This window comes from Diplotaxodon limnothrissa, linkage group LG9 (genome assembly GCF_057381915.1).
Source record: "Diplotaxodon limnothrissa isolate DT_005_m linkage group LG9, D_limnothrissa_male_GT1.1, whole genome shotgun sequence".
NCBI classification, from domain to species: Eukaryota; Metazoa; Chordata; class Actinopteri; order Cichliformes; family Cichlidae; genus Diplotaxodon; species Diplotaxodon limnothrissa.
In genome coordinates this window covers 27,037,272-27,180,382 of record NC_140604.1, presented here as the reverse complement: position 1 = coordinate 27,180,382, position 143,111 = coordinate 27,037,272, and the positions used below count along the sequence as shown (strand labels likewise).

Genomic DNA, 143,111 nt, shown 5'->3' with positions numbered 1-143,111 from the left:
CAAAAGCACCAATAAATGTGCCAGACTTAATATAAAAGTGATATTATCTCTGAAGTGCCATTATAAGGTCATATAATACATTTCTATAATTAATATTCATACACAGATATTTGCTACAAAGGCAATACAAATGTAATACTATATTAACAAATTTGTACAACAAAGTAATCAGCAATATTTACAGTTTTTAACATTTCCTGCTAAAGCTGACAAAAACTCATGGTTCTCATTGCGTGCATGTCAAGTTTCTTTTTTGTTGCTGGGCTTCCGTTGCCATAGTGACAACCTCTAACCCGTGTAGTGTAGGAAAGCCAGAAACATTTCAGTCATTGAGTTTGACAACATGGCTTGATTACCACCTTTTCAACAGCACAAGTGCGATTTTCTGTTTGGTGAAGCTGCCCTCTGGGGCTCTCAAATCACAGCGAACACCCGGAACGCCTTCCCTCCGGGAGGGTTTTGAAGGCTGCAGGGAAGGAGAACAACAAGAGGGAGAGTGAGTCTGGGTGCTGCATGTGTCAGATACAGAACATGTCCCAGCCTACATGACAGACACACACAAACAGATCGACTGGTTTTGTGGAGAAATGTCCGTGGCGGTGTGCTGTCTGACGTTCTGATGACAGACAGCACACAAACAGATGGAGGCTGAAGTTCAGTGAAAAAAAAAAAACAGGTAAACCACCCATTAATACACAAACACGAGGAACTTCATGTGGTCACCCAGCAAAGACAGACATGTTGTAAAGGTAAGGGACACAGATAAGTGATGGGCAGACGTCAGGTATCTTAGCAGAGTGACAAAGATAAATTAAGTGGCGACAGGCATGGTAAGAGCAAGGAGATGAAAAGGAGGAGGAAAGGGCTTTGAATGAATGAGGCTGTGAATGCAAGTCTCCCCTCTACATAGGTCATGGGAAGTGTAGTGATTCTGCAGACCACAGTAGGGGCAATTTAATTTCTCTTAAAAACTGGAACAGACTACACTGTATCTAGGTCACTTTGAAGAGTGGCTGGTATGAACCTGTGGCCTTAATATTGTTGCAAGGTGGTGCAGCATAAATTCAACACAAGCTTTCACCTTATTAGCATAGCAATACCTTAGCTTGCAGGAGAATTTAATAACAGCTATCTCAAATTTTATATCAGAGACACTTTGAGTCTTCAGACTCAAAGATCACATCTGCTGATTCTTCTACATTCAGAAGACAGCGTTACACAGCACAGATTTGAATTTGTTTGAGTACTTTATAGGCCACTTTAAGCTTCTTAACATTCCAACAGCCACCGTAAAAACCAGTGATATCTCTTGTTTCCTACTCTGTGTTAGCACATGGCACCAAACAAGGTAATCTACTCTCAACCCTCTTCGTCGGATTAGACAAATGAAAAATGTTGGGGCAGTATAAGCAGATGTACACCCCTATGTCGACGATGAAGTGCTCTATTTGCAAACTAGCTGAGGCGTTTCATCTTATGTATATTGCTGTCCTTGGCTGTGGCATTGTTAAAGCTGGAGTGAGAAGCTGTTACATATACATGACCAGCTGTTACATCCGAGCACTCGCCAAGTGGGTTCACACAGTGCTGATTAAACCATGTAAATGGATGTGTATTTTCCAGTATACCAGAGTTTTGAATCTGGCATCTGTGGTGACATTCCCATGCTGGCACTCCAGTAGAGATGAATTTTGTATTATCAAAAAAATAACCGGTTTGCCAAAACTAAAGAAGGGAGAAACCACAGAGCAGGATAGAAAAGAATATATCAGCTCAGTGTGGTAGAAACACCCAAAGAAAAGGAAAGTTTCTGGTGCTCTAGACAGAAAAGGAACTCGTTCAGAGAAAGAATTAGTGTCTAAAAAAGATGTTTATAATAAGTTATTAACTATTGTCAGCTGTGTTTATGTAATTATTCTTGCTGCCAGAAGGGGGAGACAAAAACAACAGAGACACTAGATGTTCTTTATATGCTAAAAATTGGTCATTTCAGCTTCTTAATATTGCTGGTTGCTAATGCGGATGTAAGCATTAGCAACCAGCATTGTGGGTGAGTAAAAGATTACAAACAGGCCATTCCAGCCCATTGTTAGCTGACTGCCAAGCAATGTGACGGCATTATAACATATCACACCTAATTTAACTTTTATGGATATAAATGATGTTTTTGTTCTGAAATTAAAATGACACAATGTTTTTACAAGATGTTATAGCTGCATAATTGCTGAAACAGATTATTTTAATTAATTGCTAGGCAACATGATGATGTCATAATATTTGATATAGGTAAGAACTTTCAGAGGACTAAGATAAACCTGTGTGCAAAGTTTGGTCGCTCAACTCCTGTTGGTCCAAGAGGAGTTGAGAGACAAAGAAACAAACACAGACAGAAATTTCTTTGCAGATATTTGTTGTCTGTGCTACATATATTTCATCTTTTTAGCTTTTGTGATGCTGGCTACTTTTCAGCTGTATTATATTTAATAAATATTCAGCAACACAGCAACTTCAAATGCAGCAAGTCAGCTTGTCGGTGATGACGACTTCTCTTTCTATACCATGTAGCAAATTAGAGCAATCGAACGCCATTTCACAGATTCATTTAGATTACAAGTGACCGTACAAGTAACCAGATCCGTTTCTACCAAATAAATGAGATGTTTTACACATAAATCCTTCATAAATCCTTGCAGCTTCTTTCCTCAACCTGATTTGCATTAATTCATCCACTTTCCTGTTAGAACCAAGCAAGAAAATTGTCTAAAATCTGATTCAGTATTGACCCCCTTTGAGATAAATGGTAACAAGACCCCGTTTCCTCGGTTACACGCATTAACTTTTTATTTCTGTCCTTTTTAATTTTTCTGTTTAACTATATTAAGCTTTAAATCCTTGTCTATTGGTCGTCCTTTTTGACCTACTACCAGAAAGCAAACCACGTCTAGAACTACACGAAGATGCACTCCTCTTGTGTACACTAATTGCCAAGCAATTCATTATTTTAAACTACAAGAATGCAAATGACTCTACCACGTGCACTGCATACAGGATGTAACTGCCTGCATCTTGAAATGATTAGGTCCACAAGGAGAGGAGAGTAGATACCTGAGAGGCATTGATTTCTTACTGCTCCACTCTGGGTGCAAGTGCATTAACCTCTTCACTTTCCTGTCATGTATTAAGGCTGAATGCTGACACGGGACCAGTAAACCCCCCCCCCCCCAAACAATATATCTATATTGGTATTATAAAACAGAGATAGGATACTGTTATGCATTATTTATTTTGTCCTTCTTTTATTGTGTATATAACTATTTTCCATCTATCTATCTATCTATCTATCTATACACATATATATTTATTTATTTTATTATTTATTTTCCCCTCTTATAAGATTGTGAGGTTAGTCATCCAATACCTCTCCGAGGAAATGCCATTCTGGTACGAGGCGATGTAGTGTTTTCGCTTGTCCACTGGCATCACATCGATGTAACCACCCACATCGTTCCTGATGACTCCAGCGTGGACGGCCGCTCGACATATACTGGACTTCTACAGGAGCATGCAAGAGGAAGGAAAACATGTCAGAAATGTTCATTCATTTCTGTCTCTAAAATGCTGACAGCCCCAAAGTAGTGTGAATTAGTGTCTGACAAGTTCAGCTTCAAAAACAGGGACTTACATCAGAGTATATTCTGGTACCGATCACTCTGGATATGTGAGGATTCTCTTCTACACAGTTTCTCGGGCAGTATAACCTAAGACGAATGATGAACAGACATGATGCTAGGCAGCTCTGATAACCAGAGAGAGTGTGCGATACAGGGAGGTGCATACCTTGGACAGTGTTTTACAGGCCTTTCGTATGGACACAGTTGTGCAACTGTGGTTTCACATGTGATGGCTTTGACTGTAAGAAGGAAACACAGCGGGTGTCGGCAAAGCCCATAATGAGAAGCTGGAAACAAATGACAACATAGCTACATGCACAGCATGACAGACTAACCTGTCACTCTGGAGACTGTGAAGGAGTTAGCACTTTGATATTTTCTGTCAAGGGGAAAATGAATACAGCAACATTAGATGTTATTATTTCTATTCACTTTCATTATATTTAACTATCAGTTGTCATTGGTGTAAATTTATTGCCGTCTCACCCAAGTGACTGGACGCCATTCTTGTAGGATTTGATAAAAAAGTCCTTTCTTCCTTGCCTTGTTACATCCATCCATCCTCCATCATTATCTATGACACCAGCATGTAGACCAGCTCTGCACACACTGGATTGCTGCAATAAAAGAGATAAAAAGAGACACCATTTATACTGTATTTAGTAAGAAATTTGGATAAATAAGCACTAAGACGTATCCTCAAAGTACAAAACATCTTTTTCCCCAAAGCTTCATCTTGCACACCTCGTGAAAAGACACTGAAGCGTCCAAATCTTTTTTAATCCTCCCTCAGAGTACACTAGCTACATGTACACTCACCATTTCATAGTACACTGTGCCAACTACTTTTCCTGTAGCATCTAGGCATCCAGCTGGGCACTCGTATCTGTGTGTCAATGCAAAAATAACCATGTTATGTTAGGGTGCGGTGTAGAACTGTACATTCTACACCGCACCCTATTAATGCTTCGCCTTCACTGTACCTATTGCATGTTGTTCCTTTGCACTGATCCCGAAGCTTAGTGTCACAGGTCACTAGCTGGGCTGTAACACATAAACACAGAGGTCTTTGAGTTCTCCTGCAGGAAACAGCATGTGTGAACTAGCGGCTCCGATGCAGATGACTAGTTCCTAAAAGACTCAAGTGGAGACGCTTCAAGAATAAAAGACAAGAATTCAGGTTCAGGGTGGTCAGCAAAACTAGAGGATGTGTCTCATCTTACAAGCACAGGCCTTAATGTGCTGCAGAGAGGAAGCCATTTAAAAACCACAGCGAGCCGCTCTCACCCCTCAACACTTCTCAGCAAGCCAAAAACAAACACACACTCAGGGGCTCATGCTAAAATAGACCTCCCCTCTCTGCTCCAAAGAGTGACTTGCAATATTGAGTAGACTCCAGAAAGTGCCAGGGTTAATCATGGAGATGACAGATAAGGACTATACAGCATCAAAGCAATTTAAGATAAATTGCAAGAAAAATATTTAAGGTCAAAGTCTACTTCTTGCACTTATTATTCAGTATCGCTAGCTCAATACTGAGCAAGCAGCTACAGGTTTCCTTTTTCTTTTGCAGCACATATTGTCCTCCACTTCCACTCTCTGCACCTCCCAGACCTAAAACCATATTGTACACCCCCCATTTCGAGAGGAAACCTGATCCAAAATAAACAGTCAAATGGCAGCTTACACATCTGCTGTGTGTTGACCATTTCATTCTTCTGCAGGTCCTCTGCGGGGGGCTGCGTAGGGGCTGGAGCGGGGAAACTGGGAGGCTCAGGTCTGGAGGCCCGAGCCCGGGGATTTGTGGTACGGGGGACCTCTGGTTCAATAAAGTTGTTCTCTTCAGTTTCCTCTTGCAGTGGATATGAATTGTCATCTTGCCCTTAAATAAAACAGAAATCAAGGCATGATAATGAGTTATTTGCACCGACTTCTGTCTCCCTCTCTCTATGTGTGGCTTTTTCTTACCTTTGTAGCAGAGGTTGTCTTTGCATCCTCCTCCATAGCTGGGGGGACAAGAAGAGCACGGGGTCCCATGTTTGTAAGGTGCATGGCCCCACCAGTTTCCCCTGTGCACATGAAACATCAAACAAAAACTACTGAACACAGACAAACCAGGACTGCTTTAACTACAAGTGATCGCTGTGATGTCACATCAAAACGGCCTGACACTATAATTAACTCTTCACAGTGCTGGTACACAACATATCTGCTTACTTCGGTGAATAGTTGCAGACAAGATAGACGGCTTTGGCCCAGATCTGCCCCCACACGTTCATGTTGTAACACAAGTTGATTGCACAGCCAATTCGACTGCTGGTAGCCCAGACAAGCTACAAAAGAAGGACAATACGGAGAAGCAGAAACAGATGACTTAAATGTTCTCATTGCACCTTTGTAAGGTTTCCAGAAGTCATGATCCATAGCTACCTGTGTGTAATGTGTGCAAACTGGGCCAGAGCACCTGAAGGGACAGTAGGGATTACACTCTTGAGGGTAAGGGAAGGAGTAGTCTTTCACTTCATCATACCAAGCCTGAACATGGGACGTGGGTGGACGATACCTGGAGAGATCAGTAAGCACATCTATGATTATAATGTTCCAAGCAACATATCTTGTGTCTTATGAGTCCTTTGGTGTAGATGTTGGCATTAAGCTCTTCACTGCTCACTACAACTGTCTTTTTAAGTCTTGTAATATACTGTATAAGCTCTCAGTGCTCGGATATTCAGTTATGTTAAAATGCATATATATATATATATATATAGTAAATATGGCCGAGCATTAGATAAGCAGTGCTTGATTTGTTTTGACACAAGAACTCTGAGGCAAGCACACTTAATAAACCCATGTAGTGCCACCTATAGTTATCATCCACTGGCAAACAGAGTGCTCTAACTGAAAATCAACATTTGTGCTCAGTAACCAAGGACACTGATCTGGCACCAGGTGTTGCCAGTTAATCTGATTAGAATTAAGCAGACATCTCGACTGTGGAGTGATATGATTAGATGCAGAACAAGCATCTCTTGTTTGAAGCAGCGCTGTTTTCTGGAGCTCTGCAGGAGACTGAGTGAAATAAAGGAGCAAAGAAATCTGTGTTAAGTCTGAGTCCACTCGCATATATGCCACAGTGTGTGTTTGACGTCTCATTCGCAGCAGGTAAATGCCAGTCATGGGTAACATATTGTACACTCGCCGGCCACCTTATTACTTGTGAATGTTCAAGTGCTTGTTAATGCAAATGTCTTATCTGCCAATCAGAATAGAGAAACAGGGTGATTTAAGAGACTTTGGACGTGGCATGGTTTTCCGTGACAGGCTGCTTGGAATATTTCAGAAATTGCTGATCTACTGGAATTTTCCAACACAACCCTATCTCTAGGGTTTGCAAAGAAAGGTCCAAAAACCAGAAAATATCCAGTGAGCAGCAGTTCTCTGTTCAAAAATGCCTGTTTGATGCCAGAGGTCAGAAGAGAGCAGCCAGGATGCTTTGAGCTGACAGGAATGCAACAGTAACTCAAATAACCACCTGTTACCAACAACGTAGGCAGAGCAGCATCTCTGAACGCACAGCACATCAAAACCTTGAAGCAGATGGGCTACAACAGTAGAGGACCACACTGGGTGCCACCCCTGTCAGCTAAGAACAGGAAACAGAGGCTACAATTCACACAGGCTCGCCAACATTGGACAATAGAAGAAAAACTTTGTCTGACCTGATAAGTCTTGATTTCTGCTGTGTCTGGTGTTAAATGGTGGTGTAAATAACACAAAAGCATAGAGCCGTCCTTGCTTCCATCAACAGTTCAGTCTGCTGGTGGTGTAATGTTGCGTTGATATTTTCCTTGGACACTTCGAGCCCTTTAGTATCAACTGAACGTTGTTTAAATGTCAGCCTGCCCGAGTACTGTTGCTGACCATCCGAGTGACTTCATTGTATCCAAACAGCCTCGATCATCACCAGATTTTTATACTACAGCTTACTTGGTCACTTAAAGTAGAACAGAGCACTTTGAAAACCTTTTGAAGTCTCCAAACTTATTTAATTTTAGTGTTTGATAGCATAAACTGTCTGTAATAACAGATTATTTACCTTCCCCAGTGTGCCCCCAGATTCTGTCCAATCTGCGGCAGCAAGCCGGCGGGACCGTGCTCCCACAGACACGTCTCTGCCCACTCCTCTGCAGTACGTTCCAACTCTGTGTCCCACACCTGCACGAGGCGAGATGGAGAAATGAGTTTCCTGGATTATAAAAGTAACAAAATGGTGATAAAATGCATAAACCAGTTCAATGTGTTATAGGGTAAAGGAGCTTAGAGAAACACTGCTCTGTGGTCAGTAACATGAGGGGAAATAGCACACCATTTCAACCTATGATGATAAGGAAGAGAAACTAGGAGCTGCTGCTGCTGCAGTAAAGCTTTTTGCCTTTCTTACTTCGACTCAGCTGACTTTTCTTGGAAGTTGGAAGTTTTGGAAGTCGTGGAAGTTTTTAAAAAAAAAAAAAAAAAAAAAAAAGGGGGGGGGGGGGGTTTAGTAATAACTTCCATATGTCTCTAGTGAGATGACTGGGTACATGCTTTTGTTTCACTTTCCCTCTGTGAGTTGCCCTCTCAGTCAAGTTTAGCTCTGGTTGGATACTAAGGGATCGTATTCCCATTCTGGGGTTTTCTGGGAATGCAAAGAGTGTCCTTCCTCCCTGCTGACCTATATTCTACTATAAAAATGCTAGAAAAACACCAACTGTACTTCCTCTGAAGGACGGCGTGTGTTCGTTTACTCCCAGTTCCAGTGTGGGATGACTTGTATAACAGGTTTCTGCCAGAAAGTCTATTAGTTGATGTGCATTAGTGGGTGTGAGCGCATGTATTAGTAGTATATGGGTGAAGGTGTCAGAAATATTTGCATTTCACACGTTGGGGCCTGGAATTCAGCTTACCTTCACTGAAATCTCATCCACTAACCATACTAAAATAACCCCCCTCAACTTCCACCAACCACCTCCACTGTCCGTCCCTCTAGAAACAACTGCCCCGCACACCTACTTAGCAACAGGATGTCTGGCAGTGCTGCAAATTAACTCTTAACTCCGAGCAGTTTCTTCAGCTGTTTCTTCCCGTTAAACGCATTTGTTAAAAATCAGCGATGCCAACGTGATACTGCAGAGCGGAATGTCAGTTTTTAAAACAGAGCCTTGTGGGAAGGTTACATAACTGAACAAACACATAAAAATTCATCGTCAATAGAAGGATGCAGAGTTACAGCAACCTCTCCTGCGGTTGCCTGTGGTCGTTCTTGTACAATAAGGTCAGATGTTGAGTGACAGACGCGGGGCTAAAACAGGAATGAGAATTTGTTTACCTGAAACCCTATCTGCGCTCAGACGTGACCTCTGCTTGCAGTGAGCCGCAAATAAATGTCGGTGTTGCCTTATCTGTTGCGTATCCCTTTTTTTGGCAGGATAATGGAGACCAGTCAACTCTAGTTTGATTTATATCTGCATATTTTCCCTTTGATTCTTCTCAAAGAATGACATCCTTGTGCAAAAAAAAAAAAAAAAAAAAAAAAAAGACTGATAAGCAGTGAAATACAGTATGCAGTGCTAAATTGGTGGTTCTGTGTCTTAAAACATTTTACTGTGACCGCAACTACAATAGGCTTCAAGCCTGAAAAAGAACCCAAAATTCTGGCTGCAGCTTCTCGGAGCTCTTGGAGATTACAGTTGTATCACAAAGACGTGATGTGCGATGATCTCGAGGCACGTCTTAAATAATGATAAAATAAGCGGCACCGTCCAGCTGAGAAACTCATTCCACTGTCCTGAAAAGTTGCAGTGAAAGCAGGTTGAGAAAGTGTTGACCGAGACACATATTTTTCAGCTGTTGAGTCTGTACAGAGTACAGCTGGCTTGTCAAGCTGCTGCTGTTTGCACAGTTCGCCCAGCAGGGGAGGCCTTGTAACCGCGAACCACCCCGCCCACCACCCACTTCGACCACAGTTCCGCGGGGCCGTAAAGAAAAACACCTCCTCTGCTTGAGTCTTTCAGCGCCGTGCACACTGCATTGTTTATTTCGCTTAACACTTCATTTGTGGCAGTTTTTTTTTTTTTCTGATTCTATTCCAAAGGCCCAGAGGGCTACTTCCTTTGCAAGTGTGAGTTTCCTGCTCATAATCAATGGTGCATGCTGAATAATACTGAAAAGCAGGGAACAGACATGGGAATTGGGAAACCAAAGCTGGGGAAAAAGAAAACAGAAGGCGTGATATGATTTGGTGAGAACAATGGGATGCAAATGGGTAACTTAATTTACAGCAATACAAATCTTAACGGTATAGCAACAATAGTCAACAACAAGGGAAAAATAATAAGACAAATTAAAGGAAAGATGTGTATCCTCAGTTTGTGTAAATGTGTCTCTGCTCATTTTTATACCCATGCCGTTCTTTATTCTATCACACATTACTGAGTCGTCATTGGAGTCAATGGTCCAAAAAGTTTTATGATGACATTCCCCAAAATATTTATGAAAAGTGCAATTGCAACCCATTCATAGTGAGCATTTGCAGGAAGAGCAATGTTTATAATCTTGGCATTATATTAAGCAAGTGTACTGAGAGCTTTGGACTCCCACAGCAATATATGCAGCTTGAGATGGCATGCAATTATTCATGCAGTGCATTCTAGCTCCCACCAGCTCATATCAAAGTTCCCGGGGCTGACCACTGTTTGAATGTTGTCGCCGAGCAAACACCATTATCTCCCTATTATTGTGCTGTAACAGGGGGCATGGTTTGAGCAACAATGCAAAGCAAATCATTGCTGGGTGAGAAAATCGCATTTGCAAAATTGCAGGAGGAGTTACGCAGCCAGTGTTTTGCAGATGAACCAAATGACAGGAAGCCGTTTCAACAGACGGAATTGCGAGCTGGCCAAACCGTAGCTCGAAACGCATGACAGGCGTTGGAGGAGGCAGTGAAGGATGGCTTTCAGAGGTTCTACAGACTTTTAAAAAAAAGGCTGATGAGTCAGGACTGGATGGAAGGCCAAAGTGTTTTAAGTCAGCGTAGGGGAATGTTGGCCTCAGTTCATGGCATTGTCTAGAGGATAAAAGAGCACTTGGATGACCTCCGTAAATCACCCCCCCCCCCTCAAAAAAAAAATCCTCTGAACAGGTGGTTTGAAGGATGTGCCAATAAGCGTAACGGCTCAAGTTTCACAAAAAGGAATCGGAAAGTATTTTCAATAAGTCAGGGAATGCCAAAGACAATCAAACACAGGGGATGCTCTCCAAACCTGTCCATCTCTGTCACCAAACAGTGCCACTGCAGGCTGTGGTCATAGCTCCTTAAATGTTTTTATAGACAATGCTATTTGGACTCCAACGAGAGTGCCACTTGTTTTCGGCAACCAGTGCAGGTGAGGTCCCAAGAGAGCATATTTTCCGTTATTTTGTCTTTTAGGCTTTGCAGGAGTTTTAAAGTAGTTTTAAGTTTTAAAGTTTTAAAGGAGTTTTATAAGTAATTCAGGGTGGATTGTTCCAAATTACTGTACATAGGATTTACTGGATGTGCTTTAAGCACCTGTGGCAGATGCTCTCTTCCCCACGCCTTGTGATTGAGCAAACCTGTAATAAAAAACAGACACACACACACACACACACACTGGAGGGAATTCATCTCCGGGCTGGTGTATGACTTCTGAACCATCCAGTGCAAGAAACGTTGCATCAGATGCTCGTCCATATAGCCGTAGACATTAACCCAGTGAAAATGTATTATCCTGCTTTTTTTATTGTTTTGTTATTGTGCTTCTTTGGTTTTTTAAACACATTACGCATCAATGATTTAAAAGGCTCGACATTTGGCAGCAGAACCCATTCATTTATCATCCATTGCTAACATCACTGTAACCTCAGACCTGAGCGCAGACCAGCAAAGCCAAGTTAAACATCAAGGCAGGTGGGGCTCTTTCTCCCAGGATGCCATTTGTTTGTCTTACAGGGCTTCAAACGCTGACACGTCTCTGTTTATACCTGCGGGGTCAACATTTGAGTGAGCGGCAGAAACGCGGTCCTCCTACCGAAGCTTTGTGGACCGCTACAGAGTGTGAATGCTCATCCGGGGAATTTTTTGGGCCTCTGTCTTGGATAATGACAGAATGGGAATGGAGCCACAGGGATAAGGGAGAGGGGAGGCAGAAAGAGAGAGAGAGGGAGGGCAAGAAAAAGAAGCCGATAAGGGGGAGGAAAGAGGGGGATTTGAATTGATGTTATCTCTGAGTCTCTGTCATGATTGCCACAGAGGGTCACTCGGGTTGTGGTTTAATACAATGGCAGACAATAACAGAGCTGATGGGCAAATGGTTATGTGTGCGGATGTGTGTGTGTGTGTGTGTGTGTGTGTCTGCATGCCTGAGTGTGTCAGGAGAGCAGGAGAGCATGTCTATGAAGTCTTCCAGTACAGTGAAGTTGTGAGGTTTCTGAAAGGTGACAGCAGTTCAACACGGACCAAAGGAAAATCGGAGGAGTACGGAGCACCCTTTTAAAAATAAAGGGCTAAAAATCACCAAAAGACCTGCTCTACATATGACCTGAACAGCTTTTGTCTGAAACACACTGACATCTACAAAACCGCACATGAGATTTCGGTGCCTATTCTTGCATGCTGCCGTCTCTCCTAACTGCGTGCCCCTTCAGAGTTTTTTTTCCTTTTTGCTCATTTCCTCTTTTCTCCCCTTCACTTCAGTTACTTTGACACCTGTTTTGCGATGCTTTCTCTCCCTCCATCTGTCTCATGCTGCCTCCTCTTCCTATTTAAAAAAACTCTTTTATGATGTTTTTTTTTTCTTTTTTTTTTTTTTTTACACCTGTATTTCACTTCATCTTGCATTTCTTGCTAACTTTCATTCTCCTTCACCTCACATACTCTTGTTGCTTGCCTTTCCATATTTCACCCCTGGGTGCCCCTGCAGCTAAGAAAAAAAAAAAAAAAACAGCCAAGTGTAACAGGAGACAGTAGAAAAGAGCTGTGTGCTGCTGGCTCAGCATTTCTCCACTAGCGTGGGCCTTAACCAAAAGCCAGCCTGGCTGAGCGTCTCTCACACACACTCACACACACACACACACACACACACACACACACACACACACACACACACACACACTAGAGGTCCTCAAGTCCAACCTCTCAATTATACAATTACACAGTCCAGCAACTGCCCCCAGCAGGAACTGTTCATTTGCCTTTACCACAGAATAATACTGCCTTTTGTTCCATAGCTCTTTAAGCGTGGATGAAAAGATGATAAAATCTCATTACTTTCTGCACATTGCATTGATTTTTACCCTTTTAACTATTGCAGGCAATGCGCTGTAGTGGTCAAGCTGCGCCTACACACGTAGTGCTTGTGGAAAAGTTTCAGATTTGTGGATTGCTAAGTTTCAGAAGGTGTGCTATCCCCCGTGTGTGTTTAGTGAGGGGAGTGGGGGCAGGGGCAGCTGGTAAATCGAGCCCCGGTGCCGTGCTCAGATTCTAATTACACTGTGAAAAGTGATCTGGCACTGTACATACACGTGATGGCCAAAGGATAAAGTCAAACAAATCTCTTACCATGAGTAAAAGAAAACAACAGAGAAAAAAAAACATTGGAGAAATGTGATCATTGGCAAGGTGGTGAACATTCTTCGCTTCTGGCAAAAATGACCAAAGTCACGTGGGTACAAAGTTAAGCGTGTGTGTGTCTCTTTGTGTTTGGGCTCATGTGTGAGGGTGCTTAGATGCTGGCATGCTGCAAGTGTGAGCCAAGTGGGACAAACGCCAGGCAGTCTGGTGACTGGGTCATTTCACTAAGCTATATGGGCCACAAATGTGCGAGAGTTCAGAAAAGGGTCAAAACATGCGTTAACTGCATGAACTACGAATCACCGAAGACGCACAGACAACACCTCCACCTACCATGTACTCCATGTTGGAAGCAGGAGGGTAAACTTGGCCTCTGAGCTTGTTGTGAAGGTCCAGGATGAGCTGAGCGTCGCTATCAGTAATGGCCCTCTTCCCCCTCTGTTTGGCCTCCCACCAGTTGCCGTCCTCGTCCAGATACTTGTCCAAAATCTGCTCCCAGCCTGTGGAGTTTGGAAGCATCACCATGGATGTTGTCGTCTGGAGCAGCAGGAGCAAGGACACGCCTCTCAGCCGGTGCAGGGACCCAAGCCTCATCCTTGGACACGCTGGTGATAACGATAAACTCGAGCAGGATGGATAGGGTTGAAAAATGTTTTTGTGCCAGCACAGACACACTTTGTCTACAATGTCAGCTGACAAGGACCCTGAAGGAGAGAGAGGGGGAGAGAAAGAAATGATAATTGGAAGCTTTGCAGTTGGAGTCCTGTATCAAATTTGCTGAATAACTTGGGTCAATATTGAACTTGGTGAGGACAGTGTGTTGGCTTGCAGGCACTTAGTCTGGTGCGCTGCCACAGGTAAGCTAATGGGGTTCAGTGAGGGTAAGCTGGCAGGCTGGGAATGACTAGTTTGGATTAAGCCTGGATTAAAGAAATCAATTTTTACAACTTTCCCCCTAAATCCAAACAATAAAAGGGAAGCTTTAGAAGGAAAGAACACAGCATTACAAATCACAGTAAACAGCACAGCTGCAATGAATGCAGTTAAGGGTACAGGACGGTGAATAATGTAGATTTGCTTTTACCAAGCCTGTATAAACACAGGCTCTCACTGAAAGTGTGTGTGCAAGCAAGGATGCTGACAGAAGCTGATATAACGAGCCAATATCTAATGGAAAATGTGAACAGTAATGCATATTAAAACAGAAATGGAGTGGTGTGATTTAGTGCAGACTTTGGAAATAATTTACCTTTAATGAATTGGAATGAAGCCCACTCCTTGAGGTTGTGACAGAGATCTGGCGATGAAACTTGTGTAGCAAGAAGAAGGGAAAAAAAATCCGCCTTCAGTTTGTGTTGCAGAGCTCAGGTGGAGCGGTGTGATGATTGTCGCTGGCTGCCATAGCACGTAAATCAAAGATGTGATGTGGTAGCTTCATTCGGTTTTCATCAGTTTGGGGGGGAAAGAGAAGAAGTAGAAAAAGAAGGTCGGTCTTTCTTCTTTCAGGATTTTTGCACCAAAGCCGCCAAAGCATCACTTATCCACATTTTATCCTAAACTTGCTGGGCTTCCAGAGAGCCGCCCCTGACCACGCCTCTCCTAACTTTGGAAACAGCCCACACCGCTTCATGGCGAGACCTCTGTGCGCTTCCGGGGCAGTGCGTGCATATTTCTTTCTCCAGTGATGCGGGCAGAAAGTAAACCTTATACTGTGAGACTCTAAAACGCACAAAAAAATCAGATAAACGTTTTGTTTATATTTATTGATTTTGACAATGAGTTTATAATGTTCGTGACGTCATTTAGTAGTTATACCACCTGATCGTTGATTGGCTCATCATTAGCGTTTTGCGATTTCAGCCTGGAAAGTGATTTTGTTCAAAACCGCATTAACTTAAATCAGATCTACCTCATCTTTGGGTCTCATTTTCCCAGGTCTGGCTGTTCACAGGTGGCTCTCTGTCTTCTTCTTCTTCTTCTTCTTTTTTCTTTTTCTGAGGTGGGGGGGTTTGTAACTAGAAAACCAAGCCAAGCCGTGAACTTGTCGTCACTGTTTCCCCGCTCTCTCCTGCAACACAGACTGAATTCCATAATGGAAACAGGCACGTTTTGTCTTTTGTCATCTGGTCATTTTTTACTGGTAGCTATGGCACATGTGGAAACAGTAGACCTGGGTGTGTTTACCCCCCCTCTACCCGGACAGGCTTACTTTTCCACCAGGGGAGGCACAATGTTCTTGTGTTTTACAATAAACTGCAGGCCGGCCAAGACAAGCATGTGCAGCAGTTTTTCCCCTGCTCTCCTCCCCCCAACACTAAGCAAATCCCCTTGTTTCTATGACTCCTTGATGTTTTTAGCACTTACACATCAGGTGTATCAAGCACTACACAGAAAACTCAGCTATGTGTGGATGCCTATGAATTTGAAGTTGTAAGATTTATAATCTGTGCCAAATTTCACAACTGATGTATTATAAACAAATGTAACGCTGGGCAGGATACACGTTTGTGTATTAATAAGGTGTGGCATTGCACTCAAAGCTATAAACAGAGTCTGGCTTTCAAGAAACAACTTGTCAGTGGACTAAAGTATCATTTTAATGGAACTATGAAGTTATGAAACCCACAATTAGCTTAAAAGAGTTATAAGTGCAGTTTATCTTTGCATAGAAATGGGCCTGTGGCTGGTGTATTATTATTATTATTGTTATTATCATTATTATTATTATTGTATTGTTAATGTGTAAGGAGTAGCTTTTCAGAGGTACAGCTCATGATTTTACCTTTAAACTTTGAAATACATTTTTTTTATGGAAACTGCAACAGAAGCATCTCGTAGTCATGCTGTGAAACAAGCCAAGCTGACTGTGCACGTCTGGTTCAATCCTAAAAAATGCATTTTGTTAGCTGTCAGATAAATAGTGCAATAGAAACAAAACAAATAAATGTGTGCTTGAGTTCCTTTACTTTCTTCCACCGCAGCCCCCAGCTGATGAACTATCAGTGGGAACTGAGAACAAGACGTATATAAAAGCCTTTCTTCCAGGCTGCCTCTGCTTGTCTAACCTACTTCATTAAATGTGATACAGAGCTCACTTTGGTGACTCAATCTGAACTTCCATAAACCTGGGATTCACCGTCTGCTTCCCGGGTCAGTTGCGAGGGGTCCTCGACCACGGCTCCAGCGTCCAGCCACCTCTCCGCTGTCAGACCCAACAGGACTTTCCCAAGTCCTCATCACAGCAGCTGAAATAGCAATGTTCTTCCTCACCGCTCCCAGGAGGGATCGCAACTCTGAAAACACTCATTCATCTGCAGCAGAATAAAATGCTGCACTACATTTAGATAAAACATGTGCCTTGAAGGAAGAGAGCTCAGTGGGTGTGTGTTTGTCTCTGTTTAACGGGAGGAGAGTGAGAGGTAAGGCGGCAAAGTGGTGGCGTCGTCCGTTTGTCCGTGCATCCGTGCGTGTGTGTGTGTGTGTGTCTTGGCACAGATGCCTTCACAACTTAAATATGAGCCGATTCATAAAACATACAATTATTTTAAAGACTCAAAATAAGTTTTATGGGCCGAGGGTGTGAAAGGACCTAAATCACATGAAAGTTGCAGCTGAATTACACAAAGTCTGACTGTGAAAGGATGCCTCTGACCTCGAGTATGAACAGTAAACTGTGTGGATAAAGGAAATATTTACCAACTGTTCAGGGATTTCTATGATTTATAGTGTGGTAATTTAGGTCAGGCCATCTGTAACACGCAAGTCACTCTCTGATTAATGTTATTACAATGCCTGCCAGTAAATATACACTATTTGTGCCAGCAGTAGAGCAATATAAATGATTTCATGCCTAGGCGTCTTGTGTTAGCAGCCTTTCTTTCTTTTTTTATTTTCTTTCTTCTTGCATCTGCTATCTTGTACCTGTTACTGGGTTGTTTTTCTTATGATTTCATATTTTTCCCCTGTTTTTGTTACCTCTGCTTTCTCTACCTGAAGTTTCTGCCTGCCTTTGTTTTCACACCAAAACATTCACTTTCTCCACTCCTATGCTTGCTCCTCTCTCTCCTCGCACTTTCTGTCTTACCCACACAGCCATTGTGAAGCCATGTGGGCCCAGATGCTCCATTCTGTACCTCCTCCATTCAGCATGTGGTCTTGCGAGAAACCCCGTGAACCCAGGAGAATGCATCGGTCGTGCCAGGCCCCGCATCTACACAACAGTAGCCTCTGGACACAGCAGCAAACCACACAAAGAGACTCGAAGAACACTTTTTGTTGGCCCATGTTATCTGGCACATTGCTCTCTAATGGTTCTGGTTGGGCTCAATTGAGGTCAGAGTGTTGGAACGGTGTTGGGGAGTAAAGAGCATCAAGGTCATTTGGCTGCTGTTCTACATCATTGCTTTTGTGACATTATCAGCAGCGTTCAGCAGAAGGCTGCCTAAGATATCGCCTGCAGGCCAGCTTGGGATTAGTTTGTCTGTGTCTACCCTCTTGTGGTCAAGAGATGCCAATGCATCTGTGAGCGGTGCACAAACTGTTCTCTGTTTTCCTGCCAGGTCTTATTGCAGGGTTGTAATCAGGGATTTTGCTAGAATGTGTCCAACTGAAATACGAAGCCGTTAATACACAAATGTTGAACGATCTGTTTTAAATCCACTAGTCTTCTGTTGGTGTTGGATTCAAACTTCTTTTCTGCGAGATGTAATTTTATTTTTCCAAAGATGACGATTTTTAATTTCTGTTGTATTTTTTTCCTCTTCCATCCCTTCCTCTGTTTCACTTTCCATTTTCATTTACAGGAAACTGTGTTAAACCACGCTGCCAAACTTCACAGCCCAGGACATGTCCAATTTACCGCACAAAAGTAAAAGTAATATAAAACAGTGTCACTTAAGTCAAAGAGCAGAAATACTGTCAACAGCGTGTCAAAAGTACTCATTATGTGTAATTTCAGCTCGGAGCCTTTCGCTGCTTTTTAATGGTTTTTAAGAGCCCTGAAAGTCTGAAACCTTGCATCATCTTTGCTTGTGTCTGTAATGTGTTATTGGTTTACAGTACACCCAGTACACTCTCCTGTAATACCATACTAAGCAAAAATCTTGAGCCAGTTATTCATGTTTTGCTCGGAAAATAGGAAATAGGTCCAGTGATTTATTAAAACGTGCAAACATTCATGGAAATACAGTAAATTAGGCAAAAGCAGCGTCTGTACAGTTCTTCAAAAGTCTAAATTTGGTATGACCACCTTTATTCTTCAACACAGCCTTAACTCTCTTGGGCAGCTTTCTTGTAATTTCTTTAAGTAGTCTTCAGGAATACTTATCCAGGTTTCCTGTAGGACATCCAAAGCTCTTCTCTGGATGTTGGCTGCCTTTTATTCCATTCTCAGGGAATAGTGAACGGATCAACTGAAGGGCTCAGGTGCTGTATCAGGTCTTTATTTGTTCTTGTTTCTTTTTTGACATGACTTTCAGATGCTACTGCCACTTCTTCTTTTGGGACAAACTGCACACAATGCCAAGATATGCCAGGCTTTCAGCTAATTTGGGAATTCACTTGTTGGTGCAAAAATACTGTTATGTGTAGACACAATGTTGATTGATTGAGTTAGGTTCCTTTTTATGCTTGAATGTTTGAGAGATCAGTGATAAGTGGCTTAACGAAGAAAGACCACTCATCTGAAAATGGGGAGGTACAAGGCATGGACCAAAAATGTCAGAAAAAGCAGCCAATGTCCAAAGAAAAACTTGGAAATGCTTTAGAAAGCCTGGAGAGCTACTGCACATTAAAACATCATAAGAAAGCCTGGCTCCTTGGAAGCAAAATGTAAAGAAACAAAGTCTTTTGCAGAGTAGTGAACATTTAATTTGCTTTCTGGGTGTTTTCTTAAGTCACTTGTGTGTGACAACTTGAAAAAAACCCACCATGCCTTGTTCCATAGGTTGCTCCATATGCTTTCATGCATGCAGAAAAATGAATGCTGCTTTGAAATGCAGTGAGTAATAATATAGAGCAGTTTAAAAAGCCAAAATTGAGAAACTCTATATGTCACACATCACTACACACAGTATTATTCAAGCTTCAAATTGCAATCTGTAAACATCCTGTAACTGCCGTTTAAAAAGATACAGAGGTGACACCGAGCAGGCTTTTGAATCACAAGTGTGTGTTGCCTCCTGAACAATGCTGGCTCTTTCTATAATATGTAGTATTTATAAACATTTTGACTTGCTTGTAGGGAAATGCATGACAAATATCAAATCTTCCCTTAACCACCAGGTGTCAGTATCTTTTTATATACAATGTGGATCTCTCAGTCAACCTCAGTTCCTGATGACAGGCTAAAATGCTTCAGCTCCCCCGCTGTAACACCACAAAAGGAGCTCTGGGTAAACTGAGGCACTTATCCATCGCTCAGGCTATTAGGGTAAAATCCTGAGCAAACAAAAAACCTAAAGTGATGATGTAGAGACAATAGACGCTGGGGAATTGTGGGTATCTAAATACACCCTTGATTCATGTCAGATTTCATGATGTTACCAACTGAGTAATACTAGCAGAAATGTGGCTCCCTTGAACTGAATGTTTGCAGATTACTGCTTTTGCCCACAAACCGACTGAAACCAAAAGAAACTCAACACAGTGATGCCAAATACACTGCGGTCTAATGTCACCTTATATTCTCCTCGGGAGAGAATCCCATAATCATGCAGTTTCTTGCATTTGAAGCGAAAGTTGGTTTGCCGCATTGGATGTCGAAACCCTTTCTCAGTGACCAACTCAGTAATACAAAAAAAGAACAGTTGACAGGGTTATTTTTATGAATTTAGAGGGTTTGGGGTTTATTTAACCCTGAATAGAAAATGCGACGCATAATGTGGGAGCAAAAGGGTCAGTGTACCATGAATTGATATCAGCATCAAAGCCACGCTGAGCTTGTTTGGCTGAGTGTGTAAAAAAGAGTTGAGAGTGAAGGAGGAAGCCCATCTGATTAGGCAGCACTTTCCCAGCACTGTGCTTCTGGGACGACATTGATTTTGGCCCGTGTTTTGCAGCTGCAGGATGTCGCTTGTCTGAAGTCCCTGCTAGGCCCTGCGAGGAGGCTAACTCGGCCCCATCCAAAACAAAGACTACAATAGGATATGGAAGGCAAACACCAAACGCGGGCAACCTTTGCCTCAGTTTGTGTTCCTAGACTAAGCGAGACGGGTCAAGTGAAGCTTGTTTCAACATTAGACATGTTGTAGATTCAATGTTATGGCCACTGCAGGTCTGAGATGTCAGTTTGAAAGCATATAATTACCTTTAATGTTGCATATGGTGAATATAGACTATACAGTTTTATGACAAGACCCTGCTTATGTGCTTTGTTGTAAAATTGAATATCTATGCTGAAGTATGCCAGATATGCTTTATTTATATTTTACTAGTCCATGTTAGAAACTTACTTTGCCAAGGAAAAGTCACCAGACAAGAAAAGTGACCGTAACACAAGCCAGCTTGAGCTGAATTGGTGTCTTGTTTCATTGCGGCTGATTTCGAGAAACATCAGCGTTCGCTTGGGTACTTCTAGCGTGGTGAGCATGTTTAAACCCAGCCATGAAAACCTTCTGTGAAATGAAATGTTTCCCACCCACATTATGACAGCTTTGTCTTGAATATAGACAAAAATAGATGCCTGAGACACCGCAAATGATTTGTGTACCTGAAATGCTTTATTTTTTACTCCTTGTTTGAAGTAAGGGCATCCAGCAGAAAAGAAGAAGTCACCCTGCATTTAACTCCCCAAGACATTTATGGACACAATGGGGTTTCAGCATGGACATGACAGCGTCTGAGGAGAGCCAAAAACATACTTCGAGTAGCTGATGTCAGTCTCTGGGAAACAGGTATGTCAACAGGCTCATCCCTGACCTGTCGGAGGTGTGAATATGTACTTGTGGGTGATTATTTGATTGATAAGGATGTTCAAATTTGACCTTTGAAGCAGCTGAATAAACAAAAATTCCACGAGTTTGTAAAACTGAGTCTATCATCTATTTGCAAGACAATAGACTTAACTCTTCTGTAGATGGTGAAGTGGAGTACAAATGATGACTTATGCACAGTTTGGTTGCAGCAGCCTGAAGAAGGTAGATGGCAGATGGCTCACTGGAAAAGTACTCAGTCACTTACTCACTCACTCATTCACAAAAAGTTTTGGAATCCAGCTGATGAAAAGCATCTTATTCATTTAAGCCAATCTCTCCTTCAAGGTCAACACCTTGTGAAGCAATGCACCACCACATATCCTTGCTATGTCTGGGTTGCTCTTTGGAAGATTTGCTTGCAAATGTTTTCACATTTGCAAAGAATTCATTCCCCAGGGTAACGTCCTGACATGTGTACCTGAGTTATGGTCCATGTCTGCACTGAAGGAGTTTTTTTGCTCACCATCCACCATCCTGGCCTGACTACCTTCTTCCTAAAAACTACAAATGCACAAGTGCAAGTGGGCAAAAGAGAACTTCTACCAGGAAAAGTCTTGGATGTGGTGCAGAGCTGCATAAGAAAATGACCTCGAAGGGAGCCAAATTTAAATCAAGTTCCATTACTTTTTCATTTCACCTTGTAAAGAGGAACTGAGAATGAACGTGAGCAAACAGAGCATGAGCTTGACTCTTGTCTGCAGGTTTTATAAAGCTCAAAATTAGAGAGGCTGTTTCTATTGTATTATTTTATTGTTCCTGTTTAAGCCAACATGAACAATAAAATCACCGTCTTCTGACCAATCGAATCCCAATGAGCCGATTTCATGATGGGCCTTTCATTGAGTTGAAGGACAAAGTCAAGCATCAAGGTAATCTGTCAGTTTTAATTTCTGATAATTTATATGCAAAACTTTCCTTGTCATCCAAAACACTTGTCTATAGGACTTTCTGGATTAGCTGCATTAGCTTTGTAGTGAGTGTGGTTCTCAAAGATAATGATGTGTCTATCTCAGCCTACAGCAGCCTAACGTCTAAGCTCCTGAGGGTGACAGATCTTTATTTGGCAATAAAACTCTGCTGACTTATTTATTTTCCCCTCGCCCCATAAGCACAAGGAAGTAAAAAATCTATGCAGACACTCTTCCTCTCTCTAAGCTCACTAAAAGCCAGTTTCACCCAACCTGTTTATGCTTGCATTACAAGGTGATTTATGATCTTGTGCGTAACAGAATTTACACTGCTGGTTTTTTAAATTCACTGAGCCCTTATTTTAGCTTTTTCTTTCCTAATAGCAGCTCCATTTTGATGTCCTCAAGCTGCTCTGCTGCTATGCCAGTAAAGGATTTTTGGGAGGTTTGCAGACAGAGCGAGGCTTGGACAGGGCACAGGGTGCATTTCCGATGGTTGAGCTGCAAGGGGAACAAACTAAACATAGTTGTTGTGCTTCGGGGGGACTGAAGAACAAGGAAAAATACACTGAATAAAAACGAAGTCTCTCCCAATATCCCCTCTGAGGCAAAGCGAAGCCAAGTTTTCAACCATTCTGTGCAGTCAGGGAGGACACAGAGGTTGTAGAGTACAGAGACGATAAAGTGGAGGAGACTTTTTCTACAGCTGTGCACCAAATATATATTTAAAAAAACCCTTCTAACCATCCACACAAAAGATTTATCCCTCTTCTTCGTTATTATACTCAAACTGTGACAAAGTCTTTCTCATACTTCTCGCCATTATTAGATTTGGATGGCTCTTTGCACATTTGGAAACTGACTCCTCGCACTCACCCGCTCCTGGTTCATAATCTATCAACCTGCCAAGGTCCTTATGAAGTCTCCATCCTCTTTGTAAATAAACATTTCACCACCTTCACACTTGAGGGAGACTTAAATGTTTCAGCAGTTACAGTTTATCCGACAGGTCGGTAATTCACGTGTGTTATTAGGAAAAGTGGTGCACCTTCAGACGAGATCGCAGATGCATCATCATCGCCTCGGTAGATGCTGGCACAGGCCGACAGTGTAAGCCAGTTGAAGTGGATTTATTGCTGCAGCATCTGGGGACTGAACATCTGTTTTACTTCTCCAGCTTTCTGATTGTGTTTAACTCGTTTTTTGGGGGGGTCTTTGAATGGGTCCTCATAAGATTTTATTCTTCTTGCTTAACTACCACGTGCTGGGTGAGGGATTAGCAGCATCATACTAAAAAAAAAATTCTTGCTGGTTAAAAATCTGAATCTAAATATAAAAACAGTTGAAGCTTGTTTTCCTGAATGAAGTCAACTGAAAGACCACGTGTGGGTTGTTATGATCATGAGCCCTAAAAAAATCACGGGAGAAACGTAGTTTAACCAAAATGTACCAATTTATTAACCAAAAATAACCACAAAAAAACCCCAGTCATGTTAGTTAAAGTGTCAGCAGCTTTTTGGCTGTTTGAATGTAAGGTGTATGGTGTTGTATAAAATAAAACCTAAAATAACCAGGCTGAAGCCATCCAAAGAAAAAGTATTTAAAGAGTCAGCAGTTAGACTGGCCAGGTGCACTGACAAAGTTTGGCTACCAGAAACCTGCAGGCTTTCCTGGTAAAGCACTAAAAAGCACTAAACATGCCTCCGTTATACCTTTCTATACTCTCTGATCATCATCATCATCATCATCATCATCAGAGAGCAACTTGTAGACTGGAAGAGCCAGTGAACTGAACCTTTAGGATAGTAGGCAACCTGCTCAACCACCCAAGGTACAGCCATCCCTACTAGAGTGAGGGCTGCCGTTAAATAGATGTTACCACAACACCCTGACACAGAATCAAATTGTTTACAAGTTATTTAGCACCAGATTCTCGATTGGGGAGAGGTGACCATCATTCAGCCGTCCTCCAGCCCCGTCACGAACAGCTGTCCTTTACCGGCAGGCCAGCTATTTGAGACAAACCGAAGATCCACAGCGATACAGTATCAATGCATCTAGACATCATTCTGACTTAGAGGCTTTCATTTAAGATCCCACAGATGATAGTTTGCATGTTTGGCTCCTCAGCCAAGCGCACGCACCAAATTTCTGATCTTAAATTGGCATTTGAAGAGTAATAAATGGGCCAGTATTTATAAAGCACCTTTCAGTTTGAGTACTCAAAATGCTTTCTACTACAAGCCTCGTTCACGTTTTTTTCTATACTTACAATAACATACTCACACAAAAGCAGTGGGGACAATTCCAACTTGAGTATCTTTCCCAAGGATACATCAAGGTACAGACTAGATAAGTTGGGACTGAACTACTGACCTTCCCGTTAGTAGATGACCTACTCAACCTCTTGAGCAACAGCTGCCCACAGAAGCAGCTAAAATGTGTCACTGCTAAAAGGAGTTGAGGGGTCACGTTAAGACTAGCCAGTCTGTTTTGTGGAACTAGCAAGCTGATAACAGTGTCCTTCAGAGTACTGGGTCTGCACAACGATGTCAAAATAGAAATCTGAAAAAAGCTTAAAAAGCGTCACTACAGGAAAAAAAAAAGACATAAATGACAAACTCCAACAAACAGCATCAGGTTTTAAGTGTAAATTAACTGTCAAGTAGAAGTTTTCAAAGTGTTTCCACTCATTCATTAGTAAGAAGAAGGAAGAAAAAAGCTGAATTAAGTCCAAACTCATGAATGTTATGGACATATTTGTTCCCTTTCCAATTTACACTTCATTTGCAGGTGTTTTCTTGCTCATGCCCTCGAGCCATCACAAGCTGCTTTCATCCCAGCCCAAACCCATGTCCTTAACCTCTGCTCTGCTTCAATCATTGATGGATAACATCCACAGCAGACTGTCTAACTGGTCGTCGCATCGCGCTCCGCATCCTGATGATGTGACTTTTTAAACACTCACTATCATCTGTTTGGCGCAGGACCTGGCATTTACACAGACGGGAAGATTTTTTCCCATGCATACTAATGTGTTCCTCAAAAACTCTCTGCTGTTTAGTTCCAGGGAATGGGCTGCTCTTTCTGGCTGCAAAAATGTGCAGGAAGTGGTTTGCAATTGTCACGCTAAGCAAAGGTTATCATGAAAGTGTTTAATAGTGCAATGCTGCTGCGCACACCAGCGGCTTTACATCCTGACTTCTCTCCCTGTGTTTCTACCTCTTACAAATTTTTCTGCATCCACTGTTTAGACCATCCCATTTTTACAATTTGGCTACGTCTCCGATGATACGCCTCTTTCTACATCCAGCATTCTTGCTGCTCGTTGCTTCTCCCCCTCAGTAAGGTCGATGGTTTCAGTGGAGAAACCCAAACATGACAGTCCCCTGAAACCCTATCAGTTATCTGTTCATTTATGTAGACACAGACCGTCGGGGCCAAAGTCAACCTTCTCTTATTAGGATTCGGTTGTAGCCTGAAGATGTTTTCTTTTCTCCCCGTTTTTGCTGTTGATACGCAGGATGTGGGGCTTTTCAAGGGCACTCTTTAATTGAGAATCAAAGAGTCAGAAAGATAATCAATTTAAGACAACACAGAGCAGACGCTGGATAATGATACTGCTTTTAGCCAGAGCTGCCCAAAGCATACAACGGAACAAACAAACAATCAAAATAGAACATTTTATTACAAGTACAAAACACAAACGGAGAAAAGATTCACAATCAGTGCTGAAAATGTTAATTTCTTTTGTTTTTTTAACTCTTTTTTTTTCTGATTGATTAAAAATGATTTCATTGCACTCCAATCCTTTTACAAAACAAAAATTAATATCACTTAAATATATATATATTTAATATAAAAATGAATAACTTACAGTATATTTGAAGATAATCAAAGTATAATGATTATCTACATATACAAAAAAATAATAATTTTTGAGTATTTTGGAAATTTACAAACAATTAAGGTGCACTCAAGTGCCTAAAGCTTGGCTACATCAGTGATTATAACGAAATACATAAACAACATCAATAGACTGTATATAGTGGTAATATACAGTAGGATACCAATAACAAATATGACTATATAACAGATATGTGGGTCAAATTATTTTATGTGCTTCTTAGAATACAAAATGACATGAACACTGTATGAAACCTGTGAAACACCCAAACGGATGAAGTCTCTGTAATGGTACACAGAGAAAATGCATTGTTTTGCACTTTAAACAAACGTCCAACCACTGAGGTGTTGTGTAACTTGACAAGTTGCTTTCCCACTCTAACTGATGTATATTCTGCACTTTTGTCAACAAACTTGCTGCCGGACACAAGCTGGAACTGCAGCACACTTGAGCTTATAAGCTGCTGACACTGTCAGTGTGGGGGGTTTCCCCTCTGAGGTCAAAAGCTTTGATCCTTATATCAGAGCATTCCTGTGAAGGCAGAGCACACAGCATGGTGGTGTGATGCCCGTAGCACCAAAGTGAGCAGCTATGAGGAGTTGTGATGGTAGTAATGTCCTTTATTACCACACTGTCAGCTGTAAACTGGTATAGTAAAAACCACGCACTGTACAGTCTGCGCTGCGCTGCGCACCCATTTTACATTTAAATATATTGCATCAGTTAAAATAGTCTTTGCAGTTTTGGTATAAAACAAATTAATTTACAGATTATTTACAAGTGATCAAAGCTAAAATTTTACGCTGCCTTTAAATGCATGTTTCTGTCTTTAAATAAGCCCATATATACAAATTAGCGTGGTCCACGACTATTGTGCAAATCCTTACTGGATTAAAATAATGTCTCTGTGGTACTGTAGGTTGTCAGCTTATGTTGAGAGGAAACCTTTGTTTATTTGAACCAGTGCAGGTAGTTTGTCTTGAGAGCGGGGAAGCACATGTTGTTGCTGCACGAGCCCCCGTAGCTGGGAGGGCATGCGGAGCAGGGTACGCCTACTTTGTAGGGAGCCTCTCCGATCCAGTTACCCCTGGAAGACAGTAACATCTAGTGTGAATGAATCACAAAAATAACCACAGAGCTAGAAAGGAAGTAGCAGTTGCCTAAGCGATAGATTTTCAGCCATTTTTTCAGTCATTCTGTGGTCTTCATTAGCAGAAAGACTACCTGGTGTAGAAGATCTTTGGGTATATGACTGAAACATTGAGTACGATCCCTAAATGGAAATGGGTGTGAAATTGCTTTTTACATGTGTAAAAAACATAAGGTTCAGATTTCAGTGACTATTGCATATTCCAGAGCCAGCTGGCATCATGCACAGAACTTCTCGTTGTAGACCGTGACAACAGTGACCTCTGCAGGACCGTGTAAAGCACAAGAGCACTGAGACCACATTCCCAGTTAGCAAGCTAAAAGTGGGTCATGAGCCAGTTCTTCTCACACGTATGTCTCAAACTAGTGAGATTAAAGAACCTCGGGTCACAAGTCAGTCACAAGTCTGGGTGTTCTTTGATTCTCTGAGATATTTAGAGACTTTTTCTTTTGGTTCGTGGCCCTCCGGTGCTTTGGTGCTCCTACCATAATGGGTGGCATTTCGCAGCTAAGCACAGAACAGAGCAAACTGTGTCAGGATTAAGCCTGTCGTTAGCGTGTCGTCATCAGGTTAACAAGTTCATTAGAAATAAAAGGTTTCCTTTCAGCGTGAAAGCTACACTACGTGAGATTGTGTAACATGAACCACACAGTTAACTGTCAGGTTAGCAAGTACACTTACTTAGGAGAGTAGTTGCAAACTAAATATGTCGCCCTCTTCCACACCGCACCCCACACATTCATGTTGTGGCACGTGTGCACGGCACAGCCGACTTTGTTGGATGTTGCCCAGACCATCTGCATATTAAAAAGAGCAGCTGTTACTTGAAGCCCCCCCCAGCAGCATTTCTACTGTAGCCTGAGTAAGTGTGCGACTACTACCTGTGTGTAATGGGTACACATGGGTCCGTAGCATCTGAGTGGGCACCGAGGGTTGCAGTCACGGGGGTAGGGGAAGGCGTAATCTTTCACCTCATCATACCACGGCTTCACCAGCTGAAGAATGGATCGATATCTGTGAACAGAACACTTAAATTTCAGCAAGACTCATATTATCAGTTGTGACTTGTGTCATTATAATTTTTTCAAGCAAATGGGAGATCACAGCATTTGCAATTCCAGCAGCAGGGGAAATGATGGGAAAATTATGAAAATCTGTTATTTTGTTTGACAAATTGGAAGAAGATTAAAGAACTGTTTACTATAGCCCTGATCTAGTTTTGTCCAGGTATGTGTGAAGATATTTTAGTTTCCTCCATCGGCTGACATCTCATATCTTAAACCCTTTAGTTTTCCAGTTTAGTCACTCACCTCGGTATGACTATAATAACCGACTTTCAATGGTTTCCATGGTTTTCAATGGTTCAGTGCCACATAAACACAACACCTTGATATTGTGATATATATAAGTGTCAGTATAATGATTTTAAAAATCTTCTTCTTCACATTGAGTTTTAGATATGTTTGTATCCTATACACTAAGATACTGGCAAAAAAAAGTAAAAAAAAAAAAAAAAAAAGTTTTCACCAATTTTTGTGGCTCCACAAGAAACATCAGTTTCCTTGTTTGTTTGTTTTTAGAGATGTATTAATGAGTTCAGAAGGACATGTTCAAATAGCCTGTACTCCATGTGGCTCCTCAATAAAATCTAAAAGTAGGAACACATGAAGGTGCCCTCTGTTTCCAAATGGAAAATCAAGACCCAGTAAAAGGGACAGGCTTTTGTCCTCATGGGTCATGGCTGAAAGCAAGGTTTTTGTGTTTATTTGAAGGGTTACAGGAGCATTCCTTAGCCAGTCACCAGGTCACAGTGGAAAAACCTTAAGGGGAAAGAAGAAGGGGGCAACAAGGCAACGACCATGACTGCTGAGAGAGGGTCAGCAGATGTCAGGGAAGGGGGGGTGGAGTCAAAGGTCACTCACCGTCCTGTCCTGACTGAGAGGTTTTGACCCAGGAACCTGAGGAGGTGAGGCGGCCCATGCTCCCACAGGCAGGCATGAGCCCAGTCCTCGGCCGTCTTTGCCAGTGTGTCGTCCCACACCTAAAAACACACAGAGATTAGGTGGAAGCAAGAAAACCCATTACATAACCAAGGGGAAAATATCAGCACAAGATCTTCATTTAGCAGCGCGATATGAGATAAGAGTTGGCACACTGAGCTCTTAGCAATGTTGCAGGCGTTACTATGGCAAAACACAAAAATCATCCATCAAATTAGTTGCATAAGAGGAGACACTTTGTTTCCTAGTCACCCTTACTGAGTGACCCTTTCGAGGAATACATTTTTTATTATAATGAATGAAGGCTGAACAGCTTGTTCTACACTTGCACACAAGGGTGCCATTAGGAATGGATCATGACTGCAGCCCTTTAACAAAAGGTAGTCAACTGATTTTTTAGAGGAAAAGGACAACACTAATAATATTTTACTGATAACACAACGTAAGAGCTGGAAATGGCAGTTTTAAATCGAAACACATCAGTCTAAGCGCTTATGTTTGTCAGCCAAAACAGCATATGTCCAAATGAACAAAATGCAAGCATCAAGTCTGTTTTTGGACTTGAAACTCTTTAACATCTAACAGGTCAACTGGATGTTTCCATTACAGCAGGCTTCTGGTATTATACATGACACCCTCTTCTTTTGGAAGTGACTACCTTGGTGGTCTGCTGCAGCATGATCTGCTAAACAGCTGATGATGTCAAGTAGACCCTAAAAACGCTTCCTAAATAAAGTAGTGCGACTATTAAAATGAGCTAGCATTACTTTCATAGCTCTTATATTTCATTGGTGCATGTTGGAGGTGAAATATCCTGTTCATGGAACACATGGCTGCAGTAAAATCGTGCAATAAATATATGTATATATATTTTTAAATCAAAATCTGTCACCTACCATGTATTCCATATTGGATGCCGGAGGAAACACTTTGCCTCTCACTTTGTTGTGGTAATCAAGAATTGCGAGCATGTCGTTCTGACTAATGTACCGCTTCCTCCTGGTTTTTGAAAAAGTCACAGTGTCTGTTCCGAAGTCGAGCGCTGCGCCGAGGCTGGTGATATTGGCGGCTGGCGGGGACGTGGACACAACAGGAATAGTCACTGCCAGTGCACTTGCTCCGCAAGATATGCACAAGAGTACTAAGTCTAAGGTAAATAGCTGAGGTTTCATGTTTGCTCTTTAGCAAACCGCAGAAGAGAATATCCCACGTCCTGGAGGACTCTGAAAAATTAAAAAAGAAAGAGAGAGAGAGAGAGAGACTTAATGGATTGTCGTTTAAAAATGCGATGCACTACAATCCAGGTACGCTTACATTAAGTTTAAAACCTCCCTCTTTGTAACAATACAGTACAGCAACACCGGTCGCATTCCTCTTACTTTTCCTTGCGCGGTGGTACCTTGTCCCTGCGTTGCCAAGGCGGTATCACCTCTAAAGCCTCTGTGAGGGATCGGAGAGAGGGAGGGCTGCAAGTGGGTAGTTTTTGCGCTTTGCAAACTTTGTGAGTGTTTCAGGAGAAGTCCGTTTTTTCGGGCTTATATATGGTAATGGGGAATGCAGGAAGTGAGTCTGCCTCGGAGGTAGACGAGCCCCTCCTTGACACCTGAAACAGAACATCACCGAGAGGCGTTGTGTTTGTTTCCTCTTAATCCTTTCCCTGTAGAATTTGCCTAATTTCCTAAAAGCGTTAATAAAGTAAAACGACAAGGAAAAACAAGCTGTGGTACAGGTCTTTATCATGCACGTGCTTTAATGTGATTAATCTACAGATTTATTGGAGGGAGAGGAGGTTCTTACTAATACTGAGTAAATGGACTGGACTAGAGGGTTAAGTTGTTCTTAATAACCAAACTGGCACTTTAGCTCCACATTCAGGTGACAGATTTGCACTTGCCGCATGCGCCACTGATCACATATTCAGCACAAACGCAGCACTTTTATCAGTGAAATCAGTGTGAGAGCTGGGTCTCGTCCTATCAGCCTTCTTTGTGGTATTCATCATACTATAAAGATTACACTTGTTCAGAGTGTGCCTCCAGCTATGTGTTTTGCCAGTGCATATTCAGTGCCAAGAGAGAGGAAGAAAAAGAAAAAAAAAACCTTCTGCAGGTCATCATTTTCATTGGCAGCTGGTGAACAAATTAAAGCAACGTGACGCAGGAACACTTTTTCTCCCCCTTCTCACTCTCTTTCTCTCCCCCTCGTCTGCAGTCGGCAACTGGTGCTTTCCCCAAAAAAATCTTCTTGGAAGTGATGTCCTTTTCAGGTGGTGCAGTTGGTGGAAGGGATATATCATTCGAGCGGGTTGCACGGCAAAGACTTTCTCCTTCATTTCACTCCATCCATACATTTCTGCTCTTGCTCTCCACCGCTGTGGTTTCACTGGGATGGAAAATCGTCAGAGTAAGAGGGTGAATCATGACAGATTAGTTTAATTACTTCCCAGCACAGATCCAGCACTTTGTTTAATACTCAGATGTGAACCCAGTTTTTTTTTCTCAGAAATAAGTCAGATTTTTAAAAAAGGCTATGACAGGTTTTGAGATGTGAGATTGACTCTAGTAACTCAATGAGACCTGTACTTACCTTTGAGTGAACTGTAGAAGCTAGTCAAAGACGAAAAAGTACATTTAACCCCAAAAATATTTTTCATGCACATATTTTAAAGCCATTGTGTTGGAATTATATCAGTCTACATATAATTCTATTTAGCCAATTCAGTACCTTTTGAGATAAAATGTAATTAGGTTTCCTTTTTTCCTGTTGTGACTCTGCACCGTCACATCTGCTCAGTATTTTGACTCATCCTCTCATATGGTATCAATAGTCAGGCCACTCTCCAGCCAGCTCAGCCCACCGGCCAAAGATTCTAATCAACACAGTGCTGAGATCTTATCCTCGGGTTTATTGCCATATTATAATCCATATCATCAGATTAGCTTAAGATACACCTGCTTCGCTGAATTTCACACTGTTTAATCAGCTGTGTGCCTCTGATCCAGGACTAAATAACAGAGTCAAAAGTTCAGTTTCAATGTGCAAAAGCTGGCAATGGGATTGAATAGAATACTGTACTTCTACAGTAAGTCTATCCCCCTTGCTCTGTTTCCCATACAAGCACACACACAAGCACACACACACACATACACACACAACTCCTTCATGTGCAGCTCCTCAAGGCCCCAGATGATATTCCCTCAGTCTCAGAGTGCTGGTCCTTGTTTGCGCAGTGAACCCAGTGACTTCGAAAGAGGTTGAAGTATATTATCATGCTTTTCCCCCTCTCCAGAGGCCTCCTGAATCCTAGAGCTGATGCCAGTACTGCAGAGGGGATGAGGTGCACTAGTGAGGAAAAGGGAAAGCAAGAAAGAATAGCCTGCAGACCATAGAAAGACTCAACAAGTGTTTCATTACGTTTCTAGATGGCAAAAGGTTTCAAAACTCAAGTACAGAGAGGAAAATGAGTAAATAGAATTTGCATGAATAGTGCAGAGCCTCACGTACAACTATGCACTCTCTGTTCATAAAAGTTTAAGCAAATTAGTCTTGTTGGACACTTTTTGACCCATGGTCTGGAGTACATCGCTCTGACTTGGACAGTTCAATAAGTAACACAATCTCCTGAGGATGCCTCTTTGCTCTGTCCATGATTCCAGCAATCAAAGCAGATGCTGTAGACTCCAGCTCAGCTGTGCACTCCACCCAAGGTTATTTTTACTTCGCTGGCAGAATCCACCATGCATGGGAAAGAGATCGGCAGCATGTGAATAGGAGGACGTATGAAAAAGAGGCATAATGACTTGAAAGACCAACACTTTTCAGAGCAGTTTGAAAAGCTTTATAGCAGTGCCTATGTGTATAATTTTTTAACAGGGCTATCCTGAGAGTTTACATTTGGGTAAGGAGTTACGCTCTTAACTCTTAAATGTAATGTGAATTATGGCTCGAAAAATATGCATATTTTCTTTCTTTCCCATAGTTAGATTCAAAGATTAATACTACCTTTCTTTTCTTTTTTTGATATAGAGCACAAAGTGGGTTGGATAAGCATAGAATCAACAAAGCAATAAATTCAGATTAATATCAAAATGTATATAATGTTTGTTTATTTAATGAAAAAAAAAGCAAAAATGTCGATGTCTCATAAGCGGGACTAACTGAGCTGTCCTCTCCCAGCTCATAGGTTATCATCTTAAAATTATCAAATTTACAGCATTAAAAGCATTAAAGAATAGAATAGAATAGAATAGAATTCAACTTTATTGTCATTGCACATGCACAGGTACAGGGCAACGAAATGCAGTTTGCATCCATCCAGAAGTGCTTTAGTGATATAGATATATTACAATATATATTAGCAATAATATAGATATGTGAGTATATTACAGAAATGGGTCTATTATGGTATGTTATAATGTACACGGTATGAAGTATGTTGTGAATATTCTATAACTATAAGTATGTACAGGCTGTAGTGAGTACAAGCTATGTACAGGATATGAACAGGATATAAATATGAAAAACTATACAGAATATGAAATGAAATAAATAACTTTACAGAATCTGGGATATACAGCTATACAGAAATGGGAACTATGCAAGTTGTAAACAGTTGTAGGATTAAAGATTATCGAATGTACAGAATGATTATCTACACAGAGCTATACAGTAGTGCAGTTAAGATAAGTGAGGGTGTAGATAGTTTCTACAGAGGCTATATAAAGTGCTAGTGGTTGTGAGTGGTGGTTCAGTCCATGTTATTATTGTGTTTGAGGGTACAGTTGTCCATTGTGGGTGTGTGTATGTTCAGTCCATGAGTTTAACGTGGGTCAGATGTCAGGAGGCAGAGTTCAGGAGTCTGACAGCTGTGGGGAAGAAGCTGTTCCGGAGAGACACTGAGCCTCGCGTTGTTCACGCGCCGCCATCTTTATGCATATTACAAAAAAGGTTTTGACCTCTCTGGATAGTTTCTCACATCATGAAAGCTCTACATGGGTAATTATATTTTAGTAACTAATTCCAGCACAGGCAGTATTTGTGTCTGCTAAGACCAAGTCGCCAAACTCACATTAGCTCCTTTTGAATCTTTTAAATGGGCATATCTGCCTAATATCATGGCTTTGTTTGGTAAATAACATCCAATAAATTGGTGCTTCTGTTTGCTCAGCCTGTTTCATAGCACTACTTAGTAGTTATGTGTCTGTGCAGTTTGTGAATGTAGCACGCTAACCAAGCTAGCTAGCTGGAGGTAGCTGATGACTTAGGTCTGCACCTTCTTCAAATATGGTAACTTCTGGATTGAGAATACAACCAGAGAGTAGGGATGGGTACCGGTATCGCACCGGTTCTTACATAAACGGTAGTAACCAGACCGAAAAGCAGCGCACATTTCGGTGCTTTATTTCAGTGCTTTTTTTTCCCTGAGATGTCATACACTTTAGATTCTAGCCAATCATACCTTTCCGAGGATAGTAAGCGGGCCCAGGTACGTACGTTCTTTTAGAGCAGAGCTACAGATTAAAAATGCCCAAGGCGAAGTGGTCAAATTCTGGCTGTACTTCACAGCAAAAGATGCAAACTCAGCAGCCTGCAACAAGTGCTTTAAGGTGATACTGTGATACTGTCAAAGGAGGTAACTCCTCGAATCTGATGAAACACCTGGCGACGTGTAGCATTTTGTTAAAAGCCGAGAAATGCACCGTATTTGATAGCTTGCTGCGAGACCTCACACCGTGCACATCTACTGCGGGTGGGTTGCCTGTTATCGGACCCGGAGTTAGCAACATCCCCCAAAAACCTAAAGAGGAGAGTCCTGGCCCCTAGCCCTGCCAATGTAGCAGAAATGATGACGGATGATGATGGCAGCAGCAGCCGTTCTTCTCTGCGTGAGTAGCTTAATGTTGTTTGTGTGTAAGCTAACCACGTTATCGAATTAATGCATGTAAGGTGAACTAGCAAACACCGTCGTAGTTACATGCGGCTGTCTTCTTGTTTGATGGCAGATACTCCCTTCACCCTGGCCAAAAAGGCTAAAATGACCAAAGAAAAAGTGGAAAACAGCTAAACATGAGAGGTTTTTGGACCAATTTTGTGTTCTCCATTCTTTAAGCACCGGTTCGAGCACCGTTTAAGCACCAACACCGTTTCAAAAGTACCGGTTTGGTACTGGTATCGGATAAAACCTAAACGATACCCATCCCTAGCAGACAGTAACACAGAGGATTTAAATTTTAGAGTCCAGAACCAATAGGTGACCTAACATTGGTTATATCTAAGTTTTATACAGTCTATGTTTTCAGTTTATGGGCATTATGCTAACCTAAGTTAACAATCTGCAAGCTCTCGCCTCGATATCAAATTCCTCAGAAAGTCAAGTTATTCGTTTCAATCAACCATGTAGACTAATACATGTGACTGAATCCCAAACTCATATTAAAACCTCTATACTCTGAGTTTTATAAAAGAAACTTTAAACAAACCAACAACTTTATGCTAAACATTACCTTTTTGCCATTGGGGCAGTACAAGGGTGGGGAAGTTGTGATGTCATGAGTTGGTTTTTGTTGGCTATGGGGCAGAAAGAAATAGTGACATTTCAAGACTAGTTTACATTGGTAAAGAGCCCAGCCTCTAACTCCAAGCTGTCTCGGCTGCTTTCTTCCACACACAGCTGTTAAACATTGTATCAGTGGAATATACAGTTACATAGCAAATAGTGTACGTTTCACACAGTCTGGTACCTTTAACAGCAGTTGTTACAGTGAAAAAAATCCCAAAGGGTGAGAAAACTTCAACCCAGTGTCCTCATCAGAAGTTCAGGGGTGGATTATTACTCCTTTGCTGTCCAAAGGGAAACAAGCACAGTAATTAAGTCAATAAATAATTCAGTCTTCTGTTCAGAGAGCCCTTACTGAGCTCTAGTTTGATTTTAAATTAAATTCCTGCTTTGTTTAGACTGTGTATACATCGTGGTGTTATAATATCACTGATAAAGTAACTTTTTATGGTGTCTAACCCACAAGAGGATTGTTGCAGTGCTATTTGGTACTGAAACCACTTATTTCTGAGAGATAACCCAATTTAACAAAGTCATAGCCCTTTTCTTTGACTTCTCAATGAAATCTAAAGTGATTTTGTCCTATCCCAGAAGGGAAACAGACTATAAAGGCCATCCAGGTAAGTTAAAGACTATACGTCAAGTAACGCAGAGAGCACCTGAGGTTAAGATCAGCAGCATTTAAAGACCAGTGTGATCCCACGTAAAATAGGTAATAAACCTGAGAGGCATGAGAGACAATACACAAGCTAGCAAGTTGCTGTACCAACGACTTTGGTCAATGGCCTATAAAGTACTAGAGACAAACTTAGCAAACATTATGTCAGCAGAGCATACACAATTAAACACCCTTTTTCCCGTAACACTGTTTAGAGTGTGGGAAAAACCTGGCGATTGCTCGAGCGGAGGGGATTCTTCAGGAATAAGCCACTCAGCTTGTGTATCTATTTTTGACATGTTACATTCCTTTGCCCCCAGATATTCTCACCCATCTATTAGACATCTACAGCCATTTTTGATGCCTGGGCCTTGTCAAACTGGACAGAGACATGGCTGTGGTCACAGACAGATTTCTCACGAGGTTCAGATGTCAGCTGAGAGCGAGACAGGCAAACATGAAAAACTCCAGCAAGAGCTAAATTTAGAGCTGAGATTTTTTATGATGTATCTTGACAGCAGCCACAAAAAACTATCACTTTGAACTCAGCCGTGACCTGGCAAAAATCAAAACGACCAATATTTCTTCTTCGAGACATCGCCTAATGGTAAATTTTGTGAATATTTTTTGACAAGAGTATTTCAGCGTTGTGTTGGCATCCGTGATTTTTTTTCCAACAAAGTCTGCCTTTTATTTTTTAATATTTTCAGAAGTTGTTCAGGTATTTGTTAATTTAGTTTCTTGCTAAATTAGATGAGATAAATGCTAGCAGTGTTGTCTGTATTTTATGATGTGTTGAGGTTTTGCAGACATGTGACAACTAATCATGTGAACTTGTCCACCATTTTGTAACAATCACAGTGACAATGTTGGATCAAGTAAATAAGGCCTCCATGGTCACACAGGCCTAGACACTGGTCAGTGACCATCTGGCAACCAGCTGTCCCAAGGAAAAAATTAGTATTCCCTGTCCAGCTGTGAGTGGTTGCTGGATGTTGATGGCAGTTACTGGAAAATGACGCGAAAGCCCCAGTTACGCAGACCTACAGACCAGTCAGTGATTCCCTGGCAACCACTTGTAACCAGGGAAAAATTAGTATTCTCCAAAGGTTTGCAAAACCCCCTTGTTGTCCCGGTTGAGGATAGAGTGGACTCAGGCAGGTTGACCGGTCGGGGCACCGTCCGACCCTGACACTTGTGATTGCTTTGGTCACTAGCATAGTGGTGCAGTCACAGTTTGAATGGAAGTGACGGAGTTGTCTATTAACACTGTCCTGCTTCTCCACACAGTGAAACTGACATGTTCAACAAAACAGGAAACAGTTTGCCTTTAAAGTAAAACGCTTTCAAAAGTGTTGGCTGTAGCTTTGAGGCACAACTTTTACTTTGAAGGTGAAGCTTCCTAGTGAAGTTTTTTTGAGTTGAACTACCGCTTGGCTAGGAGTTAGCAAGTGTTTGCAGAAACGCATAAAAACTACAGGCAACTGCTGTCATTAGCTATAAACCAAAGCAATCTGTAGGAGGTTTTTGGTGAAGCAGTTTCTTTCTCCTAGCACCAATGGCAACCGGTCAAGGAATACACATTTCCAGTGAGTGGTTGGCTCAAATCTCTTACAGCAGACAGTATGTATGAGGTCAGGGGAGAAAACTCAATAGGTAATTAGAAAGTATCCACGACGTGGCTACTGGCACCATGTTTTACCGTGAGCTGAATCCAGCATAAAGATTAAGTTGTAGCACTATAAGAAGTATAAGAGCCAAACTGTTTCCTGCTGCTATAGCTTTTATAGCTTTTAAAATCGCCCCTTTAATAAAGTTCAGCCACTAACCTGTTAAATCTAGTAAAATCTGTTGTCTCAAAGTAATGGGAATAAAATTTATTCTGATGAACCTACATATCGTACAGTAGCTTTTATAGAGATGAAAAGCAAGAACAGATACCTACCACCTGCACGCCTTACTGAAATTATGTGCTGCAGTTCATACAGTTATAATGTTGCTTAGGATTTGTAATCATCTAACAGTCCTAAAGAAATGCTTTTTCTCAAAAAAAAAAAAAAAACTGCTGAAAAGGCTTGAGTATCAGAACCTACGTGGGTGGTTAAAGACTTGATCCTTGCTTATTTGGCACCTGGAAAGAGCTTTTATGTGGCTGGGAAGCACGGGCCTGCAGCTTGGAGAATTCCTGTTCAGAGTGCAGCGGTGACATCTGGTGAACTGTACCATTCATCATTAAAGAATATGCAAATTGTTATGTGGGATTATTTTTTATGTCAGATTTTCTTCCTTGATCCTATTAGAGGCCGTTCAACTAGCTACCTGCCAGCAAACTCGTGCAACAAAGTACAATAACACCAGTGATACCATTGTTACACTCTTGATTGCTCCGATCTTAGTTGTTATGTAAGCTTTGTATTAGATATTTAACCCAACAGAATCATCAAGATGCTACTAAACTGTAAGCTTGTTTAATGCTGAAGTGCTGATTTTTTTCTTTTCAAGCCACAGAGTCCGAGGAGAGTTCAGGAGGTTGTGTACTAAAAGAACTCAAATCCTGGAATTCAGCCTCTCAGCTTCTCACATTTGTGCGTAAAAAGATATCATAAAAGAAACGTAAGAATTCAGTATCAGACAGGCTTCTTGGGGTTTTATCTCACTTAAGCTTGGGCCAGTGACGTTGAATGAATAATCATCAATCCATCATTGGCAAGGTCTTGCCAAGGCCGTATTTATGATGACATCAGTGCTTGTATTGGCTCCAGCTTATCTGTAAAGCTTGAGCTTTCCTGTGCTCTGTGTTCCATGAAAGTGATGGATTTTCAGTAAAGATCGAGCAAAGTCTCTGTGGATTTCTGGGAGTCCCCTCTTTTGGCCCCATATCTCCGTCATCCTTGCAGTAGACTTTATGTTGTTTCTAGGTTTTTCAAAGTTCTCCAAAGCACAGTTTGGACCGGTTACAGTGTCTCATACTTTACTGAGTATTTCCCAAAAACGTAGCCAGAACCCAGTTGTTTTTAGGGGTCAGTGATGGGAATATGTTGGAAAATGTCCATTTAGAGGAAGAGTCAAGGTTTAATGCTGGATGCCCACTCTTAGTCATTTCTCCAAAACTCTTTGTATGTAATTAAGGCAGCCTCTGATGTATTTCAGCACTCATTTCCATTCTTCATAATTCATAATTACATCACAAAGCTTTGAGTGGATCTATAGAAAGTCAAAAATAAAGTTACAGTGTGAGCAACAATTTTTTTACCACCTCCTACATGGGAAAGGATTGTACTTTACCTTATGTTGAACTGCTGGTTTTTGTAAAGTTACAGAAATTGTCAATGATAGATGCCAAGTCCATTAAGACCCCAGTCGCACAGGCCTAGAGATTGATTGGTGACCTCCCCAACAACAGCCATTCACAAGGGAAAATGTATGTTGCCCAATCAGTTGGTAAGTGGTTGATGGAGAATGCTGGTTTTAGCTATGAAATTAGTCATAAAGGTAGCCCAACTGATAATCACAGGTTGATAATGAAAAATGTGGAAAAACTGGAAAAAGTACAACACAAACTGGATGCAGAGAGTGTTCACCTTCAAAGGAAAAGTTTCGCCTATCCAGCAACACATCACAAGTTTTACTTTGAAGTCAAACATTCTCAGTTGCCAGTTTGCGTCGTACTTTTTCAAGTGAGTGGCATCATCTATGCAAACTTTGAGCAACTACAGCAATCTACTAACAACCAAAACAAACAAAATGGGGTTTTGGTGCAGTACCCTCTTTGCAACTTTGCCAACCAATCAGGAATACAAAGCTTCCCTTAGAGACCAAAGGTTGCCAAGGGGTTTCTGAACAGTCTTTGAAAACATGTTGTTCTACAGGCGAGAGCTAAGAGTTCATAGTGTCATTTTTCCCTTCCTCATAAATAAAAATCCCCATGTTTTTGTAGACATGTTCCTTACGTCTTTCCACTTATCCCGTTAGTAGAATATGACGAAAATCTTCTTGAGCCCAGGTGAAAAAATTCCAATATTAATGAGTTCTGTCAAACTTTAATTCAAAACTTGACATCATGCAAGGGATGTTTTTGTAATTCTACTCTTTTGACTTGCTTCACATAGTAAACTTTGTCTTTGTTTCCATAAACCTCCAGCCAATGCAGTGTAAAAATAAGAGTGTAAATCTGACTGTTGTGGATTGTGGTGGTGGTTTTAACCTGTATTGCATCAGCAAGTGTTTTGACTTTCATGCACATCTTGGTAGCATTCCCATTTTCTTTCTTCTTCTGGCGCTGCTTCTCATGATAATCCCATGTGCCAAATAGTTTCACACATTAGAGCTCAACTGGCTCAAACCATTGGGCCAATTCCGAGTCTTCCTATGCATACACATGTAAACACGATCAGAAGATTGACAATACTACTGACATACACTCTAACGTCTGCCAATGGATTTGATCAGTCAGATTCTAAAAAACAACAAATTACTACTTCACTTCCTGTGATGACTTTCCATTGTACTGGCGGCAGATCTTCTCATGTTTCTCCACAGCAATGGTGCACATTCAAAGTTCAGCATATCAGAAAAGATGAAAACTAAGCCAGGTTACTTCGGGGACAATCCAAAGGTCACTGTTATTTTTCATGACTGTGTAATTGAAGACCGCTCCTTTTACGTAGCCCTGCGCCTGATCTGAGGAACGTGTTCACTTGTGCGTAATGTTTTGATGCGATTGGCAGCAGTTTAAGCCTTTTATGTTATCACTGTTGTGATTGTCATTCAATCTGTATGGTGTTATTCATAAAAGTTAGAAAAACTAAAGCTTTCACACACTCATAAAGTCATGCGAAAGTGTTCACTTTTATACGAAACTAGACACCGATCATTCAGAAGCTTGTTGTAACTAGTAACTAATTTATATGTTTTGACTTTATCAGTCTCTCACAGACTTATGGAGGAAATTTGGCCCACTGTTCTTCAGAACATTGCTTTAGCTTACTGAGATTTGTGGCCATTCATTTGCACAGTTCTCTTAAGGACCACAGCATTTCAGTAGGTTCAGATCTGAACTTTGACTCAGTCATTGCAACACACTGATTCTTATTTTCTTTTTCAGTCACTCTGACCTCACATTTGACTCTAAAACACTAAAGGAGTTCATAGTCAACTGCAAGGTGGCCATCTTGTGGGTATAAAACAAGCTCAAACCATCACCCCTCACCACTATGTTTGACAGTTGGTATGAGGTGTTTGTGCTGATATGCAGCATTTGGTTCTCACCAAAGACGGCACTGTGTATTATGGCCAGACATCATCACTTTGAAATTGAACTTTGCAAACATAAACCATGCTGCAATGTCCTTTGTTGAGATGAGTGAAGAGGCTTTCTCCTGGCAACCCTTCCAAACAAATCAAACTTGTTCAGTCTTTTTCCTGCTGTACTATCATGAACTTTAACATTAACATACTTTTTTTCCCAGTTTCTCTGAGCATTGCATGGCCTGGCTGCAGGGTGAATTTGCTGGAACGTCCAATCCTACGAGGACTATAGCATTGCGTTAACACACACCTAAATGCTCCAGACCAGAAAACAGTCAAAACCTCTCCAGGTACTCACTTCATCAGCTAATCAGGTACATTTGATTAGCAGCACCTGGTTGCTACTTACCATCTTAATTCCTATGGAAGCATTGACCGTATACTTAGTTTTTACCATGACTGAATTTTTCGTTTTTTGCATGACTGTATATAAATTTGGGCTGATAGAACTTTTAGAACTGTGGCAGAAACTATTTGTTATCAGTGAGGACATTTGTCTAGGTCTTGGTAGGCCCTGAGTTGGTCAGCCCTGGGCCAAAACAAATCCAACCAGCTGCTGGATTTCTGTTCTAGCTTGTTCAGCAGTGAGTCCAATGTATCCCAGCGTTGCAAAGCCAGTGCACATTTCCTGTCCCTGTTTCCTGTTGAATATCAAACTGCTATAGAGACTCATCAAGACACACGGCTGCTCCACGTGCAGCTACAGCTCCCACCAGCTGCACATGGTTGCAATTAATGCAAGAACTTGTCTTAATATCTGTTTTTACTGCTTTTAAGCAGATGAGCAGCACCTCAGGATATAAGACTGCAGTGTAGGCCATAAGAGAAATGAAAATAAAGCAAACCTAAACTGCAGATACTTTGGTTTCTGGAATTGTTGGCAAAAGAAACCAAAGAATTTACAGCTCTTGGAGCAGCTGTGTGAATGTATTGAAAAACCTACAGCTGTCAGTTCAATGAAAGAAAATTCACAGTGGCAGGTTCCAATGAAATATGAAAAGGCATGGAATTCAAAGCCATACTCATTTTTCAATGCACTAAATCAAACCATGTCTGTCCTTTTTCAGTTGATATTTGTCCAAAAATGACAAAAAACGGGGGGGGGAAAGTAATGTTGATTTCACTGACAGATGTGAAATGGTGATTTCCCTTCCTCCAGGCCAGACTATCCACAACCGTCCTTGCAGCTCATCAGGGAGTCTGAAATGTCCATCGCTGCCCCACCCTAACACACAAAAACACAGATAGACACATGCACACAAATGAATAACTTATTATATAGTTTGTCTCTTTATCAACCACTATTTTTATTGTAAGTTTAGAAAGTGAGATTTTTTTAAGAGCTCAGGCAACTTTCGAGAAAAAAATATCAGCTGTCATTTTAAAGCTGACTTTTAAGGCTTGTTCTTTTCTTTTCTTTTTTTTCTTCGATGTCCTTCACATACATTATGAAAATCTGTTAGGATGCCTGGGTCGTCGACCCAGGGTTTTTGAGTTTATGATATTATTTATACTGTCTAGTTTTTGGTTTCTTTGAGTTCTGTCTTATGGCTTAGGTCTCTGTCTTCTTTAGTTGCTCTGTCTCCCCTATCACCTGCATCCCCTTGTCTAGTTCGCGTCTATGTGTATCTTAAGTTCCTATATCCCCGTGTTCATAAGCCCAGTGTTTCTCTGTGTCTGTGTGGCGATCTACTGTTTACTTTGCTGTGTGTTTTGCTCATCCACCGGTGTAAGTTTATTTTGAGTTTTTCTAGTTATATGATGTTTGCGTTCAGCATTAAAGCTGTTTTGGTTTAAGTTCTGTCTCCGGAGTCTGCACCTTGGGTCCTATTCCTGCCTGCACACAGCCACACCTAACAAAATCAGGACAGTGAAGGATATATGTCTGTCATGTATTCTGCTGGTTTATCCTTCTCAGTTTTAGTTCATTCCCTTATTTTTTTCAGCCTGAAGTTATCTGACACTTTAGACACGCTACAAAATTCCCAATGCACTCATCCTTCCCTTTAACCCCTACCTCACCTGCCCCCTTGAATTTGATCACATTTGAGCATTTTCAGAATTTTTATTTTAGCAATTTAACTACATGTTGCACGGTGGGATTATCATTTTGCTTGTGTGTTGTGTTTTGTTTTTTTTTGTTTTTTTGTTTTGTTTTTGTTTTTTTTTCACCTGGGTCATCCATCCACTGTGTGCTTCTGTTAAACTAGTGTCACTGTTGAAGGCTTCTAAAGCCCACTGGTACTTATGCAATATGATAATGGGCTGCAAATAAACTTTGCTGTCCTTGACATGAAATTAAATTAAAATTTAGACATGTTGGAACATCTCCTTCTTCCATTAAAGTACTTCTAGTAATACTTCATAACATAAGTGGTTAATCTATAGCTTTTCCAGTGACTCAACCGGGTAACAGATGATGCCATCATGCTGTTGCACTAACACTTGGACCCGTAGAGGTTTACAGCAGTTTCAGTTTTTTCAGGTGTGTGTGTGTGTGTGTGTGTGTGTGTGTGTGTGTTAGGGTTTCTCTAGCTTTCAAGTGACAAGACTTGATAAAACCATGGACCTTGTTACTAGTGGATGTCCTTTCTACTTTCTGAACATCGGCCAGTTTCAAAGGACTTCTAGAAGGACCATTTTAAATATTGATCATCAAGAGCGCACAACGCAAACATGTGTACAGGTGTCAAATTCAAAGTAAGCACAGCCTTCTAGCTTAAGCTGAAGAACTTGGCAAAAATCTTTCAACGTCAAACTGTAAACATCACACAAGCAGGTCAAACATCCAGGAGAAGTAACAACCAGCGGGAAAACGTCTGTAAAACTTCTACAACCACTCCCGTCATCTAACATTACACCTCGCCTTCTATGTCTGTTGTTATTATTGGCTGGGCCACGTTTCAGAAGAGTAGCAGTGTCCTTCCGAGGTATTTCTCAACACTCTTTTAATGACAAACCTTTCCATGTCCTCTGACCCGAACAGCTCAGTCCCCAGATACACAGTAGCGGAGTGATTCCAGATGGATGGAGTCTATGGTTGGAAATTCTGTCACTGTTAGAGCATCATCGCCACAATTTCCTGTATTAATTTCTTTCCAAAACTAGCAAGCTTCAGTCAAACCAGTCACTAAAGAGTGCGGGTGCTATTTGCCCAAATTTGCCTTGAACTGTTTTATTCATGACCATATTTACTGTGACCTATTTGACTGATGCAGACTAGCAGACAATCAAGTCCATTACCAAACCAGAACCAGGTGTTCTATGTAAAAGAGCCAACTTAACTTTTCTTCTCTGAAAGCTTTTATAGCATCTGTAAAAGTCATTCCTATCAATATGCAATGCACAATGCATTTAAGCAAGGATAGTGTGTCTGCTATCAAATAACTTCTCACCCAGTTACATTTCCCCTGTGCCAATAACACAGTCTGTGAACTTTATTCAGAATCTGTCCAACAAGTGTGGATATGCTACTGGTATAAACACGGCCGTCAATAAGAAAAACAGGTGTTCTTTTAAGCGCTCTCCATTCACATATCAGCATCCACTCTGCATGATTGCAGATGGTGGGAGAATAAGGTGGTCCGAACTCTGTGTTGGACACAGAACCCGGTGGTGTCAACTGCTGTGAGGATGCATATGCTCAACAAATTATGTAATATTACCTACTCATAAAATTTGACAGTGAGATCAGCTGGCAAACTTTTCTTTCATTTTTTCACTGGCTTTTCTTGATGCATGGTAAGACACTGAGCTTTGAATGTTTCCATGAATCATACAGCAGCTGGATTACTTTTTGCTTCCACGCTGGGTGGGATGACCAGATATTTGAAGTCTTTGAAAAAAGCACGTTGTTGCCAAGATATTGTAAATTAACTATCTTGAAAATGTTGGCGTGAGCTGAGCCTATCTAGTTTGGTAATAGAGGAAGAGGAAATGGGGATGTGGTGTGAAGCAAAGCATGCACTAAATGCTAAAATGGCCCAACTAAAATACACTCACCAGCCACGTTGTTAGGTACACCTTGCTAATATCAGATCGGATGCCTTTTTGCCTTCAGAACTGCCTCAATTCTTCACAGCATTGATTCAGCAAGGGGCTGGAAACATTCCTCATTGATAGTTGGTCCATATTGACACGATAGCATCACACAGTTGCTGGAAGCACTCATCAGAAGATGGGTACACTGTGTTCATAAAGTGATGGACATGGTCTGCAATGATACTCAGGCAGGCTGTGCTCAGCTGGTTACAAGGAGCCCAAAGTGAGCCAGGAAAATATCATCCACATCATCACCCCAACACAAGCTCTAACAGCTGATACAAGGCAGGATGGATGCTTTTATGTTATTTATGCCAAATTCTGACCCTAACATGTGACAGAAATTGAGACTCATCAGCAGAGATGGGCAGTAACGCGTTACTGCGTTACTAGCTTTACTTTCCCGTAGGAACGCTGCGTTACTGCGTTACTAAAACCGTGATTTTTTTGCGAGAATGTCTCATGACAGTGACGTAAGCAAGTGCGACGGTCGGGACAACAGCTGTGTGCAGATCAACAGTGGATCATATATCGAGTAAGGGAGAGAGTATGAGCGTGCAGCGTTTAAAGCGTGGAAGTACTGACCTTACTTTGAGTTTGATTCCATAAAAAGTGACAAAAACATTAACGTCCATTAGCATTGTGCGTGGGAAGAAAACATCTTTTTACAGCGAAAAAAACCCCTAAACTTCCAAGCAAGCTCCAAGTGCGCTACCACGTAATGGGAAATTCAAAGAGAAACTGCCGTATCCTTCCACTGACCGCTGCGGCACACCTGCACCAGGGTAAACCTCCGCCTAAGGACCGCTAGTCTTTGACTTTATTTATTTTCTGCTGTGTTTTACTTGCATCTATTTGAATCCACAGGCTGCTTCATTCTGTTTTAACTGGAAGGCTTTGAGCTTCAGATTTGCCTCAAATCCTCTGCAGCTGGATGCAGAGACAGCCTTTACACCAAGAACCACCGGGTGTGAAATGGATTATTTAATGAAGATATCTTTACTTTGCATATGCCACCTATCCAGACTTTTTTCAGCATCGCAGATATTGCTATAATATGGGAATGAGGCAGATTCTGGCTAACAAAGTGTTAGTGTGGATTTGATTTAAAGCCCACTAAATTGGGGATTTCCACCCTTCAGAAAGGGTTGAGTTTTATTTTGATAGTGTCCCTCATTCTGGGATTTGCGGTATTTTTTACAGAGAGTATAGTGAAGGAAAAAAAGAGGCATCTAGCCAATGAAATTTAAGTCATTTATACTGCTTGTCTTCTTACATCTCTTGTGTTTGTCTACCTGTCATGGGGGGGAAAAGCCAAAATGACATCAGACAGCTACTGTGACATTATTGCCTAAAAGATTCAAGACCACCTCGACATTTAGAGAAATTGTTTTATTTGCTTTGTAATCAAGAGCTGAGAGAAGATACCTCTCTCTTGCCTCTAGGGTAATTGGAAACTCTAGCAAGGAAAAAGCTACTAAGCAACTAAGGGTGATGAGGGTAAAGTGGAGACACCTTGAAACTGGACACAATGAAGTAAACTACAGACCCATGACTATCAAAATAATACAGGAAAGTCATGAAACAGGGACTCACTAACATTGAGACAGAGAATTAACTTTATATTGGAAATTCAGGGAAGGCTAGGAATACCACAAACACAACAGTAACTGTCACAAAAGAAACAAGGCTGAAAACACAATAAGCAACCAAAGAATCAAAGTGAAGACGATTATTAAAAAGGAGAACAAAAACACAAAAACCCTGTGTCAAAATCGAAGACCATAACAGAAATGACACACAAGAAGTGCACAGATAACGTGTTTTTTATTCCTTTATTCCATCATTAACTGTTGCTTTATATGTTGATATTTTACAGGTTATGCAAATGAGACATAATGTTTGATTTGTGTACTGGGAGGCAGATTTTGTTGCTTGTGTTACCTTTTCCTTGTGTGAAGTGCTGTTAGCTCTCATACCCAGTATATGAAAGGAAGCAATCTTTAAGCTCAAAGCAAAAAAATAAAATAAAAAATAAGAGTGACTAAGCCTATTTGCTTTTGATGATTCTGCCACGTTGCCAGAAAACATCAGTTTTTTTTACAGGCATTAAATATAATGCGCTAAAACCACCACTAAAACCAGAGTAAAAGCTCTTAGCTTTGAAAGTTCATGTGCATTGATCTTTAAGCCTTTTTACTTCTTTTTTATTGAAGATTAGGACATAATCCAACACTAAAGCCAACAGTCACCCTCCAAGTGTTCTAAGCCTTGAGCTGTTGGTCCATCTCTCCTCAGCATGTGCAGTGTCAGTGATGTGACCCATGTCATCAAGAACAGGCTGAGGAAACAGATTCCTGGAACCTCACCATATGTGGAGGAAAAGCCGTGGGTGGTAGTGACGTAAAACACACTCAAAGGACATACTATTAAGACCCCCAAAACAACATTCCCTTCTTTTCTGCTTTCCCTTTCAACCAGGTAGACCTATCTGCAGCATTTAGAGCATAAATGTTTACCTCCAAGTACTGGTAAATAGCAAAGAAATGTTAGTTGGCATTATAGAAAAATCAAATGCTAAAAATTCTCTCATTGTTGTTCAGCACTGGTTTCAGGGCTGACTTCAGAAAACTAAACAAAAATGATGTCATGCAGGAGAAAACTGATGCTGTTTCTTTGTATTAATGCTACAACAGCCACACAATTACTAGTTAATGTGCTTTTACCGAACCCAAGTGTGTTCATGACTGGTCCTTTGCCCATATCTTTGTAAATAATGATTCATGTAACGTAACGCTGCCAATGTGAAAGCACGGAGCCATTAGAGAAATGACGTAGCCTGGCAGAAAGACCGTAAAATGCACCCAATTCAGAGTTCACACAGTGACGCACACACACACACTCGCACACGCAAACACACGCCCACATGTAGGAGCATATGATATGAAGTTTGAGGGAGGGAGATTGTTAAATAGGCCTGTGGGGATTGTTGGCAGAACTCCATCCAGCAGAGCAGGGATTTAAAAAAGTGTGCACATGCCCATATTTGGCTGTACATGCACCTGTTATGCATTTTATACTTCTTTCTTTTTGTGAGTCTCACACAGAGACCAACTGTAGCTTCTCTAACTCAATGCAGTTGCTTTTTCTGAAAAGAAAAAACCTGGACTTTCTATTTTTCAGCACAAATCATCATCCTCTACACCCTGATTCAGTCCACCCAATGCTTTCACTCACTGTATGTGCAAACTGTCTGGTTATGATACCCAGTAACACTTCAACGAGTTACCAATACAACACAAACAAAATGAATTTGTCTTGAAAGGTGCTGTATAAATAAAACTGTACTTTTACTTACTTTCTTTACTCACTTTGTATGTTATTGCAATAATACTTCTTTTTTTTTTTACAAAAATAACAGGGATTGAAACTTTATTGGTAATTTTCCAAGTAAAAAAATTATCCTCATTCAAAAGTCATGTAAGAACCTCATTGGCTCACGGAATGTTGATGTTATTTATAAAACAATTCATACAAAAATATGACCTCATTCAAAAATGTCATGTGACAACCTCATTGGCTTATGGAATTCTGATGTCACAGGCTTCTAAAGCATTGATCCTTTGAAGCTTTGATCCTCATGAAGTCTTAAGTAGGGGTGAGGATGTTCAACTTTTAGTCCGTTATTTGCAGCACTTGTGTTAGCAGCATTCAAACGTTCACCAGTAAAGCATTTTCAAACATTTGGATCCTTTCCGTACTCACGGTATACAGACTCCAACATGTCTCAGAAACAGCAAGAAAGACAAGAAGTTGACCCCAGCTCTATTCCATGGTATGAGTCCCTAGACCCTTATATCAGCTCTCTTCCTTGGGATGAACAGGTAGAGTTAGAGGAAAAGCGACTGGAAGAAATGGAGAATGAAAATCTCATGAACAGAGAGAAGATTAAGATCCTGACGGAAGAAAATGAGAGAAAGAGCGCTGAATTAGAAGAATTATCCTACCAGCTTCAAGAAAAACAGGGTATTATTGAGGAGAAACAATGGGCTCTCCAAGACGAGAAGAATCAGGAGCTCCAAGAAAAGCTTGATGGAGCTCTGGAAAAAATTAAAGATCTGCTCCAAAAGGAGAAAAAAGAGAGCATAAAACAGGAAAACATGCTCAAGAAGAATCAGGAGCTCCAAGAGAAGCTTGGCGAAGCTCTGGAAAAACTGAAAGAAATCCACCAAGAAGAGAAACAACAGTCCACACAGCAGAGAGACATGCAGCACAAACTCCATGCCATGGAGGAAAAATACAAAGCGCTGCAGGTGAAACATGCAGCAACTCTGCACAAAAATCAACAGTTGCTTCAAGACAAGAAGCAAATGGAAATGGAAAAGAAACAAATGGACTCCAATGTTGACGAGATGGAGGAAAAACACAGATTGCTCCAAATCAGGCTCGAGAAAACAGTGCACAGAAATAAAGAGTTCATTCAAGAGAGAGAGCAACAAGAAATGCTCGAGAAAGAAACGGACTCCAAGCTTGAAGTCTTGGAGGAAGAACTGAAAATGCTGCAAATGACTCTTGAGGAAGCACTGCTCAAAAATAAAGAGATGCTTCATGAGAAAGACCAACAGAAAATACATCAGGAAGAAATGGATTGCAAGCTGAGGGACATCGAGAAACAAAATGAAGGCTTCCAAGTTATGCTTGATGAAGCTCTGGAGAGAAATAAGGAGATCCTCCAAGACAAGAAACAAGAGCCCGTAGAGCAGAGAGACCTGCAGAGCAAACTCCAAGCCATGGAGGAAAAACACAAAGCTCTGCAGGTGAAACATGACAAAACTCTGCACAAAAATCAACAGTTGCTTCAAAACAAGAAGCAAATGGAAATTAAACTGAAACAAATGGGCTCCAATGTTGACGAGATGGAGGAAAAACACAGATTGCTCCAAATCAGGCTCGATAAAAAAGTGCACGGAAATAACGAGCTGCTTCAAGAAAAAGACCAACAGAAAATACAACTGGAAGAAGAAAAACTTATTCTTCAGAGGAAAAATGAAGAACTCCAAGAACTGTATAATGAAACGAAGTACAAAACAACTGTACTGGAAGGAGAAAAGAAAAAACTGGCAAATCAATGCTCAGCGATGCAGAGTAGCATCAATGAAATGCTGAGAAAAAATACAGAACTTGAAGAACTTTCTAAGACCTTGAAGCACAAAAACACTGAAATCCAGGCACAAAAGCAAGAACAACAGAAAACACATAAAGACCTGCAGTGTAGACTTCAAGATATCCAGAAGAGAAACCAGCAGCTGGAAGACATGCACACAGATGTGCACAAGGCAAAGCAAATAGAGGAGGCAACAGTTAAAGAACTGAAAGACCATCTTAAAGAAAAACAAGAACAATTAGAAGACATGGTGAAAAGATGCAACAAACTTGAGAAAGAAAACACAGAAACAATGGATGAGCTGAAAACCCTCATCATTGAGAAAAAAGTGCTGGTGGAAGAATATCTAAAAAAGAAGAGAAAACGTTTCCACTGGTTCTGGAGGAGGGACACTGCTGCTTCTCACCTGATGTAAGCTCGTCTTCCTCCACCTCTATTCCATCTTCATTTTCCCCCTTCCCCTCCCTCCTTTTTCTTTTTTCACCCCACCCCCCGACCAGTCCCGGCAGTTGACTGCCCCCTCCTGAGCCTGGTTCTGCCATAGGTTTCTCCTTTAGGTTTCTTTCACTTTAAAGGAGTTTTTCCTATCCACTGTCGCCTGGTGCTTGCTCAGAGGGGATAGTTAGGGTTTTCTCTCCTCTCTCTTTCCTTCTTTCTATCCCCCCTTTTCCCCCTTCTACCTTTTCCTTTACCCAATAAACACAATTGGCCACATTTTACATGTGTTTGAAAAATGTCTTCATTCAACAATAATTCATCTTAGGTATAAAAACAAGAAATGGGTAATAGCAGCATGTGTGTTTGTGTGTGTGCATAATATACATACTTGTATCTCAGAAGGAATTAATACTAGATGGGTAGAGACGGGTTTTAAAGACTAGAAATGAAAACATGTGAGTCCTGTCTTTAAATAAAAATATAGAATTCCCTATATTCCTATCTATTCCAAACAACGGTAGTAAGTAACAAAGTTTCAAATTTGTCTTTCCCTTTGACTCTTAATTTATTAACCATGAACAAGAGGTCAGAGGTCAAATGTGGCACGATACCTTAAATCTTTCTATGATACTTTCTGTATTTGGACCAGAGATGGGCAACACCGCATAGTCTGATTACTTTTTTCAAGTAACGAGTAAAGTAAGGGATTACTATTGCAAAAAAGGTAATTAGATTACTGTTACTTTCCCGTAAGCAGGCTACATTACTGCGTTACTAATCCTCGTCATTTTCTTCACAAGAGTGTCTCATGACAATGACGTACGAGCATGCGACGTCCGTGGCAGCAACAGACGTGTGTAGATCAACAAAGGATAATATGGAGTGCAGGAGAGAGTACGACCATGCAGGGTTTAAAGCTTGCACTGCAAAAACCCACCTCCTTAATACTAGAAAAATACACTTATTTTTGGTGAAGATTTGCTTAAAACAAGTGAAATTATCTGCCCATGGGGTAAGTGTTTTTTTCTTAATAAGATTTCTTGAAATAAGAACAATATCTAGATTTAAATAAAGCTAAAAATAAGTATTTTACACTCATTCCAGGGAACAAATCAGAACATTGAAACTTAAAATAAGCTTTAACCACTTATTGTAGGCCACAAATAAGATAATAAAGCTAAAAATAAGTCTTTTACACTTATTACAGGCAACAAATTAGAACAATTGAAACTTAAAATAAGCTTTAACCACTGATTGTAGGCCACAAATAAAGATAATAAAGCTAAAAATAAGTCTTTTACACTTATTCCAGGCAACCAATCATGGCTTGAAACCTAAAATAAGCTTTAACCACTTGTTCTAAGTAAAATGTTGAAGAAATTAAATCTGAAAATAGGCATAAAACACTTATTCTAACAAACAAATCAAGGCAAATAATCTAAAAACTAGTACATTAAATCATTTTAAAGATATTTCTTCTTTTTAAATTTAGCTAAACACTACTTTAAGATTATATTGCTGATTAAGGACAAAACAAAACTGAAACAGAGTAAAAGTGTCCATCTTTATTTGTCCACTTTAACAATAACCTGCAGATAATAAAGATACAATTGAACAGTACAGGTCCAACATTATGAGTTTAAGTGGTTTCAACATTTCAACAGCCTTAGAGGTTTCGCCATTGCCCCATTAAAATTGACGAGTGACATAGGAAGACCACAAAGATTCTAATTTCTTCCGAATGACACCAAATACCACAAAACTTGTCTGGGTGAGTAAATGAACATTTTCCATTTTAGAAATAAGACCCAGATTGAAAAAAAACAAACAAAAACAAAACAGAAGTGCCCTCTCCTAATCTTATCTGAAATTTACACACTACTTTCCAATAAATGCATGCCATTCTGCCAGGGCTTTTCTGTAAGATGATGTAGTGTCATGCTCATGAATGGCATCCTGGAGAACTTCTGTCTGAATGACAGACAGCAGGGTTGCCACGCATTTGGGGTAAGTCAGATGGAGTGCATAAAAGTATGCCATCACATATATCATAGCCTCACCAATTTTTTCTTTGTCAAATGTTGTAACTGGTAAATTACCAACAGCAATGACACACTTGCAGCCATCGAACATCACTACTGGACATGACAAGCTTCGTTTCTGGAGGACAGCATCTGGATCTTCTGTAGGCTGCAAGACACAAAAGACATGACAGTCAACATCTTATGTTAATTGTATGTTTTTTTGCTGGGATTTGGTCATAACGTTGGAGATGTCATTATCCTGTTCTTTGTTGGTTACACACATTTTATAGTAGTTTTGACTTATGGTTTATCAAGCGACTCCTTATGTGACCACACTCGTGTACATTAAATACGTTATAAATTAATGAAAACAATAAATTATAGATTTAAGTCTTTCGGCTGAAACTGAAAAAGCATTTTTGAGTCATGTTTGACCGAAATATTTTGTTTGCCAAATTTTCTGTAGATCTTTATAAGCAAATTTTATAAAACTTACCTTCAGGACATGTAGAAATGCTTCAGAAGCATTCCCCATCTTTTTTGGTGGATGGGCAGGTGTGGGAAAGAGGAAGAGCCTTCATCAGTGCAAGGTGGGCTTCAGCTGGACAAAGCAGAAACAAACCTTCATAAACATAAATTTTAAAGGATGAGAACTTTGTATTCAAATGGTAAAACTTACTTTTGTCCATGGTCATTGGTGGATTCATTGCCTTCTTTGACACACCCATCTCAGTTTTACTTGACTGATGAACTTGTTGTTGTGGGGATCCAAAATTCTGCGAAGCTCACCCAACGCCTACAATAGGTTTAAAAAAATAAGTAGACAAATAAAATCAAAATAACTTTACTACCACACCAAATATATTTGAAATTAAAGTGATTATTTATTAACTCTTCCAAAAACTTACATGATGCAATTCTTTAAAGCATGGATATGCATCCAAGATGAGGCAAGCTCTGTTCTCCTCTTTCATGGTGTCTGAGTCAATGAAGGATCTTCTGGCTTCAAACTCGAGGTCTAATAGCTGGGACACATCTTCTTGGTTTGGTTTTGCCTTCTTACACATTTCTTGTAATGTTTTGTAATGTCTTGCTTGTATTTGCCGACTATCCTTGTCAGCTAAGATAGAGAGAAGTACAAGAGCATTTTGGTTTTTCATTGTTACTGAAGTAGACTTCCACAAAACATTAGCTACTACTGGCTGTGTGTTGATAACCATTTTACAAAATTACTAGTATGTACTCACATGAAGTGGAGGCATTGTCAGAATTTCTGACAGGTGATAACAGAGTAGATGCACCACTGGAAGAACTGCGATCAGCATCTTCATCATCAGCTTCTTCATCCCTTGGGTAGAGGTCAGTGAGCCTTCTCTTGGGCCGTCCCCTCTCCGGTGTTGGTCCTTGCCTTTTTACTGGTGTTTTCATATTTTGCAGCCTTTTCTCCTGGTGAAAATACATATATATCATGCCCCCTGAACAAAACAAAATGATTTATATATGAGACACAAATACAAGAACTTACGTGTTTTACGCTTGCATCATTATCCTGCAGCATAGGATAATATTCCACAACTTTTTTAGCCATTGCAGTGATTTCGGTCTTAGAGGGGTATTGCTCCATTTGGCCTTGGCTTGCTCTCAAAAGGGACACCATACTTGTGATTGTATTTCTCACCAATCTGCATCTCAGTTCTTTTGACATGACGCATGCCTGTTCCCTGCCGGAGCAGGCCAGCTCCAGGTAACTCTTTCGGCATTGCTCCAACTCACTGTCGGTGTACAGAACATATTCCGGAGGACTGGGGAGCTGCAAGGTTTTCAGCTGGCTTACATTAGCATCAGCAGTTGGAGGGCCTGTTGCAACTACCCTGGGTGAAGAAGTTGTTTCAGGTTTCTGTGGTAGCGGATGGTCTTCCTGGTTTAGGGTGAGAAAATAAAAATGTCAAGTACTGCTAAAATAAAAGCATACTTTCTGGAGATTAGTTGAACTAAATATTTTTTACATAATACCTCAGGATGAATTATTGACCACACATGTTTTCTTCTGAGAAAGTGCTCAGGCCCAGAAAAAAGGTCCCTCAGATCATCACGGGTCAATGTTAAAAGCATGCGCTCGTCAATGCTTGCAGCTAACAAAAAGACAAACACCAGTTAAACTGTGCAAGCACATAACTGCACAAACATAACTGTTTTTTTAATAAATAAATATATATATATATATACACACACAAATATATTATCAAATATAACCTTTAAGGACAGATACTGTAACATCATCCAGCTTCTCCATTCATCAGTCACCTGCAAGACAAATGTTTACAATTAGTGTTATGTTAAAAACATTTGAAAAGTTGAATCTTAATTGAGTCCCATGAGAATCAAATTGATTCACGTCAAAGAATCGTTTTGATTGTTCAACATTTTTACCCTTTTTAAAGCTATTATAGAAAAGAAATGTCCAGACAGCCCGGCTGAGGTCTGAAAGGGTTATACAATATTGCCCGGTGAACTTTTACTCACCCAGATTTGTGTCATTGAATTTCATCAATAAGATTATGCTGACTAGGGCTGCCAGATCATGCATCCATTGGACGTAAAATGTACAGCTTATTGCACCAGCAGTATCTGCTCTTACATAACGATCATTAGCTTATAGCTTTAAATGTTTAAGGTATGTGCTAACTAAAAATAAAGGCAAGATGATAGTTTATTACATTTTAAAGAAATTTGCAGATTGCTCATTGCTATCTAAAATATAAAAGGACACCGGAGTATATTCTCCAGCATCTCACACTTCTGATAATCAGCTGTCTGCTTGACGTTTATTCAGCTGTGTAAAAACTATAACTTTAATCTCAGCCAAACCGATTTACTCAGGAACAAATAAAATACTGAAAAAAGCCAAACAATAACATTTTTAAGTTATTTAAGTGACTTATATATCATGTTTCACCTGAGTAGTGAAAGACGGCGGTGGTTTTGAAAATGGTTCGCCCGGAGTCCGGTGTTCTCACGGCTCTAGTGAGCGTTAAACCCCGGCTAGCTATCGAGCTAGTGGGTAACAGACGTCTCCGAAAACGTCGGAGCGCTTTTGAAAATATGTGGTGTCTTGATAAACTGTCCAGATATTTGAAGTTTACACGGCTACATTCTCGCCTGAAAATATGTTAAACGTTTATTTTGTGACCTAGAAAGAGTAATAAGAGAAATTTTAAAACTAACTAGCTTCCGCCATTTTTGGAAACTGAGCTAGGCCGCGCTATGAATTCTGGGATACAGCTTCTTCTTCGGGGTTTAACGGCAGCTGGCATCCTTGTACATACAGTGCTGCCATCTTCTGTTTCAATTTTGAATCGATACACAGCGCTACTTGTTTTACCAACCAGCCTGATTCCTGAATAACACTGTTTTGAGCCCACTTTAATAAATCCAATTAATATCAAAATATTAATTTAAACCCACACCTTGTGAGGGAATTCAAGCAGCTAGTAAATCAGTCAAAGACAATTGGAAAACCCTGAATGTGGTTAATTAGCTCTCTTGCTAATTGAAAGAAATTCTCAGTGTGCCTATTAACTTAAGTTAATACAAATGGCTAATACTGCCCCTTATAAATAGCATAGCTAGGAATTCTCACAACATTACAGTAGATACTTCACTAAATAATGTTCTCTGAACCACATGCGAGGGCTGCTAAGCTAACGCTAGCATCCGTTAGCATGCTACATTACTCCTTCCCGCGCACAAATTAAATTTATTATTCTGTCCGCTTGACTTTAAAACAGTGATTAGACTACACACTACTTACATTCGAAAAATTAAAATTGCTTACCTCTCTTTCTTGACGAAGTTTTCTCTTACAGTTTTTCTTTCAATGCTCAGGTGCAGAAGATTCCTGTGACTCCAAATTCAAACGGAGTTGGGTAGCAACTAACATGGAACACGAAGGGGGTCCACATCTCAATTTTTGCTTCTATATACAATTTAGTGGTTTGTACGTTCATAAAACACAGTCAGTATGATAGGTAAATTTCTTCTTCATTGATTTAAAATAAACTCTTATAGGTGTTATTTCATTTTACCTTATTTGTGACCATTTTTTGTTTTTACAGCTCCAGTTTGTAATACCCCCCTCCCCCCATGAACTTGGTATTTCCCAAACTAGCGCGGCAACAGCTCCACACTGCAACATATTTTTTGCTTGACTTTAGTCTAATACAATGGCCTGTTGGAGGTGTGTGATTTGCTTCGTCTTTGTGGCGTTAACATTGAAGTCTCTCTTAAGTCACATTAATACTGCACACAGTCGCAGTCCAGATTTCCGTGTCATTTGTGGAGTCGATGGATGCGCCGAGGATTACCGTGTTTTCAACTCGTTTTACCACCATCTCAGACGCACACATCCACAATACATCTCCACTGGGAACCCGCCTACAGGATGGCTGACAGCTTCATCCGATGCAAATGTATTAGGAGGCGAAAATTTTGGTACAGCCATTTTTGCCGACTATACTGCCGAACCCAGACAAACTGTTAGCAATGGCAATGGCACTGAAGTAGAGCCACCACCACTAGACCCCCCAGTAACATCGGAGGTGTTGGAGGAGGAGCGACAGGAAAGTCAGAACGTGATGGAGCAAGACGCGGCTGAGCTTCAAACACCTCGTCAGAATCAGGTAATGTACTTTATGTGTTTCTGTGTGTACGCGCGCGAATTTTTAAATGTATGTGTGTTGTTTAACCTTAACCAAGCACAGTTACCCCAATTCAGAAATGTACTCAGTTCAAGTGAAAATTATAGTTTTAAAGTTATGTGTTTTCTAAGATAAACTACTTGATTAGAATATTTTAATAGGTATGAAGGCCAGTGCTGAATTTCAAATGCATGAATCCGCTGAAATTCAGGCTTGCACAACAATGTAGGCTTAGTTACCATACTTAAACATAATAAATAAACTTATTTACCAGTGTTGTGTACCTGCCTTGGTTGTTGTTAGATGCTCCATGAACCAAGCAGCTTTCAAATTTTTCTTTCAGTTAACTTCAGAGTAGATTCCATAAAGATTGGTTAAGTTTCATTAAATAACTCTTAAATTGTTCATAACATTTGCAGCTTCATTAGCCATCCATTGTAGTATGAATCTTTTAATAGCAAAAATGTACAACAGTTTGGAATATTTCTTTGTTTTGTTTTGCATCTGGTGGAATTTGAAACACATTCTGAGTGAGTCATTTTTCTTACACAATTGTTTTTCTTTTTGTCCTGTAGGGTAAAAGAGAAACTGTTGATCTTGCCAGATGTGCAGCTGCATTTGCTATTGGTGTGCGGGAGCAATGCCACCTATCACAGGTACTGCTTCATCTGATATTATGGGGGTGTCATTGTTAACTTGTTAATAAGTCTGGTTCAATGTAAGGCTGCAACTAATGATTTTTTTTTCATAATCTGTCCACTATCTTTGCAATTAATTGATTGTTTTTCATCGCTGGTTTTATTCAGCTATTACTTTCACCTATATAAGTTATTAAGAACAAATGTACATTACGAAGAAGTTAAGCACAAGAGTTGTGCAGTTCACTGCAATGTATGTAACTCTGGGCACACTCAACAGTTTAAAATAGGCTTAACAGTGTAAAATGTGTTCACTTTTAGGCATAAAAGACAAATGAAGTAGAATTACATAAAAAAAATAAATGAGGCAATCATTTGTTCACTTTTTCTGTTGTAACCTTTCATGCTCCTCCATCTTGCTCGGTGCAATGTGTTTGTGCCACGTGAGTCATGCATGTGGCATGTCATGCAAAACAATGCCAATTATTGGCTGATTTCTTCTTCTACTGCTCCACTGGTAAATTACAACATTCAGTGGCTCATTAATTTGAGCTAAAGAAATAGAGTTGCATTTTGCTTCTGTTATATTTTCTATTTACGCTTTCATGTCTCTGATGTGTTTTTTTTTTCCCCCATCAGAGGAGTGTCAACAACATTGTCCTTGGTGTCCAACAGTATCAAACAGCTCTTCTGACGTCCTTGAGGGGAAAAATAAAGACCATCCTTGAAAGGCAACCTGACAGCAATGGACCTTTACAACAAGAAGTTCTTTCAACACTGGACAACTTTCAGGATCCCTTTCCCATATGTGCAGCTTCAAACCTACAGGACCGTGTAACACAGATGCATTTCAACCCTGTCACACCTGAGGAGATCATCATTTCCAATTATGCCTGTAGAGTTAAAAAGGGAGAATCGAGAGTTCTTGCAATCAAAAACAAGTCTTTCTACTACATTCCTTTGATTGAAAGTTTGAAACAGCTTTTATCCAATTCAAGACTATTTGACATGCTCAGTGCTGGACCTCAGAGTTGCCCCAACGCCAGTTTTTTGTATGACATTAATGATGGAATTATTTTCAAAACCCACCCACTGTTTTCAAAGAAGAACTCTGCTTTACAACTGATACTCTATTCTGATGAGATAGAAATGTGTAACCCCCTAGGGTCACGTGCGAGTGTAAATAAACTACTAATGTTTTATTACACCTTAGGCAACATAGACCCTAAGTTTAGATCAAAGTTGGCTTCCATCAGACTTCTCGCAATCGCAAAGTCTAGGGACATAGATGAGTGTGGGGTAGATATAATACTGCGGAGAATCAATGAGGACTTGAAGTTACTGTACGATGGTGTTATGATTAACACTGTCAATGGGGAATTTTATTTAAACGGAGCAGTTGTTGCTGTGTGTGGAGACACTCTTGCCCAGCATGAGCTTGCAGGATTTAAGGAAGGAGTTGGTTTTGCGTATAGCAAATGTCGTCATTGTGAGTGTACTTTTGATGAAATGCAAGAAAATTTCAATGAACATAGTTTCACCAGACGGACATTGGACGGACACATTAGGCAGTGCATTGAAATAGAAAGGGCAACTACCGAATTTTTGAAATCCTCGCTCAAAACGACTTTTGGCATAAATAGACAAAGCAAATTAGTTTTAATCTCATAGAGCAGATGCCACAGGATATTATGCATGTAATTCTTGAAGGAGTGGCACCAATGGAAATTAAGTGTGTGTTGAAATACCTTGTTTTATCTGGAAATTTGGATTTGGACTTGTTTAATTCTGCCATGCAGAACTTTCCTTTTTCATCAGTGGACATACGTGACAAGCCTTCACCAATTAGTATTGCTACTTTAGCTTCAAGTGACAACAGACTCAAACAATCCTCTGGACAAATGCTTATATTGATCAAGATTTTGCCATTCTTATTGTACAGTGTTGTAGAGAAAAATCCCTTTATCCAGTTTATTTTGGATTTAATTGAAATTGTTAAAATACTTTTTGCCCCAGTTGTGTCTTTACAAACTGTGTCCAAACTAAAAAAAATGATAGAAGATCATCTTAAACAATTCAGGCAACTATTCCCAGAAAAAAATGTAATACCAAAGCAACATTACATGCTGCATCTTCCCTCTCAAATTATTGCCCTGGGACCTGTAATACGTCATATGTGCATGAGATTCGAGTCTAAACACAGTTTTTTTAAACAATGGTCATTCAAATTAAACTTTAAGAATGTGTGCAAGTCTCTTGTAAACCACAATCAGCTGCTGGAGTGTTGCCAAAGTGAAGCAGGAACTGAGCATCCGATATTTGTAAATGAGAAAGAACTAGGTCCTGTATCAGAGGTTGCTAATATGGACCATTTGCAATCAAAGGTTGTAGATTTTTTTGGGGATTGAAGATGCTATACATCATGCCGTTAGAGTAAAGTGGCTTATTTTACATGGAAACAAATACATCTGTGACAGGTCTCTTATACTCATTTCAGCAAATGGTTTAAACCCTATCTTTGGACTTGTAAAAAACATTTTTATTGTTAATAGTGTACTTTATTGTTTTGAATACCAGGTGTATGAAACCTTGGGTTTCAACAAAGACTTTCTTGCCTATGAAATTGCAATTCCCAACCTTGCCCAAGCAACTGAACTGACTGATGTTGAAGACCTACTTGATTTTACGTCATATTACCCAGTCAATTTCAGAAACAGTGTCTATGTTATGACAAAATATAACCTTGAAGATGTCCTTTCTTTAAAAACCTGAAATAAATACCTTCCAATGAGTGACTTTCTTATTTCAAGGAAAAAGGTGAATGTTTCTTATTTTGAGATAATTTTTGTTTTACACTCTATCTAAAAGCTATTTTTGCTTGAAATAAATGTAAAATGGTTCATTTTTAGATATACAGACTAAATAAGGAAAAAAAGTAATATATACTTGAAACAAGTCTAATCATCTAACACATGAGACTGGAAACTAGCTTGTAATGTTCAAAACAAGATGGACAAGATAATCTGGCTAAAATTAAGACAATAAATCTTGTCAAGCTACAAGGAATTTGCAGTGTGGAAGTACTGACATTACTTTGACTTTGATTCTGTAAAAAGTGACAAAAACATTGAAAACATACAGTAGTGAAGTCGAGTTTTTGTGATTAAGTTCTTAGCTCCCTGTTTTAGTTTTGTTGTTGTCCTCCCCGGTGTTCCCCTGACACTCTTGGTATTTGATGCATGAAGGCTTCCTCGGCTCAGCTCCCGTCTCCACACCCTGCCGTCACTTTTTTAAATACTTCCATCACACCAACAGGCACTTTAGAATCACCAATTGACAAGCATGTCTTTGGACAGGCTCAAACCGGAGAGGTGATCAATGGACCACAGCGCTGCACACCCCTGGCAACTTTGGGGGTAAAGCCACTGGTTTGTGGTGGTTGCCAGGTGAAATCAGGGTCTGCTGCACCAAAAACATAATTGTGATTGCTTTGGTTGCAATGAGATTGCCATAGTCATCTGCAGTTTGCATGTAGGATGCCAACTACTCACCAAGCGGGAAGATTTAATAACATTGCATGTTTCATTTCAAGACTCTGTAGTCACAGAGCAGAGAGTAGAAAAGGTGATAATGAAATGTTTTTTGGAGCTTTACTACCAAGTAATCAACATCAGACTTGTGAACAATTAAAAGCAAACCCAACATTTAGAGTCTTAGGAAGATAATCACAGAGACAGAAACTTTCCACTGTATCATCATCTCTTAAAACGAAGTATTCAAAGTCTGAGGTAGGGTTGTTATTTGAGGTATTCCTGGGAAAATCTTTGAGGTCCATTTGAAAGCTCCAGATTCTTTAGATTGACTGTCTCATACTTTGATTGTGAATATAGAGGATTGTAGCTCAAGTTAACATGGAAAGATAGAGGTCTAAAGTCGCTAAAACATTTGGATGCTCTAGGAAATAAAACATTAAAGGCTTTCAACTGTTTTCTTAATTGAAAGACCATCTTTACACTCAATGGACACTTTATTAGGTACACCCTACTAGTACAGTATTGGGCCCCCCTTTGCATTCAGAACTGCTTTCGTTCATCATGGCACAGATTCATAGACTTTTCACTGGAGTCTAACATTCTGGCACTGGTGACCGGTAACAAAAGACAAAAGTGGAACAAACAAAAAACAGAAAATATTCCCAGAACAACTGGGGATATTTCTGAAATCACAATCCTACTGAGGCTTTGCAGACACTTTGCCAAATTAGTCATCATTTGGAGCAGTTCAGCAGCCCTTACAGAAGTCTTTTTAGTGTACAAACCAAAATACTTTAGATGGAAAGCATGATTCTGTTTACAGTCCAAACCAGTTTATTGCATATTTATGGAGTTTGGAGGCATCCAGCAGCAAAGTTGCTCAGATAATTATTTGGATTTGGTTAAATAGAGAGGCTTTCTTTCAACATGAAGCCTTGAGGCAGAAACATTTTTATTAAAAACCATTATACTTAATGTGGCAGGCTCTTTACACAGTGTAGTCCCTGTGACCTTATTAATCTGGTCGTTAAGTGATGACGTGACTAGTAGTGATGGGATTTCCGGCTCTTTTTAGAGATCCGGCTCTTTCGGTTCGGCTCACTAAAAAGAGCCGGCTCTTTCGGCTCCGAACCGGCTCTTCAGGTTGTTTTGTTGCTTTAATTAATTTATTATTAACAATAATATAAAATTATGCACAAAAGGAATTACTAACGTAAAAACAAGTGGTTTTATTTATATATGTTTATATATAAATATATGCGGTGGCCCCTAGAGACAAAACACGTATAAACTCCAAAACACATTTCTAGCATGAACTGAACTTCCAAAGCAGAGCTACTAGATCACTTAAATCACACAATTGAAAGCATGTGTGTATTGTTTGTGTATTTATACACAGGCACTCATATATATATTCAAATAATTTAAAAAAAAGTTCATTTACCTGTTATTACCACACACCAAATCCGGTCGTTGGTACTTGCTGGCTTGTGTAGCCACAAGATAACAAAGGCTCAACACTGTGCCCAGCATCCTGGAGCACTTCTGTTGTCTTTTGTACGTGTTTTGAGTTTTTATGTGCTTCTGAGTTTTTATATGCTTCTGAGTTTTTACGTGCTTCGGAGTTTGTACGTGTTTTTACGTGTTTTGGAGTTTTTACGTGTTTTGGAGTTTGTACGTGTTTTTACGTGTTTTGGAGTTTGTACATGCTTCAGAGTTCGTACGTGATTTGAAGTTTGTATGTGCTTTGTCTCTAGGGGCCACCGTAAATATACTTTTATGTATTCACTCCACATAAAAATTAATAAATAAATCATATAATACAAAAATCAACTATTCACATTTCAAGTTTTAACTATTTAAATTTTCAGCTTTTTCCTTTCACAAATTTAAAGTGAAAAGAACACAAAACACTGCAAACCACAACACAATTAAATATAAATTATAATATGAAAACTAAAAGAACATGCATATTCTCTGTCATATGGACCTGCATGAATAAACTTTCTCAATCCTTTATCATCTGCAACCGAAAATAGTTGTGGATGATTACTATACCTTTCTAATGTTGTTGTCCCTGCCTCTCTTTCTCTCTCTCTGGCTCTGTTCCTGTGCTACTGAGTGTAACTACCGCCCCTCCCCCCTCTGCCCAGCGTAAAGCACAAGGCTCGCGTGCAGAGTGAAGCGGAAAAAAAGTGCGAGAGAGAGGCTGAGAGAAAGAAAAAAAAAAAAAAAACCCACGTGACGGCTCGCGATAAGGAGCCGGCTCGCGTCGTTCACGTCAAAGAGCCGGCTCTAAGAGCCATTTCGTTCGCGAACGACCCATCACTAGACGTGACGAATCCTACTTCCGGGCCTAAAGTAGTCTGCGTTTAATATGGCTTTTGTGTTGTTAACCTGTTTAATGTTTTGTATTTTCTTCTATTTAATCTCAAAAAGCTCCTAAAACAGTCAGTGATCACTGTTGACCTCCCTCAGCTTTTATTACTGCTAATCATTTATTTAAGCTCAGTTTTTAAAACCTTAGGATGTAACTACAGCCCAGCCCATGCAGCAGTATATGAATGACTAACCTCGTATTGTGGATGGATTATCTCAGTTGTTCTCCTGGCTGAAGTTTGGTCCTTTTACAGCATCCTGCCATGCGATTACATTTGTTCCTGACCACCGAGAACACTCACGTTAACTTTTATCGAGTGGAAAAAAGTTAGCTTGTTTATATTATGCTAACATAGCTGTGTCGCTAGCGGTCACATAGCACATCATTATATACCAGCTAGCCAAACTTCAGTAACCCTACAAACGTCACTGCTGTTTAGTTTTCTGTCTTCATTTATTTTGGAAGTGATAACAGAGCTGTACGTTTTAATTTGTTTCCAAAACCCCGCAGTCAGGACATGCTATATTGTATTTAGATAGAAGCTAGCGAGCTAACTTTCTGCTAACTTCTAACTCCGTTAAATGTCATAAATTCCGTTTTCATGGATGTCTGGATGTTAAACTCAATTGTTACACCTGGTAGAGCAGAATGCTGATCATTTTATTAAAGATGGAAGACTTTAGACAGTTTTTCAACTCTCAGTAATGCCATAGTGATCGTTTGATATATGGACTATTGTACAGCAGTAATCCGTTCACCATAAGCCAATATAACTGAGTAAAATACACCAGATAGCACTAACCACAATTGTAATTCCCTGATATACTGTCCCTTCCTACCTTCATTTTACACTTTGGAAGTTCAGCCTTATTTTCCTCAATAGGTTGCAGATTCCCTCTTAGACAAAAATACTCTCCAGCTGTGTAGGAGTTTTCCTTTTTATGTGGCGCATTTGAGTTTCAACTCATGCATGTGATGATGGAATTTATTTTGATTTGCCTAAAGCCCCTTTTCATTTCTGTGGCCACAGCCTGAACTTCTGGTCAGTGTGGTCAGCTTGGTGTGGCTGTCTATTAGGTGAGCTGCAGAACGCATGACCTGTGGTAATGTGGGGCTCTGCTTGGCTGAGCCTAGTCTGAATTGCTTTTGGATTGACAGAGAAGAGCAGGGCAGGGACAAGCAGTGGTCAAACTCTCTAGCTGAATATGTCTGCATAAGTGAACTTAAAAGTCAGAGGTGTGGGTGAGGGTTTTATAGTGGATAGTTCCAGCTTCTTTGTTCCTCCCATGTCTGTCTGCCTCTGCTCTCTGTTATATACTTTTTATTCTGAAATACTCTGAGTACTCTGTCTGAGGTAGTCTGAGGCATGCGTTAAGTGTAAAGGAAGAAAGCTAAACACATAACCTATAACCTATCATATACAACTGCTGAACATTTCATTATGTACACCTTTGCTAGTACCAAGTTGGACCCCCTTTCACCTTCAGAACTGCATAAACTCTTCATGGCACAGATTGAACAAGGTGCTGGAAACATTCCTCTGATATTTTGGTTCATATTTATAAGATAGCACCACACAGTTCCACCACATCCCGAAAGTGCCCTACTGGATTATGATCTGTTGACTATGGAGGCCATTTGAGTACAGTGAACTCAATGTTATGTTCGAGAAATCAGTTTGAGATCATTTGTATTTTATACCACGGTGTGTTATCCTGCTGGAAGCAGCCATCAGAAGATGGACACACTGTGGTCAATAAGGGATGGACAAAGTGTTCCCTGAAAATATTTCCCCCACCATTACACAATAAAGCAGCCTGAAGCATTGATAAAAGGCAGGACAAATCTATGCTTTCATGGTACTTAAGAAAAATTGGCAGCAAAAATCAAGATTTATCAGATCAGTCAATGTTCTTTCAATCTTTTATTGTCCACTTTGATGACTCCGTGTCTGAGCTTCAGTTTCCTGTTCTTACTCATCAGGAGTGGGACATCCATGTAGTCTTCTGCCATTGTAGCCCACAATATGTCAGATCTTGAAGCAGTTACCTTTCCGCACCATTCTGATGCTCAGTTTGAGCTTCAGCAGGTTGTCTTGCTCATGTCTATGTGTCTAAATGCACTGAGAGCAGCTCAACAGGTAGAGCTAACAATGCAGCTAGTGAGTGTGTAAGTTTTAAAGGTCTATAATCAGTATGACAAGGCTCCTTTCAAATAAGTCCTTGGAAGCATTTGTAATGAACCAATAGATTATCACCATCCAGCTTCACTATGTCTAGTTTTAACACAGCTTTTAACTGAAGTCAGTTAAGAGTACATTTAAATGTAATACTTCCAACTTTAAAGATAATACACTATTACCTAAGTGTAACATTTGACTTGCAAAGAATGGAAAAGGCTGTTTGTTAGGAGTTATTATGATAAACTTTGAGGAGAGAGGGCATGAGTGGGCATGAGTGGTCAGGAGTGATGATCAATCCATGTCATCCAGGACGTATAATAATTCATACTCAACACAACAAACAGCAGGGAATCACTCAGATGGCATCATCTTCAGAGAGGTTGCACTCAAAGGAACGAAACTAAGCATTTACAGTTTGTTGGTGTGAGTAGACCTCCATATCAGTGCAAATGTTTGTTAGTACAGAACTGCCATCCAGAAATGGAGTCTTCACACCAACCCTCCAAAAGCATGAAGCCCACGATGCAGTTCCACTTCGCATCTTGAATGCCATGGTAATAAAACAAGAAAACACAAGAAAACGTGACTAATTCATTTTACTCGTGTTGCTCTGAACACCATTTTTTTTAAAGATAATTTGTTGCCTGAACTAAACAGCTGAATTCAGCATCAGATTGGCATGACTGGAACTTATATCTCAAAATGACTATATTGTATCAGTGTGTGGCACATTTTCCAGTTGTGGCCCTCACCTCACCGGCTCAACAGTTTTGAGTATCGGAAACATCCGTGTGGCAGATAAGAGTGTAAAAATACAAAGTATAACTGTAAAAGGTAGATATCCCTGTGCCATGCAATTTCAAACACAACCCCAATTCCAAACTTCAGCGCTGGATAAAGTGTAAATAAAAATGTAAATAAATACATTTTTAAAAAGTAGAGTCATTTGTAGACAGTTTTTAAAAAATATATTCAATTTACAATGAAACATAGAAAACATAGCAAATGCTCGATTTCAGAAATAAACCATCTTAAAAAAAAAAAAAACTCCCAAAAAGTTGGGACAGGATCATGTTTACTGACTTCTGGACAAGCAATGTTCTGTCATTCAAGTATAGCAAAATTACAGGTTTAAAGCTGTTGTAATAGATGCAAAGTGCAGTTTGGCATTGTCTTACTGAAAAATGCAAGGCCTTAACTAAAAAAAAATATGTCTGGATGTTGCTCTAAAACTTGTGTGTACCTTTCAGGATTGATGGTATCAATACCACAGGTACTAACACACCTCCGTACCATCAGAGAAGCAGGCGTTTGAACTGAGTACAAGGTGGATAGTCTGTCTTCTCTTTAGTCTCTTTAGTCAAGCCATCTGACATATATATACATGCATATATATATATATATGTAAGCGTGTATGTGGAAATGTGTGTGTACGTATGTATGCATATATACATATATGTATGTATGTGCGTGTCTGTATGTATGGTTGTATCTCTATGTATGCAGGTGTATGTATAACTTGTACATATCTTTCTTGTGTAAATGTAAATTTGTCTGTGTTATTGTGTAAATACTTACGCTATTGTGTACACACATGGGGAGATGCTGAACTGCCTTTCAGTGTTTTTGTAACAATGACAATAAAGAGCTATTCTATTCTATTCTATTCTAAATACTAGCCTAAACCAATAACAACCGGATTTAGAAGAGGTTGACGCCAAACTACCTGCCAAAAATGTAGGCCTTGATGAAATGAGACTAATAAGAATAATTCAAAAGCATTTTGCATTTTGGAGTCATTAAAGTGTAAAAAGAGTTTTTCAGTTATTAGAAATGAAAACATGACCATGTTAACTTGACCTTTCAAAGATGCACGCTTTGTGCAGTGACTGCAGTGGCTGATCGTACATGTCAGGCTATGGGTCAGATTCTGTGGTTAAAACTGAAGTCATCATAATGCAATCCAGACCAAACCACCATGTACTTTGTCCTTCTTCCAGAGGCTATAACTAACAATTACTATTGCTAACTACAGCTGGGCAGTGCTGTGAGTTCTTGCTAACGCTTGTGTTTTGTGGCAGATAAAGAAACATGTCTCATTTATTTCTTGCCCATAAACCAAAGGAGGTGCAGGAGCTTCAAAATATAATAATAATAATGGATTGCATTTATATAGCGCTTTTCAGGGCCCTCAAAGCGCTTTACAATTCCACTATTCATTCACACACTGGTGGAGGCAAGCTACAGTTTTAGCCACAGCTGCCCCGGGGCAGACTGACAGAAGCGAGGCTGCTATATCGCGCCATCGGCCCCTCTGGCCATCACCAGTAGGTGAAGTGTCTTGCCCAAGGACACAACGACCAAGACTGTCCGAGCTGGGGCTCGAACCGGCAACCTTCTGGTTACAAGACAAACTGCCAACTCTTTGAGCCACGATATAAGTCCTTCATTCCCCAAAGTGTAGCTTGACAATTGGGAACTCGGAGCAATGGGGGGGAAAAATGGCTCTCCACTTGGCTAGTGTTAGTGGGTTCAGGCTAGTCAGAGAAAACAGACCTCTCCAATCCTCCATGAATACAGCCGTGTCAATAAAACCCTCTGCCATTTAATTCTTCTCTTTGTATCGCACTGCTGAGATACACAGCCAAATAAGAAAATTTTAAAGCTCATTTTGTTTTCAGTTTTGCTTTTTTTTTTTAAACAACAGAATTGAAATGGGCTTCAAATAAACAGACACGGGAGGTTTGTGTATGGGTCTCTTTGTTTCTGGTTGAAGGATTATTGCCATGCAGTTTTCCTCATCCCTACCCAACAGATGCATTCACTTTAAAATCCCAGTGGTGTAGTTACAGTACTGTTTCATAAGAGATGGAAAGAAGAGCATTAACCTTTGGCATCACAGAAACCCCCTGATAGACTGACTGTCCTTTAGCTATTTCTCCTCTTTTTCATATTCAAAATGCGGAGGGTTTTGTGATTAGAAAGAAGAAGCTGTCATTTTATTATGGTTTTTTAAAATGTTTCATTTGTTTCGCTTGGACAACATTTGGTCACACAGAAACACATTGTTTATTCATTTGTTCTTTCAGTAACAGTATCTTGTGTTAGATGGGCTCCACAAGACAAAGTATTCATCGTAAGACAGCAATAAAAAGAAAAGCCAGTTTCCTGTGAAGCAGTTATGAATATGGTTTGTGTTGCAGCCCTTTCTCTTCATTTCCTTTGAAATGTTTTGTTTCCTCCTCAAAAATGCTCTACCGTATAGACTACCTCCTGTGTGCCACTTGCAATCTACACCTCGAGGGCATTTATAAAGCCATATATTTTTATAGGAGTTGTCACATTGGGATAACTCTGCGGCTGCGAGCCAAGGCCACCGAAAATAATCAGTGTTAATGACACACAGTAAAACACGAGCTCGCTCGGTTCCTTTCGAATGCTGTGCGGCTTGGTGGATTGTTCATGCTGAAACAAGTGTTTCTCATTATGTCGAGTATTGTGCTTGGCAAAGAGGCCGCAAAAATCCTGCTTCATTGCCTCCACACGGCTCACCTCACTCGCCGTGACAGTACGGACCAGCCACAAGATGGATCCAGCAGCTTTGTCTGGAGAGAGCGACCTCGCACGCATCCGACGCCTGATGGACTGGGTAACCCACACCACCAACGCAAGGGCAAGAGTGGTGGGGTTAAAAGCCATCGAGGCAATCCTGGAAGGAAATCCCTACCTCTGCCAGCTTAAGGGAGTTTCAGGCTTAATCTGCAACTTGCATAAAGCCCGGGGGGTGGTGCGAGCTCGGGAATCCACAGACTTTGTCCAGCAGCAGCGGACTACGTCCAGCAGCAGCGGACTACGGCCGCCCTGGAACAGTCACGTCAGCTTCTCCTGCCGGAGGTGTTTCCTGGCCCGCCGGAGGTTTTGCCCGGCCCGCCGGTGCAGTCGGCAGGGAGGAAGCGACGTTCGCGTCACCGGCGCGGCACCCCACAGCCGGACTTCAGGATGTCAAAACAGTCGGCTGTGGTGGGTGAAGCAGACACTCTTTTTGTTCCTTTTTACCCAGATGCTAGGTCTATTTCTTCTGGAGCTATTTTTTGTGTCTCCTCTAAACATGATAAGGATTTCTCCGTCTCACCCATGACCATTGCTCCTAAGACTGCCTTTGTTGAGCCGACTTTTCGTGCTAATGACTATGTTCACGCTGTTGTTCCCATGCCCGGAGTAGCTGAGCCTAGCACTACGAACATAGGGAATTTAAGTGTCAGCACATCCTCACACCTGCTGACGGTCCTGGAGGACCCAGCCAGCACATCTCCACATCACCTCCTGCAGCGTCGCTGCCGTCAGGTTCCGCAGCCGTCCCGCTGCCGTCAGGTTCCGCAGCCGTCCCGCTGCCGTCATCCACGCCTGGTCCAGCCTCCGCTTCTGTCTCGTCGCCGTCATCCACGCCTGGTCCGGCCTCCGCTTCAACCTCAGTCTCGCCTGGACCGGCCTCCGCTTCAACCTCAGTCTCGCCTGGACCGGCCTCCGTGTCTTCAGCTTCGTCTGGTCCGGCCTCCGTGTCTTCAGCTTCGTCTGGGCCGGCCTCCGTGTCTTCAGCTTCGTCTGGGCCGGCCTCCGTGTCTTCAGTCTCGTCTGGTCCGGCCTCGGCTCCGCCTTCGTCTGGTCCGGCCTCCGTGTCTTCAGTCTCGTCTGGTCCGGCCTCGGCTCCGCCTTCGTCTGGTCCCGCCTCGTCTGATCCTGCGGTTGCCACACCGCCGTCGGAGCCAGCTCGACCCGTTCTGCCTCGCCTCTGCCGGCCGTTTTCCGGGCCTCTAAGATGGCATCATGGCCTTCGGGGACGGCCTCCGGAAAGAGTTCGTCGCCGCCGCTGGCATCGCGGCCGTCCTCCGGACCTGCTCGGTGGCCGCCACTACCTTCCAAGTGGTCGGCCTCCAGAACTGTTTGCCCGTCGCCGCCGTTGCCGTGTGCACGGTCGGTCCCCAGAACTGTTTGCCCGTCGCCGCCATTGCTGTGTGCATGGTCGGCCCCCTGACTGTGTTATGGACTAGTGAACAGTCGTGTTTTGGTTCTGGTTTCTCGTGCTCCTGGTTTTTTGTGTTTCGGGCCCTCCTTCCTGGGCCCCCTCCGCCCGCCCTGGCTTGGTGCTTGTGGTTTTTGTTTGGGGCTGTCGGGAGCCAGCCCTTTGAGGGGGGGTACTGTCACGGTTCTGGGTCCGTTGGACCCAGTATTTTGAGTTTATTGTGTTTTGATTTTAGTTTGCATCAGGGATTGTGTTCTTGTTCTCTTGTCGTGTCTTGGTGATGATTATGATTTCTATTATTAGAGTTCCATGTTTCTGTTTATCTGGGTTTACGATGTGGGTTTAGTTTCATATGTCATTTCCTGTCTCTCTCAGTGTCAGGTCTGCGTCTTGGTGTGGTGTTCTCATTTCCTGTTTTATTGTGAAGGTCTGGGTCTCATGTGAGTGTGTTCAGTTTTACCTTTGTCTCGTCTTGTTGATTATTCCCAGCTGTGTCCACCACCTGTGTGTAATTCCCCTGTGGTTCTCTGTGTATTTAAGTCATGTCTTCCGTCATTGTTGTTGCTGGTCCGTCTGTGTATTCCACCCTGCGTCATCTGTGTGTTTCCCTGCTGTCAACCGCTAAGTGTTTCTGCTCATGTTCGTGTTCTGTAGTTAGTTTGTTCCCAGTCTAGTTAGTCATAGCTCCCTTTGCCGTTTGTATTTACTTTCATGCTCAATAAACCACCTTCACACCTTCACGACTGCCTGCGTTTGGATCCTCCTTCATTGCCTCCACACGGCTCACCTCACTCGCCGTGACAGCCAATGCATAATCTGCTTTTCCAGTGCCTGCTTAGAATACCATATATAGTTTCACCTGTTATCCTGCTCACTTCTCAGAGATAATCCACAGAGTCAGCATGTTTTCATGTCTTTAAGTTTTTAGGGGTATGTTATGGCTGACATCCTGTGAAACTAAGTGTGTCACGCATGTGTTTAATTTTGATGCCGGTTACAACGTGTTTTTGTTGTTTCAGTTTCATAGCATAATCCTCTGAGCTTCTTGGTTTGTCCCCTGTGACCTCAAGAGTCCGATGGTAGTACCTCCTTAATTGGCCTTTTGTACAAAAAAGAAATGCATAGTTGATATGGTGGAAAAGAGAAGAACCTTATTAAGATTATGAAGTATTCTTTTAAAGAACAAAAGCAGATGTTTTGTGGCAGCAGCAGCAATTTGCATTCACTGTCAGCAGTGAATCACCTTGAGCTTGAAGCTTGCTCAAGTCTCAGCGCACTCCCGGTAAGGCTCCTTTCCTGGCAGCCATCTTGAAAATAGCATGTTGGTTTGTAACAGAGATGTGGAATTTGGGACACAAATGGAACGTCTGTGTGAAGATAAGTGGACATTTAAAGAACTATACCACCAGTTCAAAGGTTGCAAGATCAAATATAACCCCAAATCCCAAAGGCTTCTGTCCCAGTGAGAATCAGATGCCCACAAAAAACATCCCACCCGCCCCCTTCATCCCCCTCAAAGAGGATTTGTTTTCAAATCTTCACTTTGTCAAAGGAAATTCCCCTCAGGAGAAGAGTTTTTGCAACAACAGTCAGATTGCATTATTGTGCTCAGTCATTGCCTTTACAAGTTCAGAGAGGACAAGCTGCCATCAGAGCGCTCCAGCTCAGCTGATTTCACTTGGATTTTTCTCGTTGCCTTTCGTGTAGCATTCACAGCTATCAATATGAGGAAAGGCTAATCGAGATCGCATTGATAGGGCAATATATAACTTCATTACAATCTCATTGGCATAACAGAAGGAGACAATTACAATCACATTATAAATTAATGACTAATAATGGCATTCTAAACAGAAAGGAGAAATCAGACAAAGACCAATGGGCAACAGATTAGTGTTTGTGTGTGCTTGCTTTATAGACTGCAACATAAAAGGATGTTGGTGTGTGAAAGGCAAAGCCGAAGCAGAAGCGTGTTTTTTTTTTTTAATGGTCTGCTAGTAGGAAGTCATCAGGTCCTCCTTCAACTGATCTATGATTGCAAAATAAAAACTTTCCTGGTGGGTGAAATAATTTTGTTCTATTAAATTAAACAACTGAATATAACATGGGCTTTTTGGTGTTTTTTAAATTACGGTACCTGTTACAATGATGATAAAGCAGACAATGTTTTAGGGCGGGCCTACAGTGTCACTCGGTTTTTCAGTTGAAGCTACTCATCCCTCATCATGTCCAATTTCAAACCAGCAAGGTGGCATTGAACGCTCACCTTGAGGATAGTAAATGTGCTTTTACTAACCAAAGTGGTCATGCCCATCTTTTATTTACAGTGTATGGCTGAGTGCACAGAAAACTGTTAATGTGGTCATGCTAAGTTGTTGTGCTCATAGACTGGAAGGTTTTGAATATGCCAAGCAATGCTCTCTTTTACTGTTTATATAATCATATAATTTCATATCATATGACATCATTACCTGGTGGATCCATAGTGTAGTCGTTTACACACATTTGTGCAACAAATAAGAGATGCCCAGTTTCAGATGAAAAGGGCATCTGGTGTAAAAAGTCTTCTAATCTGAACATTGTGAACAAGGGAGCGGGCAAGTGTAGGTTTATTGTATGATATCATTGCAACTGCATGCATCTGACATCTTTACAGTCAGTGTTACGACCACTAACAGTTCAATAAAATTTCACAGCAAGTGAAACCATTAATATTTCTGATATTTCTTCTGTGTGCTGACAGTCAGTAAAAATATCTGGAATGATCCTTTCCACTTTAATTTATGTTTCTGCATTACTGTTTTATGTTTGTCACCAGTCCGATGCATGGCTAAGAGCGAACCCAAATTAACACTTATGGTCAGTTTAGTATCACCAGTTTGTACTGCGTGTCTTTGAACTGTGGGAGGAAGCCAGAGTGCTCGGAGAGAACCCAAGCAAACACGGGGGGAACTAGTGCAGAGTGCAGAAAAATGGTCTCGTGTGAGATGTTGCTAGTTCACTGGCTTGCTTAAGTCACAGCTGTAAAACCAAACTGAGAACCTCAGAGTTGAGAGATGTGTGTAAACCTCACATCTTCTTTCAGAGTTGAGGACTCATGTCTGGCTGTAGCATGCATCCAAACCACAGGCTGCCAGGTAATGCAAGGTTATACGTTTTATTTACAGAAGACGAACACACACGTGTGGGAGTTGTGGGTTATTTAAGGGCACCTTTGAGGGAACTGAAGGGATAAATAATACACTATGCGCCACCTGTCACAGAACCCATAGGCATAGAGTAGTTCTTATTCAGCAGTTCATGCTCATTACTTTACTGTCTTTCACTGATTCTGATATCTAAGGACAATTTAAAGTCTTTTCTTTGTTGTGGCATATGATAGGTGTTATATAGCATTTTAAATCCCTTCGGGTAAGGTCACACCCTATCACCAAGGGGGGATCATGGGAGTGGAAGTGTTCTCTGTGTGAAAGATGGACTCCTCATGGACTCCTTGTGTTGCTCCTCATAGAGTTTTTTCACAGGCACAGACTGCAGGTGTAGCGACCTCTGTTGCAGTATACTGTGTCCATTTGACTCATGGATGTTTTACCACTTCAAACCAACTAACTCCAACACCGCCACACTGCACTGAAAATGCTGCTGAGAAATAATTTCCCACATCACCTTAGATCTCCACTGAAAGCAGTAGTTTTTCCTGGAAATGGCAACCTCATGATACACAGAAAATTCATTTGCACAATAAAAACCTGATGTGTTTGACCTGGCCACATCTGGCCAATTGAACCGAGATTTATAATGCGGCAGGTCGGCTCCAAAAGGCGTCGGGTACCATCTCCCCTGCACAGCAGTGTTTATGTAGGCCAAGTTTAAATATTTGAGGAGCACATGTGGGGATGAATAGTGGCACAGGGTTTCATCATAAAGCTGTGAAGGGCGAGCCAGCGGGGGGTCATTTTAACGGTAGTGTCAACATCATGAGGTCCCACCTCTGTCGACTCAGCAAACAGTATATCGCAGATGCTCTAAAAGAGGTGGTGCCGGCTGCTTTCTGGAAAAGGTTGGTGGTTTTTTAGAACGTTATTGATAGCGCCAGCAAACCCTGGACATCTCTCCCCATTGGTTCTAAACTGTGTGTCCAAAGTAACCATCAGAGAATGAAATAGAAGACAGGAGGACTAACGTGTGATGCAACAATAGTGATAGAATTGCGGTTGCACAAAGAGCGAAACAGCTGCTGTTCTATTGACTGAGGTAGTCTTTCTTGGCCTTGTCTACAGTATTATTATGTAATCTCACTGTATATACAAGGAACAAATGGAGGTCATCATCTTCTCCAACATCTTCGACATTTGTCTGGACTAATCAGAGAGCAAGACACGTTTTGTTGCTCTGGTTTTGCAGATGTGACGGAGGGTTTGATGATTAGATGATTCCACTTTTCTGATTACTTCACTAGTTTCTGGAAAACAGTTACAAAGAAGTTTATATCACCACTTTTTCTTTGCTGTCATGACATTTCCTTCTGCATCCCACATTTCCCCAAATCTAATGTTACCCCAGCTCACAGTCTCTTGCTGTAAAAAGTCATGATCCCACTCTCTCAGTTGGCAGTGAAGGAGTCACGGGGAAGTCAGCTCAGCTGCGAGCTACTGCTGCGTGGGTTGCTGTTTACCCAGTCTGCCTGTCTGCGGACATCCAGCACAGCTCTCACTTCAACACCCCAACTGTCCACCTGTCTCCTGTTTCTGCACAGACACTTGCAATCCTGCAAGCAAATCCCTACTCTAGCAAGAATAATTATCACTCTTATCTCTTTTTAAAATTTTTTTACTGCTTTCGATTTTGACAACCCTAATTTCAGGTCATTCTGCAGCTTTCACATTGCTCCGTGGTCTGTTTTCCAAGTCGTTTTAGCCCTGAGGTCAGCAATGTTCTTGACCCCTCCCTTGTCTTGCATCACCAAGCCTCTGGTTTCCATCCATCACTTTCAGCCACCCAGATGCACTGTACCGCAAGCCTCTATTGCGCTCATTTCTGCTCGTCTTTATGTCTGCTGGGGGTTTCCATGCAACTTTCCGTTTCCAAAACAGACACCTGCTCTACTCCCTCCCAACACACAGACGTTCCCTACTGAGAAAAGCAACAGAAAAGAGAGCGAGAAGAACTATGTTGAGAGAAAAGTGATTTCATGGAAGAAAGGGGGATGAAGAGCTAGTGGGAGCTGGTGATGCAGTTAATTTTGTTTATTTGAAAGGCAGCAAAGAGGCTCCATACAGCTCTGCTTTAGTGGTCTGATTTGATGCCAGTCACCATCTTTAAAGTATGCCAAAGAGGTTTAAAGAGACACTAAACAGAGATTCAAATAATCTACGGGTCTACGTATTACAGCACAAAGGAACCACCAGGTCAAAGCAGCCTCCACTCCAGCGCCACATCATCAAGGACATCAGCCACAGCATGGTGCCTTATTTTTTCTATCCGTAATAGTCTTCTGCCAGGTAGATGCATGAAACCTTACATGGATTCTGCTCACCTCACAACCCCTGTCAGTCCCTGACCTTACACAGCCTCCAATCATTAGATGGTACCATTAAAGGCATCAGTGCACTTGAAAAGGAGGTGTTTATTTGAAATGAAAGGGTTGTGTCTGACCACTTTTCAGCCTTATGTTTGGTTCGTCGGGTATTCAGAGGTAGGGAAGTATGCAAAATCTGACCTTCTCTCTAAATAATGTTTCATTCTTCACACAGTTTGCATTTTGGTGGGCATGTGGTGCAAAGTAATGGAAGCTGTTACCTTCAAGGCCCGACTAGCTTAAAGTGTGTGTGTGTGTGTGTGTCAGCTTGTGAAAAGAATCTTATCCTTGAGTGTGATTCAGTTCACCTACAGTTAAAGCCTTTTAATACTCTTAGAAACCCCCCTGTGCTCAGACAAGACTTCTCTCGCATTTATTAAGCAGGTAAATGCAATGCAGTTCAAGAAGGAAACTATTTTATCTAAAGTTTTGACAGAAAACAACCACATACTATTAAAAGCCAGGGAAGAGCACATTTACAATAAAATACTGGAAACAGTTCATTTAAATGCATCTGCTAATTTGTCAAATCCAGTGCCTATAAACACATGACCCTGTGTTTGGAGCAATCCAAATATTTTGGTGCACATGTCTGGGTGCTGAGGGTTGAGCGATACACTCGTATACTCACTGCTCATAATATATCATAATGAGTCTGCAACAAAGAAAACAGTCACCATTGTTGAAAAGTGCAGAGCTGATTCTTGTGAACCACCTGCTGGATTTTAAACAAAGGAATACCGAGATGTCAGGACCAATCGTTTGAACAACCTGTGATCACAACCAGCACCAGAAAGGGGTTTATTTGGTCAGTGGGCTGAATCACATTTGGCTTCAAATATTGCCCTTGTATATAGAAGTCCTTAAGAAAAAAAAATCAATGTATCTGAACGCATTCCACCACATATGTACAAAGTAGCAGTGTTATGTGTATTTTGGAACAAACAGAAGTTTACTGAGCATGCCCCACTTCCTGATGACTTTTCTGTGTAGTATCATGAAGTTGGCTTCTTGGGTCTGCAAGGCTGCATTTGGACCCTTCCCATAAGACTCACTGGCATGAGTAGGTTTTTGACAAAACACTGCCCTCTAGTGGTAAATATGCATGCTTATAGGGCCAGAGTACTGCAGTTTTGTTGCAGAATCAGGGTTAATGATACCATCTTCTATTTAATAAATAATATGTATAATCTGTCATGCTTTTGTTTGGAAAGCAGTCTTTTTACTCTTCCTTTGTTAGTGTTTCCTGTAATCAAATGAAAATTTAAATTTTAATACGGCACAAAAATCTTGTAGGTCACTCACTTTGCTAAATTATAGCAGAATGTATGCATTCAGAGCTCCCAAGAGAACCCATCTGCACTCTGAAACAAAAATGATGATGTCATTATGGTTGCCATTCAAAAGAGCAGCATTTTCCAGACTTGTACACTAGTCCTCACTTAAGTCTTTTGACATCTTTGCTCACATGTGGCTTTAACACGTGTGAGGAATGTCTTTGACAGCTACACTACCCAGCTCCGTGCAACAAAGGCCAGACTTTGTTGAAAGGTCTAGCATGTGTCTGTTTTATGTGGGGGCTGAGCTCACGTGAGGAGGAGTTTAAATCAAAGGGGAGCATATGTTAAATGTCAGCGTTGGCCTGGAGGTTGCGACTGGGCAAACAGATTACTGTAGATGTTGACTTGCATCCAGGTTCTGGGAAATGCGAGTGGTTTCTAGCTGTTTTCTCTTTGAATAAACCTGTAGGATATACGATAGCTTATTAAGCGATGGTGTGCCGTGAATTTTTAATGGCACTCCTAATTATATTTGAATGACAGGGAACACTAGAGGTTGTTTGGGAGCAGTTTAATTTTAGACAGATGTTGAAAAGGATGGTCTGCATATTGACTGTAACAGTACTCATTCGACCATCGTTACGCGGTGAATCTATCAAACACGGAAGCATCATTTATACAGAAAAACATATGCAGATGTGAAGGCTGGGGATACAGTGAAAATGTAGGTCAGCTTCCTATGTAGATTTGAAAAAGTTGCTCACAGAGATTTTAATTTATTTTATTTTCCTAACATGCAAATATTGCCATTAATTAAACAGCAAATGAAAAGCACACGTTAAGCAAAACTGATCCTTAATTTAAAAAAATACACACAATGATGCCTTTATTCAGCGCTTGTGCACATCTTAGTTCATTAATATATATCAAGTATGCCTTTTGTGCAGGATTTATAAATATGTTGCTTTCAGATAGTAATTGCTTTCATCACTTTAGCTACAGTATGAAAGTCTACTCGTATTTCCTAATATTTGCGTCACTGCTGTGTTATGATTGGATGGTCCAGATTCTTCCGAAGAGGGATGGCGCATTCATGTGCAGCCACATGTGCTGTAAAAACAATCTGCCTATTAAAATGGCCTTTTTGATGCAAGACCCAATCATATTTCCATTATTATCTGTTTCAGACCAACTACTTTAGCATTTGTATATGTTGGCATACTTTTCATACTGCCTACCAAATCGTTGCTGGTGAATATGCACAGTGCTATCCAGATGCATACTCATCAGATGTGGCACCTTTGATTAATGGCAAAACATGCGAAAGCACTGGCTGGACTTTCTAATCAATCCTTTGGTGCGTGATGCAGCAGTGTGTTTTGTGCAACCAGCATCCCAAAAAAACAATTTCGGGCAACATATGTTTATTAATTGCTCGTATGCTGGGTGTTATAGCGTTAGACACTTTGAGTTTGTTTAAACCCCTCTTTGGTCTCAAACCAATTCAGTTTCCCTCAGCTGAAGGCAGTCAGCCTCTTCTTCATGTAAAGAAAAGCGAGGTATGTGGCTCCTCCTAGAACGCCTATCAACAAAGTGGTACCAACAATAGCCGGTGCATTCTTCCTGGCCACGCGAAAGGCCACAGGAAGGACAGCAGAGATCAGGATGTTGTTGACGTGGCCCAGTACTCTCCTGAAGGCTGGGCGCTCCACCACACGTTCATAGTATGTTTCCACGTTCACGCGGTTACCGTTGCCCCAGTAGCGACGAGAGAGGCCGAGAAACTTCAGCCGGTGTAAGGTGACTGCCAGGGAGACGTCAGCCAAGCTGAAGAAGTCACCGCACAACCAGGGCTGGCTGCCTTCTTCTGCAAGTGGAAGAGGAAGGAGAAGATAAGAATATACAAGAAGATAAGAAATACAAGAAGATAAGAAAAGCATCCTACATGTTATTTAAAAAGCTACAGCTCTCAAATTTTGACTGATTAATACAGTATCTGCTATGTGACAAACAGCTGTGGCTACCTGGTGTTTCTTCCACCCTTCTCTGTAGCTCTGTCTCAACCTGATCCATCACACTTTCCAGTTCATCAAGAAGCTTCTTCAGGTACTTCATGTTGTCATGGTCAAATAACTTGGACTACAGAAAATATAAACACATAGTGTATATTTACTTCAAGTGGACGTACAGAAAGTGACTAAAATGATCAGATAGGCCGCTACAACACAGAATGATTGTAATGTCTTCATTTTGGTACAACTCCAAGTCCAAAACAGCTGGGATGCTGTAAACGTTAAATAAAAACAGAATAAATTAGAACTGTAACTATCGTTGACTAAATATTTTATTCATAACAGAATATATAAAACATAGTAAATATTTAAACTGAGACATTTTACTATTTTATGAAAAATATTAACTAATTTAAAATTTGACGCCAGCAACGGATCTCAAAAAAGTTGTGACAGGGGCAAGAAAAGACTAACTAATCAGGTTAACTGGCAGAGGGTCAATAACATGACTGGCTATAAAAGTAATGTAAATCATCATTTACAGTGAATAACATCATCAAAATATTCAGAGAATCAGGAAAAAAGCTTTAAATCAATTTTATGATGCCTGCGATCTTCAGGTCCTCCGGCAGCACTGCATTAAGAACTGGGGGATTCTGTCATGGAAAGAGAAATCACTGTGTTCATTGTGACATTCCCAAATGCATATTAAAGCTCTATTATGAAAAGAAGAAGCCATATGTGAACATAATCCAGAAATACCGCCATCTTCTTTGAGGCAAAGTGGAAAACTGTTATTTGGTCAGATGAATGAAAATGTGAAGTTCTTTTTGGCAAACACAGACACCGTGTCCTTCAGACTAAAGAGGTGAGAGACCTCCTGGATTGTGATCAGCGCTCGGTTCAAAAGTTTGCATCTATGATGGCATGGGGGTGCATAATGGCAGCTTTGCATGTGGAAAAGCACCAACATTGCTGAAAGACATATATAGCTTTAAAGCAACATATGATCCCATCCAGATAATATTTTTTCAGGGATGGCCTTGCAAACTTCAGCAAGACAACATTAAACCAAATACTGTGTCTATTACAAAAGCATGGCTTTGTAGTAGAAGAGTCTGGGTGCTGAATTGGCCTGCCTGCAGTCCAGATCTTTCCGTGATTAGATATATTTGATGTATAGTGAAATGAAAAATGTGATGAAGAAGATCTAGGATTGCTGAGAAGCTATAATCCTCTGTAGGACAAAAATGGGACAACATTCCTCGCCTAAAGGTCCAGCAGCTGTGCATATCAATTCCCAGACATTTACATACTGTTATTAAAAAGAGTGGATGACACACACAGTTTTCTGTTTACGTGTTGCTGCGATCAAATTCAAAATTGGCCAGTATTCTTCTTTTTCATTTTTAACAATTGCTATGTTTTTTGTGTTCTGATGAAAATATGGGTTTATAAAATTTGCAAAACATTTCATTCTGTTTTTACTTATATTTTACACAGTGTCACTGCATTTTTTGAAATGTTAATTTTTTTGGTCTATCTAGTTTTTTGGTTTATCTGTTTTGTTTTGGGTTTATTTGTTTTTTTGTTCTAACTGAAACTTATGCTACTGCGGAAGTTAGCTACATCTGCCTAGTGATTAAATAAACATGATTAGCAAGGAGGTTGGTTCCTCAAAAATGAAAGGCCTCTGCTGCAGATAATACTGCATGTGTGGGGAAAAAAGTACGTTTTTACATTTTACATTTACATTTCACATATTTACATTAGGAGTCTACTAACAGCAGTATTGCTAAAGCTAGCTAGCTAGCTACCACTTCTTTAGCTTATTAGTTAGCTTCTGTTTACTTTATGGTTGACTACATTTGATGTGCACTATTTTGTTTGTCTGAATTCTTTAACTTATATTTCAGAATCCGAATACTTTATTAACCCCTAAGAAAATTATGTGGTTACAGTTGCTCCAAAACAATAAGAACCGTGACAGGCTAAACTAAATTAAATAACACAATATATTACCAAATTACAAAATATAAGAAATGGCTCTAATATATATGAATAGCTCAATTATAAATATCCAGATTTATTTGATATGTGTTTTATAAAGTTTTATTAAAAATTGCAAAATGGAACAAAAATAAAGTTGTACACTTCTTGCAATGCAAGACCAGATGGCATAATGACACTCACTAAATTACAGAGGATTAGTAGGTGTCTGAAATCTCACTACTCAGTGTACTTCTGAGTGACTCTTACATAATTTGTAGTAAATTACTTAACAAAAATATGCTGTGGACAGTGTGTCTCTATAGCCAAGGCTCATTTGGACACTTGATAAAGACATTTGGCTCTCTGGTAATTAGAGTAACTTACTTTCAGGCGCTTTTGTTTTGCTATATAAGCGTCTTTGAGCTCTGGGTTCTGCTCTGCCAGTTTCATCAGCTCTGACTGTGTGCTTCCGATCTGTGCTGTCACCACAAAAAATAGTAATAAGAAAAATATTAGACATGATGAGGCACAAAATTAATCCCACTATTACAGAGTTTTACAGTGAAATAAGAAATGCCAGTATCAACATGTGCGAATGAGAGGTTTTAATCTAAATCATAAAAAAGGTTACATTGCACATCAATGTAAAGTTATAAAATATATATTTTTAGCTTTTATCTGATTTTAAGTACAATGATTCAGAAGGCAGAAATTGATTTAGGATAACTAAGGGTATAGTGTACAGTCTCTTTGATATTCAGTTGAAAATTGTACAGCTATGAGGCTCAGATCGTCTTACTTCGTACACATGTGGCAGCATATGCTGGTATATGGGAGTCCACAGTGATTTCAGGGTGGAGTAGGCAGCCATGGGTGTAGGCATCCATGGGTAGTGAGTCCAGCAGCTCTCTGTAGTGCTGCACTCTTAGGTAGTAGGTACTGCCCTCTTCTGGGACCAGCCTCGGAGTGCCCTCTGGAGACAAACAAGTCATGGAAAAGGATCAAATTTTGGAATTTAATATTTTTGTTTCTTATGGGGGTTTTTTATGGGTTTATACACTACTGACTTAGGTTAGGGAGAAGACATGATGACAGCAAAGCCTTTATGTTCACTTTCTTCCCTGAGGATTTAAAAACATTTGGGTATCTCCTTAAATGACTTCATGCTTACCAGATGTCCTTTCCTTCTAAGGTGATTTGATGCAGACCCTTAGCTATTATGGATCAGTGCACACCAAGGGAAAATAAAAATTTAGAAAAAAAACAATGAAATTATTGAAAAATCAACAAATGTGTGATACAAGGAAATGCATAAAAGCAGACAGAAAATACAATGAAATGAACCCTTTTAAGGTTCTAAGAAGCTGAAGCTTGATATAATATTTTAGTTTTGGTGTCATAAATGAGAGCTTTGGGCTGCAGCTCCTCTAGGGACCAGCAGCTACATATGCATCAATCTCACCATCATTGAAGTTCTGCTCCAGGTAGTCCATGATCTGCGTTGGGTCACAGATGATATTGTCGTTGTGAACTAAGACTGGAACCTCACCACCCGGATTCAGACGCATGAACCACGGCTCATTGTGCTCGCTGAGAGGAAGGCTCACGTCGTACTCTTCACAGTGCAAACTTTTCTCTGCTATGGCGAGACGCACCTGGAAAACAACAACTTATTGTGACTGGGACTGTGGAGGAAGCTTGTTTTTATTTCCCTGCCAATAAAATCTTGCTCTCTTTTCTCCTCCCACAATTTTCAAATAAATCATTGGCTTCTCTTTTATCCAGTCAGCACCTGCCTTTAATTAAAAATTACAGATGCATTTTTACAGCAAAAGTGCATGAATAGTTAGGTGGGTGGATTGAGAGGAAGCTGAACCTCCTTATGATTCTGTTAAGAAGTAATGGAAATGAGAAGTGAAAATAAGCTTGTCTGAAAACCTGCTGTATTTCTGAGAAACACCCTGAAGGACGGAAAACTCATGTCTATACACTGAAATGTGCTGCTGAGCTGCTGTTACACGTGACAGAGCTGAAAGGCAGTCAAGCTACTAACTGTTTTAATGATTTAAAAAAAAAAACAAAGAGGAACGGGTTTATACAAAGCCTAAACCATCTACAGCAGCAGGGCTGTTTTTGCAGTCCTACAGTGTCATAATTAACCCCGTTATGGGGAGCTGTCCACTAAACTGTGGTGCTGAAAGACTAATGACGCTCACCTTCTGAGAGTTGAACGACTGCGTCCAGTGATACAGCGTCAGTTTGGATTCGCGCTGTTTTGCGACTGTGCCGCACTCCTGATGAACATCTTGCTCTAAGTCCGGGTTTATAAGAGCTGCTTTCTCATCTTGAGATTCAGAGCTGTTTTCGGACGCCATTTTATCCGTTACTGTTGTAGGAGGGGGCGTCGCGGTCGACAAAGTACTCCCCCCTCTGGCTCGGAGTGTAACGCGAAATTATTGTTTTATGTATTTATTTTAAATTAAAAGATAAAAGTAATTATTTTTTTAATTACATTCTCGCATTCAGGTGTTGGTATTCATGTGAAACCTGCGCTTTTCCTTCTTTTTGTATACCTGCGCTCTCTTGCACCCTCACCCCCCTCCCTGCTAGAAATATTTTACTAAGGGTTTCTTTTAATTAATAGAAAAAAAACTACAACTATGGTGCCAAATTTAAAATCCTAAGTATAATAATTAACAAAGTCAGACAACAAATAACACCCTTTAAAGTGCACAGTTCAATCCTTTACTACGTCACAGGCCACCCTTCCTCATCCGAGGCAGTGCAATGAATACGCTGGTACAGCAGAGGTCGCTGTTATCTAACACTGTGGCTGCTACTGGTGCACTCGAGTCTGAATATTATCAGCCTGATACAAAAACTGATGTGTGTTTTTTGTTTTGTTTTTAAGTCAGTGCTATAATATAAAGCGATACTGGTTCTTACTCATTAAACGCAGGTAAATTAAACTGGTTTCTTTCATGTTCTACATAATACATTGAACCATTTTTATTAGAATTGATTTTTTAATACTTATGAAATCAGGAGTTGTTGCCTGAAATGCATGCCCAGCGTATGATTGATCTTTTTTTTAAATAATATAATAAGTATAATAATATTAATATTTAATTTAGAAAATCAAAGTATATGGCTACTTAATCCAGGATGCGTATCGAATACAAGAGAAAAGTGATGGGTGTGTTAAAGAATGACTGTCTAAAACAGCATCAGACCATCGCCTCACAAAATAGGCCATATAATAATATTATGTAATATGGGTGAGGATTGAATCATATGTGACCGAGCTTATATTTTTGTAATGGGGGCATTATGGGAAGTGATAATTGAGGAATTTAGTCTGTGTAAAGCGAGGCGGGTCTTTCAAATGTAAAGTTTGGCAGTGGCGCGTTATTTTGGCGAAGTTGAGGCGTTCGGGCGCTTTGCGGAGGGGGGAGAGGAGGAGAGTGGGAGGTCCCTGTGGCGTGACGTTGCGATTGGCCCAGCGCCTTTCTTCAACAGGGGCTCGGTACATCTCTCTCTCTCTCCCTCCTTTGATCAGTGGGTGAGAGGGGGGAGACGAGCAACACACAGCGGAGAGTCCAGCGTGCGCCTCCGGTAAATGACGCCCACCATTCATACCTTTACACTTACCGTTACGCATGCCTTTTGTATTACATGTCAGTGTCTGGAAGCGCCAGTCCACCATCCTCACCTTCCTATTTTTTGCTCTTGTAGTCATCATCTTGTTGGCTCATCCTTTCATCACACCACCGGTCCTGGATCCTCCAGCCCAGGTCCTGGAGAATCCTGAGTCTGCAGCAGCGCACCATCTGCTTTATTTCCAGTCTATATCTGAATGACGGGCGGAAGGTTTGACTTCGACGATGGTGGCACATACTGCGGGGGGTGGGAGGATGGCAAAGCCCACGGACATGGGATCTGCACCGGACCCAAGGGCCAAGGCGAGTACGCCGGGTCCTGGTCGCACGGCTTTGAAATAGTTGGCGTGTACACCTGGCCCAGCGGGAATACCTACAAGGGTTACTGGTCCCAGGGGAAGCGCCATGGGCTGGGTGTGGAGAATAAAGGAAAGTGGATCTATCGAGGAGAGTGGAGTCATGGTTTTAAGGGTCGGTACGGCGTCCGGCAAAGCCACAACACACCTGCTAGATACGACGGGACCTGGAGCAACGGTCTACAGGATGGATATGGGATCGAAACCTATGGAGATGGCGGTAAGGCACCAGGTTTTAATAGATATGGCACATCGCTTGTTTAGCGTGCATGTCGCTTTAACGGCGGTGAGTGGTAATGTGTTATGTAGCTCGTGTGTAGGATGCTCAGACTCAAACTGAGGAAGGCTCACTGTAACACACCAGCGCGTGAATCTCCATCTGATATGAGCTGAGTATAAACTGAGATTGCGCACTGCGCATCGTGGTCAGTCACCTCGTCGTTTACCCAGCATAACTGACTCTTTACCCCGGTGGTAACGTTAACTTTTCGAATACCGTTTAAGATCACGGTTCCTATTTTATTCCAAGGGACATCTCTTTTGGCAACTACCGGTTGCTCCTCATATGACAGTGGGAGGAGAGTGACTGCTCCTCACTGGAAACATGCCTCCCGGAGAAGGAGTTTGGAAAGCAAATCAGTCCATTTAAAGTCAATTAAAGACTCAAACTCAAATCACTTGCTTCACTGTCATTTTCTCCCTTTGAACCTTAACTATAAAAACACATGTCCTGAAGGGTGCACATGCTCCCGTTTTAAATGAAGTGTAATGTGTATAAAGCACAAGAAGGTGCTCATTTTTGGTAGCATTTAAAGTTATTCTTCATGTGTCTAGACTAAAGAACTCACACATCTGTAGTGGAAAGAGCTAAGTCCCACACAGGACTTGTACTTGCTGAAAATGAGAGGTCAGTCATCTCACTAATCATTGGTGTGTTCACAGATTGCGTTTATGTAAGGACCTGTGTCTGATGAGGGAGACAAGATCGCAGGAAGCCTAAAAAACAAGCGCTTGCCTGTTGTTCAGGCCTCTCCTGTTATAAAACAAGCAAGTCTTTGGGTGATTTGTGAGCATCATCCTCCCCTAATGGAGGCCTTATGGTGCAGAATAAATGCCTCACATATGATGTTACAGAGGGCTGGGCTTTGGGAATCAGCTGATCCTAGAGGATCTACAGAACATCTGGCTGTCTGACTCCGCAACATCCTGATAACTTGATCTGCAGGGTCACCAAATTGAACTGCAGCACAGAGCCAGCCTGTTAATCTCACCCTGTTTATCCATCTAAATTCCTCCCCTGACTAGTATATCATTTTCTGTTAGAATCTGACTGTTATGGCTTATTTCATTGCATTGGTGAATGAGATTCAGGCACTGGATTAACAAGCCTTTCTTATTATTAGGCTTAGGATTGTAATATGACACTTTGAAGAAGCAACAGTAGGGTAGGCCGACAACCTGCTCATTGGGCTCAGCAGCACCAAATGGGATTAATGAAGTATTCTCCTCATTATGTGACTCATAGCAATTCCCTGTCGTCACAGACAAACGGATGGTGGTGAATGTGCCTACTGTCAGTGGGGGAGTTAGTAGCTGCCTGAAAATAGGCCCCTGGCTAAGTGATTCACATTCATCCCAAGCGATCTTTAGTATCTGTACCTTAATCAAATCTCTGTGATTGGGTTAGCTATGCTCACAGTCCCATATCTGAGTGGAAGGAGAAAAAACATTTCATTAGCTGACATACTCCTGCACCAACAAAGCAAGGCTTCAAGGTCTTGTTGCTGATATAGAAAGTTACTGGTCAACAACACGCAGGTTGTGCATGAGGAGCACAGAGGAGCTTTCTTCTGACCATGAGTAGCCTATTAAAAATTTTTTACCCTGCTTTGGCTTTAAAGTTGTTGTAAAACGAAATGAGCTTTTCAGGCATGTATATAATCACAGATTATCATCGGTTTTATTGCAAGCAATAGAAAATGGACATAACCAGCTTGTTGTCACCCCACTGGTTTGTGGAGGTTATCATCTAATGTTAGTGTTAGTTAGCCAGCTTGGTTAGCAAATTAAATATAGGCAAACTGAAGTATTAGCTGAAAACACATTGCGCATGGGGCAAACTTTGAAGATGACAACACAATGCTCTAATCAAATTTAGGGATATTTATAGTAAATGCATGTCGTTGCTAGAGCAGGGTGATATGGCCAAAAATATTTATCACGATATATATTTGAAAATTTGCGATAACGATATAACCGACGATATAATTGATGCGAGACAAAATACAACTCCACAACATTACTAGCGCAAAAAGACAACCTTCCATTTATTTTCACTTAAACAAGAAGCTGGTTTTTATGTACATTAAAGCTTTATAAAAATGTAACAGTGCAAATGCAAATTCCTTGCTGAAAGTTTAACCAAAAGGCATTTCCAGTAGAAATGGGCTGACATATCCTGAGCATAACCACGTATAATATGGTTATATGGTTAAAAAGAGGTGCTTTGCAACATTAAACTGCAGTGTGCAGTACGCATTTTTCGGACCATAAGGTGCACGGGATTATAAGGCACATTAAGCGAAACAAAGCAGTCAGATAAATCAAACTTTATTAAACTCATTCTTCTTGCTTCCTCCACTTCTGTACCCTTGATTCATTAATGTTGAATTCTCTGCAGCTGCTCTATTCCCATGTTGCTGCAGTATATTAATGACTAACCTCGTATTGTGGATGGATTATCTCAGTTGTTCTCCTGACTGAAGTTTGGTCCGTTTACAGCATCCTGCCATGCGATTGCATTTGTCTCTAACCATGAAGAACCTTCACGTTAACTTTTATAAGTGGAAAAGTGTTAGTGTTCGTCCTCCAGCTTCACTGTTTATGTTATGCTAACATAGCTGTGTCGCTAGCGATCACGTAGCACATCATTATATACCAGCTAGCCCAACTTCAGTAACCCTACAAACGTCACTGCTGTTTAGTTTCCTGTCTTCATTTATGTTGGAAGTGATAGCAGAGCTGTACGTTTGATTTTTTTCAGAAATCTCTCAGTCAGAACATGCAATATCATGCTTAGGTAACTAGCGAAACTAGCGAGCTAACTTCCGCTAGCTTCCTGCTAACTTCTAACTCCGTTAAATGTAATAACTTTTGTTTTCATGGATGCCTGGAAGTTAAACTTTATAGTTACACCTGGTAAAGCAGCAATGCTGATCGTTTTATTAAAGATGAAAGAATTTAGACAGTTTTTAACTCTAAGTGATGCTGCAGTGTTGTTTGACCTGAAGCATACGGAGTTTAGGACCCAGATTACTCCCAGATTTAAGAGCATCTTAGTCCGACAAATATGACAATAACAACAGCCGCTTGCATGTTCTGCAAAAAAATGTGCTTTGTTGTGTATCTGACGGACAAACACCAAACCAGTTCCACATCACGGAAGTTGCACCATTTTTACAAACCAATTCTGGTTCATCTGTTTCACTCAACAATCGGCCATGTGCGTATGAAAACAAAGGCACTGCGCATGCGCGTTTTACTCCCATTCTATCGCGATATTTCATTTTCCTATCGTTGCCTAACATTATACCGGTATTACCGTGAACGGTATAATATGGCCCAGCCCTAGTCGTTGCTATACTTGTGCCCTATTGACCAGTCACAACTTACCAATGACAAGGTCACCTCAGCTTAAAGCATTATCTTATAGTTAATATTAGTTTACAAAGTCATGAAGAATTATAGGCTCGAAGTAGCGATTGAGACTAAGTGTTTACTCATTGATCTATACCTTCCTCTTACTCAGGAACTTATCAAGGCCAATGGATGGGTGGTATGCGACACGGCTATGGTGTGCGTCAGAGTGTTCCCTATGGCATGGCCACTGTCATCCGTTCTCCACTCCGTACGTCTATGGCCTCCCTGCGCTCTGAGCAGAGCAATGGTGCAGTGCTCCAGGACCTCTCCTCCCCAGCAGACACTCCAATGGGCAGCCGCGGTGGCTTCGTCCTCAACTTCCACTCGGACAGCGAAGTTGTCACCGGCAAGAAGAAGGGCCTGTTCCGCCGCGGCTCGCTCTTTGGCAGCCTGCGACAGTTGCGCAAGTCTGACTCTCGGACCTCAATCTCCAGCAAGCGCAGCTCTGCAAGAAGTGACGCCACCATGAGCCGCATCAGTTCAAGCGATGCCAACTCTACCATATCCATCGGTGATGGCGAGCTGCCAGATGAGGACCTACCTCAGGAGGACCATGTGGACGCCACCACAACTGAGACGTACATGGGCGAGTGGAAGAATGACAAGCGCAATGGATTTGGTGTATCAGAGAGATCCAACGGGATGAAATATGAAGGAGAATGGCTTAACAATAAGCGCCATGGTTACGGGTGCACGGTTTTCCCAGACGGCACCAAAGAAGAAGGGAAGTACAAAAATAATGTGCTGGTGCGTGGAATAAGAAAGCAGTTGATTCCTCTTAAGAACCCCAAAACCAAAGAGAAGGTAGATCGGGCTGTGGAGGGGGCACAGAGGGCTGCAGCCATTGCGAGGAGTAAAGTGGAAATAGCAGCATCCAGGTACTGTGTTTATGTGTGGGTGGATGTTCATTCATGCTCCTGCATGTACCTGTGGGTGTATACTGTGTAAATACAAAAAAAAAGCCCACACAGGATGAAAATCCTCAGGCATTTATTTTCACCACTGAGGAGTCACAGCAGTGTCCTGTTTGACAAATATCTCCTGGTCTGATTGAAGGTTCAGTCTTGTATAAGTGAAGTCCCATGACAACAGCTCCGACCTTTATGCAACATCAACAGTCGAGGCTTTTGTGTTGCCAGTGTGATCATCCCTGGAAAAGGTTCTGTTTCTATTCTCTGCCCGTGTCTTTCATTCCTAGGGAGAGGGGTCAGGCATCTTGCACGCGTGTCTTTGTGTGTGTGTGTATTTGCGTTGTAGCCGAGTGTCTGTGAGTTCATGTGCGTGAGCTTTATAGCCATACCTGCTCCTATGCCAAGCTCATCTTGTGCGCCCAGTACCAATACCTGCTCCCACTGCCAAGCATTGCTCTGATGTGGCATCTGCTCTTTAACAGGTGGATGAGATGTGACCTTTTCATTTAAAGCCTCCCTCCTACTGGGACACAGTTCAGGGTATGCGGCATCGCTTTGACATCCTCTGGTTTCATTGCATCAGGGAATTATTAGACTGAAGACTGAGGGGATGTGTACAAGCTGTGAAAAGGTCTCTCTGCAATCAACCATGTTTTGATTTCTCCCTCCCCCACTCTTCCCCACCACTGAACCCCTTTTCAAGTCGTGTGCATGAATTTGCATCCCTGAAAACACATCAACAAGCATTTTAAAAACTTAAAAGCACATGTGTGTTTCTTAGTTCACAGCATAATGAACCATCATTTGACTTTTACCTTGATGTACCAGTCAGTTCAGTTGTGAGGGTTTTTTCCTGCTGGGCACAGGTTCACAATTTTGCAGATTTTATGTTTTAGGTGATTAAATAAGTTTAAAATGCCCATGTTTTATAAATACGCTAACTACAAAGTAGCAGTAGAGGGTGTGGGGAATGTAATTTTTATTTGGATATAAAGTAAAATATTAGATAACCTATTACTCCTGTTTATCCATGAACATTTCCATTGGATTTCATGGGCTAGAACCCCTCCACAGGGATTGCTTTCCAGTTTAAAACACCTGTTGGCATTGGGCTAATAAGCATTTTTTTAACTTACTAATCTATTAAAAATAATTTCACCTGAAGGTTGCCTGACTCCCACAGCATGTGTTGAGGTTTACTCGTGTTTGGCTTTTTGTTTCTATCTCCCCTCCCTCTTCTTTGTCTTGCCTCCTACACCAACGAGACTCTTTTGCTTTTACCGGGTCGTTTCCACAGCTACTGCTGTGCTCCAGCGTCTACCAGATTGGTGTTCAAAGCTACTGACCAGAGAAAACAAAAGCACTGTACTCATCTCGTTTTGGTTGCAGAATCAGATCTTCCTTCTTATTTCATTAACGTGAGCTTATTATGCTCATGAGCTTCACATTTTTATTCTTGGACTGAAACCTTTGTTAACTACCTTCAGTCATCTCTTAAATCATATAAGAATACATTATTTCTTTGACTTAACTAACATTAATAAACACACTCCCAGATTCCTTAATCCTGCTCAGTCTGGATTCCCAGCCACTTCCTCTGCGATACACAAATTCCTACATTTCTTTGTCTACAACATCAGTGGTATCAGATTGGACTTCAGCCCTGGAAATGATCTTTTTTCACCAAGCTAGTCATCCTGCTCAGTTTTCTGAGTTTCTGAGCTAGCCTCTCATTTCCTTGCTTCCATTCATTGCCTTCCAGTGAAATCCACAGGTGTTCATTTTAATATTTTAGAAATCATGCAAAAACCCGTGCAATTCCTTTCCAGTGCTATAACAGAATTGCCAAGATGTTATTCCAGCCGTCGGTCTAATCAATCATCTAATCAAGCATTTTTTTTTAACTGTTCAACACTCCTATTTTAAAACCAGAAGCAGCCACACATTTGGCGTTGTAGCAGCAGCCTTCCTCAGCTCATCAGTGAACTAAATCAGTGGTTCATTTTGTGTGTCTAGTGAAAACTCATTTTTATAGCTGTGGCTATGGCTCACACTAGCGCTTGCATGAGCTGTGTAGTGGGATATCCATGCTTCGCTTTAATGTGTGTATTTTGAGAAAAAGCTCTTTGTAGCACTGTGTTTATTAAATCATTAATTATTGTTTTTATCTTTTACTGAGCCTTGTCTTACAAAAGGACTTCCTGATTGGCTATCCCTTACAAATAGAAGGTTTGAACTCCAGTTGCCTTTGGCTTTTGTGCGAGATGACCCCATCAGTGACATCCTCTCTCTGTGAAGACCAACATGACCTCCCATAAAAGTAGAGACTGACTAAACGACACAGGAACACGGCCACGATTAAAGCCCGACAATTAATCTGGATAAAGATAAATGTTTTTAACATGTTGGGCTGCTCTACAACTATACAGTATTAAACTGTCACCATTCCTTGACGATTTACAAACATATTCATCATTTCAACATTTTGTGGACTAAATGAATAATCATCAAAAGCTTGTTTTTTAACCAGGAAAAAATTCAATCTTAAGGTTAAAGGTAGAACATTGCTACTCAAATGTGAACCCAGTCTATGAGCAGCTATTGTTTTTTCCAATACAATAGATCATCTCCTGCGAACAGGAAGGGAAGATGCTTTATTGTGCTGTTTTCAAGGATATAGAATGCAGAGTACATTAGTTGGATTGAACATACTTTATTTTGAAACTGTGGATATTTGTTAATATGGGACTTCCATCTATGTAAGTGACAGCCAATAAGACTGGGCTTAACCTACAGTGAAAAGATAAAAAAAAAGGGATAATGTTTTGATAAGAATGAGCCATCTGAGCTCCTGTCCTGTTGCGCATTAGAGCAACAATTTACACAAGGAAGCACATGACCTAATTCATAGCAATAAAGCAACAAGAGCAAAAGCATTCGAGCTTATGCAAAGCGTTTACGGCAGTCAACGAGGTCCCCTGAAGTAAGCGATCAAATTACTGGATGCCATGTGCCACTACTTCATGTGCAGCTGGAAATCTCAAAGCAGGTTCCTCTGTGGCCTGGTTGGCATCTGGATTTTTTTTTCTCTTTCTTTTTAAAAGTGCAGTTGTGTTATAAAGAGCCAGAATGGCAGACTGTCACTGTTGCAAGCAGGTTATGTAAGTATCGTTATACAGTACAGTGCCGGGCAAAAGATGCACTCGTATCGATCCACTTCCAGTCACATGATTCTCTGTCTTTGAATGTGGAGTGTACCCAGCGGATCCACAGGGAATGGGGGGGAGATGGGCTCGTAGAGGATACAGGGAGTGAAATGGATGGAAACGAGAAAGCCGGGGATAGATGTTGATTGAATGAAATCAGAAGTGCAGCACATTTGCTGAGCAAGAGGTTTCTGAAGAGTCTGGAGTGGACAGAAATGAAGGGAGAGTATAATAAAAAGGGCATAGAGAGGACACACCGGCCTCTCCCCTGTGGATTACTGTACAGAAGAGCTATCCCATCAGCCTCTGGGGTGGAGCCAATGACCTCATGCTCGTGATCAGCCAGTCGATAGAGAGCTAGTGCGATGTGGTAGAGTGGAGTGGAGTTCTGTGTCTCTCATTCACAGTTGTCATTTGCCCTTATCTGTGTAAAGTGACCTTCTGTACACACACAGCTCTTTCAGTGTGTCCACGCATATATGTGTGTGTTTGTTTGAGTGGTGTGGTGTGGTTGTATCAGGCCTGTGAACTGAGATAAGTGACTCTATGTGCCACTGAAGAGTTTACCGAGTCATGATGCTTCTCCCATAAATTGTTTTTTTGTTACAGATCAGCAGTTTGGGAACTCCGCAGTTTGTCAGTATATCCACAGAGCAGTCCACCCTGATTACACATCCCTGGCTAAACTGTTACTCTGTAGGCTATCTAATAAAAGCAGAGATGTTAAATTGACCTTACAAAAGCTGCTAAGCACAGAAATTCAATAATGCTTGCATATTAGTTTAATTTGGCTTACTGCCTCTGTAATGCTAAGAATGAGAAATACGAGCAAAACCACAGTGCATTCATAGAGACCTACATTGTGTGTTATGTTCAATTGCACTGTTTGCTCTGCAGGCTCCAGTAAAAGGTTAACCAACACCTTATATGTACAGATGATATTTTTATGTCTGTTTTTTCCTTCACACTGGTGAGCAAAACACTCAGACTAACTGTTTTCCACATTACAGTTTCACTTCTGACAGGGTGTTTATAGTGTCCATAGTGCTCTCAAATGCATCTATAGTTTTTCATGAAATTTAATAGACATGAGTCTGGATTTGTACTGGATGTATGGGTGACCCAGCTCTGAGATTGCTGGCAGCAGATCTTTGGATGTATATATCTTTTCTTTCCATGGGTGCAGTCGATCATCAGAACCAATAATTTAGTGGATACTGTTGGATTCAATTCAATTCAATTTTACTTATATAGCGCAAAATCACAACAACAGTTTCCTCAAGGTCCTTTATATTTTAAGGTAATTAATCTACAGTAATACAAATAACACAGAGAAAACCTCAACGATCGTATGAGCCCTTATGAGCAAACACTTTGGCGACATTGGGAAGGAAAAACTCATTTTTAACAGGAAGAAACCTCCAGTAGAACCAGGGTCAGGGAGGAGCAGACATCTGCTACTTTTGGTTTGGGTTGAGGGGAGGAAGATGGGACAAGGACACACTGTGGAGAGTCTGATTAATCTATTGTTATATACAGTGAAAAAGATGGATGTAGCCACCATGACATCACTCATTGCCTGCTTGTATATTTCTCCTGCTGGGAGAAGCTTGGATTTGCAGTGCGTTATGGGATGAGTAGTTCCTTCAGTAATTATGTCCTCACTCTTGTATCTTTGCCGTTTTCTTGGTCATGATCCACGCAGTGCCTAATGGGATTTTTAGAAGAAGTCTTTTTACAACCACAAGGTCAGTCCCCTGGTGGCCAAGAAATAGAATGCATCTGTATGGTAGTTCATTGGCTCCAATTTTCCTGGAAAGTGTGCCCAGCTTTGATACCATCTGAGATCATTATAGCTGTAGTCAGTAATAGTAATAGGACTTGGTATAATATAAAAACTAGCCATAATTACTATCATTGATTCAACATATTTAAAATGTTTCAGGATCATTGTGTATAATACTCCGTGGATTATTTGACTGTGCGTGTTAAACTTGCTTAGTTTGTAAAGAGATGTGAGACAGAGATAATTGATTTGTTAAAGGTGCAGTATGTAGCATGTCTTACTCCAGTAGTTGCTATTGTTTCGCAATAAACAACCACCAGCTAGTCCGGATTCCAAGTAGCGGTTGGCGATACATCGAATATACTCGATGTATGGCGAGTTTTTCACGTACGATGGTTAAAATAGCTTTATCGTAACCACTGAGTATAAATTGCCATGGCAGTATTAAGCTGTCTGCACGTTATTGACTGTGAGTTTTTTTCCTCCCACATGCTGCAAATGCATCGTTAACCCCTCCCTTGCTCCCAACGGGAAAATTTTCTACCTGGCGCCCTGAGCTGGGCATGCGTGTTTATACCCCCAGATAGGAAAACATATGGTGCCAGCGGGAGTTTCAGATGAGCGAGGGAATGAGACTTTGGTTGAGATTTCACATGGATGATGTCGAACAAAACGCGCCAATTTGCGAAACATGTTGTAAATCTATTGCTGCAAAAGGTAGCAGTCGCACAAATTTATTCCACCAGCTGAAAAGGCATCCATTGCAAAATGGAAAAAAAATATTGAATGGTTGATTATACCAGTAGAGTATACCAGTAGTAATTTAGGCAATTTTAGGCCTCCAAAACCAAAATGACATTTGGTTTTGGAGGTTATTTGATCATATCGTGGCATAAATCGTGTATTGTTATATTCCTTCCTTTCCTCATATCGCTCAGCCCTAATTCTAAGTGATGCTACTTTTATTTTTTTGCCCTTTAGACTTCTATAATTTCTGCAGTACGTGGACAGAGTAATCTGCACAACCTTAAGAATCCTGGATGTTACACTTTCTCAATATTTTCTTCTACTTGGAGCCTATCCCAGCTGTCATAGCATGAAACACAGGATACACCCTGGACAGATCGCCACTCTGTTACAGGTTGGCGATCAACTCATAACCCATTCACACCTACAGCCGATTTAGAATCACCAATTAGGTTCCTAGTTGGAGGAAGACAGCTGCTTTTCTTTTTGAGTTTATCAGTTTAGTTCATCTTTTTTAGGCCTTACATATTCTACCTTTAAGCAAAGGAGTTGAAACTAGAGCATGCTATCGAGAATGACAGACTAAAATCACTGTACTACATATTTTTGATCAAATACATAGCAGATACAGTAGATATGCATGTGCACAGGTATCCATGTAACATCTCACCCTCTGTCCATGTATATCTCTCTCTCAAACACACACACACACACACACACACACTTCTGTCTATATGCATTCATACTGGGAGCCTAACTATCGCCCCACAGGAATGCCTCACATACATACTCCAGCTCACATAAACTGCTGGACAAACACATACAGTCAGAGTACATGCAGCGTGTGCTTCTCTGCTAGTGTGTCAGCAGCGAGCACTGCCTAAATAAGGCAAGGCATCAGTTGGCTTATCAGCACCAGCCAGGAATATATACCCGTCCCAACACTGATATAGCAGCCCGCCATCTCACTCACACTATCATTTCTTCCAAATGTGTGTGTGTGCATGTGTGAGAATGCTGTATGTGTGTCCATACCATATAAATGGGATTTCAAGTAACACGTGTCTGTTTGGGCATAGAGAGATCAGATAAGACGACCATCATTTTGCTAGAGAACAAAGAAAGCGCAATGTGTACGGTGCGTTTGTGCCCCGGCCTGTTTGTTTGTCACCTGCTGTGGGATGACCTCAGCCACTCACCACCTGCCCTTTTTGTAGTGAGTTATAGATCATCCGGTGTTTCAACAAGTGAACAAAATAATCCCAACAGTCAGTACATCATGTAAGATTTCATCTTGGCTGTCCCTCAATGCTGCTTCAAATAGTCGCAGTGGTAAAGTTAGGTTGCTTCTTCCCCCCCCCCCCCTGTGTCTGCATTCGCATACATTTAATGGGGTACCGGTGCCACCCAGCTTCACACGCCTTTTAAAAAGCAAGTCAAATTTGGCTCTTTACGAAGTGACGGCGTGTACAGTAGCAACTGTAAGAATGTGAGGGGCTGCCAGCGATCCGAATCACGGGTCAGAGTAAAGCGAGCAGGATCATACATTATATTTATCCCACATTAAACCTCTCCCTCTCTTTTATTTATGGCAGTGCGATGGTGTGACGTAACACTGCGTTTTTGTTTGGTTTTTTTGCTGACAGAATCAATGCTCGTGCACTCACACACATAAAATAACCTGCCACGTGTGCCTCAGGTTATCTGCATCGTTATCATTAATGACCGGAGTCATTTCCCAGCTAGAGCTATTAAAGCTCTATAAATAATGTCGCTGAGGCAACGGCACATATATCATGACTTAGTTGAGCAAGTTTCACATGACCCACGGACCAAATCAAATTATACTGTGTAATGCAATATTTGTCTGTACTTCAACACATTACCAATATATTAAGTCACAGTAAGCGCTTCTGAAAGATGCCGGTGGATGAAAAGCATGCGAGCAGTTGAAGCAGGGGCTGAGTTTTTGTTGGCCGGACAACGTGGTTGAAATCATTATCACAGTATTAGTAAGGATATTAATATAGTGGACAATAGAGCGCTCCAGCAATTTCATTTATCAAAGTCAGTTTACTTACTTACTCAAGCTGTAAAAAAACAGCTGTTTGATGTCTTATGTGGCTCGGAGAGCTGAAAAACAATCCTGTGGATGTCATCGGGGTTATGTTGAAGTGGAGTTTGAAAGTTGTGGGTATAAGAAAGAAAAGGAAAAAAGTCAAGAGTGAGAGTTGAAAGCTTCTTTTCTCTCTCTCTCTCTCTCTACTTCCTTCTTAATATTTTTCCTCCCTGGTGGGAAACAGTAGGAAGGCGAGAAAGAACGATTTTTGGCACAAAATCAGTCCGCAGCCTCCAAGAACAGGAGTTCGTACCGTTTCCTGGCACCGTGAAGATACATCTTAACAAGAGTAGGAGGAATATGTGTAAATTAGGACTGGGATAGACTAAATTTGCTGACTTACTGTAAGAAAGCTTTGTTCCACACATAGCAGAGGCTTGTTTTGCAGGATTGGGGTGTTGGGCTGTGTCCACAGCAGTGGCGATAGGATTGGGTTTCACCTACATGCCAGAAGTGTGTGACTGTGTCTTGTAATCTCTTGGAGAATGGCACATATTTCTGCAGCTTCTGGAGGAAGACTGAGATGAGTCAGCCAGCCAGGCAAAGAGGCAGGCAGAAGAAGGGAGTCATGTGGAGGCCGTGGCTGTTAGAGGTTAACTCATGTAGCTGTTCACCTGCGGTCATTAAATATTTAAAAGTACTCCCTGTACAGCTTATTTTTCCCATTCCTCTATTTCCTGTTTAGCTGCTCCTTAATTTAGTTTGTGATGAATGTCCTAGAATACTACATTTGCTTGGTTATTAACCAGCAGATAGATGGACTGCTTCTTCATTGTGGTGCATCATCTTGTCTAATTAATAGTGTATGTAATAGAAGTTAATGAGGGTTGGAATCAGTGGAGTAGGTCAGGTTTTGTATTACACACACACAGAGAAGCAGTGTTTCTGAAAAGTGAGCAACTAAGACTTCAGAGAATGGCGCACTGTGTGTGTGCGTTAATTTAAATAAGCTTTCCTGGGAAATATGTAAATGGGATCGTATGTAAAAGCAGCATCAGTCAGCTGTGGTTTATAATTCTTTGCTAGATTTCAGGAAGGCATCCTGGAGAACTGCTGATTGAGTGTAAATTAATGTTCGTGCAACTGAGTTTAATGCACTGATTTACGGGTTAACATCACCAGCAGGGAATAAACTTAACAGCACCTCAAAATAGTATCCACAGCATGTGGACTGTGACAGTCTCTCCAGTGCATTAATAGACTTTTACTCCGAAAGTTCAATGCTTTTGCCATATTTAGCCTTGCAGTATGTACGATACAGACAGTTCTGACTGTCTCTATTGGATTTTACAGTCAGTGATATAAATCCCTGCACATACAATATTTCTTTTACTTTTTACATTAGAACACAAAACCAACAACAAAATGCAACGTTAAAAACCAGCACAAAGATACTTAAAGTGATCCTACTTTTGAAATGTGTACAGGCTACAATGCTACAGGGCTGACTGCTTATCCCTGCCTTGGTTACGAGTTGGAGATTAGGCTGTGGCTGCTGGGCTGGTGTCGGCGTGCTTTCAGCTTTGTCATCACTCTGGGTTCTTCGCTAGGTTTGTGTTAGCACGCTGTCTGTGCAGATGCTTGCAAACAGCCAAAGTTTTGTTAGCAACGTAACAGTTGTTTCCGCCTTTGATGCACTTTACCATCATGTTCTAGTTTGGTTGTTTTTTTGTGCAATAAAAATAAAAGTAATGTCTATATCCCGGCTCCTGAAAAGTTTTAGTAGTTTTCCTCCTCTGCACATAAAGTGAAATCAGCTGATTGTACTTTAAGAGCTCAGGAAGAAAAAGGGATGCTTGATGATTTTTTTATTCTATCAGCCCGAGGTGCAGGTACCTGAAGAATGATTGTAACACAAGCAATTACATACTTTGCTTAATAATTTTAGTATAACACATCACATGACCGTGTTGCTGAAAAATGTAATGTGATTACAAAACACGTCACTTTGGATCACCTTAAACCGAACCCTGAGTACGAGTGCAGCCACTGATATTCTTAACGGCTTATCCATCAAGGTCGTGTGGATGTTGGAGCCTATCCCAGCTGTGATAGAGTGAGAGGCAGGGGTACAAAAGGAACGGCTGTCATCCTATTACAGGTCCATTCTGGTCATTTTCTTCAACATTTGTATGGATTTTAAAATGACATTAAAATACATTAATCCAAAGTAAGATTTTCAAATGGGTTCAGTTGGCAGTCTAGTTTCATCTTTAAGGAGCTGGAACTAGAAAACAAAAGAATCAAACATCATTTATCAAAACTGCAAGTAATTCATCAGTAGTTTGCATTAAAATTCAAATTTCTGGGAACTCAACTCATTAAGTAACAAGTCAAAGTAATTTACATTACGTTAAAATCCTTAAAATTCAGTCCCCAATTACGTGGGTATGGCTGGTATGTTTACATGCCAGACACATTTTCACATGTATTTATATTTACCCTAAAGTCGCATAAAAAACAGGAATAAATGCTTTTAATGATAAAGAATGGCAGCAACAAACATTTAACAATAATTGCAAATGCCTGTTTATCTGTGGCACCAAGAACACTACATCTGTCATTTAAGTTTGTCTGAAGCAAATCTCAAAATCTCTAAAAGCATCTTTTTGTTTTTGTACCTACAGCTAACACAGCCATGGGTCTTTAACCTCTGGATACTGATGTGCCCCACTAAATCTGTTCAGCCACTCTGATTGGCTAGCTAGGCTGCTTTCACTCCAGCTGTTCACGGATTGGATTATAGAATTATCACTTCTATTGCTGAGTAAGAGTGTTGCTTTTCCACACAGCATCTCTTCCTGAAGCATGCATCCACTGTTGTAATCACATGTAGACATGATGCTGTGTGTGTGACCATACCCATGATGCATTTCTTTTAGTAGAAGGGAGTCTATAAGGACATTTCATCTGTTTCATCGCACTCTGGGAGATGTCAACAAGTTAAAAATAAGTAGATACTGGGTATTTCATTTATTTGCAAATGTATGATGCATGTGTATCCCCTATATTAAATGACTATTAAATGATAAGATGATTTAAATTCTGTTAACTTCAATTCAATTCAGTTTTTATATATACCTCCAAATCACAACAGTTGGCTCGAGGTGCTGTATATTTTAAAGTACAAACTGCAAAGAAAACAAAGAACACCCCAACAATCATGTGACCTCTATGAGCAAGCACTTTGGCGACAGTGGGAAGGAAAAACTCCCTTTTGACAGGAAGACACTTTCAGCAGAAGCAGTCTCGGGGAGGGGTGGCCATCTGCCAAGACCAGTTGGGAAACATTTAACAGGATTTTCACAGAACAGCGTTGCAAGGGTGGGGTTATCGGGGCATGTTTGTAAGACTGCTCCATATGAGATGAATCATATCAAATCAACCTAAACTATGGCTCCAAATCCCATTCAAGAAGTCAAAGATCTTTAATTTCATTGCGCAGCTGCAAGGAGAATAGTACATTTTGCCCTTGAAGGTAGCAGATTTAAATACTTCCTGTAGGGTGACATGCTGTGTGAATTATGTGAATTAGTAGAAGCGGAGAATGAATCACATTTTTTTTCTGTACCGTCAATATGATGATTTCAGGTCTACATTTAATGAAATGTCACTGATAATGACAGAAGTGGTTGTTTAATCATTGAGATGTTTACAACTTAGCCGCCTACTTTTTCTAATCTGCGAAAAGACGGCAGCATTATCTGTTTACTACCTGGAAGTTATGGTGCTGTTCTGATATCGGTCTGGATAATTGCTACTAGTGTCCTGTGAGCTTCTTTTCATACACTAGGCATACTATTTCATGCGTGGCACGTTGATAAAATCGAATCAGTCAGCCACATGTGTTTTAATGCACTCAATTAGATGATTTAACTGATGCAGAGATTGACACGTAACATTAGCTGTTGTAGTTGCTGATAATGAGACAAGATTGCTGCAATAGGAGACTTTATGTGTCATTATCAGGGTTGGGGTTTTTTTGCACAGGTCTTCCGGCTAGTTCATGAAACAGCCAGAACATGCAGATTGCGTGAACCTTACATCACAATTTATTTAGCAGTGGGCAGATGTAACCTAATGCTAATGCTCTGCTTGGCTTTGCACTGAAAAGGAAATTGATGGGTGTGTGTGTGTATGTGTGTGTGTGCAGACAGTGGGGTGAATAGTGGCAAGAGATTGGAGGAAAGAGAGAACAGACCATAATTAAAACTATTCCTTAAGCTCAAGTGGTTGCCAGGCAATGTGACCTTTACTCGTGCAGGTTCAGCTTCGGATGTTGAGCGTCGTAGTTAAATTAGACACACCGTGGAGCAGTTGTTTGTTTGTGGGGAGGGGGGTGTTTTGTTTTTTTGTCAGCTATGTTACAAAGCTATGCATTATGCGAGTCAGTTTAAGTGCTTTTATTTCTATAGAGTTTAAAAATAGCTGTGTTGTGTCTGTTTGCACGTGCATAAACGCGTTCCCATACATTAGGCTGTGTGCTCGTTCATTTGCAGATTCATTAATACAGAGCAGATGCCTGGTTGGACAGCTCGCTCAAATGTCTCTGGTGGTTACCATGGTTACTGCCTCACCGCCGTCATCGTCATGTCAGTCATTTGATGATTTTCTTATAAATTAGCCGAGTGAAGAAGCGCCGTTAGTTTAACACAGTCATCCTCCAAGGCTTGTGCAACACGCCTGTTTCCAGTTGGAGATTTACCGTGGACTCCTATCAGCCATGTTTTCTTTAATGCAATAATGCAAGAGCAGTTTATAGTTGCCCTTTCTTTACACTTATTCCCAATAGACCTCATTAGGGCACATCTCATTAATAGCTAGGTTTCATTTGACGTAGACGTGACGTCGACGTAAAGCGCGAAATTTGACTGGCGGTCGGAAGTGAAAAAGATAAGCGCAAAATCACAGACAGACAGTACGCAAAATGCCTATGTCCTGTTGTGTTTACGGATGCTCCAGTAGGTCGACCAGAGAAACTGATAAACGGTATTTTAGGGTACCAAAAATAGCCCAACGAAGAGGAGAAAAATGGAAAATTCTAACCGAAAAACGTAGGAAAAAATGGATTTTAAATTTACGTTTACAGTCGGGAGGAGCAGAGTCTGCCAATGCCCGTGTCTGCAGCGACCACTTCGTCAGAGGTAATGTTATGTTTGCAAACGAACTTATTAGCATTAGGTTGTCGTTACATTCTCGTTTACTTAGTGCTTTTAAGTTAGTAGTCTAATATTGACTTGATTGGGACTATAGGCTGCCCAAGTGCTTTGGATGACGAAGAGTCGGAGGACTGGGCTCCGACGGTCAATCTCGGCTACGAACGAAAACCCAGATCGGAATCAGTTCTCAAACGAGAGAATAGAATGAAGCTTAAGGCAGAACAGCATCGATGTGCAGAGGCGATTTTGGATATGCAACAGACGGCTGAGAATGGTTTACCTTGAAACAAACAACTGTCACTCTAACGAAGTCCTAAGGATGTGGCATGTTTGTTGACGTTAAAGCCGCTACCGCTAACTGTTAGCGTGTTTAAGATAAAGCAATATAAGAACAAACACTCACCCTTGCAAACACCAAACTGTATCCATCACGGAGACGTTTTGTTCCAAGGTTGTGGACCCACCCGCTGACAAAAAAATTGTACGCCTCCAGACTCTTGAAAGCTTTCATTTGCTGCCTAGTGTAGTAAGAAGTCTGGAGGACCAAGTAGTTGGTGATATCCACAGCCTCGATAGTAGGCAAATCCTTTACTTCTGTGGTGTATTCGGACATTTTCAAAGAATACGGATCACGTCCGATATATTTTTTAACTATCTGTTTATATCTCTCCCGAGAAACGGGGTCTAAAGTTGCACAATAGCTGCTCTCCTGACTCTCCACAGTGTCCTCCATGTTTACTTCCGCCCTCCACTCAAAAATCGCGCTGCCTCCGCACGTCATCAGAACCACGTGACCGCAACCCAACTATTGGCCTTTAAGTTTTTCTTGCAGGTATAATCTGTGTTTATATGTGAGAGAGGGAGAGAGAGTAAACTGGAGTTAACGCAGTCATTTGTATGGGAGGTTGCTCGTTTTATTTAAGGTGCAGGTCAAAAGCTTTTGCGTGTATATGTTTGAATGTGTATATGATTGATGTGTATGCGTGCATAATGTTTGTATAATCGCCATGGCTTGATTTGCATGGGAGCCTTGTATGTGTGTTTACAATGTCAGTGTTGGAGCAGCTTGAATTCATGTTAAGCAACAGGAAAAACTATTCTTATCAGTTCTTATCAGTACTGATTATTCTGTAAAGGTTAATAAATATAGAATACTTTCCTTATTTTATCTCATATTATTTTAATGTGAATTTTAATGTTCAATGCACATTTGTTCTCCTTATATCTAATACAGCAACACAATTTAAATGTCAGCACTAATTCTTATACCAGAATCGTCTTTGTCCTAAATTTAAAATTGTTACACCTACTCTGTGGGACCATAGAAGGTATGTAAACTTTATTTTGTGTCTACTGTTAATTAAGGCAATTGCCTAATCAGCCACTCACATGCCAGCAACTCAGTGCATTTAGGCATTTAAACATGGACAAAATGACCCTGCTGAAGTTCAAAGTGAACATCAGAATGGGGAAAGAAGGTGATATAAATGACTTTAAACATGGCATTGCATTTCAGAAGATGTCAATCTACTGGGAGTTTTCACACAATCCATCTCTAGGGTTTACAGAGAATGGTCTGAAAAAGACAAGATATGCAGTGAGCGTCAGTTCTCTGGGTGAAAAATGGCTTGTTGGTGTCAAAAGTCAGAGTAAAATAGCCAGAATGCTGACAGGCAGCATCTCTGAACAAACAACACTTGAAGCAGTTGGGTTACAGCAGCAGAAGAGCACACTTCTGTAAACTAAGAACAAGAAACTGAAGTTTTGATTCACACAAGCACACTGTGATTGGAAAGAAGATGACTGGAAAATCGCTGCTGATGAGTCTCGATTTTTTTTCTGCGACATTTAGAGGGTAGGGTCAGAATTTGGAATCGAAAGCATGGATTCAACTCACTCTTTATCAATGGTTCAGGCTGGTGCTGGTGCTGGTGGCGGTGTGGTATTGTGTGGGATATTTTCATGACACACTTTGGGCCTTTTAGTACGCGCCATGTCACCAAGCTCCAATCACCATTGGATCACCTTTGGATTGAATATGAAAATACCTCAAACTTTTAAATATCTAACATTTAATTGATATAGTGTAAGATAACCATTAATGAAATAGGATCTTGGTTCCATTGCTAACTTTTTCTAAGGATTGTATGTCATTCTTATATACAGGTTAGCTTGTGAGATATTTAATAACTACTTTGTCTTTTTACTGGAATTTTTTTTAAATTTGATGTCCCAGTATTTATTAGTAACTCATATTATTAGTTCCCGATCTCTTTTATGAGTTACTTGTCACTTTGTATGTATATAATATGTATAAAATAAATATTTAGGAACACATAGGTGAACTGAGTGAATCTGAATTGACATATTTGTCAAAAGTCTTTTTTTCGTCATCAAGCCTCTCATATTTTCATTGCTTATATTTGCTTTTGCTCAACTGGAAAAACAAATATAAGCTGTTTCTCTGCTGCGAATTCTTTAGCCAACATCACTCCCTCCCCCTCTGTGTCATTAGCTGTATCAGCTGTGGCCATGTTTCACCAACAGTGTTGACACAGAGCTGAGGTCTGAATCCCCGCCACTGCCCTTCACCAAAACCAGAGGGATCATCTCGGTAAGAGATTCTGTGTCACTCTCTCAACACGCCCAAGGATTCGTAACGGCACGAAGAGCGTATCAGGCCTTCAACATATCAGAGGTCCAAACATGTACCACAGATCAGTGCCGTGTTGAGAAGAACACGATAAAATCCTGATAGATTCACATACCTGCATGTTACGCCCGTTACCCGATGAGGGTTAGGCGAGGTGGAGGGTTCACTTTATAGCTCTTGAGTAGAAAATACCAGCGGGAGATTAGGTCTGTTTGTAATCCACAGCCAAAAATGTTGGCAGAGTTTGGGGATTTTCCTGTTTAATCAAAACTGATTCTACTCATTCTTCTTCCCAGAAATGAAGTCTGATTGGGAACAGCTTCTCAGTTTGTCTCTACCTGTTAGTTCAACCTCTATGAAAAATACAAAATCTGAGGGGGAGGAAAAAATGATGTCATGATGGCAGAAATCAGAAATTGGCAAATAGTACAGAATCATTGCTATTTTTTCCACACATATTTAACCCCATGTTTACTCGATTAATTGCAGGACTTTATTTTATATACTCCTCTTATTGTACGCATAGTCAACAGATGTTAAACATTGGTTGCCTAAACACTGTCACATGCTACCTACATATCACACCAACGGGAGCTGCTCTATCATGGAAACCCGTGTCATGAAGCTCCAGGCACACAGTTTTTTTCGCTGATGTTAATTCCAGAGGAGGTTTGAGCCTCTCCAGTCACTGAGTCTTCGTAGACGTGTATGGATAGGTCTGTGCATACTGTGGCATATCAGGGAGAACAAAGCTTTCAGTCTGACAGTGAAATAAAAACAAAGATTTCTTTATTTGTCCTTAAAAAAGAGTAACAGTGCAAAAAAAAGGCAATACAAAACAGAAGAAAGGACCGAGCACAGAGCCCATCCCCTCCAAACATCAGTACAATACATGTTATCAGTCAGACATGAGCGTGCATAAATATTTCCATTATACAGCAACACAGCTCTCTCTTCAGCATAATGTTAGCTTATCTCATAATAACAGCCACTCCATCTTTCCCTTTGAACCTAATTTGCAAAAGCTATTGTGTCCCCCACTGCTGCAGCCCCTGGTAATATGAGCCAAGGCCTCAGTCCAAGAATAATTCCTGAATAATTTCAGAGTCGGTTTTAGCTAACCGCTAATGGTGTTAGTCATGCTTGAGTAATCCTGAATTAGCACCAGCCGGGAATTCAATAGCAGCCTTGCATGGATATATGTGCGGGGCAAGCTAAGTGCTAATTTGTGCAGACTGTCTGTGCTGCTGCTTTGGAGTGGGGATTGTTTGGCCAAGATATAGGACAGCAGTTTCTGTTCATTTATTATATCCTTTCATGCACTGATTTGTGCACTCAGAGCAGACAAATGGAACATGACCCTTGCTTTGTAGTAGCAATAGTTTGCTCTTGGTTGTGGGCAAATAAAGAGAGTGATGGAGTTTAAAGGATAGCTGTTGTCTATCACAGACAAGGTAAAGACTCATCTAATATCTTGTACTAGTAAGCATTCCAGTTAAGCTATCAAGCTTGGATTGAGGGGGAAGGGGAATAGGTTAGTGTGGTAAAGAGCAGAAAAATGACAGAAAATAAAAACAGGATGGGTGCAGAGGGGACCAAAAGGCAATAGAGGGGTTCAAAACTGTGCCAGCATATGTGAAAGAGATTTCTCAAATAGGCTATAGCCTAGGGAGTGATGGACTGAAGCCTTACTATTGGGAATTTGCACACACACACACACACACACACACACACACACACACACACGCAACAGGCGCATACACACATAATACTGTATTCAGCACGCGACCGAGGCATAACAGCCCTTATAGCGTGATGCACCGTGCTGCCTGTGGCCTGAGGACTGAAATTTAACCCTACAGTAAAATTAGAGGGGCTGAGATGCATACCTCAGCAGTTCTAAATGCCGAAGAGTCTTTAAAGGGGCAGCCTCTCGCCCCCTCTTTCTTTCTCTTGCTCCCACTTTTCTCCTTTGGCTCAGTTATTCTCTCCTTCCCCCCCTTCTTTTTCTCCCCCATGTTTCAAATACACACAGACAGAAAGACCATCCGCCACACTCGCTGCCAAACTGACTCAACTGTTTTCACACTCTTGATTTGTCACATTAATGAAACAGCCAGCCGCAAGGCTTTATCAATATCATCTCGCAGATGACGCTCCAGAAGGAGTCACTTCAAGGTTTTGCACCCTTTTAAGGCTTTGTCCAAATGTCTACAAACTGCCAAGTGTGTCTGTGCGTGTGCAAGCAGGCTCCCCAGCATCCCCGCACAGGTCTGTCTGCACAACCCAAAAGCTAGACGTGAGCAGGTGTTGCTTTGTATTCATGGGCAGACTGTCTTACAAGTCGCTGCTCCAAAAACTTTCTCCAAGGTCACTCCTGAGTTTGCGTTTGTTTGTTGTTTACCCAGGTTTTTTTTTTTTCATTTCCTCTACCATGGCAAAGACAGTGCATTTCATTTCATAATGTGTGAAGAGTTTGTTTTCATGCGTACTTTGGCTCTCTGTTGGAAGGATTTGCATGCCACTAACTGGCTGGGGTGATGCATGCTGTACAGAGAGCTATCATCTGCTCGGTGAAGCATTTTGCTGTCTTTCTGCTCAGATTTTTATGGCTGCAATTCTCACAGCTCATTACCTCATCGGGAGCTCCTATTGGGGAAAACCCTCTAATATATCTACAGGGTGATCTAGATGTTTCCCTCGGAAGCAGGAAGATGAATGAATCCGCAAAAGTCACATGTAAAAAGTGAACAACAGTGAACTGTCCATGTGTACAGTGCAAGTTTAATTAAGTTGCTATATGTCAGGCAAAAAAAAAGAACCATGCATTTCATCTCCGTCTTCGACATGCCCATGTTTTCTCACCTTCCATTTCACTCTCCTCTTGTCCCAGTGCTCTATCACACCTCTACTCCCATCATTCTCCGCCTGTCACCTCCCACCACCAGATATCCTGTCTGGGAACAGTCTGCATCACTTCCTCTGCCTGGCCATGAATTAATGCCCACTCCTCTGTGAAGATCCTTAGGACATGCCATGGGCATGCTGTATACATTCGAGGCACATTCATGCTTCCATTCACATAGCAGGATATTTCACACATTGCAGAAATAGAAGCCTTGGTGTCCTTCTGATAGCATGTGTGGCGAGCAGTATGCATGTCAGTGGTGTGATGTAACTGGAATGCTTTATTGTCAATTTTTAGCTGCCGTAGCTTTCCTGAGGAAGACAATGAATGCTACAGTTGGCCTAGTATGAGCCACACCAGTGAAATTCCTGTAGCGCAGCAAGAACCGAGACTTTATGAGTTATACTGTTAAAGATTCTTGAATCCGAATTTTTATCTGCAGCTGGTCAAACATACCCTCAGCATGTCCTTTGTCTGTTTGCTTATTTCTTGGTTCCTCATGAATTTTAATATCTTAATGTTCCTGTCCTCTGAAACAGGACAGCCCCAGAGTCCAAGGACAGACATAGAGACATCTGTCCGGATGGGGTCACTCTAACAGCAAGGCGGTGGGAGGGAGGGGAGGAGTAGGGATGCAGAGTGATGATGGCATGAGCCAATAGACGGATGAAGCAGGATCGGGGGAAAAAACAAAACAGGAGCATTGATTGAAAGAGAGAACACAGGACAGTGCGAGATAGATGGAGAGGAAGAGGGATGAGTGGGGTTAAGCAGGGCAGCGGGCACAGCTGTCAATTCTTAAAGTGATACTTGAACTTCCCATCTAGATCCTCACGTTCCTCGTTGCACTTGTCTCATATCACTTGAGCATTTTTTTTTTGTCACTGTCATTTTTAGATTTAAGTGAATAATCAACTTTAATTGATGATCTTTATGTGTTTGTTTGGTGTCTTTATTTTTAAATAACCGCAGTGGTAGAAGAGAGGGAGAGAGACATCTTCATTCCCTGGCACAGAGATACTGCCTATAGCCATGGTTTGCGTGTTTTCACATGTGGACACGCACAATACCTCTCAGCTGAGTTTTTTTTTAAGGCTTTGTTAAGCTGGTCACCCTTGGCCTCTCTCTGCTTCATCACAGCACATTTCCATAATACCCCTATATTGATCTCAAAACATGTTGCTCTTCTGTCTCTTGATTTTTTTTATGTTATTTTATGTATAGATCTGAAAAAGGTTTAAATACAAGGTTCTTTGATGATTGATGACAGATAAAGAGCAGCAGGTTACGCTGGCACTGCCCACCAGTGTGCCCGTTATATGTCTGTGTTGTTACTGTGGACATGGTGGAGAGCAGCTCTTCATTGTTTCCATTTTTCTAACACTTATTTTTGTTTATGCATTCACAGAACAGCCCATGCTAGGACAAAAAGTGAGGCTGCAGACCAGGCCGCGATCTCTGCGGTGCATGAATCTGAAATTGCCAGGGCGGTTGCCCGGGAGCTCTCACCCAACTTCTACCAGCCAGGTAATCTTACTTGTGTCCTTGTTATGCTTCATGTTCCCATCACAGGCTTTTAGAGTGTGTTAATTATCTACCATTACTATTTTATGGTCGGAATACAAAACAGACTGCAGGTGTGCTAAACCAGCACTGAATCTGCAGTTAAATGGTAAAAATGGTAAATGGCCTGTATTTATATAGCGCTTTTCTAGTCCCTAAGGACCCCAAAGCGCTTTACATATCCAGTCATCCACCCATTCACACACTGGTGATAGCAAGCTACATTGTAGCCACAGCCACCCTGGGGCGCACTGACAGAGGCGAGGCTGCCGGACACTGGCGCCACCGGGCCCTCTGACCACCACCAGGCGGCAAACATGGGGTGAAGTGTCTTGCCCAAGGACACAACGACCGAGACTGTCCAAGCTGGGGCTCGAACCGGCAACCTTCCGATTACAAGGCGAACTCCCAACTCTTGAGCCACGATCGCCCCAAAGCAAAGACTGTCGCAGGAGCCCAAATGTGATTCACACCCATCGGTGGGACATTGAAAAAATCAAGCTGATCTAAAATCCAACAACTAATTTGTCCATGAAAACACATTTTTGGGACTGGGTAATGGGTAAGGGGTTGGGTACTGTGTGTGAATGATGGTATTTGCATAGTTTTAGGGTTGTTTACACTGACTGTGTGTGAGTAAGTAATGAGCTTGTTCTGGGTGCACAAAAGAGCAGGGACTGGAGTTCTGGGTCTGTAATCGAAGACTAGAGGTACTGAAGATGATTTGTAGCACCACAATGGAGGACTGTGTTTGTGCTTAGACAAAGCACAGTCGGCTACTGTTTTCTGGCCGAAAGCTTTGTCTTAGCCCTCAAAGGCCTGCAGTAACAGCTCAGATATGCCTGCTAAAATTTGCAGTGATAAACTCTGACCAAAAAAAAGTGTGAATGTAAAACATTTCTGTTCTTTTTTTTGCATTACATAAACTCGTCCTTTGGTGGAGTGTAGAAATGGCTTATGGGTGCTTGTGGGGTGATCGTGGCTCAAGAGTTGGGCGTTCGCCTTGTAATCGGAAGGTTGCCGGTTCGAGCCCCGGCTCGGACAGTCTCGGTCGTTGTGTCCTTGGGCAAGACACTTCACCCGTTGCCTACTGGTGGTGGTCAGAGGGCCCGGTGGCGCCAGTGTCCGGCAGCCTCGCCTCTGTCAGTGCGCCCCAGGGTGGCTGTGGCTACAATGTAGCTTGCCATCACCAGTGTGTGTGTGTGAATGGGTGGATGACTGGATATGTAAAGCGCTTTGGGGTCCTTAGGGACTAGTAAAGCGCTATATAAATACAGGCCATTTACCATTTAAATCAGTAAAGGTCTTTTGTTCCTAATACCGGACAGGAATATCTTCTATCTACGTGAAGCATGACCAGCTAACCCTTTCACACTATACACTAGTTCACAGTTGAGACGTCAACTCAACTCTTTATGTAATTTACAAGATAAGCTGAGCTTTAGGGTCATATCCTACTGTATTAATAGTCAGAGAGCGAGGTGTGTTTTTGCTAAAAACCTTGTGGTGCAGGTGGGCTCCAGGTAAAACACTGAATGCACACCTTTTTATTTTTGTTTTGTTTATTTATATTTACAGTGTAAGACCTATACTATGCTTTCCTCTTCCACTTGGTGTAATATATTTACGCCTATGAGCTAGTGACCTTGGGTGTTTGCCAGAAGCCACCGCAAAATAGAGGGTGAGAAATAGATTGACAATGGGACCCATTCAAGCATGTCCCTTCACTAAGCCGCAGAAATGGCCAGCCAGGGAGCTAGAGACATCGGGAGACTTGTTTGTGTTGTGGAAAACAGTGGTCATGCTTGGCAGGCTGGGTGATCTCCGGGTTCACAAGTCTGTGCGGAGAGTGTCCTTGCCTTATAAGTCAGATCATGAATGAGAGAGTGGCCGATGTCATAATAATGTGCGGCGCAGGGCGACATCTGAGCCGCAGCATTTAAACGTTCAAGTTACGTAAGCGTGTCTGGTAAACCCAGCTGACGGCCAGAGGGGCACCTGCAAAGAGTCAAATCGCGTATTAATTTATATCTTGTTTATGAACAAGCTGGTTTTTGTAGAGTCTAGCTCAGATTTTCTAGGATTGTTGCTGGTTTGTGCTCTGCCCTTTTGCTAATTAGGTCATGTTCGAGTGTAAATAGCTACCCCTATTTGCAGCTTTTTTGTAAGGCGACTACAGCAGTTGTTGCTCTCAATTATGGAAAAAGTTATTTAGAATATTTTTTCTGTTATAACCTTGTTTGTCATGATGTTACAGTGAGGCAAAGATGTTCAAACTCAAATCCTCTAGGGTAGCAACAACGGGCCCAAGCCCCCTGTTGTTCATAACTGGCATTTTGTACTCATAGGAGATTATCACCAAGATTAGGAGTGTGTACTTCAAAAGCAATGTGAGGGTCATAGGGAACGGGACCCTGACCTTTATGATTGATTCACACACAGCACCCTGGAGGGGCAGTAGAGTGGGTTAGCTGGGCGTGGCCTGTGGGGTGACGTTAATTGGGCTATATTTGGTGCCGATGTGTGCTCACTGGTGTCTAATGGAGACATAGCTGAAATCCTTATGCACTGAGACGAGCTCAGTCCCACACTCGCCCCCTCCATTGGGCCAAGGCAGAGCAGCTGTTCCTTCCTTCAATGGGTCATAGAGGGTGTGGAGTATGGGGGATGGGGTTGCTGGAGGGTGAGGGGACCAGCAGGGGTCCTGCTCTGCCCTGTTTGACCCGGTCAAGGTGCACTTGGACCTGGCGGAACCATAAAAGCCTCGACCTGTCAAGGCTGAAAATCAGACGTGGGCAGGTGCTGCTGTTTATTCATAGCAGCAGGTGTGCAGTAAGTTTCACCGCAGTAGCTCATGTGAAGTTTAAAGTAAATCAGAACCTTCTTTTGACTTTCAGGGATACAGGATATAAATTACCTTACGTGACTGACCAGATTTCAAAAACTATTTATGTGTCCCACTTTTTTGAAATGGTCGTAATCAAAAAGTAGAATAAGGCAGACAGGCAGAGACAAAACATTGCGTTACGGTGGTGATATATTACTGCCAGTCCCTCCTGTCAGCGTGTGTGCATGTGAGGCCTTCAAGGTTCTTCTTTGCATGTGGGCTTTTGTAAACAAAGCGCAGTCAGACAGTGATCACATTCACCCATTAGCAAATGACAGTAGGGAAATCTTTTATTTACATAATTTCAAATGCATACAGATGGGTAACAAATCAAAAGGGAAAAAAAACCTAAAGCATATTAGCAATGTGTTGAGCCTCTCTGGAAACCTACTGAAGGGATTGAACATGATTCGTCTAAAATATATAGAGAGAGTAAAGAGGCTAATATCTGGTGACTGTAAAAACCATAGCATAAAATATTCATCCCTTTTTTATACTCATAAAAGCATTCAGTGACCCCCTTAATGCCCTGTGAATGGGGGTACTGTAATCCTAGAAAAGACCACTTTCTTTATCGAATAGGTGATCACGGAGAAATGCCTTGTATTGATTTGCAGTGATCCTTCCCTCTAAGTGGGGGACAAGTGGATCCAAGCCTTGCCATCAAAATCCCCTCACAGCGTGTCCTCATAGTGCGGGGTCAAGGGTTCAGCTTTTTCTTTAGTTTGTCACTAATTTCTGCATGTGTCTGCGTAGGCTATGTAACCGTAGTGAATGTAATCTGGCCAAACAATAACAGCTCCCTCTGCCCATCTGCCAGTGTGAGTAGGAGGAAGAAAGAGAAAATCTCAAAAGCTGCAAATGGAGTTATGAATCTTAAATCTAACCGAGCAAGCTGAGATCCCAGCACATAGAACAGACTTATACATGTACAACGCATGTATAACGCAGTATATCCAGTATATCAAACAAAAGCAAATGAGTCGTCAAAGCAGATAAACCAGGAATTTTCATTTAACTACCGTGTGGAAAAATAAAGCTAGGTGGCAAAGTTTGCTATGTGGAAGTGTGCATTTCCATGTAGACCTGTCATCATTCATCCAAAAACTCTTGACTCCTATGAGCCTTAAGCTGAGGTGTACTCAGATGCACAATGGCAGCAGATGTGTAATCGCATATACTGTAGTCCACCCCCCCCGCCCGCCTCCCCCCATTACACATAAACATTGATGCCCACACTTACCCCGGCCCCAGGCTTTTCCCCCTGCTACCGCTGTTCATCTCATATTAAGGACAGGGCTGGTTAGGTCTTAAGCAGCCAATCTGTTGTGTTTTGTGTGTGTGTGATCTTCTGCGTGTGGGTGCCAGAGAGAGGGAAAGAGCGTGTGTTTTGCTAAGAGTGCAGTGGAGCAGAAAATGTGCTGTGGATTAACATAAACTGAACTGGCATCCTGCAGCTTAAACAAAAGCTCGCATTCAAATAAACCTCAAAGATACAACAGTCGTGTGAGAAGAAAGTAAAGTGTTTGAGTTATTGAAAATAAATAAGTTGAGGATACAAAAAAATCTCCCTAATGCTGAAACTTGCATTTTTATCTGTGTTTGTATCTCAAGTATTTTTGTTTTGGTCATGGCTGGGTATCATGGCCTATTTTAATGACCCTCTTTGAGAAGGCTGCAGACTCAGCCCAGTTGATCAATGTTCGCAACGGAAAGAAACACCACAGCCATTTGGGTAACCAGTACATGTTCCAGCTGACCTGGCAGGATTCCTTGGAAGAGCAGCTCTAATAAATCTTCACTAACTTGTCAAGAGGATGTAGACTTCCTGAAATATCTACAAAACAATCATAAATATATCCTGTACATTCACAAGTGTTATTTTGAAACAGGAAAAGCATGATCGGCATAGTTTGGAATTGAGCATGGCTGCAGAAGTGTAGATTTTCCTGACGCCCAGTGTTGTGGTCCTCTATCTGTTTGAGGCTGTGGTGTTGGGGAGGGCGGAGTGTTTAAGTGCCAAGAACCATTCAGAAAATGCCTGGAACCTCTTGAAGGAATCCGTCCCCATCCATAGTGAAATTGCCTGGATCCGCCCACGAGGCCCTAACTCTTGTTGAGCTATGGTGTGAAATTAAGCTCAGCAGATATATTAAGCCCCACAGATGTTCAAATGTCCCCATGTCTGTTTGTAGTGGGTCTTATTGGTTGTGGTGGCTATGAAACAAATTAGGCTGCCACGCAGCTGAAAAGTACTTTGGGCTTAAGAGTACTGAGGCCCGAAAGATTCCCCAGTAAGGCCGATTACACTCATATGAGACTGGATAGACTTGTTACCTTCTGGATTTGCGTAATTGTTCCAAGAACTGATGAGTGGCAAATGAATGTTAACTCTTTGAGACTAAATCGTACTGTGCAAGCTTAATTGGTGTCAGGCATGTATGAGACAAGACTGATCTCTGAGATCAACCATTTTCCAGCTCAGTGAGTCTGTGCTGAACGAGTCAACGTGCAGATAGAGCATAACAGCCAAATTTTTTTTTTTCTATAACTCCTTTATTTATTTCTATCATATGGAATGCAAAGAATCATTTTCTGCTCATACCGCCTGATATACTTCAAACAAAGCAACATTATACCTCCTCTTAGTCACTCTGACACCATCTAATTCAGGCGAAGGGGAGAAAAACAGGCGAACAAAGAGCTTAATGTCTCTAATAAATGTTAATTCAGCAGGAGAACAGAAGGGACAGATAAGGTGCCACTTTACCCACATGCGAAATTACATTTACATTCAGCTATATTGTCTGCACGTTAAAAAGGATATTAGAGGAGATTTCAACATCTACATAGTTGAAAGAGAAGTTTTCATTTAGTCTCAAAGTCCGTTAGCGTCCACTAACCCAGGCAGTCCAAAAGCTCTTTCTGTAGTAAAAGGAATGATCTTCCTCGCATCAAAGTGTGTCAGTGCTGTACCTCGGGGTCACCTCTCATTATCTGCGTGGCCATATTGGATGCTAAGAACTGAAAAGACTTTCCAGGAAAGCGACATACTGATAAAAGAGAATGACTGATGATGAAGATGAGCTTGCAGGGGAGGCTTTCTTTGTGAAATGGTGTTTGTGACCTTGCATTAATCAGTCCATTTCTTTCTGTCTCCCCGGGACCCTCTTTTCTAGGCTTTGCGGAGTTATTGAATTTCAATATAATGTTGATGAATATTTTATTTGAAAGTTTAACTGCGCTTGAGGGTAGATGTGGTTTAAATTTCATCTGTGTGTTGAAGGCAAACAGTATGTCACGTTAATGCGTTTTACCTGTCTCCCCCATTCAGGTCCCGACTATGTAAAACAGCAGTTAAAGGAGCCAGTGGAGATTAAAGAGGTCCCTGTTGAAAAGAAGGACAGCTCTCCGAGAGATTCTCCCCACTTTTACCGAAAAGGCACAACGCCTCCCCACTCTCCTGCGACCAGCCCTGCAACCACACCGCCGCCCTCACCTCAATCCAGCAAGAAGAAAGGACAGCTCACCAACAACAGCACCAGCCGCAAAACCAGCAAAGAAGAAAAACCTTCCCGCAAGATTAGCAAAGAAGAGAAACTAAGTCAGAAGACCAGCAAGGATGAGCGGTCTAGTAGGAAGCTGAGTAAAGAAGAACGGCAGCCTGTCACCGATGGGCCCAAAGCTTCTCAGGCCCAAATCGAAGCTCCACCTAAACCCACTAAAGTTCAGCAACCCACCCCAGCATCTGTGCCCCCTTCACAGCCTCCTGCAATTCCAGTCAATGGCCAGCTCCACACTGAATATCACAGTTACTACGTCAAGGCCCCTACAAGGGTCCCTCCACCCCCAGAACCTGAGGATCCAGAAGAAGAGCCTAGTGCCCTGGCTTTGGCACGTATGCCCCCACAACCCCCTAGATCTTTTAGTACACCTACTCCTAAGGCAGCATCTATACGGGAGAGCAAGAGCGACCAGAAACTCAGGAAGCAGGATTCTCTAAAGCCAAAGAGCCTCGCAGACACAAAGAAAGCAAGCATGGAAATTGCAGAAAGCACGGAAGAAACAGTAAGTGACAGGATGGGAAAGTGTGTGTTAAAGCAAAGGTTTTGGAAAAATATCTGACTTAAACACACATTTGTGCTTTTTTGCTGAAAGTTGTGTTGTAAATGAGAAGCTACACCCAGTAGTGGATTAGCTTAGTTTAGCACAAAGGTGGGACACAAACACATATCTCATTAACCAATTTTCTGTCTAAAGCAGGTTTAAATATCAGACTCATTCTAGGTAGCTTCTGGAGTAGTTGTCTGATGACTAATTCCAGTTGAAAGTATGAAATAATCACTGATTACCCAAACTTTTAATCTTGTATTGTACTAAGCTAGAACTATAAATCTGAACTGCAACAACGCTTTGAAAGATAAAGGTAGCGTGATACCCTCAATACCACTTTTTCTTTGTATTTTATTGATTCAAATTCATGTTTTGACTTTGAAACATGGCCTGTATATAAAAGATGGATGTCTGCAAACGCGAAAGAGGATGAAATTTTGGAACTTGGAAACTGCAATATGACAGTTTTTCTTCCCACATGAGTTGATGACTTTATGACTTGAATAAACATTTACCTAGGAGTTGATGAGCTCAATTGCTAGTTTAAAGTCTTATTTAATACAGCATGACGTTCATTTAATACTTGTGTAAATCATTTAAAATAAAATAGATGCTAAATCAGGATGTGCTTTAGGGTAGACTTTCCTGGATTTTTTAAAACTTTTTCATTTATGTCACTTGTGACATTTGGTTTGAAAAGTCTTAAATGTCCACAATGCTAGACTCTAGGCTCAGTGAATCAGTGGGTGGTGTCATGGTAGCAACGCCATCTTTTATATACAGGGATGCTAACACGTTACACGTTGAGGTCTCATTACAGTACATTTGATTCCCTACTGTACGATTTTTATATATTTTGTCATTTTTTGCAGGGTCCTAACTCAATCCTTGTTGCTATGGTAATGCTGTTGAATATTGGTCTCGCAATTATATTTGTCCATTTTCTGACATGATGATGCTGTGTCTCAGGTAAGCGGATTTACTGTATTGTTTCATCCCATATTTGCTCTCCAACAGAAATCAATGATCACAGCATGAATTAATGTCTCGTCTCCTTGATGCGCCTCAGCGTGCATCTGAAATGTGACAGGGCTCAATTAAATCCAGAAAGTTACAAACAAACTGTCTTATGTTCCAGCGGAACCATGGCAACTGGTACAGTTGCATCGTCGGCCTTGAAACATGAAAACGCCGCCAGTGAAACACGGGGATGGCCAAAGGAATCAGCATGAAACCGAAGAGAATCGAGAGGAAGGCAACGATAACACCAACCTGACACTGGCCTTGTTAGGGGCCAGCCCCGTGAATTAGCACTCCTTTGGCTTCTCTAAAAGCTAAAGTGAAATGTTGTGTCTAGTGCGATAAAGAAAATGTTTAAAAATTGCAACCAAACATACGCAATCTAAAAAAAAAATATACATAAAATGAAAAAAAAAAGAAGACGTAATTGAAACCCACACATGTGCTGATCCAAGCACAGGTCTCTGTAGCCCACTTCCACTGCCTTGGCAGCGATAGCAGTGGGCTGACGGACTGTGCTGGAAGAGTGTGGAGATGCACTTTTAGATGACGGGAGCAAACAGCTGCCTTTCTATTTTGCCATCTGACGTTTTGATGGGGAGATGTGAGCCCGGCTCGAGGGTTGGGGGAAGGGGTTGAAGAGGGGGGAACAGTCGCAGCAGGAGTGCGCTTTGGGTGTTTGGAGAGTTTTCTGGGGTTCTAGCCACTCTTGCAAGAGGAAAGTGGGCATGGCCGCTGCCAGCAGTCAGTGCTAGCACGGTCACTAGCCAGTCTTACTCTGTTAACCCAAACATCACTGCACCTTTCTCAAGCTCCGTCCTTTGTGATCCAGGATACACTGCTTTGAAACACTCCCCGTGCATGGTACAGTTTTGAACACTTTGTTTTTCTTTCTTTTTTGTTCTAACGTAGTTTTTTGTTCATAGATGTTCTATCAATGTTGGTTACCTGCCGTCATTTGCTTGTAGAAATCTGTTCTCTTCTCAGAACTAATAAATACATTTTGCTTTCCCTTTGTTCATTTCCAACAATTGAGCTGTAATTTGACGTTACACAACCACGTAACTGAAAGTGCAATATGTTTATACTTTCAAAAGGTTCGAGTATGGCCATTATGAACATCCTTTTTTATTTCCATTTATTTTGTGAGACTCGCATCTTTTTAATAGGCTGGTTTTGAGAGAAGTGGTAATTGACAGCAGTCATTATGATTAAGAAAGCAGTACTTTAGAAGCTCGCTCACTCTGAGGGTAACAAATGTCTTATTTATGAAATCGGAAGGAAAATTATTTCATTGTACACGCGTAGACCATTTAGCTTGGATTTCGTCACTATTCTTTGCTTTCACTATACCGATAAGATGCAAAAACGCAGCTCGCACAGCTGCTTGTGTAAGCCCAGAAATGCTTGCTTGCTTGCTTGCTTATGAGACTGGATCGAGACAGTTTTGTGGACAGTTTATTCAGGTCAAGGCCATGGGGAATGTGGCTGCAGGGAGAAGAGAGATGCCTTCAAAAGTCTTTAACAGTACTACTGTTTACCTCAAAAATGATGAGGAAGCGGGGGGGAGGGAAAGAAATGCCATCCTTGTCTTAACTTTGTTGTATGTGGGAAATACTCTGACTGTTGTCATCACCTGAACCATGCTTTTAACTTGCCTCATCGTAGCTGCTTGTAGTCTTTGTTGCAGGTATGGCATGAGTTTCTTTGATTTTCAAAGTGGTTATTTATATACGGCGGACATTTACTGTCACCTGTACCAAGATTAATTATTTATTCATTGTATAGCTGATGTGTTTGTGAACACTGGTCATCACAGAAAGGGCTTTAAAATGTCTAGATTTTCTTTAATGCGGTCCTTTTTTTTCTTGGTAGGTCAACTTTACTATAATGTCTCTTATGAAACTAGTTGAGCGCTCATCCTCCACTAAGGCCAGCAGCCTGTTTCACAGTTTTAAAGGAAGTGATCCAACCTGCACCAAAAATTCAATAAATTCTTCCTTTGCCCATAGTCCACCTCTCCACCACGTTTCATGAAAATTGGCCTCAGTAGTTATTGCATAACGTTGCTGGCAAACACACAAATGGTATCCATCACATCCTTCTGCCTTGGTGGAGGAATGAGTAGCACGTTACTTTTCGAGAACGCTTCAACCAGTTTGATGTTTGCAAACCGTCCACAGAACTACTGAAAAACTAACTACTGACATTTATTTAAAGAAAACTATGGTGTAGACAAATAAAGGTTAAGGCTGGAGTTTCAGAGGGTTTACCTGAACAGTCTGTTTATGGGATATTTTTTGAATTGCAACATTGCATGTTAGAGACATTTATATAGATTATTATATACTATTTATAAGGATTTTTACAGAGCACAATCCAGAATCTGGTATGAGTTGGTATTTTTCTAACAATTTGCACACCTATTTTGACAATGAATATAACTTGTTTGTAATTGGTAATGTAATGCACATATGATAATGTTTGACAGTGGAAAAAAAATTCTTTATTTCTAATTGGATGTACTGTATGTACCATTGGGGATGTGGAAAGCAGATGTATTTGTTTGAGTATTTTAGGAAATAAAAAGAAACTGTGGGAGACTTTTGATATCGCAAGGTTCATATTACCCCACTGATTTGTGCAAAGTCTTTGGAGATGAAGTTATGTGTATAACAATAAAGATGTTATGCCTTGTTAAACAACATTATGCTTTCTTCTTGTATTTTGATCCTCGTTTACCATTCAGTTCACCTTTCAGGTATCATGGTATACACTCAGTGCTATCCCTAAACTGGGATAGCACCATCTCCGGGGTTCACAGAGAATGGTCCAAAGATGTGAAAATATCGACTTAGCAGCTGCTCCTTGGGTAAAAAGGCCTTGTTGAGGCCATGGATCAGAGAAGAATGGCTAGTAACTAAAAAAAAAAAAGCTTCGTAGGGGATCACCAAAACTGTACAGTAGAAGATTGGAAAGATGTTGCCTGGTCTGATGAGCTTCGATTTCTGCTGTGACATTCAAATGGTAGGGTCAAAACAGCATGGAAGCATAGATTCATCCTGCCCTCCTGACCATGTCTACTTTTATGACCACAGTGTACCCATCTTCTGAAAGCTGCTTCAAGCAGGATAACACCCGACAAAGCTCAGATCATCTCAAACTTTCTTGAACATGACAGTGAGCTCGCTGTGCTCAAATGGCCTCCACTAGTCACCAGATGTCAATCCACATTTGAGCACCTTTCAGATGTGATGGAACAGGAGACGGCCATCGTGCATGTGCAGCTGACCAATCAGCAGCAACTGTGTGATGCAAGCATGTCAATATGGACCGGAATCTCTGAGGAATGTTTCCAGCACCTTGTTGAATCTATGCCATGGAGAATTAAGGTGGTTAAGAAGGCAAAACAGGATCAAACCTGATACCAAATGAAATGGCTGGTAAGTATATTATAGAGGACAGCATACATGCAACACAAGTAATTCCAAATAAAATCAACGGATAGATTTCATTGGAAGGATACAAGGATTTCTACTTGTCTTGTAAAAATATTTTAAATTCTAGTCTCATGTTCACTCCTACCTATATCCATGCAACAGTGACCTCATGTTGACCTTCTGATAATGAGATCCAGGGGGGAAAACACCAGGCACGAAATCAAAGTATCTTAGTCAGGGTCTCACATTAGCTGTTCAGAAGCACGCAGGTGCCCCAGTTTGTCTCGAGTCAGTTTATACTGTTTCCACCACTGATCAGCCCTGGATTAGTGTCATGTTACGCCAGCAGGGGCACCTGCCTGGAATCAGCAACACCATGTCGTTGCACTTGCTGTGGTCTCTGCCCTGACTCCAAGAGAAAAAAGCAAAACTGGGAGATTATTTCTTTTGTTTTTAATTTTATGGTTTTACGGTGTCGTATTGCTGTTCAGACTGTGTCCCTCTGGAATATTCTGGAGGGTATATATTCCTGGCAACTAAAACCCCTATGTGAAGCAGAACTTGTCAGTAATAGTATAGAATATCTCTGTTACTATTCTAATAAGGCAGAGCAAGTGGGACAAGATTTGGTTGCACAGGCTGAGTTGGACAAATATAAACCAAAACCTTATAAGCATATCGTACCTTCTTATAGAGGCCATTTAACAAAATTCTTTGACAGCTATAATTTTGAACCAGGGTGGAGATTCTACACCCAGTTTAGTGGGCGTGAGGTGAGTGTGCGACTCAGTATGGGAGAGCAGAGAAAATACATAAGCAGACACCTGACATACATTTTTCCCCTTATATTTAGCCTTTCTAAAACAATATTTATACAGTGCTTATAATTATGTTCTAAACAGGTAGCCTTAATAGAAACTAAGGACTTGGGTAGCAAATTGAAATTTGCTGCCGATTGGTCAAACAAACTGAGACCAAGCCTCCACCTTCAGAGCAAAAAGCAACTCAGTTCTAAAATTGGATTAATGCTAGTAAGCAGTGAGGAGATATCAGTGGGCAGCGTTTTTCAGAAGTGTTGCTAAGACATCAGTATTAAGCAGATCCCCTTTCCATGCTTGGCATTGCTTGCCTTGCTTAGCATCACCTCATCTGTTCCTCATATTTACACAGGGGTCTGTAGGGTGAGTCATAATAGTTCAAACAAGCAAGCCTCAACACAACGCATTAGCCTCAAGCTACTCAAAGTAAATGGTTGTCACATCCACTTATCTGTCTGCTGAAGCTTTCATTGTGCGTGAACTACATTAAATAAATATATAAACTTGAGGCAAGCCAGAAAAAACTTCTCAAAGATTTGGAGGATGCTATTTTTCCTCATGCATTATTTGCTGCGAATGGCTTCGTCTTAACGGATGCATAAGTTGCCAGGAGTGTACCATTAATGAATGGCTCGTGATAATTGTGCTTCACTGACTCGGAGCGCATTGTTTCATCCTACTGCTTTCACCATTAGCTGCAATTTTCAAAGGCATTTTGGCTGAATACTACTATGTCAGCACCTATTTCTCAACAGCTCTACCTGCTCAACTATTTATCAAAGGAGCACATAAGAGGACCCCACCACCGTACAAGGTAAACAAAGACAGGATATCAAAAGCGGCACTTTGCCACATATGATACTTTACATTCTCACTAATTTTCTGGTAAATCAAATTACACAAACACAGTTATTGTGGAAGAAATAGAAACAAATCCTTTTATATAAAAAGTTCATATGCAATTTTTATTTCATGGATTTTAAGACTTTTTAAACAATTAGCATAAATTGATATTGAGATGCTTCTGTTTTGAACCATGTCATGGGCTGCTGATGCTGAGCTTCATGGGATTAAGACCAACATGAGAAGTGCAGGGCGCTGTGGCTGGCTGCAGGCTAAAGGAACAGTACACTCAGATTCACTGTGACAAGACTCCCCTTCTTTTCACTGAAGAAGAATTGCCCAAAGACATTCATCCCCCATCTTTCCCTATCATGACTATAATGCTGACCTGGTTTCATTCAGGGCTTCTCTACCAAGGCCATTGTACTGCTCCTAAAATGGTCCTAATGTATTTACATATGACCAACCGATGTGGAATTAAAACTGTGGTATAAAGAAGAGGAAATTGTGTGTGCTGGTAAATATAGACAAGTGAGACAGAGTCTTCCCACAACACCATATCCACTTTTGCCATTTATCATTAATGATGGAAAAATCAGCAGATAAATGTTTAAAGTACGCCCACTATTGTCATTTCCATATGCATATTTTCTTTATTGGACTTCATTAGAGTAGCATTGAATTATTCACAGTTCAAACTCATTTTTAATTATCTTATACTCAACTTTGGTGTGGCCACTCAGTTGAAGATCTGTCTGAAAAAAGGCAAGCGGAGCAGAATAAAAAGATGAACTGATCATTTAGAGCACTCCGACATTTGTGCTTTTGCCTCATTTGGATTAATTGTACATGCACTTACACTGTTATTTGAAACTTTGACCGTGTTTACACTACTATGCAAAAGTTTTGAGTCACCCCTCACTTCTTTATATTTAACTTCTAAGAAGCCAGACTTTCTTTTTAATATTTTAATGTGATCTTGAGCAATGGTTCCCCAGGCTGTTTGGAAGGCTTTGAAGGTTATTCTTGGACATTGGCTGGTTTTCCTGATTTTCAGTGCAGTTCTTGTACCTGAACATTTTCAGAAGAATGTTTTTTAAGCCACTTAGCACTGACCTGTGAATCATGCAAGAATATAAATGGTACAAAACTCAAGGGGTGAACCATTGTTGTTTCACATAACAGACTATTTAGCAAAGAACCAATTTTAAACTGTATTTTTAGTCAATTTGTTAATAGCAGTCTCTCACAAAAACACACTGCTTATTCCCATTTCTTTAGTCGATTTTATTAAAAATGGCAAATGTAACACAGTTTGAAGGGTATAAAGTATTTTTGCACCAACAAGGTGATTCACAAAGCACTATTAGCTTAAAAACTAAGGAAACTGTTCTTAAGAAATGGGAATAAAATCCAACAAAGACCCGAGAGACACATCTGGCCCTTTAGTTTATCCATCCACTATTCACTGAAGCTTCATAAGAAATGGCCTCAGTGGAAAATTGGCTGTGAAGAAGCCATTCTTAAGGAAGAAAAACAAGGAGGAAATGCTGAGGTATGCCGAATTTTACAAGAACTTGACTGAAAATCAACGCCAACAGGTCTTTTGGAGTTATGAATTAAACCTGACATGGCTTGAAAATGATTCGAAGCACAAAAGCATGCCTTGATAGGAAAAGTCTGGAGAACTATTCCTGAAGACTACTTCAAGAAATAACAAGAAAGCTTCCTCAACAGAGTTGGCTGTGTTGAAGAAAAAAGCTGTATTTCAAGGTTGTTAGAATTACACAAACTCAGATTTTGCCTTATATACTGTATTTCCGTGTATGTTTCCATTTTTCAATAAATAGCTGCAGCCGTTTCTCATTTTCCTAGAAAAATACAAAGAAATAATTGGTGGCTCAAGTTTTTCCATAGCACCAGAGGTGGGTACAAGAAAGTGTGATCTGTATAGAGTTCAGTTGTCACAGGGATGAATGGTATCACTGCACATGACACGAGTGTTTGCATGTGTTCTGCATGTTTGTGTGGTTTAAGGAAGCCCTGTTGTAAGGGCCCACAGCAGCCTCCCCAAAATAGAGCCGAGAGCAGCTGCAGCCGGGTGGGTCGTATCAGAGGGACATCAAAGAGGCCGCCGCCACCCGCCCTCTCTGATCATAAGCACTAATGGTGTAATGGGGGACTGGAAGGTCAGTGATTGTTTTTGGTTGTGTGTCTGTGTATGTAAGAGAGAGAGAGAGAGAGAGAGAGAGAGAGAGAGAGAGAGAGAGAGAGAGGGAGGGAGAGAAAGAAAGTCAACAGGCAACAAAGGTGATAGAACCTTCTGGAGCACAAAGCAACAGCATATAATCCTTGCAACAAAAAATAAATATCAGATTTGGTGTTGCCTCTTCGCTGATATCTATGGCAGAACCCAGCACAGCCAATTATAAATAACTGGCTTGGAAAATAGATTCCTTCTCCCACTGGTGAGTGAACTCTGGATCCCTAGATATCAGAATAAGTGGGAAAAAATATATCACAGTCCCACAATATTATCTGTAAGGAACATACACTTCATCACTCTTGCATCAAACTGTTTCCAGGCATGCTCAGTATACTACTCTTAGTGTCCCAGCTCAGATAACTCTGCGTCCATTTGTGAGCCTCAGATTTCAACAGTCATCACTTTTCCTGCATGAAGACCTCCAGGCAGAGAGGTCCAGGCAAAGACACAGTCTGAATCTGAGCGTACGACATCCCATTTGCTGTAATGTTGTCCTTATGTATTCGATATTCTTATGATATTTTGTATTCTTATAATATTTTGTACTGGCTGGACTTCAGAAGATATAAAAGCACAGAGTACATGTCTCCCCCGCCTCTTCTTTCTTGAATCCAGATTTATGGCCCTATAAAATGTCTCTGTCATGTCCAATCAACACCTGCTGTCGCTCGTCACAAACCCAGTGGAAACAGTCGGAGAGGTTAAGCTTGAACACAGGCGCTCTCTATAGGATTAACAAGGCATTAACCCGTAAACCAATTTTAGTCATCTGAGCTCTTGATAAAATAATAATAATAATAATAATAATGATAAAATACAATAAAAACCCAGAAAATGTCTTACTTCTTCTGCTTATTTAGCCTTATCTGTTTACCTTAATGTATTATTTCGATATGCTGACTCATATACAATAGCGGACAGTTGAACGCTCATTATCCTGACACGTATTTTGTGATCGTAGAAGACAATATTTTATTTTTTTAAAAGAAAAGGTTTCTAGCCATAGTAATATGAATATTATTATTTATTTATTTATTTTATACACATAACTGGCAAAGAGCCGGGGAGGTTTCTTTTTCGACTCTGCGGAAGAAATTTACTGCGGACGTGTGTTCGCCCATACTGGTTCCGGGTTTCAACATCCTGTTAGCTAACGTTAGCTGAAACACAATCTTCTCTACGCTATAAGGTACATAGTGGTAAGAATCCGTGTATCTTTTCCGTTACGTGATTTTATGTATTGCCGTATGTCAAAGTCAACTATGTGGTTTAAGTTTTACATTGTGAAGAAGCGGTAAAATAAAAAAGCTATATCAATTTTTTGGAAAGGTTTTAGCAGGCTAGCCAGAGTTGACTAACTCTGACGGCTGCTTACACGTATGATAGAGGAATAAATTCACAGCCATTGCTGTGTAATTTAGATATGATGGATGAAGAGGATTTACAGGTGAAGATGTTCATATATCTCTGAAAGGAAGCTAGCTTTGTTTTAACGGGCCTAACTTTACGCGGCGTTTGTGATAAATCATATTCGACGGGATAGCCAGCGTTAACATTTAACAACCTGCAGTTTGACAAACACAGTGGCAACCGTTGTGTAATCTAGCCGATTAAATGTTGAGTTGCAAGTTATGCCCCAAAAAGAGTGATGTTTTAATGTTTTTCCTTTTCAGGATTAAAGAAATCCCGGAACAACATGGGTGAGTGATGGCTAGAAATCCACAATTCCCATTTGTCCACATTAAAGTAGCCACACTGAGGTCTCATTTCTTCGTCCCTCTTCAGTAGCTGTTGTCGTACACCTGTTTAAAATTGTTGGTTGTCATCTCTGTTACTTCACAGATGGTGAAGAGAGAACCTATGGTGGCTGCGAAGGGCCAGATGCCATGTATGTGAAGCTGATCTCGTCAGATGGCCACGAGTTCATTGTGAAACGAGAACATGCCTTGACATCTGGGACTATCAAAGCCATGTTAAGCGGGCCAGGTGAGAATTCAGACAATGACATTGTTATAAAGGAGCAAATTTAACTTTTTAACTTGAATGATTTGTAATCTAATGTTATCATACACACATACATTCATTGGTCATGCTCTCCAGTAATTTTGTTGCACTTTGAAGGTCATGCCAGTTTTTTTTTTTTTCCAGTGGTAGCTTGTTTCTGCCAATCTGCTTAAAAAAAACGAAACTAAAAAAAATTTTGTGTGTGAATTTTGAGGTGTTTTCTTAGTGTTTTGAGTTAGTCTCTGACCAATGCTAACCTGTAGCGCAGCCCCAATTGGATTGCTGTCCACTTTAATCCAGTGTGAGTAGTTATTTGGAATTTGGAACCAAATGTATTTAAACACTGAAGAACATAACGTTTGTTTTGCTGCTGTTTTTACTGGAGGCTTTTTAAAAAAAAATCTTTTTGCAATTAAAAAAAACCCCACATATAGAAATCCCATTGTAGTACCTGAACCACATGATCATCATGTGAACTATTATTTGACTAATTTTGTTAGAGGGTGTGTAAGGTTCTGTATAAGATGTGCATAGTGGTGCTTGTAGAAGATGGTGTTATTGCTTTCAGTCAGGTTAATTCTGTTTCTCCAGTTGATGGCACTGTGCTCCCCCTTTGTTAGCAATACTATTAATAGGATTTCATTGGTGCAAATGCCATTATTCATTGCCTCATTTATCCCTGATCAAAAATATCTTTGTAGGTGCATATAATTACAATTAATTGGACAGTTTAATGCTTTTTAAAATTAATTATTGTTATCAATATCCATTATATGGTCTGTTTTCCAATTAACTTGTAAATATTTTTGCCCAACTTTACTTGATTACCTATCCTGCTCTGATCATCATGCAGAATTCTGTTTATTGGCTCCATCTAGGGGTGGGCAATATAAACGATATACGATAGAAACGATATAAATTTGGCCAACGATAGAGATTTTGACTATACCGCTCTACCGCGATAGTGCATGTTGATGATGTCAACATGCGCCTCTTTTGGTCAAAAGCATTGCAGCGGCTACAACCATTATCATCTGCAAATTATGCCGGGCGACAGTAATCGCAAAGAGATGAAGCACTTTTGAAATATGGGGAAAGCCAAAAACTGAGCTTCCACCACTTCCATACCATTGATTCATTAATGTTGAATTCTCTGGCAGCTGTTTTATTCCCATGTTGTTGCAGTATATTAATAACTAACCTCGTATTGTGGATGAATTATCTGAGTTGTTCTCCTGACTGAAGTTTGGCCCGTGTATAGCATCCTGCCTTGCGATTGCATGTGTCCCTAACCACCAGAATCCCTCACGTTAACTTTCATCGAGTGGAAAAAAGTTGGTGTTCATCCTCCAGTTTCACTGTGCTAATGTTATGCTAACATAGCTGTGTCGCTAGCGATCACTAGCACAACATTATATAACATTATATTCAAAAATCTCTCAGTCAGAACATGTTTAGGTGGAAACTAGTGAGCTAACTTCCTGCTAACTTCTAGCTCCATTAAATTTAAATAAATTCTGTTTTTATTGATGCCTGGATGTTAAACTTAATTGTTGCACCTGGTAAAGCAGCAACGCTGATCATTTTATTGAAGATGAATGAATTTTGACAGTTTTTAACTCTCAGTGTTCGTTTGACTTTGGGATCTGAAGCGGACGGAGATTTGGACCCAGATAATCTGCAAGGCTCCTGACTACAGCAGACCTAATGCTCTGACAGTCCATCAAGCAGTGTGGCTTCGTAGCTTACCAAAGTTGTACTAAAGCATTTTTTGACAGATTTCTGCACGCTGTGTATTACATAAAATCGGTTCGAGGTCAGTAAACACAACCAGAATTCATACATAAGGCGCACTCTCGATTTTTGAGAAAATTAAAGGATTTTTAGGGTGGAAAATACGTTATACAGAAAAAAAAAAAGAATATATCGCAGTATATATCGTTACCGCACATGGTTCAAATTATACTGCGATATGGATTTTAGGTCATATCGCCCAGCCCTATTCCCTACCTCCTGATTTAAGAAATATCTCTTCCTTCTCTCTCTTTAAGTCCCAACTTAAAACTCACTTGTTCAAAATAGCTTAACCCACATAACCTCTCCACTCTGCTATTTTAAATTTATTTATGTCTTGTGCTTTTATGATTGTGTAAACTACTTGCTTTTATGTTGCTTTTTATTCTACTGTGTACAGTGACCTTGAGTGTTTTAAAAGGCGCTTTCAAATAAAATGTAGTAATATTATTATTATTATTATTATTATTATTACTACTACTACTACTACTTGGGCCAGCACACTGGAAAGCTTTCAGAATACTTTTTTGGTTAATAAGGTGTTTTTAGGTGTTATGCTCAGTGCAAGACTTAAATTTATGTTGAAGCTCTTTACTTGACACTGTAGGCTGATGTGCACCTTAACAGAAAAGTAACTACAGTGGCATAGACATGAACCACTGTGATAGGGCTGTTTGGTAGCAGTATCCGGTGTAAACACATTAGCAGGATAATACCTCAGTAATTGTATCTAGCTTGTTCATTATGCTATTCCAGTAGCATCAGTGCAAAGACATGCTGTTTTTCTTTTTTTCATAAGTCTAGCAATATGTTTATAGATTCAGTTGGCTCCGATATCGTTTCTCCTTTCACAGTTTCTGTAAAAGTAACTGTTTAGTTCCAGATTCATCAAATCCATGACCAATATTAAGAGTTTTGCTCACGATGGCAGAGCAATGGCAGAAATTCAACACAGCCCTATAAATTAAGCTTACATCATTGAGGAAATCCCTGTATATGTTCTTTTAATGTATGAACATGATATTGTCTATCTGCAGGACAATTTGCTGAGAATGAAACCAACGAAGTGAATTTCAGAGAGATTCCATCTCACGTCCTCTCCAAGGTCTGCATGTATTTCACCTACAAGGTCCGTTACACCAACAGCTCCACAGAAATACCCGAATTCCCCATCGCGCCGGAGATCGCACTGGAACTACTCATGGCTGCTAACTTTTTGGATTGCTAAAGTTGCAAAGATAATGGAAAGAAAGCTTAAAACATTTTTAGTTGTTTTTTTTTTCTTCTTTTTTTGAGTATTTAACTTGTTTTGCTATTCACTTCATATGAAAAATAATCCTTTTTCTGTGGTTTGCTGTTGTTTCATTAGTATTAAAAGATGACATTTTAACATGTTAAATGGATATAGCAGAATGTGACAAATGTGCCCCCCCCCCAGAAATCTCTCCTCACCACACCATCTTAATAAAGACGTATTTGGTGAGCACTTTGTTTCCAGTCTTTGGTACCTTGTGCCTCATGAAATGAAGTACCATCTCCACAATGAATATGCTTCCTATTTTTATTCTTTTTTGAAGTTTAAAAAAAAGATATTTGAGATAAAGGCAACAGTGGGGATGTTGTATACACTAAAACAGATAATTCAGTGTTTTGTTTTGCTTTTTCACATCAGTAGTTGGAGATCTACTAAAAGGGTTTAGTCTTTATACGGATCAGATAAGGATGTTTGGAAAATGAATGAACCTCAGATGTCTAATTTAATTAGCATGGCAATGCTGAAATAAAAATGTGTATTGAATCTGAAAATACTGCTTTTTTTTTTTTTTTTTTTTTTTTTTTACACTATCGTAGGAGAACTGCAGTAACTGCTGTGGTTTAAACACTCTTAACATACTTATCAAATAACTGAAAGGACTCACTGTGTGCTCGTACTGCTCCAGCGTGACACTGATTCATCAAGAAGTGAATTTATGACTCTAGGATAAAACAATTGGTACAGACTCCTTAAAGTCCCATAAAGTGGTATGACATAAGGGCTTTGTGTTGCATGTTATAGAAGAAATTTCCGTGTTCATAAAACAGTCAGTGATCACTTAAACTACATAAAAATGTAAAGCTGATAGATGTGATCTTATTATTCTGAATAAACATTTCCTTGCACATTCAAGTTTCAGAAATTTACGTTGCCTGTGTCCATACATTTGACTGGTGCCTATATGGAGTGCTTACCAGCCATGCCATGTGATACACCCAACTATTAATTCCCATGGTGAGGCGAGAGCTTATATCACATCTGATGCAACTCTGGCTACCAAGAGACATTTTCTCTGTAGGAAACATTAGGAGGTTAGATCAAATTGCAGTTCAAGTGGATGAAATGTTCAAAAATTTTGCTTACACAGATAAATGAATATGCTTCCTGTGCTTAAGCCACTGACACCTAAAAAAAATGACAGTAAGATAACATAACGAGCTAAAGCAGCTCAAATAATGATAATCATCATCAGGAAAACGAAAAATGTAATTAAATACTCTGATGATCACAGGAAGTCTGTTCTTTGAAGCATTTTGTCATGATGAGTCATTACTCTCACACTTAGAGGTTGTAGAAACCAATGTTATTCTCATTTTTAGGCACGGTTACTCCACCCGAGCGTCTGATCATGTTATACCTCAAAGGTAGGAAGTTTCTGTCTTTTAATAACTAAAATACATCCTTTAGCAAAGGTCACTGGAGGTGCCCGAAGTCCCCCATATTTAAAGAATATTTAAAAATATTATGTTGTCTTTATCGCTGGTGAAATGCTGTGATAAATCTGCTAAATGTTACGGACATCTTGGCGGTGACGGTGGCGCGCACACACACACGTTCGTGTGGATTTGTTTTCTGCTGTCAAAACAACTTAAATCACGTGACCGCCTGACGTACGTTTCTACACTCTGCGCTGAGGCAGGAGGAGGGGGGGTTTCCATCATGGCGTCGATGCAGGTAAGAACACAATTGACAGCGATCGCTTATTTTGTGATTTTTACCGGACCTCCCGACTATTTTTTTCCTGGCACTTTATCGACCACTTCATTTACCTACGCGTATTTGCCCAAAGTGGTGGTGACGTTACTGTAAAATCGATGACATTTATCCTCAACTGTTCAGGTTTAGCGGCTGCTCTTTGCTAGCAATACAACTAGCCCATCATCATCATCCACAGCAAGTCAAGGCTAGTAGAAGCTAGCTTCCTGGAACTGTATGTCGATGACTTGGCCCGTGTGTAGGTTCTTCTCAGAAAGGCGTGATAATTCAAGGATATGAGGTGGAAAAATTTCCGATGTTTCCCGTAAATGTTGGCGGTTAAGTGGCCGGGCTCTCACCACAGTGAGCTAAGCAGACGGTGCGCAGATCGAACAGTTGCAGTTTCCTCCTGAACAGCTGAACAGGTGCATCACTTTCACAGAAACTGCGTTGTTCAGTTGACTGGCTGTTAACGTCTAAATAAATCAAACCCGTAAAGCAAATTTCATACATTTTTTTTTAAACACTTACCTCTTTGAAATCGTTTTGTTTGGGTCACGTTTAACTACTAATAAACATAATAAACGGTAACCCCTCATTGGAATATCATTGATGTATCAGTGTTTTTCCGGGTATGGGCCTCTTAATAAAATTGATGAACACGTGCTAAATTTCTCAGCCACTACTCTGTTTGATTTTACTTGACTTGATCCAGTATTTCAACTTTTTATTTATTTATTTTTTGGGGGGTATAAACCCAATCATGTTTTCTCCCACAGAAAAGGCTACAAAAGGAATTATTAGCCTTGCAAAACGATCCACCCCCAGGAATGACGCTCAATGAAAAAAGTGTACAGAACACCATTACACAGTAAGTCCTTCTTTCTCTCTCGCTCTCTCTCTCTCTCTCTCTTTTTTTTTAATTTCTTGTGACTCATTTGTTTCAGAGTGGCAGCACTTCTGGGTTTTTATCACCGATATGCCTATCGTGTTTGCTCAAATACCATGTGGCTTTGTGAAATGCCAGGTTTCATTCCTTTAAACGGGTAGCGTGGCAAGCATGCCGCATGCCATAAAGGTAGCTGCGGCTGGAGGTAAGACACCACAGCCTCAGCAGTGTGTAGTGGTGAGGAATTGGGGTCATTCCAGCAACTGGCAGCCACAGGCCCTTCGTAGAGTGTCTCTAATGCACAGTGTCACTATTCATCCTTATAAAATATTTAATGGCTGGCATGCAGGAGTTGGGCTAGAAACAGAGGTTGCTTGGCTGACCTTTCTGTCTGGTTGTCGTGATGTATCCCCTTAAACCCCATGACTACTGTTGCCAGGAAATATGACTTGAATTGTAGTCTTTAAATGGATTTGAGACTAGTTTCTAAGCTGAAGCATGGACTTGTTAAGTTACTAACTTTTCGAGTTGTGTGGCATGGTTTCTGGCCTCCAATGCCGTCTGAAAGAGAGGGTGCACATTGGAGTGTTTGTCACTGGTCAGTTATGGTGGCATCTTCCTCATTAGATAACAGTCACCTGGTCTAACAAATGCCTTGCATGACTGCCAAGTCTCCTAACCAGTCCTGCTGGCTTGTGATCCTTGTATATAATTTCTCTGACAAGGCATGTGTAGGTGTGTCTTTTTTTTTTTTTTTTTTAAACGCTCTGCTCTGATGTCACAAGGTGTCTTTATGCTACTTTCTGTTGTCACGATTGACTGTGGTCATGAAATGTCTTTATTATCCTGACTGGAGTATGACATACTCTTGTTGTGCTTGGCATAGAAGCACACAAGCTGGTATGTTACCGCAATAAAGGGTCAGTGTGTTTTCAGCTTTGCACCTTTTGTTTATATAGTACACTTTGTACTGTAACGAGCAACACTGAGAGTCAATGGTTTTGTTTTGTTTTTTAAGTGTATTGTGTGCTGGTGCTATATTGGTTAGCTTGATGGTGTAATGAGTCACTTAATGTAAACAGGGAAACTGCTGCTTAAAGGCACTGTTGGGCCTCTCAGGTGTACTCATTAGTCCTTGTCCCTACACTTTCACTAAATGTCTCAGTGTTATTTTTGTTGACTGGATCATATAATCACCAGGCTATAGGGAATTTGAGCACATTGAGCGTGATGTCCTTGAAGTCCCTGACTGTTTTTGGCATGAGTTGGTAGCACAATCAGGCCTCGCTCTGAACTTCTTGAAGGAAAAGTGGAGCTTCGTTTAGACACTGTGACTGACCCTTTCCAAGGGCAACGTTTTAAGGAGAACAGACTTTATATGTAGGTTTAAATGCTCATGTGTGCCAGTCTAGATTTGAATGAGGCATGAGGCTATAAACCTGGATAACAGCCACAAGACTCTGGTGTCCTGTCTGCACTGCTTGCATGGGAAAAAATAGGGCAGAGATTGTGATGCTTTTTTCTTCTAAGGATTCTACTATGAGCCCCACAACTGTTCTGCACTCAATTTGTTTTTGCCACCAGTGAAGCTACATTCAGCAGTCTTGAGGTGTGTGTGTGTGTGTGTGTGTGTGTGTGTGTGTAAAGAGTGTGCGGTGCAGGTAGGCTGTCTTTCATCCCAGAGGCACAAGGCTCTGTATTTGCAATCATCTGAGCAGGATTGAATTGCTAGCAGCTCAGTCAGCAGAGTTCTGTAGCCTGGCCACCGAAGCGAAAATAGATTTTGTCCAGTAGATCAATAGAATATCACATTATTACTAAAGCACTATCATAACCCAGATGAATATTGAATGTCACTGAAATGAGTCAGACTGAAAGCTTTTGATTACACACACTTACTGGAGAACCGGCAGCTCACATTGTGTATGATTTATTATTATTTTTTTAATGATAATTACATGTGGTTCTGTACTTGTCTCTAGCTAATCTGCTGCCAAATTATAAAACGGCACATTATTAACAGAAATAATGTCGAAGCTGTCATTGTTTCCCACCTACTCCAGAATTGTAAGATTGAACACAGAGCACATTATCACTCATAAACCAAATTTTGCTTTTATAGAAATGCCATTTTCTCCCAAAGCACTGAAGGTTTATGTTCACTGTCAAGTACACTACGTATGAGGAAAAAGGAAAAAGCCTGAGTAGTTTATCCTGTCAAAAATTTGCAAGATCTTTACTCCAATCCCCCAAAACCACAAATCAACTGATTCTTGCAATTTGGATTTACACACAGGGTGTGTGAGGGTCGCAAAAGTAATTGGTGCACCTCATTCAAACTGTGCTGTTTTTATCTGTATAGGCCCAGGGTCCCTTAATGGCGCAGGTTCTTCTGCTAATATGGTGAATCGAGGGTAAATTTGCTCATTTCCTCCATGCAAATTGTGGGCAACCTCGCAGGGCTTTGTGGTTCCTTGTGGTTTCCTCTTTCCTCTGATTTGTGTAAATCTCTAAAAATGTGTTTTGTTTTTTTGTGCAAGTTAATGAAATTTTAACTTTTACATTATTGTAAGTTGTAATTTAAGAGAGTTAATGTTGAAATTTAATGGATCTCCCTCCACCAACTCCATAAATTTAAAAGAAAATGGCCTTTTTTCATATTTACATCACTCTGATTTGTAGTCAGAGACTACTAGACCCTGATTATCTCAAGGTGATCTGTGTTATTTTATGTAATTTTTTTTTTTTTGTTTGACATACTTTAATATTGTGCTTTTATTTTTTAATTTTTTAGGTGGATTGTAGATATGGAGGGAGCACCTGGCACACTGTATGAAGGAGAGAAATTTCAGCTGCTTTTCAAATTTAGTAGTCGATATCCTTTTGATTCACCTCAGGTAAGCTCAGCAGTCATTATTGTTTGTGCGTAGGTGTGTGGGTAAATGTTAAACATTTTAAAGCACTTTGTCTGAAGCTATCTATAAGTTCACTTTATTAACCATCTTGTCTTATGGATCTGTTTTGTCTGCACTGTGGGTGCAGGAGATGCAGATGAACAAAGGATACCGTTTGCTACTCTGATCGAATGTCCCACATCCATTCCTAGCTTGATATCAAAGATTGATATTCCTGAGTTCATGGTCCACAGTGGTGTTCCGATTGAAATAAACTGAAGAGCTGTAGAAACAGTCTTTTATATTCATCGGCTAGATACCTGCTGTAATCTCATGAAACATCTTGGCTCTATGGTCATTAGTGCAATGAATCTTGGCTTGGAATCACTGAGAGACAGCAGTGCAGAAGTCTCACTGAAGCCATGTTTGATGGGATTAGTTTGACTCAACAGTCTTGTTTCACTGATTAGGAGCCTGCCCGTCTAAAAATAGGTAGAGAAAATTAGATAAATTGAGCTACTTAGCTGTTACCCTCTCAAATAGGAAGGACACACTATCAGATTTATCCACTGTTGAAGTCCTCTCCTGGGGCCTCGGAGGAACTTCTCTTTCACCTTATATCCTATTATTGTCGTGGAAAAGAAAACAAAGTCTGATCAAAATCACTTGACAATTTTTGCATAACAGCTTCAGTTTCTGTTGAGCCTTTTCACAGCTACATGCGCACAGGAGAAACTCCAGATTTCCTACCAGAACTTTAACCCTGTGCAGCATCTTCTAAAACAAAGATGTCAAATTTTAAACAGTGTTGTGTAATCTTACAGTTTAGATTGTTACAATTGTATAAGGGCTTTTTATTTTTTCATTTACTCATTTTTTGACATGTTTTAGCCATCCAAGCTCTGCACATCACTCCACCAGTCATTTGAACATTCTGTGTCATTCACATGGGGAAAATAGAAGCTTTGCAATTAAAACTAATCATCATTAGATTGAAATGTGGAATCAGAGTATTCTCTAGAATTTATTTTATTTTTAATGCTTACAAAATTTTTAAGATTAGAATCAGTCTCCAATAATAACTTCAGCTTTAAATAAGACAGAATTGGAAAACTTTGGGCTCGACCTAAAATGTCACATCTGTTTTTTGGCCTTCAGACTTTGCTTTCGTTAAAGAACCGTTGCAGACATCGTTGTTTCAAATTTGTTGAGGTAATCTAATGGGTATGGTTGAGATCTGGTGACTGCAGTAACGTCTCCATTAAAGACAGACCCCGAGCTATAAAGAGCTATAGAGAGTTCTTGTGTACTTCGGAGCTGTTCTTTAGATCACTGTCCTGCGTGCGGTCCAGTCATGCCGCTTCCAGCAGATTACAGCATGGCATTTCCAAATAGAGGGTCACCCTTCTTTATTCGACATCTCGTTTTTAATCTTATATAAATCTTTTCCTTTACCCACTACAAAACGAACCATCTCAATTTTTGTTGGAAACACTTTAAAGGTGGAATTGTTTGATCTTACCACCATTTTCCAGCCTTTCTCAGTCAAATGCATGCAGCGTTTAGCAGTCTTGGCTTTCTTTTATTGGTTAGTCTCAGATTTGGCCTTTTCCATTGAAGCTCTGCCTAGTGTCATTAAAATCACCTCTTCACTGTCACATTGAGATGGGTATTGTGTTCACTGGAGCTGCATACCTTTTTTTTCCTGTTCTGGTTAGAGACACTTTGCTGACAGAATGGTACGCACACTAGTATGAAATTTCCTCTGTGTGTTTTTTCCTCATTGAACTTGAACCCACAAAGGCTGATGTTCCAGACACTGAAAAGTGCTGAAAAGTTGCTGCTTCTTCACAGAAATGTTCAGTTGTGGTAAAAATGATTGAGAGTTTAATAAAAAGCTTTCAATTTTTATTTTTTTTTGTTTTTTTGGGGTGATTCTGATTTCTGAGCAGTTGTGCGCATGCAAATTAGAGGCCCACCTTATGAAACAAAACAGAGGCTACTTCTGTTTTTCTTTTTCTAAAGTTAGAAATATTGAAACTTGTGGTGAGCACAGATTCAGCACTAGAACAAGGCACAGCATGGACCCGAGACTAGATATCTTAGTGAAATAGAAGATTTAGGTTACCTAAAGACGCTGTTGGCTTGGTGTGATTTGGAGGTTTGAGTAAATATTTTAAGAGATTTTTTTTTTTTTTTTTGGGTCTTTATCTTTAGACTATAAAGCTAGCTGTGCTTTCTAGTCATATCAGTCACCTCCCTCCCCCTCATGATGTGGAGCCTGCACTCTCCCGTGAGGCCCGGTCTGGTGCCAGACTGACTCAACCCTTCATTACCCTTTTTACCCGCTCCCCCTTCTCTCTGCTTTAGCACTTCTGACTCTAGCTTTTTGCTTCTCACACTTCCCATATCTTCCTGCTTGGCCCTCACTCTTGTGCCTTTTTCAAAGTCAAATGTAGCCCAGTGCTTTTTATAGAACGTGTCTACTTTTTTATAAAACATGCTGTATCTCCTCTCTAGCTCTCCCTACGCTGTTCGCTTTTCCTCTCTCTCCCACCGTGTCCCGGCCCCTCTGTCCTAATCCGAGAGCCTCATATCCCTGTAGAGCAGTGGTGTCAATCATAAGGCCTGGGGGCCAGAATCAGCCCGACAAAGCCTTCAGTCCGACCAACTGGACAGTTTAGTAAGATGTGAAAGAAGGCATAAGTTTTGGACTAACTGTGTTTACACAGTTAGTCCTACAGCTTTTTAGTCTTACAGTTTTTCCTACTGATACGACTTCCCCTGTGCTCTATTATCCAAGTAAGGAAATCCCAGAAAGCTGATGCTGTTTATCTGGACATTGTGTTTTCAGTGGGGGAAACATCTCATTACTTTTTAAGAAGTCACTTGGATAAGTGAAAAAACGTTTCTCCCACTGAAAACTGGACATCCAGATGAACAGAATCAGCTTTGTGGACGTAAACGACAAGGTTTTGGTTTTTCTTCCATTAAAATATCTGAGATTAAATCCATAATTAAGCATCTTTACATCGACAGAAGTCAAATCGGTGTATTTATATAGCACATTTTAAACAACGTCTGTTGACCAAAGTGCTGTACAAGGTATACAAAATATCCACTATGTAAAACGGTCACTAAATCAGCAATAAAGAATGGGAGAGCTTCACTGGTCCAGCTCGCTACATGTGGCCCACAAAGTAAAATGAGTTTGCTATCCCTGCAGTAGTGGGTTAACCCTGCAGCAAGTCTAATTATTTTGTTGTCATTAATTGACGGGAATGAATGTTTTAGCTTTCTCCAAAGTTCATCCCCGAGCTGGCTCTTTGACCACACACGTAACCCCCAACCACCCCAAAGTTGTTTTTTATGCGTCTTCTTTCTTTAGGATCTTAAAGCTCGCCAGCCTCGTGGGATTTTTATTTGTACATATTCAGTTGCGTTGATGTGGTCTGCTTTGCTTTCATTGTGCAGGTAATGTTCACAGGAGAGAATATACCTGTCCACCCGCATGTGTATAGCAACGGTCACATCTGTCTATCTATCCTAACGGAAGACTGGTCGCCAGCGCTCTCGGTGCAATCAGTTTGTCTTAGCATTATCAGCATGTTGTCAAGCTGCAAAGAAAAGGTAAGTGTGCGACACCCGGTGTGGGCGGTAGCGGTTTGTGGGCACGTGTTAAATGTTAAATCTAATTGCTGCTTTTTGTTTTCTGCAGAGACGACCGCCCGATAACTCATTTTATGTAAGAACATGTAACAAAAACCCAAAGAAAACAAAATGGTGGTATCACGGTGAGTTTAAAAAAAGAAAAAGGTCTTATTTGTTTTCAGCACTTCCTGAACGTGAAACTTTTTTTTGTCTGTTTCCTGTTGTAATTCTAATCTTCATGCTGTCTTGTTTGCCTTCACAGATGATACATGCTAATGTACAAACTTTGTATTAATGGTAGAAGAGAGAAGTCCTACTGACCTACGTAAAGCACTTTTTAATCATTCAGTCTTTGAACTCTGACCTTTGACTGGAACAATGGACACCATGCGCTGGAGGCTCTTGGCTGCATGTTTTAGTCTGTTGTAAAATAGAAAATAACGGAACGTTTAGCTGCACCCAAGATGGAACTTCTTCCTTTTTTGTGTGTGTTTTTGTTTTGTTTTTGTTTTTTGTTTTTTTTCCGTTTTTTGGGGGGAGGGCAAAAAGGTCACAATGCAGCGAGCAAGTAAGGCAGACTTGTACTGATACTTATAATTCCTCTTTTAAGATTATTATTGTTACTTTTTTTGTTTGTGTGTGGCTGCATTTTAAGGTCCTTGTGTTGTGCAATAATAACCGGTGGATGCATGCTGGGGCCTACAAAGAGAGATCTAAATCTAACAGTCTTCTGGAAGGGATTTGACCATCAAAACCCCAAGAAAATGCTTCATCTGTTTTTATTATTAGTAGTAGTAGTACTACATGCACTGTGATGGTATCTAGTTTAAAAAGGCACTATTACGTTATTCCCAACTTGCAGGTGTACTGTAAGCAGTCCTCGATGCTTATCAGGTTCAAGGGTTTTAGTTTTTTAACCACTGTATCGACAGCACACGCGCTCTTCTTCATCTTCCAACTCTTAAGACCTGGTTGCAGTTCTTCCTACCATCGGACTGAAATTTGGTACACACGGGAATAGCACAGGCGTGACGGTAGATCCAGGAGTCATCCAGTGACCTCGGCGTTTGTCTCCTCATAAAGCTGGGCTGAACTTTTCTGGTCCAGCCTTTTAAGACGTGCATCAGCCTCTCTTCCATTCAAAGAATGTCATCGCATGATCCATTTGTATTTGTATGATATATATTTTTATTATTATTTCATGCTTTAATCTTCTGAAATGTTTGAATTTTTTGTTTTTTTGTTTTTTGGCATTTTGTTTTCCCAACTAGTTGATACTTTGAAAAGGGGGTGCTTTTGACGGGTCAGTATGTTTTTGAATTTTTTTTATTTTTTTTTGTTATTTAAATCTTCATTTTTATCTCTAGAATGACAAAGTCTTTCTAGAATGTATGAAGACAATACTTTTTTTTTTTCCTTCTCTCTCTCTTCCCCCTGGTCAGAGTTTTGGCTCAGGTACTTTTTCAATAAAGAGATCGCCTCTAAAAAGACACCTATCAGAGATTTTGAATTTAACTATATTTTCACCAAAAGAGACTGTTATGTTGTAAACTTGTAACATGTCTGAAACTATTCTGTACATACATGCGTCTTTAAATTGTTAGATGATGTGCAAGAACTTGGCAAAGGATGCATTAACTTTATAGCAGAATGATGATAGGAGTGCTTTATTTCATTGGAACTTTGCATCTTTTGCCAATTAGGTTGTGTACGGTCAGCAACAAACATGTAAAGCTGGTTTTGGAAAAAAGGAAAAAAAAAAAAGGTAGTTTTACAGTAGGGGTGCATGCAGTTTCAAACCCTACTTTTTCTTATTGGCATCTAACATTGTGGCAACTTTTAGTCGTTCCATAACTGAGGTCACGGTTTATAGGATGGATGCTAACAGTGCTCACCTCCAGAGGCTGTGCTCATTTCAAAGTGTAATCACTCCATTCCTAAAGACATGTTTATCGCCATCCAGTCAGAGATACTTGAATTTT

At 40.9% G+C, this 143,111-nt stretch overlaps 8 protein-coding genes and 1 pseudogene across 9 annotated transcripts in view; 5 read left to right on the top strand and 4 right to left on the bottom strand.

The window, feature by feature from the left end:
• crispld1a (cysteine-rich secretory protein LCCL domain containing 1a) overlaps positions 1–13,890 on the bottom strand; it is a 15,008-nt gene extending 1,118 nt beyond the window's left edge. The window contains exons 1-14 of the mRNA XM_085362965.1: positions 13,630–13,890; positions 7,768–7,886; positions 6,102–6,234; positions 5,889–6,004; positions 5,640–5,740; positions 5,359–5,553; positions 4,655–4,715; positions 4,491–4,557; positions 4,158–4,288; positions 4,007–4,050; positions 3,838–3,910; positions 3,683–3,758; positions 3,419–3,552; positions 1–466 (exon numbers count right to left, since the gene is read on the bottom strand). The exon at positions 1–466 is cut by the window's left edge and continues 1,118 nt beyond it. Of these exons, the coding sequence (XP_085219091.1) occupies positions 415–466; positions 3,419–3,552; positions 3,683–3,758; positions 3,838–3,910; positions 4,007–4,050; positions 4,158–4,288; positions 4,491–4,557; positions 4,655–4,715; positions 5,359–5,553; positions 5,640–5,740; positions 5,889–6,004; positions 6,102–6,234; positions 7,768–7,886; positions 13,630–13,890 (1,563 nt within the window). The 3' untranslated portion in view covers positions 1–414. The remainder of the gene's footprint in view (positions 467–3,418; positions 3,553–3,682; positions 3,759–3,837; positions 3,911–4,006; positions 4,051–4,157; positions 4,289–4,490; positions 4,558–4,654; positions 4,716–5,358; positions 5,554–5,639; positions 5,741–5,888; positions 6,005–6,101; positions 6,235–7,767; positions 7,887–13,629) is intronic.
• A 13,002-nt stretch (positions 13,891–26,892) lies between these two features.
• Positions 26,893–30,451, bottom strand: pi15a (peptidase inhibitor 15a). Its single transcript, XM_085362422.1, has 5 exons — positions 30,131–30,451; positions 29,157–29,275; positions 28,116–28,248; positions 27,916–28,031; positions 26,893–27,171 (listed from the first exon to the last, which is right to left on the bottom strand). The coding sequence occupies exons 1-5, from the start codon at positions 30,404–30,406 to the stop codon at positions 27,036–27,038; spliced, it is 780 nt and encodes a 259-aa protein (XP_085218548.1). The 5' UTR covers positions 30,407–30,451; the 3' UTR covers positions 26,893–27,035.
• A 17,644-nt stretch (positions 30,452–48,095) lies between these two features.
• LOC146625722 (uncharacterized) lies at positions 48,096–51,375 on the top strand. The gene is made up of 2 exons (XM_085362205.1): positions 48,096–48,199; positions 49,476–51,375. The coding sequence occupies exons 1-2, from the start codon at positions 48,096–48,098 to the stop codon at positions 51,373–51,375; spliced, it is 2,004 nt and encodes a 667-aa protein (XP_085218331.1).
• A 1,878-nt stretch (positions 51,376–53,253) lies between these two features.
• LOC146625721 (uncharacterized) lies at positions 53,254–55,715 on the bottom strand (annotated as a pseudogene).
• Positions 55,716–57,645: 1,930 nt separating this feature from the next.
• On the top strand, positions 57,646–60,428 carry LOC146625720 (uncharacterized). Its single transcript, XM_085362203.1, has 3 exons — positions 57,646–58,101; positions 58,695–58,775; positions 59,397–60,428. The coding sequence occupies exons 1-3, from the start codon at positions 57,646–57,648 to the stop codon at positions 60,426–60,428; spliced, it is 1,569 nt and encodes a 522-aa protein (XP_085218329.1).
• A 19,789-nt stretch (positions 60,429–80,217) lies between these two features.
• gdap1 (ganglioside induced differentiation associated protein 1) lies at positions 80,218–85,118 on the bottom strand. Its single transcript, XM_085362421.1, has 6 exons — positions 84,951–85,118; positions 84,197–84,389; positions 83,534–83,707; positions 83,119–83,213; positions 80,755–80,869; positions 80,218–80,597 (listed from the first exon to the last, which is right to left on the bottom strand). The coding sequence occupies exons 1-6, from the start codon at positions 85,107–85,109 to the stop codon at positions 80,245–80,247; spliced, it is 1,089 nt and encodes a 362-aa protein (XP_085218547.1). The 5' UTR covers positions 85,110–85,118; the 3' UTR covers positions 80,218–80,244.
• A 1,170-nt stretch (positions 85,119–86,288) lies between these two features.
• jph1a (junctophilin 1a) lies at positions 86,289–123,403 on the top strand. Its single transcript, XM_085362963.1, has 7 exons — positions 86,289–86,349; positions 86,470–86,969; positions 90,558–91,326; positions 111,346–111,464; positions 117,722–118,455; positions 119,373–119,469; positions 119,639–123,403. Exons 2-6 carry the CDS (start codon positions 86,591–86,593, stop codon positions 119,451–119,453), a joined length of 2,082 nt encoding a protein of 693 aa, XP_085219089.1. The 5' UTR covers positions 86,289–86,349; positions 86,470–86,590; the 3' UTR covers positions 119,454–119,469; positions 119,639–123,403.
• Positions 123,404–128,015: 4,612 nt separating this feature from the next.
• Positions 128,016–132,480, top strand: eloca (elongin C paralog a). Of its 2 annotated transcripts, none has more exons than XM_085362419.1 (4): positions 128,016–128,076; positions 128,561–128,587; positions 128,730–128,873; positions 131,723–132,480. In XM_085362419.1, the coding sequence occupies exons 2-4, from the start codon at positions 128,584–128,586 to the stop codon at positions 131,911–131,913; spliced, it is 339 nt and encodes a 112-aa protein (XP_085218545.1). In that variant the 5' UTR covers positions 128,016–128,076; positions 128,561–128,583; the 3' UTR covers positions 131,914–132,480. The 2 variants fall into 2 exon arrangements, with proteins under 2 accessions (XP_085218545.1, XP_085218546.1); XM_085362420.1 differs by having other exon boundaries at positions 128,028–128,086.
• A 1,164-nt stretch (positions 132,481–133,644) lies between these two features.
• Positions 133,645–142,321, top strand: ube2wb (ubiquitin conjugating enzyme E2 Wb). The gene is made up of 6 exons (XM_085362418.1): positions 133,645–133,674; positions 134,475–134,566; positions 137,379–137,481; positions 140,953–141,108; positions 141,197–141,272; positions 141,392–142,321. The coding sequence occupies exons 1-6, from the start codon at positions 133,660–133,662 to the stop codon at positions 141,403–141,405; spliced, it is 456 nt and encodes a 151-aa protein (XP_085218544.1). The 5' UTR covers positions 133,645–133,659; the 3' UTR covers positions 141,406–142,321.
• The last annotated feature ends 790 nt before the right edge of the window (positions 142,322–143,111 follow it).

What these genes read in the sequence shown, in the direction of transcription:
- pi15a (XM_085362422.1), bottom strand. Translation starts at nt 30,406, where the DNA reads ATGAAACCTCAGCTATTTACCTTAGACTTAGTACTCTTGTGCATATCT. An exon ending in CATCCAATATGGAATACATG is followed by an intron (nt 29,276 to 30,130) that starts GTAGGTGACAGA and finishes GTGTGTTTTTAG; the next exon opens with GTGTGGGACGACACACTGGC. An exon ending in CTCTCAGTCAGGACAGGACG is followed by an intron (nt 28,249 to 29,156) that starts GTGAGTGACCTT and finishes TTCTGTTCACAG; the next exon opens with ATATCGATCCATTCTTCAGC.
- LOC146625722 (XM_085362205.1), top strand. Translation starts at nt 48,096, where the DNA reads ATGTGCAGTGTCAGTGATGTGACCCATGTCATCAAGAACAGGCTGAGG. An exon ending in AAGCCGTGGGTGGTAGTGAC is followed by an intron (nt 48,200 to 49,475) that starts GTAAAACACACT and finishes TTCAACTTTTAG; the next exon opens with TCCGTTATTTGCAGCACTTG.
- LOC146625720 (XM_085362203.1), top strand. Translation starts at nt 57,646, where the DNA reads ATGGCCTGTTGGAGGTGTGTGATTTGCTTCGTCTTTGTGGCGTTAACA. An exon ending in AAACACCTCGTCAGAATCAG is followed by an intron (nt 58,102 to 58,694) that starts GTAATGTACTTT and finishes TTTGTCCTGTAG; the next exon opens with GGTAAAAGAGAAACTGTTGA. An exon ending in AGCAATGCCACCTATCACAG is followed by an intron (nt 58,776 to 59,396) that starts GTACTGCTTCAT and finishes TTCCCCCATCAG; the next exon opens with AGGAGTGTCAACAACATTGT.
- gdap1 (XM_085362421.1), bottom strand. Translation starts at nt 85,109, where the DNA reads ATGGCGTCCGAAAACAGCTCTGAATCTCAAGATGAGAAAGCAGCTCTT. An exon ending in AGTCGTTCAACTCTCAGAAG is followed by an intron (nt 84,390 to 84,950) that starts GTGAGCGTCATT and finishes GTTGTTTTCCAG; the next exon opens with GTGCGTCTCGCCATAGCAGA. An exon ending in GGAGCAGAACTTCAATGATG is followed by an intron (nt 83,708 to 84,196) that starts GTGAGATTGATG and finishes GTTTGTCTCCAG; the next exon opens with AGGGCACTCCGAGGCTGGTC.
- jph1a (XM_085362963.1), top strand. Translation starts at nt 86,591, where the DNA reads ATGACGGGCGGAAGGTTTGACTTCGACGATGGTGGCACATACTGCGGG. An exon ending in CGAAACCTATGGAGATGGCG is followed by an intron (nt 86,970 to 90,557) that starts GTAAGGCACCAG and finishes CCTCTTACTCAG; the next exon opens with GAACTTATCAAGGCCAATGG. An exon ending in CAGAAAGCACGGAAGAAACA is followed by an intron (nt 118,456 to 119,372) that starts GTAAGTGACAGG and finishes CATTTTTTGCAG; the next exon opens with GGTCCTAACTCAATCCTTGT.
- eloca (XM_085362419.1), top strand. An exon ending in AGCCATGTTAAGCGGGCCAG is followed by an intron (nt 128,874 to 131,722) that starts GTGAGAATTCAG and finishes GTCTATCTGCAG; the next exon opens with GACAATTTGCTGAGAATGAA.
- ube2wb (XM_085362418.1), top strand. An exon ending in GTACAGAACACCATTACACA is followed by an intron (nt 134,567 to 137,378) that starts GTAAGTCCTTCT and finishes TTAATTTTTTAG; the next exon opens with GTGGATTGTAGATATGGAGG. An exon ending in ATCCTTTTGATTCACCTCAG is followed by an intron (nt 137,482 to 140,952) that starts GTAAGCTCAGCA and finishes TTCATTGTGCAG; the next exon opens with GTAATGTTCACAGGAGAGAA.